The sequence below is a fragment of the Megalobrama amblycephala genome, linkage group LG18 (assembly GCF_018812025.1).
Source record: "Megalobrama amblycephala isolate DHTTF-2021 linkage group LG18, ASM1881202v1, whole genome shotgun sequence".
In the NCBI taxonomy this organism is placed as follows: domain Eukaryota; kingdom Metazoa; phylum Chordata; class Actinopteri; order Cypriniformes; family Xenocyprididae; genus Megalobrama; species Megalobrama amblycephala.
This window is the reverse complement of record NC_063061.1, coordinates 7,525,442-7,669,620: the sequence shown is the minus strand read 5'-3', so window position 1 is coordinate 7,669,620 and position 144,179 is coordinate 7,525,442. Positions and strand designations below refer to the sequence as shown.

The 144,179-nt window shown below is 38.9% G+C and overlaps 4 protein-coding genes across 10 annotated transcripts; 2 read left to right on the top strand and 2 right to left on the bottom strand.

The window, feature by feature from the left end:
* The first annotated feature begins 45,028 nt into the window (after positions 1-45,028).
* LOC125253556 (interferon regulatory factor 4-like) lies at positions 45,029-64,390 on the top strand. Of its 5 annotated transcripts, none has more exons than XM_048167578.1 (9): positions 45,029-45,135; positions 54,728-54,905; positions 55,204-55,393; positions 55,553-55,629; positions 55,766-55,811; positions 55,908-56,009; positions 56,568-56,954; positions 57,047-57,165; positions 64,024-64,387. In XM_048167578.1, the coding sequence occupies exons 2-9, from the start codon at positions 54,732-54,734 to the stop codon at positions 64,120-64,122; spliced, it is 1,194 nt and encodes a 397-aa protein (XP_048023535.1). In that variant the 5' UTR covers positions 45,029-45,135; positions 54,728-54,731; the 3' UTR covers positions 64,123-64,387. The 5 variants fall into 5 exon arrangements, with proteins under 5 accessions (XP_048023535.1, XP_048023533.1, XP_048023532.1 ...); XM_048167576.1 differs by lacking the exon at positions 45,029-45,135 and adding an exon at positions 53,480-53,556 and having other exon boundaries at positions 64,024-64,390; XM_048167575.1 differs by lacking the exon at positions 45,029-45,135 and adding an exon at positions 54,197-54,342 and having other exon boundaries at positions 55,766-55,796; positions 64,024-64,390.
* Positions 45,154-48,011, top strand: LOC125253555. The gene is made up of 2 exons (XM_048167572.1): positions 45,154-46,361; positions 47,110-48,011. Exons 1-2 carry the CDS (start codon positions 45,628-45,630, stop codon positions 47,882-47,884), a joined length of 1,509 nt encoding a protein of 502 aa, XP_048023529.1. The 5' UTR covers positions 45,154-45,627; the 3' UTR covers positions 47,885-48,011.
* Positions 48,049-53,457, bottom strand: LOC125253553 (G2/M phase-specific E3 ubiquitin-protein ligase-like). Its single transcript, XM_048167567.1, has 8 exons — positions 52,615-53,457; positions 52,313-52,448; positions 51,740-52,125; positions 51,215-51,531; positions 50,907-51,088; positions 50,566-50,738; positions 49,604-49,818; positions 48,049-48,720 (listed from the first exon to the last, which is right to left on the bottom strand). The coding sequence occupies exons 1-8, from the start codon at positions 52,860-52,862 to the stop codon at positions 48,482-48,484; spliced, it is 1,896 nt and encodes a 631-aa protein (XP_048023524.1). The 5' UTR covers positions 52,863-53,457; the 3' UTR covers positions 48,049-48,481.
* Positions 64,391-67,623: 3,233 nt separating the features above from the next.
* zmp:0000000926 (ataxin-1-like) lies at positions 67,624-119,800 on the bottom strand. Of its 3 annotated transcripts, none has more exons than XM_048167569.1 (3): positions 119,379-119,800; positions 76,758-78,242; positions 67,624-68,930 (listed from the first exon to the last, which is right to left on the bottom strand). In XM_048167569.1, exons 2-3 carry the CDS (start codon positions 78,096-78,098, stop codon positions 68,529-68,531), a joined length of 1,743 nt encoding a protein of 580 aa, XP_048023526.1. In that variant the 5' UTR covers positions 78,099-78,242; positions 119,379-119,800; the 3' UTR covers positions 67,624-68,528. The 3 variants fall into 3 exon arrangements, with proteins under 3 accessions (XP_048023526.1, XP_048023527.1, XP_048023528.1); XM_048167570.1 differs by lacking the exon at positions 119,379-119,800 and adding an exon at positions 80,345-82,423; XM_048167571.1 differs by lacking the exon at positions 119,379-119,800 and adding an exon at positions 80,359-82,423.
* Positions 119,801-144,179: the final 24,379 nt, after the last annotated feature.

Genomic DNA, 144,179 nt, shown 5'->3' with positions numbered 1-144,179 from the left:
ACAAAGGGAATTGTGGAAATATTAGTATACAGTTTTTGACTGTAAATTATACATTGATTTTGTCTTTTAACTTCTAAAATTGTAACATTTACAGCATTTTACTGTGAAAATTACATAAAATGTCTGGTAAGAGCTTTTACAGTTTTTCCCTGTATATAATATGGGAACTTACTGTTAACCTATTTACATTTTTTCCCGTAGTGTTTTTACAATATTTTACTGTTAAAATCACATTCATCTTTACAGTGGAAAATATAAAAGGGAAAGTATACAGAGAGCAAGAAAATATGCAAGAGAAGAGGAAGGGGTGTAATGAGAAGGAAAGGAAGGGTGGAACATATAGAAGGAGATCATACTGTATATGGGGAGAGAAGAGGAAGTAAAAAAGGAGGATTGGAGAGCTGAGCACAGTGGAGGGCATTGGTGTAGTGGAAAGAGCAAGAGGAGAAATTGTAAGAAAACATAGTGAATGTAGACAGCAGGGGTGGGAGGAAAGGTGGATTTGAAATGAAATCAGAATTACTCTAATTTAGTGGTTCTGGACCTGGGGAGCCCTATCTGAGGGTATGGGGAATTTTGGATTCAGCCCCCAAATTTTATTTTTTGTTTATAAGAAATACAAGATGAAATACTTTGGCATAATGTTATGTTTGAATATTTATATAAACAAATTTTTATAAATATCTGTAGTTTCAAAGTTGTTGACATAATTGAAAAACTTTGCTCTGCAATTTGTATATTCTCAAATGTCAGGTGGCACAAGTGAAAATATTGTATTATCAACTGACAAGGTAATAACGTTAAACTTGATACTGTAATCCAACATCCATAGGACCCAGTAGATCATTGTGGTAGAGTGAAAAGGGTTGTAGATATCTCTCAAATACTGATAAAAACAGCTAATTTCATGTATGGGTAGATATATATTTACAAATATTTGATTGTACCACCTGACAAAAAAGGTAAAAAAAATAAAATAAAAAATTAAACACTTCAAAATGTTATGTTACAACTAAAACTTGTTAAAACTTGTTATGTAACAACTAAAACTTGTTTAATTAATCAATTGTTCATGACTCAAAAATATGCATTACATCAGTTTTCAAAGATTTTTTAAAAATACCATTTTGAAGCTTTATATGATCAAAGACCCATATACGAAAACCTGTTGGAAAAACATTACAATGAATGTGTATTTTCCTAGTGTATTTGTACATCCACAGCTGAAAATGTTCTAAAATACGCCTAGTATTGATGTTGGTATTTACTTTTAATAAATGCATTATGCAGTGTTTTATTGTGCAGTAAAGTTGAATTGTTTGGAAAATGTAAGAGTGTGTTTAGATCACTGTGTTAACTGTTTTGAGAGCAGGTACATTACTTTGGAGAAATGTGTAAAATTGAGTGAGAAAAACTGTAAATAAAAAAGCACTTTCTTCCCTATAGCTAAGACAGATCATGATGATACCAACACCAAGCTCATGGATTCAGAAAGAAGAAAGAGTTCACATACAGTATTAAATTAAATATAATATTTGGATAAAAGCATCTGCCAAAAGCATAAATATAAATATCTTTATTGCCAGGTATGTTTGTACTTCCACAGTACAAATAGAATGACAGTGTAGCACAGATAATAAAAATAAAGTAAATAGGAAATAATATACAAAAAATATATATAAAAAAAAATACACAGCATACAAAAAATAGACAGTATGTACAGTATGTACAAATGCAAGGAAATGTAAATAAGAAGTTCCTGTTCCTGTGCCTGGGCGTTGTGGTGCTAAGTTCTCTGTAGCGCCGACCAGACAGCAACAGTTCAAAGAGGAAGTGGCATGGGTGTGAAGGGTTCAGAATTATTTTGCCAGCTCTTTTACTCAATCTGGATGATACAGTTCTTGGAGAGTGAGGAGGGGTGTACCAGTGTGTGAAGTTTATCATTTGACTTCCTGTGACTACACACTATAATAGTATCCCACGGTTTCACAAGGTTTACAGTTTTTTTTCAACTGCTTACATTTTCAAAACTCTTTTTTTTTTTCAAAACTTTACTCACAAATCCAAGAATTGCACACACAAAATGTAAAATGCTTCACATCTCTTGCAAAATGAAACACTGCTTTAAAATATCACAAACATCTCAAAAGCAAACATGCCTTACATTGCAAACACATTTGCCATAATATTCTATTTTTGGATATATCATATACACACAGTTATTGTGTGTTATATAGAGAATTGTGTGTTGTGTTTTGCAAAAAGTGTTTTATGAAATTGAAAACAAAGTCAAAGGCTGAGAATTAAGGTATGGTTTTGCAGATTTGGTGTGTGGTTCTGCTGTGTGGTTTCAGAAAATGTGTGACAAGTAAGGATTTTGTGTGTAAGCTGTTGAAAAAAAACTGTAACTGAAAATTTGAAATGAGTTCTAGAATACATTATTAAAATGTCTGGTTGGGTCAATGTGTTGAAATTTATTCTGTTAAAAAAGTATTTTACTGAAATAAACCCAGTGTAAATTCAGGAATAGTTCCAGACAGAAATGCTGCAATGATTCAAGGGTTCAGAAATAATTTCCTTTTTCTCATCAAATTTCTAACCACAGGTCATTTCACTGAAGAACTGGAAAGCGAGAGGAAAGTCAGTCCCTCTAAAGGGACTAAAGCTCTTCTGATTCTTCTGGGTTTGACGCTCGTTTTTGCTCTCGGGGGTCTCTGCACTTTCTGGATGCTTTGTGAGTATAACCGATATAGATATTTGCTTTGTTCAAAGTGCATTGACTGAGTTACTGTAAATATTTCTACTTCATATCAGTGTAGTAGCTTCATTACAACTTGCAATGCAATTTTTAGTAGCTTTTTATTGGTAAACAAAGCTGTTTTCAAGTATTGTCAAACAAGCCTCCATATTGAAGGTGTAAACTCATATTAACTAAGCCTGAAAACGTCTCGGTTACATATGTAAATCTTCAGGAGAGAGTATGGCCTAAAATAATAAACAAGAGAAGCTAACTAAGATTTAGAGCTACCTACCCTGCATAAAAACATAGATGAAAATCAACAACATAAACTTCCCTGAGCTTCCTCTCTAACCAAAAACAGGAGAAAATATTACACACAAAATAAAAAGGTACTCTTCCCGTACATTTCCCACTTAACCATAAACAAGTAAATGGAGGTAATAAGAAGTGATACAATACCTTTTAGTTATCAACAGAGAGCAAAGTAATTTCACAATACCTTTTAGTTATCAACAGAGAACAAAGTCAATACCTAATTTTAAAATACCTTTTAGTTACCCACAGGTAAAAAAAAAAACATTCATCAAAAATCAACATTAGAAGGGTACAATACCTTTTAATTACCCTCACAATTAAACTGGTGGGCAAACTGGTGATGGGACGGTTGATACCGGGGTTCCGATGCTCCGACGCAGTTTTCAAAGCACTATAGTATCACACACTGTACCAATGCTTGTATCGAAATGACAATAACACGTGATTGATAATAATAATAATAATAATAATAATAATTCCTTACATTTATATAGCGCTTTACATATTGAAGGGGGAATCTCCTCAACCACCACCAATGTGCAGCATCCACCTGGATGATGCGACGGCAGCCATATTGCGCCAGAACGCCCACCACACACCAGCTGATTGGTGGAGAGGAGACAGAGTGATGAAGCCAATCAGTGTATGGGGATGATTAGGAGGCCATGATGGACAGAGGCCAATGGGCAAATTTGGCCAGGATGTCGGGGTTACACCCCTGCTCTTTTCGAATGACATCCTGGGATTTTTAACAACCACAGAGAGTCAGGACCTCGATTTAACATCTCATCTGAAGGATGGTGCTTTTTGACAGTATAGTGTCCCCATCACTATACTGGGGTGTTAGGACCCACACAGACCACAGGGTGAGCACCCCCTGCTGGCCTCACTAGTTTTCCCAGGAGGTCTCCCATCCATTGATTGATGACGTTTGATGCTTCAAACGATCCAACCATCTCCATTGACATTATATATATAGAGGGGAACGTATTCGGTGACAGGTGAAATAATTCTTTGACATGGCTAAAAATAATTCATGTTTTTTTTCCCTTGGTTTAGCATAACCTGTCGCCGATTACGTTCCCCTCGTATTTCTTATAGTAATATGACCGTCTGGCTGACCGAGTCCAGCTCCATACCGAGATAAGAGATCCTATGCACAGGGGAGATTTTGCTCTTGCCCAGGTTGAACCAAAGTTCCAACTGGCTGATGTGATGGAGCACCATGTCCCTGTGTTCGCACACCTGATCTGCTGGGCCAGTATTAGCCAGTCATCGAGATATTTGAGAACACGAACGCCACATTCTCTGCAAAGAACAATGGCAGCCTCTCCAACTTTTATAAAGACACTAGGCAACAGAGACAGCCTGAAGGGGAGGACCATGTACTGATGTGCTTGACTCTGGAACGTTCTGTGACGAGGAAGGATTAAGACATGAAAGTATATGTCCTTCAGGTTGATCGCTTCAAACCAATCTTGGGGATAGATGCATTCGAAAACGCGTTTCTGCATCAACAATTTGAACGGAAGCTTGTGCAAGGCCCGTTTCAAAACTTGCAGGTCTAAGATTTGTCTTAAACCACTGCCTTTCTTGTGTACAGTGAAGTAAGGGCTGTAAAAAACTGACTACATATCGGCTGGAGGGACCGGCATGATTGCAACCTTCACCAGTAGGACTGTGTTCTACACTCATAAGACAGGGGCGACGATATTACGCACCGAAGATATTTTGCCTCTGCCACAAGCAGGCGGAGTTGCTTCAGCTGGTGACTGGGTGGAGGCAACAGCTGATCGCCAGGGCAGGATGTGATTTATACCCTCCGTCTGCTTTTGTGCAGCTAAGAACTGCTGGACAAACTTCTCAACTGCGTCACCAAAAAGGCCGGCCTCAGAGATATTAGCGTAGAAGTACCGATCCTTGTCGGGCTCATGCATATCTGCCAGGTTCAGCCAGAGATGGCGTTCCTGGACCACTAAGCTGGACATCGCTTAAGCCCAGGGAGCGCACAGTGACTTTCGTCACTCTTAAGGTGAGGTCCCTCACTGCATGCAGTTCCTGCAAAACCCCTGGGTTGAAACTTCCCTTGTGCAGTTCATTTAGCGCTATGGCCTTATAGACCTGCAGGAGCGCTATGGCATGCAGGGCAGAGGCAGCTTCCTCACAGGCTCTGTAAGTCTTTCCCACCAGGGATGTGCCAAAAAAGGTGCCATCAATGATCTTGTGTCCTCGTCATGCAATTCTGGGAGGAAAGTAACCAATTGTCCAACCTCGAGCCGTTTGGGACACAGTGGAGGATCGACATCCGGCAGAGCGCCAAAGGAAACGACTGGCACAGCATGTGACGGCCAGCATGAATGAATGTAGTGCAGTCCACTGCGTGCTCGCAGCTCATTGAAGGTGCAGCACCGCCTGCAGGAACACTACCCGCAGTGTTCATTCTCAAAACAGTGAGATAGATGTGAAAACAGCTGTTGGATTAGCTCAGAGAACAGCAGTCCTCGCTGCACAGCACTAAAACGAACTGTGGTGTTCGTATGACACGAACACCACAGATGAAGAGGCTTTCCCCGAAGAACTGACTCATTTTGTAGATTCTCAGCAGAAGCAGGTTAGTAGAACCGTTCAGCTCCAAAGCGAAATGCAAAGATGCGAAGCACCTGTTCCTCATTGTATACTCGCGCTGCGAGGCGGAGCAACAGATGCAAAAATCGTATGGCAATTTGTTTCGTTTATTTAGACTTGAAGTGGATTGGTCTCTCAAGCGATCCCCCAATTCGTTGGTTCAGTTCTGACGCAAAGTCAAATGTGACCAACTGAAAGGGAAGTTATTTTGCAAACTCCATTCAAACTCTGATTGTAGATCATTTTAGTCTTAAGTGTGCATGGTATGGACTTTCCTAAAAAAAATATTTCCCACTGTTGCTTTTGTCTTAATCAGATAATAATAAGCATGCCGATTTCGAATCACTGAAAGAGCAGAACATAATGGTTTCAAAACAACTTGCAGCTCAAATGATCAACAGCACAGGTGAGAAAACAGTACAAGTTTCATAAACAGTAGAGCACAGACATGTTTGTTACCAGTGTTGAGTGTTCACTGAACTGACCATGTGAGTAACTTTATCTGCATGTTTCCCCATTTTCTTCAAGTTATGAAAAGAGAACAAGATGAACTTAGAACCAACTACACCAGAGTTAAAGAACAGCTTCAACTTCATGATGGTGAGTTGGCTTTTATTTGACATTTTCATTAATTATTTTGAGCATTTTAAAATGCCATAGACTTCAGTTCTGACTTCAGTTTTCTAAATGGCTTCTAGTTTTTCCTTTATTATTTAATGGTCTTTTCATCAGGATTGAAGAAAGAGTTTAAACGGACAAATACATGCAAAAATATGACAAAATGTCTGTCTTGGGGACTTTTTAACTCTTCAGCTCTGTTGGGGGGGGGGGGTAATTAGGCATATCTAAATTTAAAAGAGGGCCTACCCACATACATTGGAATAAATGTATGTAAATGGTCTAATTTTACAGAAAATACTCTAAATTTGAACACACTGCTGGAATATTGTATGCATTTTATTTTGTTTTGTTTTTTTCACAATTTTGTGATAAACACAGATAAATAGTCAGATGTTGATAGTTTTTTATTGATTTTTTTTATTTTTATTTGAGAGTCTGTAATTTAGTCCCTGAAGATGTGATCTTCTGTTGATTCCACTAGGTGGCAGTAAACAGGGAAAAAATAATCTACTTGATATCTCCTTTTAAACAAAAGTTATTGAGATTTAACTGAAAGGAGGCATTGGTGTCTCTAAGTGTACTTTTGCCATTTCCATTTTTGATTTCTGAAAGAATTGGGAATACCTGAATTTAAAAGAGCACCCTACTCATATTTGGAGTAAATGGGTAAAAAAGGTCTAATATTACAGAAAACTCTCTAAATTTGAACACAGTGGTAGAATATTGCATATTTAGGGGCCAAGCACTGAAGGTACGGATACACCTATTGTAATCGTTGCCGTTTCTATTCTTCTTCTTCTTCCATTTATGCTCTGGGAGTCTATGGCAGCCCATAGAACTGCTTGCGGGAAAGTTGTGAAATAATCTATTGTAATTGTTGCCGTTTCTATTCTTCTTCTTCTTCCGTTTATGCTCTGGGAGTCTATGGCAGCCCATAGAACTGCTTGCGGGAAAGTTGTGAAATAATCTATTGTAATTGTTGCCGTTTCTATTCTTCTTCTTCTTCCGTTTATGCTCTGGGAGTCTATGGCAGCCCATAGAACTGCTTGCGGGAAAGTTGTGAAATTTGGCACACTGACAGAGGTCAGTCCCAACATTAACCACAGCAATTTTGGAGTCTCTAAATCAATCCTTCTAGTGCCATCAACTGTCAAAATTTTCACTCATGTTTATGTTAGTAACGTTTAAACTGTAAGGGCTAGAAACAAAATTCTTTTTCCTCTGGTTCCTTGGCTTAAGATGATTTGACTAAACCCCATGACATCATTTCCGTCATGAAAATATGTCCGCCATTTAGAAATTTCTAAAAAACCTACTTTTTCGGACTCCTCCTAGGACATTGCTTTGATTTTCACAAAAGATCTTCAGACCATATCGACAAAAAGTTATGGAATTCAAGTCAATTCACCCCCCTCACAGTTGTCATGAAGGGCAAAATTAGCTATACAGACCAAAACCACAATTTCTACCAGGCTATAAATGTGTTTTTTCTGCTGTAAAGTTGGGCACTTTAACATAGGGCTCAATGAGATTCTGCTCTCTTTTGGAGCCTGTCTCTAGCGCCCAGTCGATGAATTGCAGTTCTTACTTCCATATTGGCTTCTAGAGAAACTGGAGGTTGTCGCTTGGAACAAATATGTGCAACAATACAAATATGCATGCAACACATGATATGAAATGCACAAAAAATGTGTACTTACTCAAAATCAGGATCTTCTCCCACATTGTGAAGCAGTTTTTCTGATCGTGTCAAAGCTAGTGTGGCTGCAAGATTCAGTCACTCAGATGATCACGCTCCTCCAAAAATTGACTTCACACCAAAAAACACCTCTCGTGAAGCCATTGTGCAAAGACAAATTGTTCCAACCAGTTCCAACGCAATAACTGAAAAAACAACAACAACAAAAAAAAAACTAAACACTGTCCAATCTCTCTAAAGGCCAGAACACACCAAGCCGACGCCGACGAACTAGTGGCGACGAAAGCAAACTGCGGGGTTTGCTCATGTCGGCAGCATCTGTGTCCAAAGTTGCCCTGCCACACCAAACCGACGCTAAACAGCCGACGGCCAAACAGCACATCAGTTCTGCGCCTGCGCCTTTCCGAAACAGCAGGCGGCAGTAGCTGAACAGCCAATCAGAATGATCAGATGGCCCGACGAGGTCCAACGCCGATTCAACATGTCGAATCGGCCGAAACAAAGCCGACGAGGACCCACTTCAGCCGACAGTGCGGAACACACCGAGGAAACTTAGTCGGCCGACGAAGAAAAACTGCCCGACGGCCGACCGTCGGCTTGGTGTGTTCCTGCCTTAACTAGCCTAAACCTGTAACTCAACTGCTCGTCCTGCAGGGTGCCACCTTCAAACTGCGCTCAGTGGCCCCGCCTCTTCAGCTTTAGAAAGGGAGATCTTGGGCTCTGAATGGTCTAGAAGCTTGATCGACATGTCTATAGAGAGCTACGATTGTGAGTTTTATTCACGTAGGACACAATGCATGTGTCACAGAGTCAACAACATCAACAGCACCAGACCTCTACACTCCACCCACTTGTTCCCAGTCACCAGAGTACTAATCACCATCACCTGTCACCAATCACCACCGATCATCACCCAGCACTATAGAGAGTATGCACGTGACGTCACAGTCGACCGTTACGACTGCGGTCACGCCCACTGAGTGGCAAAAGACTGAAGGGGCTCGCACACCGGACGCGAAGCTCAGCGCCACGTCTTTCAAATTCAAACGCATTGTTTTCTATGAGTGTACACACACCAGCAGCAACATTCGGCGCCTGTCCGGGGCGCCCAGCTACGACTCAAAAAACAATAGAAAACAATGCGTTCGAATTTGAAAGACGTGTCACGGCGCAGCGTGGCGCTGAGCTTCGCGTCCGGTGTGCGAGCCCCTTGAGCGGCAGCATTGGTTTTCAGCGTGAATGTCGCGAAAAACAGGGAAATGGGAAAGAGCTTTGTGATTGACTGTACAAATAGCTTTGACACACAACCTGAGGTATTTAAAAACTGCAGAAAGCAACAGGGAAAAAAGCAAATGGATCACTGCAATTCACAGAAACAGCTCGACTCCAGGCAGAGAAACATGGATTTGCAGTTATCATTTTGTGTCAAATTGTTAGATTTTGAGGTAAAATCATACCGTATATATTGTATTGTTATATATTATGTTGACAACTCATCAATTAAATATTTTCCATCTTATATTCTGCATAATTGGGTGTTTTTCAGTAAACAACACTGACAAAAACTATACTATAAAACTATGTATGTTTTATGGCTGGACAATATGACAATATAACATTGATATAAGTGATTACGCGGATTTAAACCTACCTATATTGTAGTTATAAAAAATATTAACAGGCAGATTTGCTTTATGTGTCTCCCCGCCGTCGAAATCGGGCACATATAAATATCAGGAAACATGACTCCTGGCTGCATGTCAATATCCATGGATTAGGTTTATTTTGACAAGTTGTAAGAAACACTTTCGAGTCCAACCTTTAGTGTAATTGTTAGTTTTACTCACGTTTTTCGCAATTTCCTCTATTAAATCCAGTCACGCAGCAGGTTCTTTTGCCACTCAGTCCAGCTGAGGGAGCGAGCTTTCGGTGGGAAAGTGACGTCGATGCATACCCTCTATAGAGGGTATGCACATGACGTCACCGTGGACTGTTACGACTGCGGTCACGCCAACTGAGTGGCAAAAGACTGAAGAGGCCCGCACAACGGACGCAAAGCTCAGCGCCGCGACCAAGCGGCAACCTCCCCCAGTTTCACGTGAAGCCAATACGGAAGTAATTAAAACTGCGATTCATCGACTGGCCGCTAGGGACAGGCTGCAAAAGGGATCAGAATCTCATTGACCATAATGTTAAAACAGCCAAGTTTACTGCAGAAAAAAACATGTTTACACTCTGGTTCAAATTGAGTTTTGGTCTATACTGCTAATTTTGCCCTTCATGACAACTCTGAGGGGGGTGAATTTTTTTATAACTCATCCGTTTAAATTATATTAAGCCTTAAAGTTCTGCATAATTAAGGACGTGGTCACTTGAGTGACAGGTGAATTGGCGCTGCTGTCTGTGAGCCGTCATGTTACTTCAGCAGCTAATTGCCACTGAATTTGGCATCTCATCATTTGTGCCTTTTTTCTGGATTATTTTATACAGTATATGGCTTGCTGCATACTCGAGACAGATGTCAGTCTGTGTAGGCCTACATGTGCTCGCATGCGGAACACGTTGTTGGATCGTCGTGGCATTGGCTAAAAGTTTTGTTCCTGAGATTTACTACAATGACAATACCAGGAGGATATACAACTCCGACAGCACTGCTTGAATATAAGTAAAACTGCTGCACTATTTTGAAAAATTATACTTTGAGAACGTGCTCAATAGCTTGAGAGAACATTTGAGAGTTATGTGCAACGGATTGGATTCATCTCGCGATCTCTATTTCATTAAAGGTATGAAGTCCCAGTTGATTTTTTTTGTGTTATTTGCACACCCCACACAAATTAATTAGCCTACTGGTGTTAGAGCATCTATAACATTATCTTAAAAATCACCGTAGATTGACAGTAATCCTTTAGTAGGCCTACTTTCTAATGATATTGTTATCTTTATTAATATTTTAGATAGTATCTAAGATAGATATGCTAGGCGGGCGTGGTTTCAGCAACAAGTCGCATGGGCTCCAACTACGTCCCGCCTCTTTGCCCATTTTCAATTATCCGGGAGTGACGTGCGGTGACGCGCTGCTAAGATGGCCGCGGCCTCATTTGCGCGTCAAAACCAGTGCCCAAGGAAGTCGACCGGAAGTTGAAGTCGGCCGCGTGCTGCCATCTTGTAGCAGAACTTCACTTGCGTTAGCATCCCATTGACTCCATTCATTTTGGCGTCACTTTGACAGTGAATAACTTTACATCTGAGGCGTTTAAAGAATCCATTTGTCCATTATTTATTTCCAAAGATACACGACAATGTATAAAGGGCTCCATTACCTTCTATGTTACATTATGGCCCCGTAGAAACAGTTTTTGTAAAAATAGGCTAACGATTGCGTCATAACCACTCGACTCTCTGTCGCACAGTACAGAAATTACCGTATAGACATGAGGAGAAGCTCACAGACAGTCGGGGAGATTATCTTAATATGGCGTACTGGCGTTACATTTTAAAATACTATACAAACTAATTAATCAGAATACTTACTCCTGCTCACTCACGCCAAAGAACTCCCCGCTCAAGCTCGCCGTCTCTGCAAGATTAACGATGGCAGTTTGCACGCACAGCTACTAGAAGATTTACATCTGTCAGACAGGTTGCTGACGTCATCAAGCCTAGTGTGAGTCTGCGCGTCAGAAACGGAAGTGCTAAAAATCGCTAAAAATGGGCTTCACTTGACTCAATTGAGTTCCAATGGGGTCGCTGTGTCCATTTCTTTTACTGTCTATGGTCAAAACTGATGTTCAGAACTCTATGGGTGACGTCACAGACACTATGGACTTTTACAGTCTATGGCCGCGACAGGTCTTTCAAATTCGAACGCATTGTTTTCTATTGTTTTTTGAGTTGTAGCTGGGCGCCGCGGACAGGTGCCGAATGTCGACCCCGGTGTGCGTACACTCATAGAAAACAATGCGAATTTTAAAGACATGGCGCGGCGCTGAGCTTCGCGTCCGGTGTGTGAGCCCCTTAAGAGCGGCAGCATTGGTTTTCAGCGTGAATGTCGCGAAAAACACACAAACACATCCAAAACGGGAAAGAGCTTTGTGATTGACTGTACAAATAGCTTGACACAAACCCTGAGGTATTTAAAAACTGCAGAAAGCAACAGGGAAAAACGCTAATGGATCACTGCAATTCACAGAAACAGCTCGACTCCAGCAGAGAAACATAGATTTGCAGTCATCATTTTGTGTCAAATTGTTGGATTTTGAGGTAAAATCATACCGTATATATTGTATTGTTATATATTATGTTGACAACTCATCAATTAAATATTTTCCATCTTATATTCTGCATAATTGGGTGTTTTTCAATAAACAACACTGACAAAAACTATACAATAAAACTATATATGTTTTATGGCTGGACAATATGACAATATAACATTGATATAAGTGATTACGCGGATTTAAACCTACCTATATTGTAGTTGGATAAAATAATCACAGGCAGATTTGCTTTATGTGTCTCCCCGTCGTCGAAATCAGGCACATATAAATGTCAGGAAACACGACTCCTGGCTGCATGTCAGTATCCATGGATTGGGTTTATTTGACAAGTTGTAAGGAACACATTCAATTCCAACCTTTAGTGTAATTCGATAGTTTTACTCGCGTTTTCGCAGCTTCACCTATTAAATCCAGTCACGCAGCAGGTTCTTTTGCCACTCAGTCCAGCTGAGGGAGCACGCTTTCAGCGGGAAAGTGACGTCGATGCATACCCTCTATATAACTCCTTTCACTTCAGTTCACCATTGTCTGGTCTCATCGGTCTTTCAAGACCACTTACCTGACTCCTTACCTGTACAATACCTAACTGAATAATCATTCAGCCAGCAAACCAGTTGTTTATACTTTATGTTGCATTGATTTATTTCATAACAGCGTGATGATGTAATTAACAATCGCGGCTAACAAAGATCATTGAAGCTAAGGGTAATAAAAGCTTTTGGCTGCATCAAGTTTCATAAACAGTAGAGCACAGACATGTTTGTTACCAGTGTTGAGTGTTCACTGAACTGACCATGTGAGTAACTTTATCTGCATGTTTCCCCATTTTCTTCAAGTTATGAAAAGAGAACAAGATGAACTTAGAACCAACTACACCAGAGTTAAAGAACAGCTTCAACTTCATGATGGTGAGTTGGCTTTTATTTGACATTTTCATTAATTATTTTGAGCATTTTAAAATGCCATAGACTTCAGTTCTGACTTCAGTTTTCTAAATGGCTTCTAGTTTTTCCTTTATTATTTAATTGTCTTTTCATCAGGATTGAAGAAAGAGTTTAAACGGACAAATACATGCAAAAATATGACAAAATGTCTGTCTTGGGGACTTTTTAACTCTTCAGCTCTGCAGAATATTATTTATTTATTTTTTTGGGGGGGCCTACCCACATACATTGGAGTAAATTTATGTAAATGGTCTAATTTTACAGAAAATACTCTAAATTTGAACACACTGCTGGAATATTGTATGTATTTTATTTTGTTTTTTTCACAATTTTGTGATAAACACAGATAAATAGTCAGATGTTGATAGTTTTTTATTGATTTTTTTTTTTATTTGAGAGTCTGTAATTTAGTCCCTGAAGATGTGATCTTCTGTTGATTCCACTAGGTGGCAGTAAACAGGGAAAAAATAATCTACTTGATATCTCCTTTTAAACAAAAGTTATTGAGATTTAACTGAAAGGAGGCATTGGTGTCTCTAAGTGTACTTTTGCCATTTCCATTTTTGATTTCTGAAAGAATTGGGAATACCTGAATTTAAAAGAGCACCCTACTCATATTCATGGAGTAAATGGGTAAAAAAGGTCTAATATTACAGAAAACTCTCTAAATTTGAACACAGTGGTAGAATATTGCATATTTAGGGGCCAAGCACTGAAGGTACGGATACACCTATTGTAATCGTTGCCGTTTCTATTCTTCTTCTTCTTCGTTTATGCTCTGGGAGTCTATGGCAGCCCATAGAACTGCTTGCGGGAAAGTTGTGAAATCTATTGTAATTGTTACCGTTTCTATTCTTCTTCTTCTTCCGTTTATGCTCTGGGAGTCTATGGCAGCCCATAGAACTGATTGCGGGAAAGTTGTGAAATAATCTATTGTAATTGTTGCCGTTTCTATTCTTCTTCTTCTTCCGTTTATGCTCTGGGAGTCTATGGCAGCCCATAGAACTGCTTGCGGGAAAGTTGTGAAATTTGGCACACTGACAGAGGTCAGTCCCAACATTAACCACAGCAATTTTGGAGTCTCTAAATCAATCCTTCTAGTGCCATCAACTGTTAAAATTTTCACTCATGTTTATGTTAGTAACGTTTAAACTGTAAGGGCTAGAAACAAAATTCTTTTTCCTCTGGTTCCTTGGCTTAAGATGATTTGACTAAACCCCATGACATCATTTCCGTCATGAAAATATGTCCGCCATTTAGAAATTTCTAAAAAACCTACTTTTTCGGACTCCTCCTAGGACATTGCTTTGATTTTCACAAAAGATCATCTTCAGACCATTTCGACAAAAAGTTATGGAATTCAAGTCAATTCACCCCCTCACAGTTGTCATGAAGGGCAAAATTAGCTATAGAGACCAAAACCACCATTTCTACCAGGCTATAAATGTGTTTTTTCTGCTGTAAAGTTGGGCACTTTAACATAGGGCTCAATGAGATTCTGCTCTCTTTTGGAGCCTGTCTCTAGCGCCCAGTCGATGAATTGCAGTTCTTACTTCCATATTGGCTTCTAGAGAAACTGGAGGTTGTCGCTTGGAACAAATATGTGCAACAATACAAATATGCATGCAACACATGATATGAAATGCACAAAAAATGTGTACTTACTCAAAATCAGGATCTTCTCCAACATTGTGAAGCAGTTTTTCTGATCGTGTCAAAGCTAGTGTGGCTGCAAGATTCAGTCACTCAGATGATCACGCTCCTCCAAAAATTGACTTCACACCAAAAAACACCTCTCGTGAAGCCATTGTGCAAAGACAAATTGTTCCAACCAGTTCCAACGCAATAATTTGAAAAAACAACAACAAAAAAAAAACACTGTCCAATCTCTCTAACTAGCCTAAACCTGTAACTCAACTGCTCGTCCTGCAGGGTGCCACCTTCAAACTGCGCTCAGTGGCCCCGCCTCCGCAGCTTTAGAAAGGGAGAACTTGGGCTCTGAATGGTCTAGAAGCTTGATCGACATGTCTATAGAGAGCTACGATCGTGAGTTTTATTCACGTAGGACACAATGCATGTGTCACAGAGTCAACAACATCAACAGCACCAGACCTCTACACTCCACCCACTTGTTCCCAGTCACCACAGTACTAATCACCATCACCTGTCACCAATCTATGGAACGCGAACGGGGCCAAATGTCTTTAAACGAAACGCGTGACTTTTGACCGTGTCAACACGCACTGTTTGTCTGCGTCAACACACACAGCAGCCAATGAAATTGTTGTATTTGAGACTATATTTGCATATGTGACGCGATGGTATGTATCGCTTGGTTGGTATATACGTATACAAACATCAGATGTCATGTTTATTCATGAAGGATGTCGTAATGGTATGCTGGTATGCACGTATACAAAGATCGAGGGAACATTGGTACGTTTTGTGTGTGATGTCAGCCTTATGTCATGATTTGTCATGCCCTTTTAAGTTGTCCTGCGTTCTTTCTCCGACCTCAAGCCAACTGAGATGCTATGGCAAAACCAAAAGATGGATGCAATCGAGACAACACAGAAATACTGATCAAATGAAACAAAGTTGTGAGAAGTGATGGTCCAAAATTGGTAGAAACCCTTAAAGGCAGCTATTAAAAAAATTGTGATAGAGGATTTTCTGAGGATCAACAGTTAATAAATGCAGTGGTTCACTTTATTTTACCACCCTGCACTGTGAATGATTTCTAAATGGCTATTAATCATAAATGTGTGTTTGTCTGTAATTGTAATTTAAATTGAGCTCACACCACATTTTATGAATTATCAATGCAGATTTTCAAGAGGTGGTTTCCTGGACAGGGTTTAAATTATGCCAAGAGTAGGCCTTAATGAATAGTTAATCGTGGGTTAAAAAATTGCTGTCTGGAACAAAGATTAAGCACAGATTACTAACACCTGGGGCCTCATTTATAAAACTTTGCATAGATTTCATCCTAAAAGTGTACGTACGCGCAAAAGCTAGATTCTGCGTACGCACAAAAAAAATCTGATTTATAAAACCATGCGTACGTCAGATCCTGCGCACAAATCCCTTTATAAATCCCAGTCAGCGGAAGATTGTGCGTACGTGCATCTCCACCCTGTCTCCTCCCCGAAATCACCATATATGGAGCTTACGACGCCTAGTTTTACTATGCATAACCTCATCTGCATATCATTTCCATACATGTTCCCATCCACGTGACATCCACGGTTAACACCGTCAAAGGTACAAGACATTGGAAAATATTAGATATGGACTATAAATGCAATTTGTGCCACACATTATGTTGATAAAGATAATCCAATATCCTCTTTGTTTTAGAACAAATATATCAAAATATCCATAAAAACAAAATTGTATAAAATACTAGATAAAGGTTTTAGAATAGAGATGATTCATTCATTTCCACTGGCCAGATAGTATTTGAATAGTTTTAAACAATTCAAATCAAATTTATGCAGTTTTGCTGATAAGGTGAACATATCTTTTAGGAAGTTTATAGGCTATTATTTATAGTCACTTATTTATTGCAGTGTAAATACAATTGTCTGAAACGGCTCGTCACTGACAAAGTATTTTTAAAAGAAAACATGCAAATCTTACCGTTTTCCTCAAATGATATCCTTCAAATGGTAATTATTTGAAGATCCTTCACACGAACACCTCCTGCAGCTGTGGTTGTACAGTAAGATATTATTGGACCTATTCAAACTGGACAACGGACCGTTCGACCACCGAATCCAGCAGTGTCTTCCATAATATCTAAGTTAAGTGTGCATCACTGATCGTCATTCTCGAAAAAATATTTTGTCATAACATCTGCAGTTTAGTTTAAAGAGGAATTATTGTGCTTCCAGCGCTCCTCGTTGTCATTAAAACAGTGTGTCACTGGAAAAGTGATCGAAAGTAGCACATCTACTATCTCAATTCATATCACTTTTGTCTCCCCTGGGGGGGAGCATCCATTATGATGATATCCCACTGAGCAAATTACGTCCAGGAGACGTCTTTTTGAGGTCTTGTCTCAGGTTGAAAAGACGTCCACTGGGGGGCCAGAATGAAAGTTTTTATGACGTCTTTTTTTGACGTCTTCTGGACATCCGATATAGACGAACACGCAGAATCACCAAAGGAGAAAAATCACAATTTTTAAGCCACCATCGTGGAGATGAGTGTTTGCTTTAGTTGGGCTCTTGACCCTTGACTTCTTAATATTAGAGTTTGTTTGGGCTGCTGTAACTGAGTCATAACAGCCAAACAAGTAAAGAGAAATGATCAGGTGTTGGTTATGTTTCACATAATCATTATTTGACCTGAATCACTGAACTCATTTAGAGCCCAAACTCTGAGTTAGATTTACATTATTGATTACAGCATCACTGTGATTCTACAGCACAAGATCAGCTTTATCAATATAATATAAAGGATTTCACATGATTAAAAAAAAAATTTCTCTTAGGCACACACAGACATCAAGAATCAGCCTGTGAATCTCAATGACGGTGACAAGCAACATATTCTGATCAACAGATCAACTCTGAACATTAGAAAACAAGCTACTAAAAAGTCACATAAACAGAACAAAATAAAATATGAGAATAAAGGAAATTACTAAGACAATTCAGCTCATAATTTATTCATGCAGCAATGCATGATGGGAGCCATGGATGAATTTTGATTGGTGGCTCCCAGAATGCACTGCAACATGCTTTTTGATGGTCACCACTGTTGAGATTCACGGGCTGATTCTTGATGTCTGTGTGTGCCTAAAATGAATACTTTTTTTTTGTTCAACACACCTTTTCTGAAATCATTTGAATCATATTGTAAAAGCTGATCTTGTGCTGTAGAATCACAGTGCTGCTGTAATCAATAATGTAAATCTAACTCAGAGACTGGGCTCTTCATGAGTTCAGTGATTCAGGTCAATTAATGGTTATGTGAGACCATAACCAATACCTGATCATTTCTCTTTACTTGTCTGGCTGTTATGACTCAGTTAACTGCCCAAACAAACTCTAATATTAATAAGGCAAGGGTCAAGAGCCCAACTAAAGCAAACACTCATCTCCACGATGGTGGCTTAAAAATTGTGATTTTTCTCCTTTGGTGATTCTGCGTGTTCGTCTATATCGGATGTCCAGAAGACGTCAAAAAAAGACGTCATAAAAACTTTCATTCTGGCCCCTCAGTGGACGTCTTTTCAACCTGAGACAAGACCTCAAAAAGACGTCTTCTGGACGTAATTTGCTCAGTGGGATGTTATATACGCACATACCTTTTTATAGCCCATTCATTAAAAAAAAAATAGTAAATTCAAAGTATTTGCACCTGGTTAAGAATGCTGATAATGATAATTCAGGTTGATGCAATTTGATTTATTGAGTGATGTAATAGGATAATTTAGAAGTTTTTCATTTTAAATATTTATTGCTATTTGGGCCAGTTGGTGTCGCCAAAACACATACTCTTCTAAAAGAGTGCGTACGCACGGTCAAGAGCATCCTTACGGTGCGCACTTATTTACGCCAAGTTTATTTTTTATAAATCCCGATATGTGCGTGGAAAAATGCGTACGCATATTTCTATGCCCATTTTGTGCGTACGCAATGTTTATACATCAGGCCCCTGGACTATGAGTCCTGAACTAAAATAAACAGGATTCATTTACAGTTTTATCTAATTGCTTACACAGAATTTCTGAAAATATGGCTCCATTTCTTGTAACTCTACACACAAATCACACAACATGCAAAACATCAGACATCTCTTGCAAAAGCAACACTTTGTGCAAAACTATTTTAACTCTTCCAAAAATGTTGTTTTTGAGTATAACTACACACAAATATGCACAACTGAGGAATTTTACAGTTGAACTGAAATCAACTGAACTGAATCAACACTGAAGTCACTTGAGCTGAATATTGACACTATATTGGCTTGTTAGAGCCGCTTTGCAGCAGAATTTGTTTTGAATTTGTTACTGAAGCTACTATGAAACAATATATATTGTAGCTTGTATGCATATTCTTTCTTTCTCAAACCTGAGTTTTGATTTCTAAGTGATCAATTTATGTATAAGTGTTTTCACACATGATCATTGGCTGTATAGGTCATCATTAAATGGCAATACACCACCCCCAACAAAAAAAGGTTTTGAATGACATATCTAATGTAGAGAACTGTGTTTAGAGTTTTGCAAAAAGGTTGTTTTTCAATTGCAAACTGTGTGTAAAGCATATAATGTGCTTGTAGTTTTGCAGACTTGGTCTTAAGATTCTGTACATGAGTGAATGGTTTCAGTAAATGAGCCTCAAGTCACACTTTTAGTGTCTAAGCAATTTGAAAAAACTGTACAGAGGTCGCCTATATGGAATGAACCAAGAAAATCTTAAAATTGCATGGGACCGAGAAGCATAAATGGCAGCAAAAAAGACTGCCATAAAAAACCCCAAAAGACAATTATTTTAATGCAAAAAATAAATAAAAAAAATTCACACATCAGTTTCAGTTTCAGTTTGTTAGTAATCTGTACTTAATCTGTGTTTCAGAAAGCCATTTTATTTTTAAAAACACGATTAAGCAGATTAAGGCCTACTCCTGTCTTAATTTAAACCCTGTAAACTGCCCTCAAAGGTTTCACAAAGTTATTCTTGTCTCTATAACTTATGGATTCCTAAAGACATGTTTATGGGTAAATAAAATATTAATAATACAAATAAAATGAATATCAAAACATATTTTAAATATAATGAAGTCATTTTATTATAGAACTCATCAGCCTGCAGCAGCCAATATGATGTTCCTGGAAACAAAACAGAGACAGAACAGTATAAACAAACTATACAACCAACTAAACACCAAATTACAAAAACATTATTAGGCTATGTGAAAGTGAATAAAGTTCACTTTGTTCACTGTGTGTGTGTGTGTTCAGTTATAAATATGTGGTGTGTAAATTAGCCTTCATACACTTAGAAATTATATATAGCCTAACTTTAAAAAACAAACAATAACCCATATAGATAAATGATAATAATTGTATAATATTGAGAATTTAGCCTACTTAATATACATTGTAACATAAGGCTACTTTACGCTAGCACAGTAGTCAGTTAAGCAATTAATTAATATTTTATATTAATATGTATGTAGCCTAGGCTACATCTAAAGGTAAGTCTGCTTTAAAAAAAATAAAAAATAAAATAATAATAATATATATATATATATATATATATATATATATATATATATATATATATATAAAACACTTCGACATGTACAGAATGTGCACGTTAAGAAACACGTTCAAATTTGTCATCTTAACATGGTAAAACTGTGTGTCTTTACATGTACTAAAGTAACGCGACGACAACTGACGCCTTAACACGACCAGAATGTGCATGTCTACACATACAAAAGAAACACATAAAAAATTGCCGCGTTAACGCGAACAAACAGTGCGTGTTGACACGGTCAAAAGTCACGCGTTTCGTTTAAAGACATTTGGCCCCGTTCGCGTTCCATACCAATCACCACAGATCATCACCCAGCACTATAGAGGGTATGCACGTGACGTCACAGTCGACCGTTACGACTGCGGTCACGCCCACTGAGTGGCAAAAGACTGAAGGGGCTCGCACACCGGACGCGAAGCTCAGCACCACGTCTTTCAAATTCAAACGCATTGTTTTCTATGAGTGTACACACACCAGCGGCGACATTCGGCGCCTGTCCGCGGCGCCCAGCTACAACTCAAAAAACAATAGAAAACAATGCGTTCGAATTTGAAAGACATGTCACTGCGCAGCGCGGCACTGAGCTTCGCGTCCGGTGTGCGAGCCCCTTGAGCGGCAGCATTGGTTTTCAGCGTGAATGTCGCGAAAAACGGAAATGGGAAAGAGCTTTGTGATTGACTGTACAAATAGCTTTGACACACAACCTGAGGTATTTAAAAACTCCAGAAAGCAACAGGGAAAAAAGCAAATGGATCACTGCAATTCACAGAAACAGCTCGACTCCAGGCAGAGAAACATGGATTTGCAGTTATCATTTTGTGTCAAATTGTTAGATTTTGACGTAAAATCATACCATATATTGTATTGTTATATATTATTAACGAGGCGGGACTTGTAACGAGGCGGGACTCCAGGCAGGGATCCATCTGCAAGCTTTTATTTACAGTGAGCATAGTCGTACAGGCTGGGTCGATCAGGGGCAAACAGGAACAGCAAGGGACAGGCAGAGTCGTGGTCAGAGTACAGGCGGTAGATCGAGGACATGCAGGCGGATATCATTCACAGAACAGTATACAAGGCAAGGGTCAGGACAGGCAGCAACGGGTCAATAAACAGGAACAGACAGGAACGGGAACAGACAGGCAGGCAGACAGGCAGACAGGCAGACAGGCAGACAGGCAGACAGGCAGACAGGCAGGCAGGCAGACAGGCAGGCAGACAGGGAAATAACACTCAGAATTGTCACAAGGAATCAAGACTTTGCGGTGAGGTGGTGTGTGTGCAGAGTTGGGTAATCCAGGGGCCAAAGAGTAAAAGTCCTGCCATATTTTTATTCCACCCACTGAAGCATTAATGAGATAAATAAGTGATTAATTGAGTGATGATTGAGTATTATTGAAGACACCTGATGATAACAAGCAGAATCACCAAAGGAGAAAATCACAATTTTTAAGTTACCATCATCGAGGTCAGGGTTTGTTTTAGTTGAGCTCTTGACCCTTGACTTTTTAATATTAGGTTTTATTTGGGCAGTTTTAACTGCATTAAAACCAACCAGACAAGCAAAGTTAAAAGATGATCAGGTGATGTTGGTTATGTTTTCACATAATCATTTTTTGATCTGAATCACTGAACTCATTTAGAGCCCAATCTCTGAGTTAGATTTACATTATTGATTACAGCAGCACTGTGATTCTACAGCACAAGATCAGCTTTATCAATACAGATATTTCTTTTAAAAAGTTGTCCTTATCACAAAAAAAAATAAATATATATACATTTTAGGCACACACACACACAGACATCAAGAATCAGCCTGTGAATCTCAATGACGGTGACAAGCAACATATTGTGATCAACAGATCAACTCTGAACATTAGAAAACAAGCTACTAAAAAGTCACAGAAAAACAGCAAAATTTTAATAGTGAGAATAAAGAAAATTACTAAGACAATTCAGCTCATAATTTATTCATGCAGCAATGCATGATGGGAGCCATGGATGAATTTTGATTGGTGGCACCCAGAATGCATTGCAACATGCTTTATGATGGGCACCACTGTTGAGATTCACAGGCTGATTCTTGATGTCTGTGTGTTTAAATGAGCTCTGTTTTTTTTTTTTTAAATCAGAACTCTAAAAAAAACAAAAAATTGTATTGATAAAGCTGTTCTTGTGCTGTAGAATCACAGTGCTGCTGTAATCAATAATGTAAATCTAACTCAGAGATTGGGCTCTAAATGAGTTCAGTGATTCAGTTCAAATAATGATTATGTAAAAACATAACCAACACCACCTGATTACCTTTTAACTTTTCTTGTCTGATTGGTTTTAATGCAGTTAAAACTGCCCAAACAAAATCTATTATTAAAAAGTCAAGGGTCAAGAGCTCAACTAAAACAAACCCTGACCTCGATGATGGTAACTTAAAAATTGTGATTTTCTCCTTTGGTGATTCTGCTTGTTATCATCAGGTGTCTTCAATAATGCTCAATCATCACTCAATTAATCACTTATTTATCTCATTAATGCTTCAGTGGGTAGAATAAAAATATGGCAGGACTTTTACTCTTTGGACCCTGGATTACCCAACTCTGTGTGTGTGTGTGAGTCCTTTATAGTCCAGGTAATGCGTATCAGCTGGGTGTGGTGATTAGTGTGGAGTGTGCATGGCTGTATCTGGCAACAGGTGATTGGTGGAGTGAGTGCATGTGATTGGCAGGGAGGATTGTGGGAAGTGTAGTCCGGGAAGTGACAGGAACCTGACAAGAACAGGTGGTGATCGTGACAATTATGCTGACAACTCATCAATTAAATATTTTCCATCTTATATTCTGCATAATTGGGTGTTTTTCAGTAAACAACACTGACAAAAACTATACTATAAAACTATGTATGTTTTATGGCTGGACAATATGACAATATAACATTGATATAAGTGATTACGCGGATTTAAACCTACCTATATTGTAGTTATATAAAATATTAACAGGCAGATTTGCTTTATGTGTCTCCCCGCCGTCGAAATCAGGCACATATAAATATCAGGAAACATGACACCTGGCTGCATGTCAATATCCATGGATTAGGTTTATTTGACAAGTTGTAAGAAACACTTTCGAGTCCAACCTTTAGTGTAATTCGATAGTTTTACTCGCGTTTTCGCAGCTTCCCCTATTAAATCCAGTCACGCAGCAGGTTCTTTTGCCACTCAGTCCAGCTGAGGGAGTGCGCTTTCAGCGGGAAAGTGACGTCGATGCATACCCTCTATATAACTCCTTTCACTTCAGTTCACCATTGTCTGGTCTCATCGGTCTTTCAAGACCACTTACCTGACTCCTTACCTGTACAATACCTAACTGAATGAATCATTCAGCCAGCAAACCAGTTGTTTATACTTTATGTTGCATTGATTTATTTCATAACAGCGTGATGATGTAATTAACAATCGCGGCTAACAAAGATCATTGAAGCTAAGGGTAATAAAAGCTTTTGGCTGCATCAAGTTTCATAAACAGTAGAGCACAGACATGTTTGTTACCAGTGTTGAGTGTTCACTGAACTGACCATGTGAGTAACTTTATCTGCATGTTTCCCCATTTTCTTCAAATTAGTTCTTCAAAAAGTTATGAAAAGAGAACAAGATGAACTTAGAACCAACTACACCAGAGTTAAAGAACAGCTTCAACTTCATGATGGGTGAGTTGGCTTTTATTTGACATTTTCATTAATTATTTTGAGCATTTTAAAATGCCATAGACTTCAGTTCTGACTTCAGTTTTCTAAATGGCTTCTAGTTTTTCCTTTATTATTTAATTGTCTTTTCATCAGGATTGAAGAAAGAGTTTAAACGGACAAAACAATAAAAACCGCTCTGTGGCTCTTTAATGTGTCGTGACAGATTGCTGTAGCGCCTCAGCTCAAGAGGCTCGTAAACCGATCATCTCTTCCTACTAGTCAATTTATAACATCAAATAAACATGAATGAACATGAGAATGAATGTTGTTTTAAACGCGGAAAGACGTCAATATACACAATTTTTCAAGTTTTAACTCCACCAAGGTTAATCTTCAAACTCCTGACTTCTTTGTCGGACAAAATGGCGGATTCTGCGTTCTGATTGGTTAGAACTCTTGTCAATCAAACTTCCGGCGAAGGGTCAATTTGTTTCAGACTAAAAATGTCGACACAATGTGGAATACTTGCTATGTATGTTCGGAGACCAGCAATATTAATTTATTTAAAGCAAGAATGTTGTGACAGTTGGTCGGTGTTGTATTTGTCAATACAATTAAACTTTATTTGCAGTTCTTCTTTATTGCACAATGCACAATGCATATTTCTAAATATTACAGTTTTTTTCAATTGCTAACATACTTTTGTCCAATCTGTAGTCACATTTTCAAAACTCTAAACACATTTAGCAGAACATCCGTCTGTTGTGACCATACCATTAACACAATTCATGTCGTTTTCACACAAAATGCAGTCAATAACACATTTCTTAAATGCTTAAATTTTATTTTCATGTAAGCTTACCTCATACCAAAATTATGGATCTTTCTCATCTTATTTGCAAATGCTTAAACACGGCAAGTCAGAAATGAAGACCCAATGTTCCAATCATTAAATATAGGATAAAACTTACTTTTGCAACAACAGCAGCTCAAATGTATTGAAAAAATATATAAAACAAATATTGAAACAATTGATAAGCATTTTTAATTAGCAGATCACTGAAATATTGAGAAATAGCAGATTCCGATCTCAGTTGGTAGTCAGGTGTTCAATTTCTTTCCATTACATGGACATACACAGTAAAATAGGACTCTTTGAATCGGATTTGTTCAGTGGATGAAGAACAACACAGAGGAGCAGAGAGAAAATAATATCTGGGTGAGGGAGAGGAACAGATAAGGAGGAGAGTGAGAAGTTGGAACAGGACAAGGGAGAAGAAGAGCTAGAGGAGAGGAGGAAGAATGTGTGCTTTAGTTTTTTTCACTTACACGGACCTCAACACAAAACATACTTGTTCCAGTTTAGCACAATTACAAAATAGAATTGTGAGATAAAAAGCCACAATTTAACTTTTTTTATTCTGTGGCGAAAAAAACTACAGTAACCAAAGACCATGTTAGTGTGTTGATACTTTCATGTTCTCAAGTAAAAGTATGTAAAGCTTTTACTCAACGATTCCACTACCACTATTCCATATATGCAGAATATGGTCTGCATAGGGCACTAACTACCAAAGGGACACCATATTAAGGGCACCATAACACCACACACCCAACCCCAGAAAGAGATTCAACATCAACTGTTCTGCAATAATCATCTGTATTGTACTTTCTTCTTCTTCTCTTTTTCTTCTGCACATATAAAATAATGACTCACTTCTGTTGCCAGAATGCATTCAAAAACCAAAAATAAAATGTATTTCAAATAGGAAACTTTTAAAAACGTGTTTCATTTATTACAACCGAAACATGACAAGTTCAGTTTTCATAGTCATCAGGATTCAGTCATTGCACAAATATGTTCATGTCAAAGATCTAATGATGTTTTATTGTCATTCTCCACAGATCTGAAGAGGATGCAGCAGTATGTAAGCCTAAAATGTGTTTAATATCACTATTAGTAAGGATGATCACTGTATCATTTGAATGTAAGATACATACTTGTACTAAAGTATACTTACAATAGTTCCACTTTAGCATAATCAAATATACTTAAGTATATCTTTAGTTGGACCTCAACACAAAAATACTTGTTCCAGTTTAGCAGACTTTAAGTATACCAATTTAGTATACTAAAAGTACAATTGCAGGGTATTTATATTAAGTACATGCAAATGTAAAATCAATTGTAGTACACTTAGCATAAAATAAATGTATTTCAAATAGGTTTTAGTGTATTTATTTTTCACTAGGGATTCCACACAAACATGTCAAAGATCTAATGATGTTTTATTGTCATTCTCCACAGATCTGAAGAGGATGCAGCAGTATGCAGGTACAGTGTGTGTCTGAACTACTCTAGATTACATTCATATACTCACAGCTTCATTACTGACCTACAGGATGATTAAACACTGCCCTGGTGAAAAAAAAAAAGTATACTTTATTGTATTTCATATATATTTTCTTTATATTCAATAGTACATTGCAAATATAATAACAACAAAAAAAAGATCTTTAAATATATAAAAAGTGTATTAGCTTTACCTATTTTCACAATACAACTTTGACATAGTTAACAAATAAATAAATAATAATCCAGTACATTTTCTAAAAATAAATGAACATTCTGTGTATTTCTTTTAAATGTACTTATTTGAACATTACTTTAAAATATATTTTAGGTATATTTTAAACTGTATGCTCAAAATAGTTATTGTAACAATGCACTGAAAGTATATTTAAAAAATACATTATTTAATATTGTTGTCGTGTATTTAAAGTTAAGTTTGAGTATAATTTTTAAGTTTACTTATTCATGCTTGTAATTCATTTCATTATTTGTGTTTTTTTCCCAGAATGTGTTAAAATTTATGACTAATGCATTAAAAGCCAATTTTTTTTATATATGCACTGTAGCTTACAATTTGCAAATATGTTCAAATATGTTTAATAAGTTTACACCGGCAGAAAAGAATCATGTTATAATCGTACACACAAATCTATATTAAACAACATACCAGCAGCACAAGTACATGGAAGTAAATACGAGTTGAGTGCAGGGTTGCCAGGTTTTCACAACAAAACCCACCCAATTGTTACTGAAAATGATCCCTATTAAGGTATTAACGTAAAAATCATTTTTGATGAGGTTCCCCTGGTAAAATATGCATTCCACTGGCTAAATATCATGTTATTTGGGGTCGCTTCAACACGCGCACAAAAATCTCGCAGCAACAGTGTACAAGTTGCCCAATTTGGCAACACTAGTTGAGTGGTTGAGTCTTATCGGAATTCAAATGTCTCTTCAACTTGGTCTCTGACCAATCAGATTTTGTTGCTCACTGCCTTCAGCAAATCAGAGCTGCTGACATCACGGTACTCATCTGAATCCCCCTCGCTCACTCACAGGAGGCGCGCAGGTGAAGTACTATGTCGCAATGCAATATTTATATAATAAAACATTGAAGGCGCAATACATCGCTCAATCTTTGGAATCCAGACCAGTTCAATCAAGTGACTTCGCAGTCTGGCTTTGATGGCGACAACAACCGGCTAGGATTAAAATGGCCTAAGCGATCCCGGAAAGAACCAGAGAAAAAGTCCTGCTATTTGGAGGTAAGTTGTAGTCTACCAGTTATTTCAGATCACTAAATTATTCTTCTCAATCTCATAAATGAAAAACTGTCGATGCTTAGTTTTGCTTTAACAAATGAGGTTTCACTGAGTTTGTGCGTGGTGGTTTATGGCATGGCACACAAAACGCTCCGTTCATATGATTGATCAAATCGTCCCCATATTCTGTATGATATTAATTCATAAATTATGTATAGTTGTACAGGTCCTCTCAAAAATTAGCATATTGTGATAAAAGTTCTTATTTTCCATAATGTAATGATAAAAATTAAACTTTCATATTTAGATTCATGCACCAACTGAAATATTTCAGGTCTTTTATTGTTTTAATGATGATTTGGTACAGCTCATGAAACGTCTCGGTTACGTATGTAACCCCGTTCCCTGAAGGAGGGAACGGAGACGTACGTCAGTAGTGACCGACGAATTGGGATATCGCTTAGAGAGCCCTATCATCTTCGTGTAAACTAAAACAAGCCAATGGAATTGGCGTGCGATATTTGCATAATGCGCACCGCCCCCGACAGGTGTATATAAATAGGAAGCGGATGCAATCGCACTCTGTTTTTTCGCTGAGGAGACAACTGGTGTCCGCGCTACAGCGAGGGTACAGAAACTGTGGCGACGGGACGTACGTCTCCGTTCCCTCCTTCAGGGAACGAGGGTTACATACGTAACCGAGACGTTCCCTTTCAGTCGGTCACGTTCGACGTACGTCAGTAGTGACCGACGAATTGGGATCCCAACTAAAGCGCCACAGTTACGAAACCCCTTCCAGTGCCCAGCGCAAGCTCAGCCGCCCATAGCACCGGCTGGCGGTGAAGGGGGCGAGCTTACACCGAGAGAGTCTACTGCTGTCTAACCACTACCCACTAAGTAACTAGACTACACTGGGGAAGCGAACCCGTAAGGGACGCTGCGGAGACCACTACCTACCCAATGGGGGAGGAGTTTACGTGGGAATACACATATGGACTGGCCCGGGGGGCAGTACGCATATGGAGTCCCTGGGATGGCTCCACCTGGTTAGGGGGAGACTCATCTGACAGGTGACAGCAGAGCTGGCTCTGCTAAGGGAAAGACACGGACTCGGCCCGTAGGGAGTTTTAAACCGTGGACAATACACATATGGGACTGCTCACGTAGAGGGGTCACGACATATGGGCCCCAGCCAACAGACAGCGTCAGCGACGGATGTAGGCCTGGCATCAGACACTCCGCAATGTCCGAGCCGAAGGGGGAGCGAGGAACTCGACAGGGTTCGCCAAGCGGGGAACTCAACTGGAGTGAAGTATGCACGTATCCGGCCAGTGGCGGGAATGGCATTGCAAGCCGACACTTAGAGCAGGTACAACACGTCTACCGACTAGTGGATGCGAGTACACGTGAAGATACTGGCTCTACACGTAGGCTATAAAACCTAGCGAACGTGTTAGTGTCGCCCAGCCCGCAGCTCTACAAATATCTGTCAGCGAGGCGCCATGAGCCAGCGCCCAGGAAGAGGCCACCCCTGGTGGAGTGGGCTCTCAACCCGAGCGGGCAAGGCACGCCCTGGGATTCATACGCCAAGGCGATGGCATCCACATCCAGTGGGCCATCCTCTGCTTGGAGACAGCCTTTCCCCTCTGCTGGCCTCCGTAACAGATGAAGAGCTGATCTGAGGTCCTGAAGCTTCGCGTTCTATCCACGTAAACGCGCAGAGCGCGGACGGGACAGAGCAAAGCTAGGGCTGGGTCTGCCTCCTCCGAGGGCAGCGCTTGCAGGTTCACTACCTGATCTCTGAAGGGAGTGGTAGGAACCTTGGGCACGTATCCAGGCCGGGGTCTCAGGATGACGTGAGAATCACCGGGCCCGAATTCTAGGCACGTTTCGTCGACCGAAAATGCATGCAGATCCCCTACCCTCTTCAGGGAAGCCAATGCAACCAGAAGAACCGTCTTAAGAGACATTAGTTTCAGATCGACTGATTGCAAAGGCTCAAAGGGATGACCCCGGAGAGCTGTGAGAACCAGGGTCAAATCCCAAGAGGGTACGGAGGAAGGGCGAGGAGGATTTAATCTCCTCGCTCCCCTCAGGAATCTGACGATCAGATCGTGTTTCCCCAGGGACTTACCCTCAACTGCGTGGTGATGTGCGGCGATAGCGGCAACATACACCTTCAGGGTGGAGGGAGACAGCCTTCGCTCCAACCCTTCTTGCAGGAAGGAAAGCACGGATCCGACCGAACATGATCGGGGGTCCTCTCGGCGAGAGGCGCACCATTCGACGAACAGGTTCCACTTCAACGCATAGAGACTCCTAGTGGAAGGAGCTCTAGCGGAAGTGATGGTGTCTACGACCGCTTGCGGGAGATCACTCAGAACCTCCGCATCCCGTCCAGGGACCACACGTGGAGGTTCCATAGATCGGGACGCGGGTGCCACAGGGTGCCCCGTCTCTGAGTCAGGAGGTCCTTCCTCAGAGGAATCGGCCAGGGAGGGGCTGTCGCGAGGAGAATGAGGTCTGAGAACCAGGTCCGAGTGGGCCAATACGGAGCCACTAACAGAACCTGCTCCCCGTCCTCCCTGACCTTGCACAGGAGTTGTGCGAGAAGGCTCACTGGGGGAAACGCATATTTGCGCAGACCCGGGGGCCAGCTGTGTGCCAGGGCATCCGTGCCGAGCGTGCCGCCGGTCAGGGAATAAAACCACTGGCAGTGGGCAGTTTCCGGGGAGGCAAACAGGTCTACCTGGGCCTCGCCGAAACGCTGCCAAATCAGCTGGACCGCCTGGGGGTGGAGCCGCCACTCGCCCGCAAGTGGAGGCTGCCGTGACAGCTCGTCGGCTGCACGGTTGAGCACACCTGGGACATGAGTGGCCCGAAGGGACCTCAGATACTTCTGACTCCACAACAAGAGATGGCGGGCGAGTTGCGACATGCGACGGGAGCGTAGACCACCTTGACGGTTGATGTACGCAACGGCCGCAGTGCTGTCTGAGCGGACTAGAACGTGCTTGCCTGACAACAGCTTCTTGAAGCGGGCCAGCGCAAGACGTACCGCTAGCAACTCGAGGCAATTGATATGCCAATGCAGCTGAGGCCCCGTCCAAAGACCTGCCACTGCATGCCCGTTGTACGTGGCCCCCCATCCCGTGGCAGAGGCATCTGTGGAGACCACAGCGTGCCTGGACACTTGTTCGAGGGGTACTCCGGCCCGCAGGAACGAAGGGTCCGACCACCGGACAAGGGTGCGACGGCAGCTCGGTGTCACGGGGACACGGAGCGTGCCGCACTGCCACGCCCATCTCGGGACCCGGCCGCGGAGCCAGTGTTGAAGCGGTCTCATATGAAGCAATCCGAGCGGCGTGACCGCGGCTGCAGATGCCATATGCCCCAGGAGCCTCTGAAAATCTTTCAGTGGAACCGCTGTCCTGCGCTTGAGCGAACTCAGGCAGTTCAACACCGACTGGACGCGCGCCTCGGTGAGACGCGCAGTCCGTGCAACCGAGTCTAGCTCGAGACCGAGATAAGAGATCCTCTGCCCGGGGGCGAGTTTGCTCTTGTCCCAGTTGACCCGAAGACCCAACCGGCTGAGGTGAGCTAAAACCATGTCCCTGTGTTCGCACAACTGCTCTCGCGAGCTGGCCAGGATCAGCCAGTCGTCGAGATAGTTGAGAATACGAACGCCCTGTTCCTTGAGGGGAACAATGGCCGCCTCCGCAACCTTCGTAAAGACGCGGGGTGACAGGGCCAGCCCGAAGGGTAGGACTTTGTACTGATATGCCCGACCCTCGAACGCAAACCGGAGGAAGGGTCTGTGTCGAGGCAGAATCGAGACATGAAAGTACGCGTCCTTCAGGTCTATTGCTGCAAACCAATCCCGGGGACGGACGCATTCGAAAATGCGTTTCTGCGTGAGCATCTTGAACGGCATCTTGTGAAGATACCGGTTCAGGACGCGCAGATCCAGGATTGGCCGTAGCCCACCGCCCTTTTTTGGTACAATGAAGTAGGGGCTGTAGAACCCCGACTTCATATCGGCTGGAGGGACCGGCTCGATTGCATCCTTCGCCAGGAGGACAGCAATCTCCGCCCGGAGAACAGGTGCACTGTCCAACGACACCTGAGTGAAGTGGACACCCCTGAAAACCGGGGGACGCCGGGCGAACTGAATCGCATAGCCGAGTCTGATAGTGCGAATGAGCCAGCGGGACGGGCTGGGAAGCGTGCTCCACGCCTCCAGACTCCGAGCCAGCGGGACCAAAGGCACCACAGACGCACCGGGGGTGGGGCAGCAAGGCAGAGAGGGACCCGACTCGGACGGCATGGGAGCGGCCCGGAGTGAGGTCGGACTCTGCGAGGCAGCAGTGCGAATGGGAGACGGCGCACGGGACGCGGTCTGCGCCACCACACTGTCGCCTACTGGCGAAATGGGAGGGGGTTGCGAGTGGCGAGGCGGGGCCTGGCACACTGGCAAACGCGCCCTCTTGTGACCTGGAGTTTGAGGAAACTGCTCTTTTTGTGGCAAAGTGGGTACCGCTGGACTCCGGAGAGCCAGCGGCGGTAGATGGACAGACGCCACAAAATCCCCCCGGCCCTCCTCCGGGGGTGGGAGAGCAGATGGAATACTCTCCCGAAGGGCAGGAACCTTCCGCTCCAGGTCGCCCGTCTCAGGGCCGAGTTTTCCCCGACCGCTTGCCACCTGGCTTGGCAGAGACGGGCTGGGCACCACGTCCGCGACCGGCACCCTGCTGTTTGGCTGGTGTAGGCTGCTGCTTTGCCGACTTAGCAGGGGCGGAGGAAGACGCAGGCGGGCGCCCTCGGCGACGAGCGGGCTGAGGCTGAGCCACGGGCGGCTGGGTGGAGGCAGCAGCGGACCGCCGTGGCATGACATGTCTGATAGCCTCAGCCTGCTTCTGTGCAGCGGAGAACTGTTGGGCGAAGCTCTCCACCGCGTCGCCGAATAGGCCGACCGGGGACACGGGGGAATTTAGGAACCGCTGCTTGTCGGCATCCCGCATGTCCGCGAGGGTCAGCCAGAGGTGGCGCTGCTGGACTACCAAGGTAGACATCGCGTGACCAACAGCGCGTGCTGTCACCTTCGTTGCCCGGAGGGCAAGGTCAGTGGCAGCGCGCAGCTCCCCCAGCAGCTGTTGGTCAGGACCTTCCTGGGGCATCTCCGACAGCGCCTTTGCTTGGTGAACCTGCAAGAGGGCCATCGCGTGCAGGGCGGAGGCAGCCTGCCCACAGGAACTGTAAGCTTTCTCAGTCAGACCGGCTGAGAACTTACAGGCCCGGGACGGGAGACGCGGCTCACCACGCCAGCCAGTGGCTGTTGGACGACCCCCCCCCAAGTACCAATCATCCAGCCGAGATGGGCCGGGACAGGGTGGAGGGTTCCACTCGAGCCCGACGCACAAGGCTGCCCGAGAGAGCACAGCCGAGAGTTCGGGATCCGACTCGGCCACCGCTACCGTCCCGGAGGGCGGCAGCGCGTCCGGATCTTCCTCCCCCGAATTCTCAAACTCGCCTTCCGACGCAGCGACCGACATCTGATCCTCCGCCGGCGCACCAAAGGTAACGGCTGGACAGTCCGAAGAGGGCCCAGCGGAAACCAACGGGCGAAAGATGGGTTGCAGTGCTGGCGAGGGGGCAGGGGCCCGAGGAGCGTTTCCGCTCGGCGGGGGAGCCCCGACCGTTATCCTCAGGCCGCCCTCCCTATACAGCGCCGTACCGTCCTTCCGGTTCCCAGGGCCGGAAAAAACGGTCGTACGCGGCATAGGAGAGGGGACTCCCGCTTCCTGAGACTTCAGGAAGGAGAGCCTCGACCTCAGCACTGCGATGGTCATGTTCCCGCAATGGGAACATGAACCATCCACAAAAGCTGCCTCAGCGTGCTGAACGCCCAAACACGAGATGCAGCGATTGTGCCCATCAGCAGGGACCAGGGAACGACCGCACCCAGTAACGCACAGACGAAATGACATACTGTCAGGGTTCGTCTGTAAAGCTCTTTTAGAAGGGGAAGTCAACTCACTCGTGCTGAAGCACCCAGGGAGCGACGCGATGTGCCAGGTACACCACTCCCTGACACACCGAGGAACCGGCCCAAATCGCTCACACACACACTCTTTGTGTTGCTGTGAAAACAGCAGTTTTAGAGCTTATAGCTCAGCTCCTCGGACACTCGCGACCTCGCTGAACGTGCCCTCTTCACCAGCACTGAAGCTCGCTGTAACCCTCTTCTTGAGGCAATGTTTTAATTCAAAAAACAAACGAAGAAAGGAGTCTTCAAACAGGACACCAGTAAATGGCTCCGAAGCGAAAGACAGAGTGCGATTGCATCCGCTTCCTATTTATATACACCTGTCGGGGCGGTGCGCATTATGCAAATATCGCACGCCAATTCCATTGGCTTGTTTTAGTTTACACGAAGATGATAGGGCTCTCTAAGCGATATCCCAATTCGTCGGTCACTACTGACGTACGTCGAACGTGACCGACTGAAAGGGAACTGTATTTTTCAGGCTGGATCAAGCTAATGCGCATGCGCAGACCTAAATGCGCGTCTCTTCGGAGGCGCGAGTCTGACTGTTTCTATAGAAACCAGTGATTCTAACGGCCGCTGAAGTGACGCGAAGACTTTACCAGTCGGCGATTGGCTCTTATTTAGAAGGCGGGACTTATTCCGCCATATTGCGCGTTACGCTTTCTCCCATTCAAAACAATACGAGTGACACGTCTTGTGTTATTCTATAGTCTTTGGGAGAACTGTGTACTCTTTCAGAAGATCTGTAATTGTGCCCCCTACTTAATGGAAAAACTTGTCAATGGCGGGAAAGCTTAGTGTCATGAATGATGGAAAATCACACAAACAAACAAACAAACAAACAAACAAACAAACAAACAAAAAAACCTTGCATAACAAGAAGTGTATTGTGATTGTCAAAACATTTGGAAACTGAAGAGAATTTCATTAGGTTCACTGACATCATGTTTACATCTGTGCTAGTAATGCATGCAGTGCAGTCACAGTGCCGTAAGTTACAGTATAGGAATGTTCAGTGAATGTTGGGGAATGTGATGTATCCCTATTGGACCACACTATCTGTCACTTTGAAGAACTCCTGGTTACATGAATAATCGCTTCTACCTCTAATCAGTGGCAATAGAGGCACAACCTACTCAAAATTCTGAGGTAAAAATGGGAGAAGGACAATTTAAAATTAATAAAATGATCATTTATTCATTTCATGTCTCACAATGTGTATTTCTTGCTTGTAATTTCTCCATTGTAACACCATATAATACTACTGAAGTCTGAACCATCACTTGCTCTTTTCCGAATGTGCGAATCTGCCGATGTAATTACAATCGTTTGGACAACTGTGCTGCTAAGGCGAGTCTGAGGGAATAGAGAAGGGCAGGGGAGGCAGAAGAGACTTTTGCCATACAGCTTTTTTGAGACGAAGCTGGAGACTTTTGCCTCTGTTGGTAAAAAAAGGAAAAAAAGAAAGCTAGCCTCCCTTGGTATATCAACCAATCATTGTAGAGACATAAATTACGTTATATTAGTTTGAACTGTTCCCGCTGATAATGTACCAACTACTTTAAAGTGTGTCTATTATGCCTTTTTTTACGGTTCCTAATATTGTTTTGGGAGTCTCCTACAACATGCATGCAAGGTCAAAAAAACACTTTCGTTTTCTCAATATACATTTAATTTCACCTCATTTCTCAATGATTCATAATCGATTCGTTAGAAGCAGTTTGAAGAATCAGTCTCTCTAAACCCCTCCTTTCAGTGAGCTTACACTGCTCTGATTGGTCAGATGGCCCAATTTTTTGTAATTGGTCTACTGCGCACACCGCGTGCCAGAAACGAAATGGCCATTGCCATATCTGAATGACAGCTATCAATTTGCAAGACATTGTATACAATGTATGGACAGAAAAGATGGCATCTATTTTACCATATCAATTCAAGCTCAAGTCTGACCAACCAGAAACTGACTGGAGCAGGATGTTTCTTTATGGTAAGTGTCACCTTTAGTTTGCATTATTTATAAGACATGACAGCAGCATAACTGTTATACTTTATGTAGGTGCACAGAATGCCAAGCGAAGCTGAAAATCTCTAAACATAAGATAAACATTTAGGCCATATGTGTACACAGACTTTTTCGCCATAACTAATAACAAAGTAAAAAATGACTATATGATTGTTTGATATTACAATGTTTACATAGAGAATACTTCAATCTAGTTAGCGCAGACTAGCATCTTCACATCGTATTACAATACAGATAGAGCTCCACTCTGTTGTAATACTGAAAACGCAGAGGAAAAAAGTTTGTTTCACAGTTAAGTAAGCAAACCGGGCCCACAATTATGTGCATTACACTTTGTGAACAAAAGTTCGTGCTCCGATTCCTTGATCATTACTCCAAGTAATAAGACAGACAAGCTGCATTAATTGACACTTTTTTAGACAATATTGGACCCACATCTGAATAGCAGAACTACAGAAACGTGAGTTAGCCGGTTAGCAGGAGACATACAGACACTAAGGGTGTATGTTACACAACATAACATACAAAACTACAAATTTTGAACGAATCGCTAGAAAATGTAAACATCAATTATTAATCATACTTACAGGTTGAGAATCAGAGGAGCAAGCTGGTCCAAATAATGGGGATTGATTCATATTTTTTAGACCAAGCATTTTGTGAATCCTGTGTTAAACTCCCTGAGGTTTGAGAAGCAGTCGTCAGTAAAATGACGGGAACACAACAAAAGATTGTACTGCTGTGGTATTGTTGAAAAAAAAAATGTCCTTTTCAGTATGCTAATGTTTCGTTTTGACATCACAACGAAATGGCATTTTATAAACTACTCGTTTAATTTACTCAGAGTCGACTCTTACATTTGAGAGACAATAACTTTATATACGATGCACACTGCACTTTCAGATTTAAAACGTTGCAGGATGTTTTCATTCACTTAGAGACATGTTACACACTACATGAAAGGTAATTTTCAAAAATCCATAAAAGGGGCACTTTAATTATGGAGAGTAGATATATTGAATATTTGATCGCCAACAAATTTACCAAGAGACCATTTGAACAGTAGCTACAAATAAAAAATGAACCCCACGCCTAAGTTGGTTATGCTACAGCAATGGCTGAATGTGCTCTTTTAACACAGACATTTAAAAGGACAGAAGGACCTGTGCTTCAGGTGATAGGCTTAGGGTAAACGTGTGTGTAATTTTCTTTACATTTGCTGTCTAAAAGTGACCAAAAAAAGTCATTAAAAAAATAAATAAAATAAACTCATCAGGAGGGGATCCCCAGGTCACTACAATTTAGTGTGCCTCTTCTATTTGAAACCCCACCGGTTGCCACCGCCTTTAATCAGCAATCATAGGATTCACTGATGCTCCTTCAGTGCCAGGTCAGAGTTACACACTACACTTCTTTTTTTTTTTTATTCTCTATGCACCCCTCTTGGCAAACTTACATATAAACTCTAGTTCTGCCACTTTTCAGTAAGAATGACTCAGCATACACACAAGAATAATGTATCAACTATAATATCACTGACACACACTCATGGTTTCCTCCACCATATGATAAAGGGCTGAAAACCAATATGATTATACAAACTCTGTAAACTGTCTGTAAGGACAATCTGAGAGACTTACCATGCATCAATTCTTATTGAATTATCTGGTTGTTTAAATGACTAAGGTCAGAGGATTTGATTCTGTTGTGTTTTGGTAATGAACTGTTCTTATTGCATGTCACGAAGTGCTCTATGACGGAAGGTCCAGATCCTAATAAATCGATTTAAGATTATACTATTGTTGGGCTGTAATTATCTTTTTCCTCTTAAAGTTTTAAATGTTGTCTGTAGTCTAAATAATCACATATTACAGTTTTTCCATTTGTGATGGCAAATGCTCAACTTTATAGTGTTCATTCACTTTAATAATGATTTTTACCCATTAATACCTGCCTCGATTATAAAAAAAATGAACGTATTAACTATAGTGATCATCCATATATTCATGTTCATACATCGCATAATTATTCATTTATTACAAATGTGCAAAAAGGGACAATGTAAAATATAAAAAACATCTGTCTATATACGTATGGTTTGATTTTAAGAACCAAAAATGAACGTACCATTTAGACTTGATTGGGCATATCTAGTAAATGTCTCCATCTGCTGGTTCATCTTTTTTCATCACTGTCCAAGAACCCAGTGCACATGATTATGACATATTTAGAGATGATTTTAAGATCTGCATGAGTGTGATGCATATATTTTTTATGGGAAATAATTTTCTAATGAATTTAGTTAACACAAAATTGAACATTATTAGAATCCGAGTCAAACAGACACATCTGAATTACATTCAATTAATAAAAAAGAGGGCTTTTAATGGAAGGGAAGTCATATAAAATATGAATTCAGATTGAATGATTCTGCTCAGTTGGTTATGATGAATAATGAATATGTTCAAAATGTAAATCTAAATAATACCAACACCATGAATTATATATATATATATATATATATATATATATATATATATATATATATATATATATATATATATATATATATATATAAATGTTTTAAATAAAAACATCAGAAACAACCTACAAATCAAAATGAATTATTGTGTTCAGAAATGCCCTATTAACAACGGGTGTTTTAATATCACTTTTATTATTATTAAAATAACATAGATTTGTAGTTTGCTCTTATCCAATGACAGAACACAGAACACTGCTCTGATGAAAATGTGGATGTTCAGATGGAACATCAGGATTAATTCTATTTGAGGTCAAGTGAGTCCAGAGTGTTAGCTGACATTTGACTTCCATAAACACCAGCCGGATGGGTTAGATTGCATAACCCAACATGCTGGGTTAGTTTAACCCAATACGTGCTCTGCCCAGTTTACCAAGCGCTAGGCTGCCAGTTGGGATCATTTTTACCCAGCCATTTTTAGAGCTCATGTTTGAATCACAGAAATGGAAACAGAGCTGAGAATAGAATCTGTGCAGGTCAACATGTGCTTTACACCAGTTTCAATCCTGGTGCTGGGTGGTGAAAGCGCTAGTATTTCATCATCTTAGTGACTTTGTCTAGTTAAAGGTGATCTAGAATTAAAAATTGAATTTATCTTGGCATAGTTAAATAACAAGAGTTCAGTACATGGAAAAGACATACAGTGAGTCTCAAACACCATTGTTTCCTCCTTCTTGTGTAAATCTCATTTGTTTAAAAGACCTCAGAAGAACAGGCGAATCTCAACATAACACCGACTGTTACGTAACAGTCGGGATCATTAATATGTATGCCCCCAATATTTGCATATGCCAGCTCATGTTCAAGGCATTACACAAGGGCAGAAAGTTTGATGAGATTTAAAGGGGCCGCGCAGCCTGAATTGGCGCATATTTAATGATGCCCCAAAATAGGCAATTAAAAAAATGAATTAAAAAAAATCTATGGGGTATTTTGAGCTGAAACTTCACAGACACATTCAGGGGACACCTTAGACTTATATTACATCTTTTAAAAAGACGTGTTACGGCACCTTTAAAAATCATCCTCTTAATCTGAAGAGTAGTTCAAACCTGTTCTACACGTTTGTTTCATCTTTCGTTTCACTTTTTTCATTTCAAAGACTTTTCTGAAGCCTAACAGTGAAACTTAATTGAGCATCTGGAAAAACGAGTCCAGAGGCGTTTCAGTCTAATACCACATCTCATCTTTTTATTTGGCCATCGTGTCTAGCGAACTGGCTGTGTATACAAAACAGTGGCAATGATGGGAATTATTCCTGCATCAAATTTGCTTGTGAAAAAGGGGCTCTTTTAATTGTTGTTTTATGCACCTAACTAATTTGGAGTTAGTTAGGTAACTATCATCTTGCATTGATGCATGACTCTATTTGTATGTGATCAAGGCTTATGCGTGGTTGATCAAGCTGATCAAGCATTTCTGTCTTCAAACCATCATAACCACCGTAACTGGTGTAGGGTTAAAAAACCTAAAAAAAAAAAAAAAAAAAAAAAAAAAAACTTCCTGGAGGTGGGTGTTATGTCAGGAGTATTTTAGTTTCATTGTGTCTTAGGGTACGTTTACTAAAAACGTAAAAGTTTTTCCTTTGAGTTTTTCACAACATTGACAACGTTGTCAAAACAACCCCCCTTCACACGGATCCGCGAAAACAACTAAAACGCTGTATTCTGCTGCCAGGCCAGTAGATGGCTATGTCACTTTGTACAGAAACATTACGCGACTACAGAGTGAACACGCAATACGCATGACGTCACAAATTCACGTTTTTGTAGTTTACATGGAGACGATAACGGTATTGTTTTCAAAAGTTTTCCATTTTTAGTTGAAAACATTGTGTAAACAGCCCCTCAGTTTGGTTTTCACTGTTCCTGCTTTGCCTGTCTTCTCATTCATTGTTAGTTGCCTTGGTTTCTAATTGAGTTACACAGCTGTTTTCTTTTAGCTCATTAGCTTTTATATAAATTGCCCTGAGTTTGAATTGTTCTTTGTCTGGTATTGTATGTTTTTGTATTCAAAGCTGTTATGTTTGCTTCAGTTTGGATTCTCTTCTTTCTTTTGTTTGATTAAATAAATTTTGCTGCTTTAAGATCCATCTCCCCTTCCTTGCTCTGCCTTGCTCTTAGAAATAAATGTAACTTGACATTTAAAGTAATTTTCAGTTATCTGTATGGTTGAATTTGATCATTGAATGTCAGCAGTGCAGACACTGGTGAATAAAGTATGATTATACCCTGGTCTGAATACTCGATTCTGTTTGGCTGGATGGTGTACAATAAAACCGTTTAATGCACAGGTAGTTCCAGTCAGTTTAATCACCGTTCTATATTAATGCGCTGCTTTCATTGAAGCATACACATGCACACGAGAATCACAAAGTTACAGGAATCTTATATGGCACGTTGTGAGACTAATATGGTCTGATCCGGTGACATTTTTCACAATGTGTCAGTTTGGTTGTTGAGACGTACTCGTCACATTCCAGTGATGTACAGCTATAACATCACCACGACGAATTTACAATGTAACTGTGTTAGCTGGGGAAGTAGCTGCGCTTTGAGTCAAGGGGTTATTGCCTCCACAGCATGCATTAAAATTGTTTAATGCACAGCTAGCCATGGAATTTCCCTTACTTAAATCCACAAAGTTCATTTGTATTAGAGGTCCAAGCATTGATATTCTTCCTCTCTTCTTTCTGCCATGAAAGTGTATGGGCATCAAAAACTGTCAATTCTAGAGACCCTAAACTTGGCAGGATGGTCTCAAATGCGTATCTACTCAGGCGCACAGACACACATCCGTCCAACACCAGGTGGCGCTACAATAAGGCAGTTTGCATTTTGGACCATGACTTTGGAACCCTGAGTGCTTGAAACAAAATGTGAACATACTTTATATGTGAATTATATTGTCTGGCATTGTTAGTTTTTCACAAATGCAATGTCCAAATTTGGCAAAACTTAATACAGTGGGTATAAAAAGTCAGCCCTGTTAAAATTGCAGCAAGATGTAAAAAATAATCCAAGTAAAATCATGGCAGATCTTTTTTTTCACCTTTAATATTGAAACCAACAAAATTAATGTAAGAAGCAAATAGAAACTTTTAAGGAACAAAAAGAAAAATCACACACTTCGCATAGTGTTGGCAGTATTAGGCATTGTCAAGTCTGAATTGGGCTACTTTAACAGTGTTGCTGTGGGTTGTTTTTCATGTCCACGGGTTGAAGCGACCCCAAATAACATGATATTTAAGTAAATGTAAAAAAATAAATAAATAAATATTTACTTTTATTTCCTTATTTCCTCTTTTTCCTTATATTTATGTATAATTGTATTTTTTTCCACATTTCTTTATTTTTTCAGTTATTTATTTATGCATTTATTTATTTCCACATTTATTAATGTACCTGTATATATTTATGTCTACATTTATTTATTTCTACATTTCTTTGTTTGTATGCTAATGAGGAGGGCGGGTTTTACCACAGACATCAGCAATCAAGCTCAGAGTGGCAAGTGTTAAAGCATTTAGGTCACAGTGACACTTTGTGCTGTGATTAAACGAAACGCAAGAAGTTTGGACGTCATGGGAATGTCATGAACAGTAGCATGTTTACCCACCACTCAAAGCACGCAATTGCATGGGGTGCCACAGGCTTGGACGTCTGACAGAAATAAAGTCAATCTAGTTAGTAATAAGTGAATCAGATCTTTTAATCAGATCTTGAGAGATCTTGAGCTTTACTCACCCTCAAGCCATCCTAGGCGTATATGACTTTCTTCTTCTGATGAACACAGTCGGAGAAATATTAATAAATATCCTGATGCATCCGAGCTTTATAATGGCAGTGAACATGGTTCACGAGTATGAGCTGAAGAAAGTGTCTTCATCCACATCCATCCATCATAAACACACTCCACACAGCTCCGGGGGTTAATAAAGGCCTTCTGAAGTGAATTGTGTTCATCAGAAAGAAAAAAGTCATACACACCTAGGATAGCTTCAGGGCGAGTAAAGCTTTGGCTAACTATCATTTGAAAGTGAACTAATCCTTTAACAACATGTTAGAGTGATACCTGTGCAGATGTTTAGTCTGAGGCTGCTCCATGCAGCCATAATTTATCATTAAATTGTTATGAGATAATTGTTATGATTTAGTTCTATATAAATATTGTATAAAACTTAAGACAATTTGTGATTATTTTTTTATTGATCGTCACCAAAATGGGGCCATTCAAAACCTTTATAAATTCCTCCTTCCTCTGGAAACTGTCTTCTAATGGCTGACACAACACATGCAGGTAAGGGCTTCCTGATGTGCCTGCCCAGAATGCCATAGGCCCAGCGGACAACTTGTCTGTATGCTGTGTAGTGGTATTGCCTGGAGATTTTGACAAAATATCAATACTGATTGTCTTACATTAATGGCATCAAAACAGTCATGACTTAATATATGCAATTTGTAAAGGAGAACCAAAATTATTCAGATAGTTTTAATGTTAAAATCTTTAATTTATTATTTATTTATAGATACAAGTATTTAGCTCAAAGTAATAAATGATCTCTGCCCTAAACATACTCATGTCTACTGGCCTGGAGAGGTCCATGCTCCTGTCTGAAGTGCATAGGCTATCTGTAGCACATATGGGTTCAGACAGCAAGCCTCAAAGCCTGGGTGCAGAGTCAGGCACTGCACATCAAGTCTGGGGGTGACATTCTCCACCATGGCCCAGTATGCCTCCACCTCCCTGCAGCACTGACTTTCCTCAGCTGTGGCCATGGCCTCACATTTACCACACAAGCACCTATGAATCCAAAACCTGTATCAGAACTCTGTTTTTCTTTTATTTAATGCATATTTGTTAGAATGCACGTTTTGTTAACTTTTTTAAGTGTAATTACAATTGACTATGATGAAATTCCTAATAAAAATATTTACTCAAAAATTGAAAATGTTTATCTCCCTCTATCTCGGTGATAAACCGCTATATCACGTAACGTTAGTGTGACATGTGCCTGATCTAGCTTTCCTATTGCCTGATACATAATAATCGTACAATATTGTGACCTAAGCACAGTGTTATATATCGTTATGTAACGTCTATATTGCATATCTATAAGCTAACGCTGGTCTCTTACCAAGACACCTGCCCTGTTCTCCACTGGTTCTCCTCACACCACAGCTCAATTTGTCTCCTCTGACCGTTGTTCTGTCTAACGTTAATCCTCTGTCCCTGCTCTCTTGGCCGCATAGCAGGCTCATAATTGTATGGCTGTGGTCCGTCATATGAGTGTTCATAAACATTTGCAATTTCGTCAGCGTCCAAACTGTCATTGCGATCCATTGTTTTCCTATTGTTTTAATCAACAACGCTCCCTTGCTTTGCGTCACTTACGGTTTGCATATTTTTCAGATGCGGAAGTAAAATCGTCTCACAAAAATGTCTCCAGAAGCCACAATAGCGCATTTATAACTTTATTTTGAGAAAATTCTAGTTCCTACATTATTTTTCTATACATTGAGTCCGGGGTTCTATAACCTGCAATATGCACTTTAATGTCTTTTATCTTCAGTTGATTTAATCTAAGGCTGTGGCTGAAGTAAGTTGTAGTTCTTGTGTTTCTCTTTTCTCCACTGGTTCTTGTTAACAGCAGGTGTTCATCATTAATATTCAATCATCACTTAAGTAATTGCTTAATTATCTGATTAACTCTAATTCTGCTTCAGTGTTACTTTAACACTATTTAGAGAAGGACCATGTACTCTGAGCAGAGTTGATTTAACTCTGGGGATTTTACTGTGTATATACATACAGTTAGGGTGATATTAAATGACTAAAACCCTGATATAATAATATTATTGCCCATCTCTAAGTCATTCATTCCCTGTGCGACTTCTTGCAAAGGCACGTCCAAACTTCTTGTGTTTCGTTTGGTCACACCACAAGGTCTGTGGTCTAAAGCTTCCGCACTGCCACTCTGAGCTCAACTGCTGATGTCTGAGATAAAACATGCCCTCCTCATTAGCATACAGACAAAGAAATGTACAAATAAATAAATGTGGAAATAATAATAGGCCTATATAAAATTGGACTACTTTAACACTTTTGCCACGAATTGTTTTTCATATCAGCGGGTTGAAGCGACCCCAAATAACATGATATTTATCCACTGGAATGTGAATTTTACCAAGGGATCCCCACCAAAAATGTGGATTTCACCCCCTGGAACGCGATTATTACCGGGGGAAATTTTCTCATTTCCCTCCTCATTAGTATACAGACAAAGAAATGTATAAAAATAAATAAATAAATAAATGTATAAATAAATAAATGTGTAAATAAATACATAGGCCTACATAAATAAATAAATATGTAAGTAAATAAATGTATAAATAAATAAATAAACGAAATAAATAAATAAATGTGGAATTATACATAAATAAGGAAATAAAAGTATAAATACCCTAAAAAATTATATATATTTACATTTCTTCGTATATTTATTTACGTATTTATTTATTTATTGTTTATACATATTGGACACATGAATAAATATTAATTTATTCATGTCATCTAAATTTTTACATTAACATCTTGTTTTCTTTCTATATAAACTCACACGGCTAGCGCGAATCCGAGCACAAAGCAATCATGTGTACACGTAAACGCGGTGTCAATATGTAGCCTACAGAATAGATGCAAAAGATGGGAATAAATCTCACACAAGGTAAAAATATGGGAGGCCGAATGGGACTAAACACATTGAAACACTTGCGCATACATGTGAAACACTTGCACGTTCATGTGAAATACTTGCACGTTCATGTGAAATACTTGCGCATACATGTGAAATACTTGCGCATACATGTGAAACACTTGCACGTTCATGTGAAATACTTGCGCATACATGTGAAACACTTGCACGTTCATGTGAAATACTTGCGCATACATGTGAAACACTTGCACGTTCATGTAAAATACTTGCGCATACATGTGAAACACTTGCGCTGACTAACATATATTTGGGCACATATATAAAACACGTGCGGTTACGCAAAGTCCTTGCATATACCCTGTAACTGCCCAAGTACTGTTGTGCCTGCACCTGCAAACATTCTCACGTGTGAGAGAGCAAAAACATTTTAGTGTGTCCGGAAGTCGTTTCGTTGCAACCGGAAGTTATATCTTAAATATTACTCCATCCAAACTTGTTTAAAGAATGAAGTATTTGTTGTTATTCTTTACAATAGGCTTTTTCGTATGTGATCACTCGTGTGTTATTGCAAACTCTGACGAAATTTTTAATTTTCTTTCGCGTGTCCTTCGGTGCATAGAATGTTTACAAACTGACCCTGCAATCCCATACTTTACTGAACTAGAGCACCATGCACGGACAATTCGTTCAATTACGAATGTAGTTACTCGTGCGGGAGGCCAGGGGTCTGAAGACTGCATTATTGTTCTGGATTCATTATATAATAATCTCCGTTTAATTCTGCAGCAATTTGACAGCCAAATACTACAAGACACCGACAATTGCATCGTCCCGCCAACAATTCACAGTGGCACTGCTGGTCGCCCACGGTATGATTTGACAGCAGATCAGATTAACCACTGCTTGGATTTGGGTTATAACTGGCAGGGAATATCTTCACTGTTTGGAATAGACCGGCGAACTTTATTCCGTCACCGGCAACGTCTTTCTATTCCATCGAATGAATACAGCTCATTGCCAGATGAGAATCTGACTTTAATCATTAGGCAAATTCTAGAGAACACTCCAAATGCTGGTGAATCATATGTCAGGGGAAGTCTTCGCTCAAGGGGATTCCGCATTCAGCGATGGAGGGTCCGCCAAATTCTGCAGGAAATTGACCCTGTCGGACGATGCTTTCGACGTAGGCAAGCCATTCGTCGCAGAATTTACAGTGTCGGAGGTCCTAATGAATTATGGTATGTAATCAATTAACTATTCTCATGGCCTACTGTATGTTATTGTAACTTTACAGATTACTGTATGGATTATTAAACTGTCTGTAGAAGTAGTAATAATGACAAATAAGGTAAATGCATTAACTAACTTACACTAGTGCAGTTACAATAGGTATTACACCAGAATGACATTTACGTTTGTTATAATACAGAATTTCGGGAGGTAACGCGCAGCTCGTTCTCGGGTGTTGCACTGTTACATATCGCCAGAACATGCTCAGTAGTCGTATTAACTTAAGTCAGTTTGTTCACATTGTCTCTTCTGGCCACCAAGGCTTAATTTATTTGATCCAAAATACAGCAAAAACAATAATATTGTGAACTATTTTTACAATTTAAAATATCTGTTCTCTGTGTGAATATAGTAAAGTGTGATTTATCATAAATAAGTGTGATAAATCAAGTACTTTACTATATACTCACACAGAGAACAGCTGATTTACACTGGAGTAATATTACACTGTTTTACTGTATTCATGATCAGATTAATTCAGCTCTGATCAGGAGTAAATCACAACTAGCCTTCAACACATTCTCCCAACCTGGCGGTAGTTTTGCCAATGAGAATCATTCTGGTGTTGAACCTACTGGAAGCTGACTTTAAGACAGGAAGTTAAGGAATTTGTCTTTTACAGTATAATTGGATTTCATTAGATTTTACAAGGTGAACAGCTCAATAATCCATCATTGCCATTTTATCTATTGACAGGCACATAGACGGAAACCATAAATTGGTTAGATGGAGGTTTGTGTTCCATGGATGCGTAGACGGGTATAGCCGTACAATCATATACCTTGACTGCTTAAACAACAACAGGGCTTCCAGCGTTTTGTCTCTGTTTCAAAGAGGGGTGTACAACTTCGGATTGCCTTCTAGAGTCAGATGTGATCGTGGAATGGAAAACATCGAGGTGGCAAGATTCATGCTGAGAAGAAGAGGACTGAACAGGGGAAGTATCATAGCAGGACGCAGTGTTCACAATCAGCGGATAGAAAGACTTTGGGGTGAACTTAACCGTGTAGTGTCATACTACTACTCAGACTTGTTCAGTTTCATGGAGAATCAATTTATTCTTGATTCACTGTCTGAACTGCACCTGTTTGGCTTACATTATATTTACCTGCCACGAATCCAAAGGGCTGCGAGGGAATTCACAAACCAGTGGAATAACCATGCTTTATCTACAGAAAGACACATGACACCTTTGCAATTGTGGTACAGAGGAGTTATTTGTTCTGTTGGGCAAAATAACATGGCAGTGAACAGTGTATTTGATACAAATAACTCTTCAATTAATGTTGACACTGGACACTTGGCTGAAGATGTGCTCAGCAACCAAGTTGCAATTCCTGAAAACACTTTTCATGTAAACGACACTACCCTGAATGAAATCCGCCAGATGTTTGATCCTCTACAAGATGATGGTAATCACGGAATTGACATTTTCTTGGCGCTTGTAAATTTTCTTGAAACGAGACAGTAATTGTAAATTTGTTTTTACAAGTCCCTTAAAGTCAAGTGTTATCTCTTTTTTGTACTGTGTTGAATAGTTAAATAAAACTAAAACATTCAAAATACACAAGGAAAATATCATGTTCATTATGTTAATTTAATTGCATATTGCACCATAATAAAGATGTCAAGAGCCTCAGAACATGTAACATTTATTTTAACAAAACAAAAAATTTGCATCATCACTTATAAAGGTTAAAGTGCATAGTAGTGCAAATTTAAGTTGTGCAAATGTAAAGTTGTGCTGTTGTCTTAAAGTGTTTAGTCAAATAACAACTAAATTGCACAGATCAACAATAAACACTGTTTAACAAGGCTAACTCATTAACAGGTTATTATTCACTTGTAATCTACCAAACTGAAAATTCTAAATAATACAAAATAAGTGCATGTCTTTTCAGAGGCTTGGATGTAAAATTTAACAGGGCAGTGTGCCTCTAACATAACCGCATTCTTATAGTACCTGTAAAGAATAATTCAACATAACACAAAATAGTGTTCACATACCTGCAGTATAAACAGTACACTTTTGGCTCAACAAAACCAAGGAACAAATGGCTTCATGCCTCTACCGCATTCCAAAACCCTGAGTATTTTGGATCCCAAAGTCCATGTTGTTTTTGAAGTCTTCGTAACTTTTGTGGATGGGGAGTCGAAGGCAGTTGATGCAGGTGTTGGCTACTGGATATTTTCCTTCATTGTGAAGGAATTCCAGAGAGGGCTGAGGAGAAAAACCAATGGGTGGCACCACATTCGATCCGGTTGCAAATGTTAAAATGTCCTCCAGCTTTGTTGGCCCTTCCTCCTCTGATGGAAATGTAGCATAGAAAACCATTAAACATGCTGACAAAATTAATAACTAATACTGTATGCAGTGGCTTACACTAAACACTAATTAGTGTGAGTGAGAGAGTTTTAGTGTGAGAGTCTGAGTGTGTGAGTTTGAGTCCAAGTGTGTGTGAGAGTGAGAGTCTGAGTGTGTGTGTTAGAGTTTTAGTGGGTGAGTGTGTGTGAGAGAGAGAGAGTCTGTGTGAGTGTGTGTGAGTGAGAGTAAGTGTGAGTGTGTCTGTGTGTTCAATGTGTTTGTAAACATTTAAGGACCACCACATATGAATACAATTAATCTGTAATAAAGGTTGATTAATGATACTTGCCCATTTCCTGTGACAAACAATAACTGTGTTAATTACAGAGACAATGAATGAAGAATTCACTATTTGTAAACAGCCTAATGAACAATGTAGAGACTACAATATATTAGTGTGAGTTTAGTTAATGGCCAAACGTATCATTACAAATGTTCACGATGCTGCTGCAGGTGATATATAATATGGATAATATTGAATAAATATCTTTTCATCAGGTTAAATACTGATAATTGATCATTCAAGCTCCTTTACCTAAACCTCTCTACTCGCACATCCGTCATGTTTGTAGTTCTAATCGAGTCCAACGCGCAATGGGTTGTGGGTAATATCAGCCATTAAGAGTGTGTGTCGATCTGCACTTTGAATTCTGACCAGAATACTAATTTGAATAGTAGACCATCCGGGTATCTTTGGAATATTCTTTTCAACATACTACAATTTGGGACATACCAATTCTATTTTCGAATACTATTTAGAACGGATAGTATGCAAATTAGGACGCAGCACCAGTATTCTAAAGCTTTTAACACTAAAATGCCCACCTTCAGCATCCTGGAGGTAATCTCTCCAATAGGTGACCACTCGGTTTTCATTGGCTCGTCTATTGCTTCCCGTCTCGGACCATCTGATTTCAAACAGCCCATCCATGATGTCTGCGGAAAGGTTCCTCGGAGTGTAGCAGAGGGCAGCATGAAAGGCTTCTGGATGTTGCTGGATCTTCTGGAGCACTCCAAGTGTTTTCAATCCATCTCTAAACCTAAATATACAAAATTGAGACAGAGAAGATAATCCAACACTCCATTATTAAACAGTGTTCCTGTCATGTTTATCTTTAGTTAGTGCCACCTTCATGGACCTTTAGTTTGTTTGTCTTCCTAGCATTGTTCAGGAAGTCAGTTTAAATCTAGACTCACTGGGGATTTTCTGTTTTAGTTGAGGATGGTGTTAAGTGGCATAAAAATTAAATAACTAAGCCATTTTTACAACAAATTAATCAAAAACTTACTTTAGCTTTTCTTCTAAAGCAAAATTAATTTCCTATTCTCACTGTAAAGCTGCTTTGAGGCAATCTGTTATAAAAAGCACTATATAAATGAAGGTGACTTGACTTGTCAGTCACATGTTTCCTCTGTTTGATTTCCCTCCACTCATCAGTTACCATAGACAATAATCCTCCAGCCAAGCTGCTCATCATTTAGTTAGTTTTGTCTGTGTATTTAGTTCCTCTGTTTTCAGTCTTTAGTGTCGGTTGATGTTTGCGTTTATCCCATGTTTAAACAATCCGTCTGTTCTTGTGTTTATTGTTATTAAAACTTTGTATTGGATCCTATCTACCCTCATCTTCATCTTATTCTTATAACAGTCACTTAAACCCTTATTGCTACTACCGAGGTAGACCTAAAAGAGTAGCTAAAATAATGAGCTTGCAAAAACACATGTAAACCTATTTGTCCAATAGACTAAAAGAGCATAGTATTCAGTATACACGGAGACATATATGTACCTTTCAAAGGGACCACGGACACGGTGAATCACTTGAAACATTAGAACATCCTCCAGTAACGGATTCTTGTCCATCAAACTTGTAAGAGGTCTTAGGCAGCCAGCATGAGACAAGTAATCTGTCAAAGGCTCAGCAGATGTCTGAAGCTCCTCCACTGTTCTGGATTCAGAAATCTGGTTCCAAAAACAAAAAATATATATCTATATATACACAAACACACATTTTATACATTATATATACACATTTATTTTTTTTAACATCCAAAAGAAAAACATTCATAGCATGCCTTACAAAATAAAATGCACATTACACAAGTAGAAAACGTAAAAATGTCCACAAACCCGTTTCAGTTTTTCATAGAGTTCATTGTCTGCAATGTCCTCAATGACTGGTCTGCTCATCTCTGGTCCTTTAACTAAGCAGCTGAAAAGAGTTTCAGAGAGGAAACATGGCGGTGGGCCTCCATGAACCAGGCTGACAGCAATGGATCGACCAGCAAAAAAATATCTGTCATCCCGCACAGCTGTAAAATGAGAGTAAAAGTCCAACGGGCAACTACCACTTTGTTATAATACTGTGGCCCAAAATAAATAAATTCATCAATTCATTATTACTATAACGTTAACTGATTCAATGCAATTATACATACCAAAGGAATCAAGGGCCAAGTTCAAGTGTCCCTCATGTCCCTCAAACATTTCGGAGTGAGACAGTGCTTCCATAAGTAACCGTAGAAATTCTCGTCGGGGGCCACCAAGATCAACAGCCTCTTCGGTTGTTCCCTTGTCATCAGAGAACTTGATGCACATTGTGTGGTTTGGGTTGTATGACACTCTTCGAAAGCCTCGAATAGCTCCATCAAGCACTGCTGCACGATTGATATTGAATTTGCAAATGCCTGTGTTTCTGATTTTTTCACCAAGTTCTTTTAAGATATCAGTTAGGGAGGCATCTTCTTTGGGGCGTCTAAAATGACAATAACAGTAAAAAAGAAATCATTCAAAAATGTGTCAAAATGCCATCTTAAAAATTTGTAGTAAAAAGTCACCTACTTAAAAAAGCTCCTACTTCATGTTAACTAACCGACCATGATTTGAAAAAGACTCACTCCTCCAGATGATGTGATCAAAAGATCAGTAAAACTATTGCTTTAAATTAAGCATAATGCACTTACGTCTGGTCCTCAATGCTGGCAATAATAGCGGTGTACAATTCTTCATCCTCATCTTCATCTAATGAGTCATTTATGAGGTTAATGTAAGTTCCATAATCATTTTGCCAGCGCCTTGGGGTGGGGCTATTTGATTGTGGCGTTTCTTGTTGGCTGCTAGAAGAGGCTTGAGCATTTGTTGATGGTTGTTCAACATGTGTTGAAATGGATATTGCCATGCCATGGGACTCTGTCGCAGGTAGCTCCGCTGTTGAAGTTTTAGCACTTGCTGAAACAAATTCTTTGCTTGACTTTGAGGAATGTGATGGCCACTCATCATCTGTGCCACCTGTATCTACCGCCTCTTCCTCATAGTTTTCTTCAGAATCTGAGGTTTCTCCATACACTGACTACAAAAACAAGTTAGCAGTAGTGAAACTTGTGATTAGTGTTATTAGTGCTATTGTGCACATTTGTGTGAAGTTAATGCCAAAAAGTAGGACAAATTAAACTATTAACCTTTTGGAAATGCACTTAATTACAAAGTAAATAAAATAAATGTATTTAAATTAATTCAGTTTAATGGCTTGTACTTACTTGAAGAGGCTCTGATGGTCTCAGATAAAGAGAAGCTCGTTTGAAAACCTTCTGAATCACATTGCCATCGAGCTTCTGGCCTTCATGGAATGTAGGAGCAACAAGTTTGTTGCCACAAGGCAAGAGGATTTCCAGACTGACAGACAAACAAAAATAACACAAGAGTAAAACTTTGATAATGTTTTATAAAATTTGATTAAACACAACAGTTTTAGCATGAGATCAAGCTTGGCGTTTTCAAACCTTAACTAACCTTAAAAAGTTGTACACACCTGCATATGCATGATTACAAACCAACTTACCCCACACCACATGGAATTTTCCCTTTGAATGCCTCATGCATTTTATTCATGACTGTTCTGTAGTCCCACGTTTTATCAAACTCAAAAGCACTTATTATGTGGCCCTTTTCATACAACTTCTGCTTCGTTCTCTGCTTGACCACATTGTTTTCTTTGGGGTGTGTCAGAAGAATTATATCTTTATTATAAACCCTATGATATGGTGGTTTTGGCCTGAAAAAAGAGAGAAATAAATTATTAAATGTCATAAAAATGCTATCAGTTGCTGTAACCCCTACTCTTGTCTGGCAGAAAATGTCAAGACACAAAGAAGAGGATGTTGTTGGTTAACTGTGTAACTAAGAGATCTTATGTGCACACGCGTGGGCACACACACACACACACACACACACACACACACACAGGTGATGTGATTTTCTCTTGATGATAACTAGCTCAATGTAAGTGCTAGGGAAAATAATCAAATATAATACCCTTTTATGTGGAAAATAAAATGCACCATTTTAACTTTTAACCCACATTGTCTAAATGAAAGGTTAAATATTTGAGTACTGTAAATATTTACAGTATTGTGGTTGCACCATATTACAGTTCATGGTAACCATAAGTTAACCATGATTTTGCAACAGTAATCATAGTTTAACCATGGAATTTATAGTAAAACTGTGGTAATGCAAATTCTAATCTTCCAAAACTAATGGTGACTACACTTATATCAAACTATAACTATAATGAAGTTCATTTTCGTCAAGTTGCATCATCCTGCCCAAAAAAACAACAACAACAAAAACAACAACAATATAGGCTATGAAAAACATAAATATGCGGTACATACCTCTTTCCTTTGGAGTTGGGTTTCCAGCTGCTGTATCGTCTTGCTATGAAACGGGGCGTCTGGTTCTCTGATCCCGGTGTGCTCGGTAAAGTCACGTGCTGTGTGAGGTTTGTGTTCCTAGCGTCCACATTATGCGTGGGTCGAAACAATGCCCCAATTTCTGAATCAATCTGAGTCTGACTGGTCGAAGGACTCGAATCTACGGAATTAGCGATCGTATTGATCAAGACTGGAGAACAAAGAAGATTTCGCAAAATATTTACAGCCTCGGCAGCAGCCTTACTATCTGCCATGACTGCATGCTAGATTCCAATAAACCGCGCTTCAATTTCCTAATTAACTAAGCTTCCGGTTGCAATGAAACGACTTCCGGACACACTAAAATGTTTTTGCTCTCTCACACGTGAGAATGTTTGCAGGTGCAGGCACAACAGTACTTGGGCAGTTACAGGGTATATGCAAGGACTTTGCGTAACCGCACGTGTTTTATATATGTGCCCAAATATATGTTAGTCAGCGCAAGTGTTTCACATGTATGCGCAAGTATTTTACATGAACGTGCAAGTGTTTCACATGTATGCGCAAGTATTTCACATGAACGTGCAAGTGTTTCACATGTATGCGCAAGTATTTCACATGAACGTGCAAGTATTTCACATATGTATGCACAAGTATTTCACATGAACGTGCAAGTTTCAATGTGTTTAGTCCCATTCGGCCTCCCATATAAAAACGACAATGTTTGTGGAATATTTAATGCTAAAATGTAGCTCACAGGCTATATCTGTAGTTCAGATGAAGTCCATGAACTGCACATTTCTGGTTCAAGCCTCTTTAGGAATCCTTTGTTTCGAGATCATTCTCGAAACGAACATTTGCAACATGAAAGAAAAGTGAGTTCTGCACGGGCTAATGCTTTTTCCAGAGCTTAGATTGTGGATTTGCTTTCTTAGGCGTACTCTTCTCAGAGTGCATAAAGTATTACTTGCGTGACAGTTTGTCTTGCCTCGTCTTATTACGTGAACGTGTCATTGAGCAGGGCAACATTCGTTACATGGGAAACCGAAAGTGTTTCACTTCATACTTTTACTTTCACTTTTAAAGCAACACACATGTCCGAATACATGAAATTATTCCACTGTGAGTTCATCAAAAATTTCTTTTTTTTTTTAATGACCTTTGCACAAGTTTTATAGAAATGTTGGTGTGTTACTGAAGAACTGTTGTTTGGAAATATGACTGAAGTTGCAGAGATGATTTGATGGTGTTATGTTTTAGATTGATGGAAGACAGGTCGAGGCACATGCGACTGAGAGAATGGCTCATAGCGCAGATAGACAGCGGCAAATACGCTGGACTAAGCTGGGAAAATGAGGAGAAAACCATGTTCAGAATTCCCTGGAAACACGCCGCCAAACAGGACTACAGACAGAACCAGGACGCTGCGCTGTTTAAGGTAAACATAGCCTATATATTTTTTTTCTTCCGTTAAACCCACTTTCAAGGGTAGTAGTGCACTACATTTTAGTTGTCTGACAAAACGGACAAAACTTATAACGTCATTTAATTAAATATTTTATATCTGCACATAGCTTTTAATTTGTATTGTTGAAACTAGGCTAATCTTTAATTAAATGTAAATTGTCCCATTTAAATCCAGATTATAAAAAAAATGTACACAATTTACAAAAATAAATACAGCTGGTATACATGGATATATAGATAATATAGATTAAACACACTATGCATCTCAGGCATGGGCTATGTACAAGGGTAAATTTCAAGAGGGCAGGGACAAAGCAGATCCATCTACTTGGAAAACACGCCTGCGTTGTGCGCTCAACAAGAGCACAGATTTCCAGGAGGTTCCTGAGCGCAGTCAGCTGGATATCTCTGAGCCATACAAGGTCTACCGTATCCTGGACGACTCAGGAAGAGTGACAGGTATTATAAAAGATCTGCACTTGTGTTTCTCAAACCTCAGCCACCCAACACCCAAATCTCACTTCCTCATTTATGTATATATTTATATATATATACACACACACACACTATCATATTCAAAACTAGCTTAAAGTGCAAGCCACTCCTTCTGTCCTCTAGAATCTGCTGGAAACCCAGTGATATCACATGACAGCGACTGCAGCAAAGCCTTGAGAGATACACAACTGCCCATGCAGGTACTGTTCAGTGAAAACTGTGGAAATCCCCACACTCACTACACTGACTGTAAACTTGGATTATCTTTTTCTGCCTCCTACTGGACAGATTCCAGAGGTGTGTTACATAACAATAATAGTTTATTTTCACATCCAGGAGGACAGTCCACTTGGTGACTCAAACAAAGGTGCTGGATGGAGTGGTCAGTGTTTTAGTTTCAGAAAATAATAACTAACGACAAAAGGTTTCATTTTCACTTACATTGTACATTTGTGTGTGTGTGTGTGTGTGTGTGTAGTGAATGGCAGGTCGTATGCATGTCCCAGTACAGACACTAAAGCCTGCATTAGCTCCAATCTTCAATCTGTTCCCATATATCCATCTCACATCCCCCTATCAGGTGAGAGAATTTTTCAGCATGCACAAATTCGAATGTCTCTTTAGTTTATTAATGCTGGGTTCAAACTACATGATTTTGGCCTGATTCGCTTGACATACGGTGCCGTAGTGATTTGTAAACAACAGTGGGTGTTGGGGAGCAAGAATCGATTGTTTTATCTCATATAGTGTGTCATAGTGGACGACAATGGACGTTACGACAGAAAGACTAGCATGTTTATTTTTTTTCTAGTCCACCACAACGAGTTCCAACCATCACATCTGTGACACTGACCAATAGGAGCGCAGGAGCTCTTCTGTACACAGCTTTCAAACATGGCGAAAATCTGACACACTGACATTGTAACAGACAAAAATATTGTGTAGCCTGAACCCAGCATAAGTACTAACTTGAAACTTGGTGTCATTATGATTTTAAATATTTAATCACTCATTGAAAGAAAAAAAAATGTAGACTGACTAAAATGGTATAGTTTATAACATTTGGTGTAATTTTGATGTACAGTGAAAAGTATTTGTGCATTTGTCAGATGTAACGATAAGTCGTGTGTATTTGTAGATTGCCGTCTGGAGGTGCGTTTGTTCTATCATGGTAACCTGGTGCAAAAGCTCATAACTTCATCTCCAGATGGCTGCTTCATTCTGCAAGGCTGTGCTCCGGTAGGGAACGAGCGTATCTACGGGCCTTGTGAAGCTGAGAAGGTTTTCTTCCCCCGTCCAGACACCATCCGCCTGCCCCCAGGCATCACTGAAGCCATGAGCCGTCTTCTGCCCCACCTGGAGAAAGGTGTGCTGGTGTGGGTAGCTCCAGATGGCGTGTTCATCAAACGCTTCTGCCAGGGCCGCGTGTACTGGGACGGCCCATTGGCAGAGCACAGACAGAAACCAAACAAACTAGAGAGAGAGAGGACCTGTAAACTCCTGGATATGACCATCTTCATGCAAGGTGAAGAAGAGGGAGGGCTTAGCCTGGGAAACCGGTCCTTTTTAGATACTTTCTTCAGCATGTCCTCAGACTGATTCCTGTTTTCTTGGCAGAGTTACAAAACCACCAGCAGGCCACTGGTCCCGAGCCACGATACACAGTGGACCTGTGCTTCGGAGAGGAGTTCCCTGACCCCAGCCAACCAAAGAACAAGAAGCTCATCACTGCAGAAGTGAGTATTCAGTGGCATTGGTCCTGAAGCATTGTTTGGTGCATTTTTGCATTTAGCAGTTCTACTGCAACAATTAGAGTTCAATTGATCGTTCAGACAGTACAGGAGGAACTGAAATATGGCCTCTAATGGCCATGATTTTTCCTAGTTTACTTTATTTGAGAAATAACAAAATTTCAGAACTTGTTTGTCAAGGGTAGCACTAGGGCTGGGCGATATGGCAAAAATAATAAAATCTTGATTTTTTTCAAAACGTTTGACCGATTTTAAATATTTAACTATACAACTTAAAACGTAACTACTTAAAACGTAACTACAATATGATTCAAGTAAGATTCCCTTTATTAACCATCTGTTCAAAAAAATATTGTGTAGCCTGAACTCAGCATAAGTACTAACTTGAAACTTGGTGTCATTATGATTTTAAATATTTAAAATATTTAAGTATTTAATATGCTGCTGACTTTAGTTTTCAGTTAAGTTGGAGTGTATTTTCAGAGAGCCGTATACCTACCTTTTTTAAATCCTGACCTATTTTATTATTAACCTTCATTTAACCAGGCAAGTCACTTAAGATCAAGTTCCCTTTCAGTCAGTCACATTCAACATTACTTCAGAACTGAACTGACGGATTGGTATCTCGCCAGAGAGACCAATCACCTTCGAGTGTAAACTAAACGAAACTAAACGAGCCGATGGACGTTGGCATGCGAGATTTGCATCGCACACTCTGCCCCACAAAAGGTCGTAGAGGCTTTCGTTCCTTTGAAGGAATGGGTTGTTCATATTCTCAACATACTGGCCCACTCGTGAGAGCAGTTGTGCAAACACAGGAACATGGTGCTTCAGCACCTCAGCCATCTGGGGGTCAACTTGGAAAAAAGTAAACTCTCCCCCGTGCAGAGGATCACTTTTCTCGGTATGGAGTTGAATTCGGTCAACCTGCAGCATGCCTCACGGAGGAACATGCTCAGTCAGTGCTGAACTGCTTGAACTCCCTGAAACTATTTCCCGGCGACCCCACTGAAACTATTTCAGAGTCTCCTGAGGGCATACGGCATCTGCAGCCACGGTAACGCCACTCGGATTGCTTCATATGAGGCCGCTTCAGTACTGGCTTTGCGGACGAGTCCTGAGGTGGGTGTGACAACGCGACATATACCAGGTGACAATCACCCTAGCCTGTCACCAAACCTTCAGCCCGTGGTCGGACTTTGCGTTTCAGCGGGCAGAAGTTCTCCTAGAACAAGTGTCCAGGCATGCAATCATCTCCACGGATGCCTCCACCGCAGGATGTGAAAATAAACTATAACATTCTGGGCGTGCTCAATCGTGCAGCCAACGAGCTCTCACGACAGCTCACGCTTCTAGGAGAATGGAGAATCCATCTGCAGGCGGTCCAGCTGATCTGTAGATGCTTCAGAGCCGCACAGGTAGACCTATTTGCACCTTAGGGATGCAAGTAGGTTAAATCCTCCTCACCCTAATGTCATACCCTCTTGGGACCTCGGTGCTAACAGCATTACAGAGAGCGCCCTTTGAGCTACTGCAGTCAGCTGAGCTGAAAATCTGTGCCCAAAGTTTCCACCACCCCTTACAGGGAGGGGCCAGGTGTTGAACTTGCAAGCACTGCCCCTGAAGGAGGCAAACCCATCCCTTGCTTTGCTCTGTCCCGTCCGTGCTTTGCACCTGTACGTGGACCGGACACAAAGCTCCAGGACCTCACACCAGCTCTTTGTCTGTTATGGAGGCCAGCAGAAGGGAAAGGCTCTAAACAGAGGTTGGCCCACTGGATAGTGGATGCCATTGTCTTGGCATACCAGTCCCAAGGCGAGCTGAGTCCCCTGGGGGTGATGGCTCACTCTACTAGGAGTGTTGCTTCCTCCTGGGCATTGGTGCACGGTGCCTCACTGACAGACATCTGTAGAGCTGTGGGCTGGGTGACACCCAACTCGTTTGCTAGATTTTATAGCCTTTGTGTAGAGCTAGTGTCCTCCCAGGTACTCGCCTCAAGTAGCCAGTAAACACCCGAGAGCTCGCTTGGTGTCTTGCTTGCTGTGCCATTCCCCTCTACGGACTGGATACGTGCGCTTATCTTGCTCCTTCAGTTGAGTTCCCCAGCTGGTGATCCCTGCTTGAAGTCAGATGTGTTGGAGACACCCGATGCCAGGCCTAACACTCGTAAATACTCGTAAGTCAGTGGTTGACCCTTGTGCTAGGCTAGGTGCCCATATGTTGTGATCCCTATGTGTATTCTTCCACGGTACGGCTCGCCTGTTGGCAAGCCTGTGTCTTTCCCTAAGGCAGACTCCGTTCTGCATTTCTACTCAATATTGATTTCACCCTAACTAGGCTGAGTCTACCACATAGACCTAACATATGTAGTATTGCCTTAATTGGCCAATCCATATGTGTGATTTCTGCATGATACCTCCATATAGGCAGGATGTGCTCTCCATAGCATTCCCTTTCCCAGTGTTATCTAAATTTCTTACTGTATGGGTTGGAAGGAACAGCAGTCATTGACCTTCTCTGTGGTAAGCCCTTCCCATCTTTCACCCCAACAGGTGCGCGAGGTTCAGGTGGCTTACACCAGGCACTGGAAGGGGCAGCAATAGTGGCGCTTTGATAGGGCATCTCAATTTGTTAGTTCAGTTCTGCCGTAACGTTGATTGCGACTGACTGAAAGGTAACATCCCGTCCCATTCGCCACAATTGCTGTACCACCGCTGAACGGTCAGTACACACCGTCTCGGCTCCACAGCAAAAACCTGAATGTGCGTTTACACATGCTCTTCCTTATAGGTCCACTTCATGGGGAAGATCTCACATTCCATTGTCTATTGGCTCGTTTAGTTTACACTCGAAAGTGTAAACTAAACTAATCTCTGGTGAGATCCCAATTTGTCGGTTTAGTTCTTTTTTTTCAGTGAACAAGGGTTATAGATGTAACTGAGCCGTTCTTATTTTCAACAACATCTTTCACCTGAACCTTACAAATATCCTCATCAAACAGCAACACAGTCATTAGTACATGATATTGTATAATCATATTTATAATTATATAATGCAATGTAAGAGGTGCAGATGATCTGAAACACAGACAAATGTGTATGTTGGAGTTCAGCGCTCTCCAATGAGATATTCTGCTTAAATGAAAGTATCATTCTCTTGATTTGTGCTTATAGGTGAAAGTGCAATAATTCTGATGAAATGTAAAAATAAATTTCAAAAATAAATTATAATTTTGAGCAAAAATAATCATAATTATCAAAGTAACCATTATGCAGCATGGCAAAAATGTGACTAAGTTTTCATTTTTTAAAACTAGACTAGAATGGCCAGATGTTTAGTTGACCAAAACAAAAATGGTACATGGTTGACTAAATATGATAACAACTAAAAAGGACATTTGACTAAGACTAAAATTAGAAAAAATAGCTGATGAAATTAACACTATTTCAAAGCATATCATACATGAAATATTTATTTTACCTTATTTTGATCACCAAAAATGCACTTCGGTACTACTGTTTTCTCAATTAAATGAAATCAGTCATTGCATTTGAGTTATGCAGACAACATAAGGGACCTGTTTTGTCCCTTTGTTTGGTTTTTTTGTTTGGTTTTTTTTTAGGGTGAAATGATCACTAAGGACTTTGTTGTAGAACATAACTTAAATGGTTAGTTCACCCAAAAATGAAAATTATGTCATTAATGACTTACCCTCATGTCGTTCCAAACCCGCAAGACCTCCATTCATCTTCGGAACACAGTTTAAGATATTTTAGATTTAGTCAGAGAGCTTTCTGTCCCTCCATTGAAAATGTATGTACGGTATACTGTCCATGTCCAGAAAGGTAATAAAAACATCATCAAAGTAGTCCATGTGACATCAGTGGGTTAGTTAGAATTTTTTGAAGCATCAAAAATACATTTTGGTCCAAAAATAACAAAAACTACGACTTTATTCAGCATTGTATTCTCTTCTGGAATCCTTTCCATTGAATTGATTCCATTGAATCCTTTCATCTGTCGGCATTGGTAATATACTTTTACGTCGCTGTGGTTGTTTTTGGCGATTAGGACATCCGTGACATGCACACTTACGCACCATTTTAAAAAATATAGTAATACCAAAATACAAACAATGTAGAATAGCTTGAATACAGCGTGCGTCTCTCTCTCAGACTGTAAACGAAGCTCGGGCACACCAGATAACACATCAGCAGTATCTTACGTCAGCAGCGTCACTGCGGAGTCGTGAACGCGGATTGACAACAGACCCGGAAGAAGAATACAATGCTGAATAAAGTCGTAGTTTTTGTTATTTTTGGACCAAAATGTATTTTCGATGCTTCAAAAGGTCGCGGATGTCCTAATTGCCAAAAACAACCACGACGACGTAAAGGGTTAGTTCACCCAAAAGTGAAAATTGTGTCATCATTTACTTACCTTCAAATCATTCCAAACCCATGAGGTTGATCTTCAAAACACAAATTAAGATTTTTTTTGTTTTTTTTTTTAATGAAGCCTAAAAGGTTTTTGTCCCTTCATCGAAAGTCCAGGTAACCAAAACTTAGAAGAGTTAAAAAGGTCATAAAGGCATCATAAAATGAATCCAGATTAAGCGGTTTAATCCCAGTCTTGTGAAGAGATTGTAATGGCCTTCTGTTTTGGTTTCATTTCCAATCTGTTCCCTGTGCTGCTTTTCCTGAGTTCTGTTTGCTAGTTAGTTTCTATGGTTTCTGATTGGATTTCATTCACCTGTTGTTCATTTATACCCGTAGTTGTTCCTGTTGTTCCATGTTGTCTTTGTATGTGGTTGTGTTATGCTTTATTCCTGGTAATTTCCTGCATGTTTCCATTTTGAATTGATTATTAAAGACTGTTTCTATTTATTCTTTATCATTGTGCGATCATTACAGCCACCAGCTGTGACAGAGATACCATCGCACAGATTTAATGTAGGCTTTTATTCACATATGAGCACATTACCTTTGGTAAACAAGGAAGTTAGAACAAACCGCATTGTTTTTCCTGCATCATGTGATACACATTTGAGCTTCTGTGTTTACCAAATGTGATCAGCTCTATGTATGTGTCTTTATTAGTGCTTTCAATAGATTAAAAAAACAATTAACTAATTAATCACCTTTTTTTTTTTATTAATCGTGATTAATCACAATTAAAAACGTTGGAGTTTTTAATATTTTTATATTGTAATAATTTCACAGTTACTCCCCAAATTGTTGAAACAAATTAAATAAATAAAAAAATATTTAACTGAACTTAAAACAATCTTCAGATAAACCCATTATAATAAATGTCATATTTAACTCATTCCTACCTGTCTAACAGATAGGAAATATACAGAAACTGAATAAAGTTATCAAACACTTTACAGTCTTCACTGCAGAAATGATAAATAAATATAGATTAATCCTTATTAAAGTTACAATTTTCTCTGTTAACTTTGATTAACATTAATAACAGACATCTCAGCAACTGGTTTATTAGGCTACTGTCACTTTAAGAGCTGCCGCTGCCGAACATACCTGAACATGAACATGCCGAACATGACACAATAGGCATTTTGACAAGAACTGTAGCAGAAGAATTCTTCACATTCTTGTCTTCATGTAAAGTGGGAAATGGTTGCGTTCTTGCATATCATCCATGTTTGAGCCTATAATGTTTAAACATCCGTGTTCTCTTTTCACAGATATGAGTGCAATACTTTTTTACAGCATCTCTTCCTGTGACCTGCAACACAATAAGTTTATCATAGAAAAGGCCATTACAAGTCTATGAACTTACATAAAACTGGATAGCTTAAATGCATTTACCGGATTCAGTGGTACAGCACTCGTCCCGTCACCGCCTTCTCTCATTTGGTCACATGGTGTGCAAAGGTTCAAGTGATAGTAGTGAAAGTAGTTCGCTAAGACATTTTACACCCTGTTTACACCTGTATTTAGCATCGTCCACTTGTGATCTGATTGACCAAAATGCATCTTAATACCAGGTGTAAATGGGGCATAAGTGCTTTTACATTCCCATCGTGCATTGCCTCAAGAAACTGTCAATCGCCAATTCCGTTAAAAGGTGAAGCTGCCACCTTTAACAACAATACAATATAATTATGTATATATTTTAATGTATTTTTGCAGATCCATTATCTCCAAAGTCATCTTCAGTATGCTGAGGCTCATGGGTACTGTAGTATTTGGTACCATTAGAATCAACAGAATTTTTTTTCCGTCCAGAAATTAAACTGAAATATTTAGAAGTGACCATTTCCAAAACATTTGGACACCCATTACTTTCTACAGTCTCATAATGACTGAACATAATCATACGTCTTTATTATTAGAACTTAATTATAGGAAATGTTCTTATCATTATGAAGTCAGTATTATGAGTATCTTTAACATAATACTATCTTTTACTTATGTGATACAAAGTCATTATAATAAGATATGGTCTATTTATTCTGAGACAATTTATTTTTTCTTTTCTTTTTTTCCCCCAAGTGGTAGAGCTGTGGTCCTTTAAAACTTTATAATTTTAAGCCATTTAACTAATTCATACATATATGTCTACAAATTACTTTTTCATCACTTTTATAGACTTACTTAATTATACAATATAAACACAATATAAAGTGTCCTGCTATTGAAGTTTAACCCTTCCCTAACCGTGATCATAAAATCTAGATTATTTTTGTTGTTGTTGTTGTTGTTCCAATGTAAATCATGCACTTTTGTAAAAGCAGCAGTTCTTTGACTACCAGCAGAGGGCATTGTGGAATAATCATACAGGACATGAATATTTTCTTTCTTTCTCTGTGTGTAGGTGATTCCTCTGTTTGCTGTAGAGTGTCTCCGCAGGCATAATGCACCTAATAATGTGGAGATGAAGCAATCACCCCCACACAGGAAAACCAATGATTAGACACACCTTAATCAGAACAGCGCACATTTCATCATCCCTGTGTTTGATTTCTCCAAATAATAATAATTATAATAAAAATGATAATAATAATAAACATTTATATTTCTGTAACTAACAGCAGTAGAATAAAATGTATGTTCACATTTTCTTCTCTCATTATCAAGCTTTATTCTAATCTATATTTTTTTACTAATAATCATGATTCTGATGCAATTAGATTATGATTTCTTTATTTTTTGTAAAATTATGTTTGGAAAATTAAATTAAAATAAAGAGTTTGGTTAGTCTTCTGTATCATTTGGTTATTTCAGAAGGAAAACTCATATGACTCATGTTAAAAAAACATAGCTTGCAGTGAAGAGAATTTATGTTGCATTACATATGGTTAATGTTTAATGCAGAGCCGTGCAGTCAAAATCTTCAGAGAAGAGGTTAGAAGGATAAATAGCTGTTTATGAATGTAAAATGTCTGCAGAGTTTTAGAGATCAAATTGCACAACATAAACGAAAGAATAGATTCTGAACTGCTGAAACGAGTCGTCAGCAATTCCAGTCTCACTTCCGTAACTCACAAATCATAACAGTAACAGTGTGACAAATTTGCATAATGCTCATCTATGGTCTTCATTGGCTGCAGGCAAATGCCATCCATTTTCAGTGGATGAGGACCTTGCACTGGAATTGATACAGAAAAATCGACGCCATTGTTACTGTTCGTATTACTGTGTATCAAGTGTTGAGTAAGGGCTGCAATTCAGATATGTTTCTGAAACGCACTGTAAGCCATCTGGCCAATCAGAGCAGAGTCGGCTCGAGGAAAGGAGGGGTTTAGAGAGACCGTGGCTGCATCTGAATTCGCATGCTCTCTTGAGTAGGAACTTATTTTAAACAGGTAATTACTTTGTGACTGCTAAAAAGTATGTTCTATATAGTAAGAATGTTATCTGGGCATACTACATTCACCATGTTGTCAGAGATGGGAAGTAATGAAGCACAAATACTTTGTTACTGTACTTTTTTAGATTTTTCTGGTATCAGTAACTCACTATTTATTTTTTACTTTCACTCCATACAATTTTACACAAATATCTGTACTTTCTACTTTCAAACCAGGCTCGTTACTTTAGTGTTAATCTGTATTTGGTGGTTCGCCATTCGATAACAAATGTTAGTCTTGACTGGCAACGCGATTCGGCGCCGCCAAAAGGTTTCGATCAGAGTAATCAATGCAAAACTCGAGTGGAAGCACCCAGGTGGAATAGAGAGGCAAAACTACTGACCTGTTCAGGACTTCAAGTGCAGGTCAATTTCATCTGTAAAAAGACTATTGTAGTTTGGTCTTTGTTTACTTAGTTAAGCATTACACTGCTAGCAACTGTTAGTATTACTATCATCAGACAAATATTCACATTGTTTTATAATAGGTTTAAGAGGGAGCTAGGGCAGACAACAACACAACCCTTACAAAAATTAATGATGGTTTTACTACAAATAAAACTGAAAACCATGGTTACTAGTTAAGCCATGGTTACCACAAATTAACCATGGTTTTGCTACACTAACCATAGTTTAACCATGGAATTTGTTATAAAACTATGGTTATACAAATGGTAATCAATTCACCAAAAAACAAACAAAAAAAAACAAAACAAACAAACAAACATGAAAACATGACTCATGATAATGCAAAAACATGTTCAGTATTAGGATTTTTATATAAAGATATTGTCATGATGTAGTTATTATTGTACTAATTTTGGCATTTAGGCAAATTAGAAATATAGTTTTGTTAAATCTCAAGTATTTAAGTCATTTTAAGATAAAACAATACATGGTTTAACACATGGTTGTATAGTAATACTTTAAATGTAACTAAAATGCATATTATGTGCAAAAAAAAAAATTACAATGAAGTGGTCACAACAAGGTGGAGACAGTTCTGTTCAAAAAGTGACAAGTACAAGAAAATGAGCAAAAAAGTAAAGACCAAGAGACCGAGAGATATCAGGGAAAATGAAGAGACTGAAAGGGAAAATGGAAGTTAAGGTGCAGTTCAAGACAGAACTTTTATATTATTATTATTTGATGGCCATAAAAATAAATAAATAAAAATAGGGGTTGTCCATGGATTCAGAAATTGTTGTGGGTGTATGGGATGGCCTGGATTTGTGTGCGATTTCCTGGCCTGAAATTTTGTCCCAGTCCGCCCCTGTTCTACATGGTGGTTGTTCAGCCTGGATACATTCATTAGCTAACAAAATCTAAGTTCTTTTGTATTAATGTATTAATATGATGTAAGGTCCAGTTATCAGCGTGACACTAAAACAGGTAGTAGTAATGGTAGTAGTAATGGCTACTTTTTACTTAAGTACATGTCAGAGCCCATACTTCTTTACTTTAACTTGAGTACAAGTGTAGCCAGAACTTCAACTTTTACCATTGTCTTTTACCATTGTCTTTTTAAACGTGAGTATCTGTACTTCTACATGAGTGAAGGATATCTCTGCATGTTGGTATCTCTGCATGTTGTCATTATCACAACCTACCAACGTCAGTTGTGTCACTTCACTGCCATTTACAAATCCTCTCCCGTGGCCTCATGGGATAGTAACGTGTCCATCATACGCACACTTCAGAATCTAACTGGAAGTAGTAGATCATCCAGGTACTTTTTGCCTTTTCTTTTATGAGTACAGTTAATTCGGACATACTTTTTTTTTTTTTGGGTCACAAAATGTTTTTCACCTGCTATAAAGTAGGGAAGTATGTGATTTCAGATGCAGTCTGAATCTTCAAAAGAATTGTTTTTAGACTCTTTGAGAATTTAGTTGATGTGCAATGTATATTATGAGAAATTTAAAGTGTTGTCCTTGGATGCATGTAAACCTATTGTAGGAGACTCCAAAACAAAATTAGGAACTTTTAAATAAGATAATGGGGGCACTTTAAAACACCCGATCTGCCCACTACTTGTCCCGCCTTAGGTCTCCCGTCCCTGTTTACAGGTGGCATAATTTCTGCACAAGTTTAGGTATGAAGTCCCAATGACAGCCCCACTCACAGTATTTCATGATTTCCGTAGTTCGTGGCTTTCCAGGTGTAACACGTCACACAATGGAACGTATTTGAGCAGATTACTTTTTAAGGTGTGGAATAGGTGGATTACAGTTAATTTTGGCCTTTTTTTCTTTAGAAACAAAGCCAAGTGCATTGTTTTTAATGGAGAGAAGCCGTACATAAAATAGGTAATGATGATATTCCTTTTCACTGTGGCCTGATTTCTGCTCCAAGCCAGTGTATTGCATTTAACATTGCCCCATGTAATCATTTATTTTCCATTAGCTTGACATGTTGCCAGACAGAGAGTAACATTTTTATGTATGATGCTTCTGAAGGTTTTGACTCTCTGACCTCATGAAACCATACATTAGAATATTCCATCAATAATATTGTTTTCATTTGTCATTTCATTACGATGCTAAAAATGGAATTCTTTCTATATAAATCTAAAAAGCCATTCTTTTATTTCTAGCGAACATTGTATTACAGTCTCACAACTTTAAAAATATACAATTTTAGAGCATTTTAGAACATTTATAAAGAAAAAAAAACTAACAGCAAATATTATTTGAGAAACCACAACAACAAAAAATAAATCAGAGAAAAATAAAGTGATAGAGTGTGCTTAATCAAGAGTAGATATACCCGTATCTGAGTTCAAAACACTAGATTTCTGTCATTTTTCCCTGCTCTCAGTCACAAGGAAAGGTCAAAGGGAAACCCACAAATCACCAGAGGACTTTTCTGATGTCATTAGCACCATCTCTCTTTAAAAACACCAGGCCCAGGGTCTTGTGTGAGTTTGGTTTCATTCCATCATTAGTGTCTCTTCCCTGGGTAAGAACAGGCTGGAGTGTATAATGCTAAAGTGAACTAGCATATTGACCCCACACTGAAAGCTTGGCTGAAGGCTGCTAATACATTCAGCTTGCCTGCTAGACTGAAGGTACGAACGCAGTTCATAAGCATGAAACAAGACTGCATTACGAAAATAACAGTAGACTATTTCTTTTAGCATATTCACAGAACACTTGTTATGATATATTCCCATAATTGTGTACTTTGTCTTTTTTTCCATCCAGTAGTATTGGTTTGTTATAATACTGATTAAAAAAAATACCCTGCAGAAAGAGGCTTGAGATTAGCATAACTAAAAGGTGCGAGGCATCACAAATAAGTGATTTTTGATTGTCTCATTGTGCATTTTGGGATTTGCTAGCATGTTGTTCTACATTCTGAAATCATATTTAACAGAAGACCAGTTTTACTAGCTAATCCACTATATCGATGAGGTCACCAATAATCAGTTGCTAAACCTTCCTGTGGTGTGAAGTCGATTAGAAACATTACTGCCGTCTCTCGAGCTTAGAGCCTTGAGGTAAATGGGTGCTAGTCTTGCTTCCTGGCTCCAGCTCAGGGGCGGACCAGCGTCTCTTGCGGGTGCGGGGTCTCTCGCTTATCGAATTAGAAGAAGAAGGCTGGAGCACTGGGGTAGACGGAGGTGCAGACGGAGGGGGCATCCTCTCTGCCATCTCTTCGCACTGCTCCACCGCAGCCCCTGCACGTATGTGCGCACGCTGCACCTGAGTGCTTGAAGTAGGTGTGGGAGTCAGGGCCAGACACACGTCACCGGTGCTGAGCTGACGACACTGCAGGCCGTACAGCTGGGCGCTCCGCTGGGGACTGCAGGAAGACCAGCCGCGGTCCCGGACGAAAAACGGATACTCTGCTAAGACTGTGAGTAGCTCCTGCCGAAACAAGAATGTACATTTCTGTTAGACGACGTCACTTCACAGACAAAGACACTTCAAGACACTTGAGATTTTCTGCCAAGAAAAGGATCTGCACTAAAGGCACCATTTTGCAAAGAAATACATCACAAATACAAATCACAACTCTTTGTTAGAAAACATAATTTGTTCTTTTTGTGTTATTAATGAGTAAAGCAGCATACATCTCACACACACACACACACACACACACACACACACACACACACACACACACACACACACACACACACACACACACACACACACACACACAGTTTGGGTAAAAGTTCTGCCCTGTACCATAAAGGGAACCCAACAATAGCAACATTAATCACAATCAACTCTTCTCCTTTTCTAGTGGATGGAGTAAATTGTTTTACCAATTTAAGTTGACTGCACACAGTAAAATTATTTCTCTCACAAAATGTTCAAGAATTGTGTTTTGTAAAGTAAACTGGTAAAATAATGAAGATGATGATTTGTGTTGAATCATACCAATTTTCAAACAAACTCAACTAGTGTGGTTCGCTTAGCAACCAAAGAAAACAACATTCTGATGTTAATCAGATTTGGTTTGGTTTGACACCCCCTTAAAGGGATAGTTCACCCAAAAATGAAAATTATCCCATGATTTACTCACCCTTAAGCCATCCTCGGTGTATATGACTATTTTCTTCCAGATGAACACAATCGGAGATATATTTAAAAATATCTTTAGTCCTCCAAAGTTTATAATGGCTGTGAATGGGGGGCTGTTTTTTGAAGTCGAAAATAATGCATCCATCCATAAAAAAAAGTAATCCATACAACTCCAGGGGGTTAATAAAGTCCTTCTAAAGCAAAGTGATGCGTTTTTGCAAGAAAAATATCAAATTCAATATAAATTCAAATAACTAGCTTCCGGCCGACTACCGTACACAGAATGCGCAAGTCGACTTGCGCCAAATGAGTAATCCTCTGACACGATGTATGACGCAGGATGTAGGCGTGCGTCTCAATCAGCTCCCTAGTTCAGTAGTCAGAGCACTGATCAGGTAGTCGGCCATATTAATTTAAATAATATACTAATTCTCGACTTAGGACGCTAGGGAGCTGATTGAGACGCAGAGTAGGAGTATTGTAAGCTTAGACGCCTCTCACAGTTCAAACAAATAGGGCTGTGCAACAAATTTAAGCTCCTCTTCTCTTTTATCAAAATCCTCCATAATTTCTCTTTAAAAAAATATCATTTTAGACTTATAATCCGTGACCGGTGATTTGTTTTCTCTATCCTCTGCGCCTCCGCGTTCGTCATTGCGTTGTGCATCAGGTCAAAGGATACTCTTCTGCTGCAAATCGACTTGTGCATTCTGCATACAGTCGTCTGCTGGAAACAAGTTATTTGAATTTATAATGTTTTAAATATGTATATTTTTCTTACAAAAACGCATCGCTTTGCTTCAGAAGGCCTTTATTAACCCACTGGAGTTGTATGTTTTACTTTTTTTATGGATGGATGCATTATTTTTTACTTCAATATGCAGCCCCCCTTTCACAACCTTTATAAACCTTGGAGGACTAAGGATATTTTTAAATATATTTCTGATTGTGTTCATCTGAAAGAAGATAGTCATATACACCTAGGATGGCATGAGGGTGAGTAAATCATGGGATAATTTTTATTTTTGGGTTAACTATCCCTTTAATTCTAACACAGGTTACAACGGGGCTAAAGGCACATTTTACTTTATTCTCATTTAAACAACTAGATGGCACAAAAATTCAGCTCAGCACTTACCTGAACAACCTCTTTTGACGACGCAAACTTTTGACAGACACAAAGTTGATCCTGCTCTAATTTGATCTAATATTTAATGTTTTTTTAAAATGTTGTGGATTTATGTGGCAAATGAGAATCGATAAAATTGACTATATTTTGAGAGAATGGTCTTGTTAATGATTATCAGTTTTGTTCAAGGTAATTAAAGCAACAATTTTTTAGTATAGTATTGGGGGTAAAAGGCGCCCCTGCTGTTGGGGCTAAAGACACAGTAATTAACATGATAATAAATAGCTGGCTGATTTTTCCTTTTGTTGACATGACATGGTTAGATATAGATTGTAAATATCATATATCGAGTTGGGTGTCCACCTTAGAGATAATTGCAATTTATAATAAAACTATCATGTCTAAAATATGATATTAATCATATCATATAATAAAATATATTTATTGTTACAACTGTAAAGCTTTATTAAATTATTATGGGATCTTAATGCTTTCAAAATCCTTACTTTTTTAAATATTTTTGTTTCTGTATTTTTAAAACGAACATATCGTAATGACAGCATATTTATTGAACAAAAATCTATTTTTTTTTTTTTTTTTAGCAAAATAATACAGACTTTGCTAAAATTATTGTTTTGAAAAAGTATTAACTTAGCTAAAGTATAAATACTTTGTGCCTATTGCCCCATGCTGGTTTTACCCCATGTGTTATGTGTTTAACCTAAGACGTTCCGTTTCGAATGGGAACTCGTACTGCATCCTCTAGAGGACACTTTGAGGAACAAATGCCCTCTATGCCATGCTGAGTGAATGACTGTCTAATTGGCTGTGACAATTACAAACAAGGACTCAATGGACTTAGATGCCGGAGTCAGATTCCTTCACCAGGTCCATGGAACTGTCAGTGACACTGTTCCCTACGGCCACCACCCCAGCTCCAAGCCCTAAGATGAGCTCAAAGGTCTGTAAATGTCAGCCTCAATGCCAGACATTGTCTTTTAAGGGAATACTGGCACAGGAAAACAATGGGCCCCTCGTCTGTCACTCACGACATAAGGGAGTCTATATACATATATATGTATATATATATATATATATATATATGGATCAACCAGTAGGCACCAACCACTGAGAAGGTATTCAAAGCTCAGCCAAACAACTGATCCCTAACTTTGACTAGGCTAGAACCAATGACAATAGACCCTAATAAAGAAACCCTATAACGGAAGGGTGAACTACGCTCACTAGAGGAAACTAGAAATTTTCTGTAAAGTATTAGCCGTGCTATAGTCTCCGAAGTCTGCCTGAGCCGAAACAGAGTGTATCCAAAAGGTATCCAAGTAAATGGATAATCTTGAGCTGTCTTGTGGGAGCAGAGGGCCTACTTACAGGCCCTGAAGTAGGTGGCCCAGGCTTGACCACATTATCAATCTCCAGCACACACACGAGGAAACTACCTGCTTAGGGGGGCCTGAAGTGGGGGAGGCTGTTTCTACCTCACTGCTTACATAAGGGAGCCGCCTGCTAACATACATGCTAACATTTGCATTCTAGGGAAACTTCCCGTTGAAGAACCCTAATAGGAAGGCAGTTTGATTTAGGTAAATGAAGGAGTCTCCTACTTAGGGGACTCCGATTCTGGGGGAGGTAGCCATAACTTCATTGCCACAAGGGTGCTGCCTGCTTATAAGACCAGCCTCAAGGGGGCTTCCTGTTAAGCTTCCACAATTTGGGGAAGCCCACACCTTGGCAAACCCAAGGGAGCTTCCTACTTAAAGAAACCCCCTCAGGGGGAGAGAGGAAGTTACAGGGGACTTCCTAATTATAAGCCCACACCAGGGGAAGATAGTCTCCTTCCACATCACAGCATCAAGCATACCAACACATAAAGTCACTCTACTGAACTTTCAGAATGGGGGGGGTGCAGCTGTTTACCAGCATGCTTACTTTCAATGACCTCCCTCAAATTCCTCTTCGGGTTACAGTTGGAGACGCTCTCAGACTGCCAGGTGCAGATCTGGGATGGCGTGGTATCAATCTCTTAAACACTGCAGATCACACCCTCACCTCTCTGAACCTCCAGACAACTGTCTCAACAGATGTGCTGAAGAGCACAGAGGGTGATAATGGTGCATTGAGAAGAAAGCACTTTTCTTTCTCCCCGATGTCAGCCAGGTTAACCCACAAGTGCCTCTCCATGGCCACCATTGCCGCCATCGAACGGCTGACAGCGGCAACACAGATCATCCAAATCTTTAAGGATGTCAGCCTGGTAGGCTTGCCATTGTGTGCAAAGCCCCACCGGCCTGACCCGCACCATGTACGCCCTGCCATTCAACTGAGGTGTCACACGGAATGGCTTTGTTGGCAGGGCTGGAGTCTTCAACATCAATGTATATCCCATAGAAAGATAGCTCATGAGTGCATCTTCCATAGGTGGCATTGATGCATATCTGTGCATATGTATCCCCTCAACGTTCATGTAAATAGCATGATGAAAAGGATGAATCCGAGCCGGTTTCTTCCAGGACCTCTCCACCTTAGTGTGAAGGTCCAGCAGAAATGGAAGACTCACGGAAGCTGCACATTTATGGCCAGCCAGAAATCGTTCATCTGAATGCCCATGAGTGATCTGCAGCCTCTCGCACTTCCAGGGGAGATCTAATCTCTCTGTAGCCTGGGCCTCAGCTGCAGCAGGTCCCAAACTGAGAGGTACAGACGCCTGTCCTAATTCCCTCGAGAAAAGGGACAGATATAAATGGATCTTCTTCATGGAGAGGCCCTTGCAATCCATGCATTCTGTCCCCTTGAGAACAGAATGCGCGTAATCCTCTCCAAGACAAATGATGCACAAGTGAATCAAAAGGTAACGCTGACACAGCGGCACAAACTTCCTGAAACACTTGTCAAGTGTCAAAACAAACAGTCTGAAGACAAAAAGCTGATGATGTCTAATACAGGTGCCATTTTATACTCACGGTCACACCAGTTGTGACGTCACAGACTGTCGTTGGCCAATGACATTGTCGCATTTAAACACATGCTTCAAACACTGGTCATGCTGGAGGCATTCCTCAAAGTGTCCTCTAGAGGACGCAGTGTGAGTTGCCATTTGAAATGGAATCACAGATTAGATTGCAATTGCTTTTTACGACAGCCAATCATTGTTTGCGGATGCCAGAAAAAGGGAAAGAGTGAAGCTACAAACTGAATCTTGCCTGTCCCAAAACAACATTCTTGTGACTTCTCTAATAAAAAAAAATTTATTTTGTTGTAAGCTCCAAATATACTGTAGCTCAATCCAAAATGAATGTTCAACATTTGCTTAACATGAAGATTAGCAAAAAGGCTATCGGATCATAAAGTGAGCTTACTGAACCCACTCCTTTACTGACACCCATTTAAAAAGACCAAACTGTTCTCACTCCCAAGGTGGCCGATAATGATAATGAAAATCATGACCCGAAATATCATGATGACAAAATTATACCCCAGCATACACTGTAAACCTTAATGCTCAAAGTATTTAATTGCACTGAATAGGGGAAAATTTAATTATTCAAATTAGTTTAAACTATTTAACCTTGAAGAGTATTTATAACTTTTTTTTTTTTTTTTTTTTGAGCTTACGAAACTGACACATTCTTTTTTTTTTTATCTCTTTATATATGTTTTTATATATGTCTGTTCTTGTTTTATGGACACTGAAAAGCTGGTTGAAATTTTAGAACATGTTCTTTTGCTCTACACTTTTCTGTTCTTCTTATAGGCCAATGAGATGTAAATGCAGAACTGATCCTGAGCCCTGGCTAAATGTGATCACTGGAGGACTTAGCAAAGAGTAGGACAGTAGAACGCAGGTGGGGAAAAAAAGACAAACACAAGGTTTCTTATGGAATTCTTTGGCATTATCAACATTATGTTTAAGGGATTATCATTAAGGAAGACAACTCTAAATATTTATTTGAATGACTAACAAGAAAAACCATAGGTCCAACATTTTCTTCAGCAATCCTATTGCTAGTGTTTATCCTGTTGCCACCCTTGAGATCTGTGATCAGTGTTAGAAGTCCTTCATAAAGAGGTTCATAAATTTTAGACCTATGTCAAAATGGTCTTTATTTCTAAAGGCCTCATCTTGAAGTGATTTGCTAAAAGCATTACATCATATATCACTTATACACTTTTAAGTTTTTTGGCTCTTAGTATAAACGTGTTAGCCTTAAGTTTATCTATAAGCTAGTGTGCTCCAAAACAATGACAAAATTATTATATTTAATATATTTTATCAACCACTATTATAACATAAAGCAACGTTTATTTTACTCTATTTTATTCTCATCTCACACATCGTGGATCTGCACTCAAAAGGTTATTTATTTATTTTTTTTTTTTTGCAACGGGGAGTTTTCTATATAATGTATTTCTAATAAAACTACTGATATGATACATCTCATACAAGAAATGTGGAAGCAAAATGGCTAAACAAAAAAATAAAGTTTTACAGTGATATTATTGCAAGCACAGACTGTTTTTTTTTTAGTTCAATCAATCTTTGTTTTTTAAATAGCATCAAACAAACAATATATTTCTTGTTCACGGAGATAAATTGATTGAAGATTAAAATATAAAATTAAAAATGATTGTACAATTGCCCCATAGATGGCGGTATGCACTAAGAATGTAAATCGGCATTAAACAAAAGAAGTATGGTGCGCTCCTTAGCGTCGATCTCCATGGTGACTCCTGATCCACTTTTCCACCATCAGACCGAATGGTTCTAATAATGGTAAAGAATGATTCTAGTTGTAATTCCAGTTGTATTTCCACTTAAGCCTGGTACGGCATGGTTACAAACAGTTCTTGGTTCAGAATTCTCAGCAAGGTTGGCTAATCATGCTGAACCGTGCTGGTAGAATGCATGTAGTGACGTTGCAATTCAGGATTGGTCACTTGTCTGTTTGTCACTTAGCTGGCCAAGCACGCTATTTGAGTAATGCAAACACAAATTAATAATAGAATTAAAAGAAATACCTGATCATCATCCATAATGCGGCCTTTATTTATATCTTATACCACTGTAAACTCTTACATTACCAAGGCAACGACTGACGCATATGTATTACATTCCAAAGAGCTCCCCACAGTGGAAAATAACACCATATCCGTGCCTGCTGGCCTGGATCGGCACAGAATGGAACAGTTAAACAAAGAAAGCGGTTTGGCCTGACAGTGGAAAAGCAGCTCTGGATTCAGTACTCGGTCGAGTATGTCTTTGTGTGGTCACCGTTAACTCTGAGTTTCATACTCTGGGTTGACTGAACTTACTACAGACCGTGGTTTTGGAAGGTTTGGGTTAATCAACTGAGAGTTCATCATATATAATTGTAAGTTAACCTTGCTTTCTGGAATACCACCCAGCTTCTCATCATTTTCTATCCAATCAAATGCTCTGTAGAATTGGAAGCATCCTGTTCCTCATATTATTATAGACACAGAAGCTGTGACTCGATATGTCCTTCCCTGACTTCATGTTTCAGAGAAAATTACATCAACACATTCAATAACTTGTTACTGTGAGTGTTTCAAGGGACTTCATATGGATTCTAAGTAGCCTTTTCAGTTGCTTGGAAGGGAATGAATGTATTTTAGCTGAATGTGAAAAACAAAATTTACTAGGCTAATTTTCTGCTTATTTTTTGTTTTTATTTAAGCCACTTGAACATGCAAAAAATGCATATAAAAAAATCCATCAATGAATTTGGACGAAGCAAGCAAATGTTTTCATAAAGGATCTGGAAAAAGTGTTCCATTAGTTTGTGCAATATAGTGATACTTTAGCAGTTGTACAAAGAGCTTTCAGGTCAATTGTCATGTTTACTTGTGCTTTCTATTTTTAGTTTACAAAATTCCCTTCCTTATTTTCATCATTTTGTGCTCTACAGCATTAATAATGTGGTGCCTTAATAAAATTTGGCTTCACTTGACTTGGCATCATAGTTTGATTTCTGCATACATTGTTGTGCTAGACTCACCTGAGTGTTGCGGTCTGTGAGTAAGACCTGCAAGTGGTTGAAGCCATAAGTGGGTCCTGGCGAGATTAACAGAATAGTGCAGGTGCTCAGGTGAAACTCAGGCAAGGTGTCAGCACTGCGTAAGAAATCCTCCGTCTTCAGCTCCTCCACCCTCTTCAGATGGCCACCGGCCAGCTCAATCAGGGAACCTTTGGCAAAATGAGGTAGGACTGCAGAAGGGGGTGGGTCAGGGCCAGTGAGCACAGCGACAGGAGGGCGGTAGGACCCTGCAGAGGGATCCCATTCTGTCTCAACCCCATGGCTGTTTTGTTGGCTTTGCAGGGAGTACTGGGAATTCCTTGGGGAACAGGACACAGAAGGACTAAGTTGTGGATATGCATGAGGGTTCTGCTGAGCAGAAGGGCAAAGGGACCCCAGAGCATAGTAGATCTGAGCTCCAGCCTGAGAGGCACTAACACCAAAATGGTCCTGAGAAGTAATTGCCTTTCCTGTTTTTGTGTCTGATGAGGGGGGCATTGGAGCTTTGGGTGTTCCCCGACGGTCCCTGTCCCACGATGAGGAATGTGAACTTGTGTTCTCTCGTGGCAGAAGGCCTCTTCCAAGGGTCTGTCTTGATGTATTCTCCTGTCTTCTCCTGCCATTGGCATGTGGACTATCCAATCTGGTTACACTGTCGTTCCCATAGTCATCACAAGAGGGCAACCTTCTGCTAGGTCCAGACCTGCTGTCTGGGCTATCAACACCATTGGGCCGTCTGCCTTGGTACCTGAGTCTGCTGTCAGGGAGGGTGTCATGGGGATAAACTGTAGGTTGTGGAAAGAGATGGGGGGAGAAGAGAGATGAGCTATAGTCCCGCCGACTGGGGCCGTAGGACCACATTTCCCTGGACTCGGCTGTGTAGACACTCTTGAACGTGGGCACAGAGATGAGTGGTTGAACACTAATGGGGGGGATGTCACTGCTCAGCCAGCGAGAGTGGTGGGGAATGGTATGCTCCAGTCCTCCATCCATACCCCGCCCACACAATGGCTCTCTCCAGGATGCCGAAGATGACCCTCGCCGCTCTCCCACCTGGACCGGCAAGTACGAGTGATGCATGGAGGGGGTATAGGACACCTGCCAAGGCAACGACAGAGGAAGAGGTGGCAGCATGGGGGGAGGGGGTGGTAGAAGATCCCCACTCTCTCTGTGACCCTCGGTGGAGTGATGCTGCCTTCGGCTTCGGAAAGGGGCAGGGGGTTTGAAGTCATCCTCTGGGGCTTGTTGATCTGACGAGCCCTGTCGGGACTCCCGCTTTTTTGGGGGGAGACACTCCTTGCTGCGGTCTGGGCTTGGATTCATGGGACAATCCCCCGGGCCTTCTGGGCCACACTAGGTTACATGGGCTGGGGAAAACAAGGGGCTAGGAGAGAGACATTTTCTTCTGCTGATCAGCATCACGCACGCAACGTGTCACACACGGCCACGTTCAGAACTCCCACTCACCTGAGAGGAGAAAGGGAAAGAAAAAAAAAACATGACTGACCTCTTGCTTGACCCAAAACCATATTTGCACATGACAAAAGCATCAGTGCAGTACCTAAATACAGTATTTTGCATGTATGAAATCAGTGTCCTAGTAGATTAACCACAAATTTAGTTCATCGCATTTAACATACATTTTAAAATCTATACAATTGCTGGGGCCATTATATATGATTATCTTCTATTCTGTAGAACTTCTGTTTTGTATGCTTTTTAGTGGGAGCAATAAATTGGCAAACTCAGACTCTGATCTGACCTAAATATAACTTCCATTTGATTATCACCATATTGCTGTTGTGGTACCAACAAACACGCAAAACATATACTGATACACACACTCAAGAAACATTTTCTCACCCGCACACATACAAATATGGCAAGAGACTACATGCCAGTTCTTAAATAGGCTGCCTCTGTTCATTAAACTGTGATTAAACTCCAGAATGAACTGCTATTGTAGTGAAAGGAAAAGTTACCTAAAGTTACCCATGATTGAAGTTCACTTTGGGATATACAGAGACATTTGGGAAAAAAAACCACACACACACACAAAAGAAGGCTCCTTAAAGCAATAAAACATGCTTGTTTCATTCACACCTTCATGTGGGACAGTGTCTCTAATGTCAATTCAACACTCCATAGACACTTATATTTTACTGCGATGTGCTGCCAGCACATCTGGTCTCTTTCTCAACGCCTCTGTCTACCACACTGTCTGCATGGACTGAACCCAATACCCTGCTGTTGTTTCCATGGAAACTGAGTCCATACATCTACAGTGACCAAAGAAGGCTAAGAGGGCTATATAGGGATTCTATCGGAAAAAGTAGGCCGACAAAGTGTTCAGAACTCATCACATAGGAGCAAGCTGCTAAAACAAGTTTAAGAAAAGTTGGTTTGTTCAGTCTGAACTCTCACAGTGAATTGAGATTTCTATTCATTCTTACAAGTTCCTTATTTTATATGAACTCAAGTTCTAGTGCAATTTTTGGAGAATTTTTTTACTTGAATAATAAATAGAGAGGTAAGCATTGGTAAATTTCTCATAAGACTAAATGTTGAGCTCTCAAGTACTTACAAATGCTTATTTTTTTGTTGTTTTTTGTAGAATTTAAACATAGTTTTGTGCAGACATTTAAATCTAAAAAAAAGTAAGAGAAGCATTTTTATGGTAATTTTTTTTCCATTTTAATCAGAACTGGAAGGGTTGGAAAATAGAAGACCTAGTCATAGAACACAACATAAATTCTGTGAAATTATATTTCTGCGAGCTTGTCCTTGGTTATTATCTCGAGTGTTGAAAAATAAAATTAAAATATTACATGCATTTTGACAGCTGTAACATGCATAAACCGTGCCATGAGTATTACCCTATACATTCAGTTCGGGTACAAATACATTCTACACCTTATATCCCTGGAAATCATTTTTACAGCCCTGCTTCTTGTAACAGATTAAATCACTCTAACATGATGTTTTGGGACCATGTATAATGCTTTGCAAATAGATACATTTAGAAATGATTTTATAAAGCTTTTAAAAAAATCACAGAGTAGAAAACAGGAAAAACAGTGACAGAATCAAATTGACAAACATGAATAGTCTTTAACTGCCAGCACTATCCTTACAGACAGCACAGCATAGCAATTTTTGTCATTTATCAGACTGGATTTCATGGCAACTGACATTTATTACATTTCACTGTCACAAATAATATTGAGGCTTAACACTGTGTTTATTTTTGAAGCATCACAGTCTATTAATTCTCACTAGTTTCTTCTTTTTATGTTTACTCATGTTCTACTGTTAGTGGAAAAACTGTGAACCAGTGATCTTCAATGACTTACTAAAAACAACCAAAGAAACATAGAAAATACTAAAAAAGAATACTAAATAATTACAAAGTAAACTATGTACTTTCAGTAAAAAGCAAAGAAAAAAAGTAGAATGAAAAGCACAGATTACAGAAAAAAATAACATAACACAACTTCTAAGCATGTCACGAGCACGCATAAACGGGGTTAATGACTTAGATCGAGATCAAAATGAAAAGCACTGCTGACCTGATGCGACTGACCTTGATGGGGTGTGCTGAGCAGATATCCGTGTGACGCCACTTACTCCTGCAGTCCATCACACCTGCATCTCTTCCACACACACACACACACACACACACAGACACACCACTAAGGCAACGGTGTGTGCAAATCTACAGGCAAATTGTGGTGTCACACCATGTCGAAAGGGCTGCGAGGCTGACTGTGAAAAAGTGTGAGAGTTTGTGCGTGTGTGTGTGCATGTACACAAGGCTAAGGAAATGAGTAATATCGTGCAGTGTGAGGCATGTCTGCTGTGCAACAACACACAGGCAGACCAGTTGCTGCTGTCGCCCACTCGCCTTACTCACTGTGAAAGGGATAAACACACACACATGCAGTAACAGACGGGTAATTACACACACTCCTACTCATCCTATCGCTCTCGAACACACACTCTCAGCTCTGAGCATATGCATTTACATACGTGATAAGTATGTAGATAGATAGTGATATATGCTCTGGTTTCAAGCACATCATTAGACTGTAAACAATGACCAGGATTTTAGAAGACTTTCTGATCATAAATAAACTACATTATACCGTGAAATCACTAGGTCATTTTCTGGCATAACAACAAATTTTCAAATTTATTACGTTGCATTGTGGAATAATCATGAGCATAGCTGTTTCATTAGAAGTCACCATTGTGGTGATTAGTGTTGCTTTTAGACATATTTACTGGTAATTTCTTTATAGGTGTGTTCTGACCATAGAACACATCTGACTGCATTGTGTTACATAACTGAAGTTTGGTGTGAATAATAACCAAGTAACTGAAATGTTCTAACCAGGTGTGCAAAAGAAAAATACAGTTTCTTGCATATTCATCTGAGTTTCTGTCAAACAGTGAGAGACATTTTGTTGTGGGTAGCCTCACACACCGAAAACCTACTGAATCAAAATCCTTTATTGAATTGGATTGGAATGAGGAAGCTGAGAAATGTCTTGGTTACTATGTAACCCTAGTTCCCTAAGTGTTAATGAGACACTTGTGTGATGGAAACCAGTGGTCACATGGTCTGAAGTCCCATAGAATTACACCAATTCATTGGCTGATGGTGCTAAACCGATGCCACAGAGGTGCTACGTCATAACCTTCTTCTAAGTTTCTGCTTGGCATCATCACCTCAGAGTTTCTGCAAAGAGGCATGAGCGTTCTCACTCAGGTAATGTTCCCTTTTGTTGCTACTCAATGCTGAGTGAAATGGTAACAATTTATATAACATCACACCATATGAACTTTTGCTGCCAAATTACTTAACCTGTGTAGCAAGCACACATTGATGCACCATACAAACCAAATGCAAAAAGAAACAAAAAAAAAACCATATACATATGATTTACGTTCGTCCCGTAGAATGAACCTACAAATCTGACAAAAGTATTTGGAGAGGACCAGCCTCATGCCAATATCTTCCAAGCAAGTACCTTTAACCAATGCCAATGAAGAAGCCACATTCCTTGTAGAATAAGCTCAAATACCAAAGACAACCCAAATGCCTCATAGGCAAGCCGACAAGCCTTCTCTGCTTGAAGACCACATAACCTCAGTTTTGACCACCAAAGCATACAAAAAGACTTACGCCCACTGCTCCTTCTAAGCTGCGCACGTCTGATGTTGTACCCGCACAGGAAAAAAAAATGCTGTGTATCTAAGTGTATTGTAGTAAATGTAAAAAATAATTGTAATGTTCGGGTCACCAAGCTATAGGGTGAGTGCGTTTTAAAGATTTCATTGAAAGAACATGATGTGAGTCAAATGTGCAGTCCAAAAGAGCTCAATACAAGGGGCATGGCTAAATGCAATGAAGTTTATAGAAGAATGACTTGATCAAGTCGTGGAAATAACGGATGATAGGCAGAGGCATAGCTACGGGTCAGGCAAAGCAGGTAATGCGTTTTGAGGATATAATATATTGCACAGCAAAATCTCACACAGCAACCCCCTATGCGCGGGGCCCTATTTTGTTTACTGTTTATGCTTTTAGTGCAACCCCTGAGGAACATACACAATGTGGAAAGCTTATATTTGATAAAATGAAAAGATTCACAGCAAAATCCCCAAAGTTAAATCAATTCTGCTCAGAGTACATTTGATCCCTCTTTAAATAGTGTTAAAATAACACTGAAGTAGAGTTAAAGTTAATGAGATAATTAAGCTATTAACTAAGTGATGATTGAACATTTATGATGAACACCTGCTGTTAACAAGCAGAATCACTGAAGAAAAGAAAAACACAAGAACTACAACTGGCTTCAGTCACAGCCTTAGATGAAATCAACTGAAGATAAAAATCATTAAATCTCTGTAGATCTGATTAAACATCTCCAGAAACAGCATTACCAGCTTCACATATTACCAACCAGATTTACTTTATTTTTATTTTATTGGTCAAGAAAAAAAAAAAAAAAGACACCACCATCATGGAGATCAGAGTTTTCTTAAGTTGGGCTCTTGACCGTTGACTTTCTATGTTAGATTTTTTTCTCTAACAATGCATATGTTCTTGTAAAGCAAATAAGTCAGTGCTTTACAGTGAGTAGATATTATCTGCTTTTATATGATGTTGTCATTGTGAGATTTCCTGATTGCATCCAAAGCAACTGATCATATTTTGTCATTTGTACATTTCGGTTTTGCATTACCAACCCTGTGAAACTACAGCATGAGAAGAAAGAGTTGCAGCAAACAGATATATTGAGTAAATTTAAAACAATGCAGTGCATTAAAAAAATTAATTACAGCATCACTTAGACACACATCAAGCTTATCTGCTCCTTTAGTCTTTTGATTCAACAATGTACAAGTGTTCGCTGTGAAACACTATTGCAATTGCTTTTTTATTTTATTTTAAAAACATAAAAGGGTCAAGAGCCCAACTAAAACAAACCCTGACCACCACGATGGTGGCATAATTTTTTGACCAATAAAACACCAACATCTAAACCTCTCTTAATTCTCAATAAGAACTTCTTTAGACGTGTGACAGAAATAAAGTCAATCTTGTTAGAAATAAGTGAATCCGATCTTTAAATCAGATCGTGAGAGATTTAATGCCTTTTATCTTCAGTTGATTTCAATTAAATGGTTTTGGATGAAGTCAGTTGTAGTTCTTGTGTTTCTCTTTTCTTCAGTATTCTGCTTGTTAACAGCAGGTGTTCATCATAAATGTTCAATCATCACTTAATTAATAGCTTAATTATCTCATTAACTTTAACTCTGCTTCAGTGTTACTTTAAAGCCTCGTTTACACTGCACGCGTCTGCGGCGCGTTATGGCTCTGGCAAGGTTTTGTTCCGTTTTCTACGCGGTGTCAACTCACACCAGAAGCATTTCTGAAGCGAAGTGGCTGGATTCGCGAGACCACTAGATTTGCCTGTCCAACGTTGTTTTCGTTGATTTTTTCATGTTTTTAATGGCTAAATTGTTATATTTTGTCTGGTTTAATTGTGTTTATTGCTATGCCATACTTTATTTTGCTGTAGCCATACAGATGAAGTTAAACACATAAAATTCCAGTTATGGACAACAAAAACAAAGAAATTTAAAGTTTTTCAACTTCGAATCTCTTGTCGTCAGTTTCTGGCATCCTAGTGATGTGAAATATGAGCAGGAGTTTACACGGTGATTATTTTGACTTTATTTTGTATTTGAGCTGCGCGTCTTGGATGCGGCGTCCATCAAAAATAGGCGAGGCGCCTATCTTTAGCGAAGCGGCGCGTCGAGCCACTTCTGGGACGCTTCTCAAACGCACTGCGGCGCGGCCGGTGTAAACACGAGCATTGACTAGAGTGGCCGCGTATCAGCTCCGGTAGCCGCGTCACTGCCGTAACGCACCTTACACGCGTGCAGTGTAAACGAGGCTTAACACTATTTAGAGAGGGACCAAATGTACTCTGAGCAGAGTTGATTTAACTCTGGGAGATTTCACTGTGTATATTCCATTTGGCAGACATAAGTACACAAAAAAGCAAGAAGAGGAGAAAAATAGGAAACAGAACAAGTGGTAAATTTTGGCATCAATAATGATGAATGATGTCAAGTTTTAACTGTTGTCAATGTGGGCTAACAGTTAGTAATGTAATGCAGGAGGTGGTACAGGGAATAATGCGCAAAACACTGGCCGTCACTATGTGGACACTGTATCTTGCTCCCATGAATTAAGATTAATAGATCATATTTCTATAGTTTAAATCCATTAAAGGATTATTAGGCTGCATAAATTAGGTTAACCAGAACCTGGAACACTTCCCATAACACAATGGTCTTGTTACATCTTAAGAAGAATGGCATCAACACTTATCCCGAGGTTACCGTAGTCAGCCAGGTCTAGACATGACAATTGTTTTCTACAGAGCTGCTTTATAGTTGAAATTGAACTAACATATTTGATGAATTTTACATAGTCATTGAACTGAACTGAATGAACACTGAACTGACCTCAGCTGATCGACGGCACTATTTTCTTATTAAAGCTGCTTCACAGCAGGATTGAATACTGTTTGCATCATTGAATCTTTTTTTGTTTTTTGTTTTTTTTGTTTATCCATGTAAAGCTGCTTTGAAACAATCTGTATTGTAAAAAGCGCTATATAAATAAAGGTGACTTGACTTGACATGTGGAGCACACGTGAGTATAAAAGGGCACCTGTATTACACATTATCAGCTTTTTTTGTCTTCAGGATCTGTTTGTTTGTAGTGAGTGGGAACAAAGACGAATTATGGAGAAAACAAGCAACAAATGCCTTAGAAAGTCCATGCCTCAGTGTTCTTCATTTTATGACAAATAAGGACATCCACAATCTTTGCGTTGTTTGTTTGGGAGTGGAGAACATGCGTTCAGTTCACAGTGAGGAAGCTCCACTTGCCCTTGGCCCTCTTCTCGAGGAATGAGGGATAAGGGTCTGAACCCTGCGGCTCGGGTCCTCAGTGCTGCTGAGGTGCCTGCGGAGACATGATTATGAGGATCACAGGTCACTTTTGCTTTCTCAATCCTCAATTGCTGGCTCAAGTAATTTGCTGGATCAGGAAGCCCATTCTATAACATCTTCCAATCTAGCAGAGAACATGGATGTAGTAGGAGAGGGCAAAAAGAGGAAGTTTGTTGAGCCCTCTCCTTTCATCAGCCCCGCATAGGGGGACTTTTGTATGTAATGGCCTATGCCATGGCCAGGTTAAACCTGACCTGGTTGTGTGAGAAACAGGAAGTTCCTTGTGGTAGACTCAATGAGGGATTCCTGATGGGCCATGATCGTTCCTTTCCTGTGAGCCTGCCGTTTCTTCTGAATATTCACACTGACCCTCAGAGATCCTGGAAGAAACTTATTCAGCATGCATTTTTTTTCTTTTCCACATTCAATTTATGTGAATGTGGAGGGATTATGAGAGTGGGAGCACATGAAGATACCCTCTTTAGAAGAGACACTGCCTAGCTATATATCACAGAGTGAGACTTCCTCATTAAAGATCCCTGGTCTTGCTGTCTACACCTATTAGATGCCACCTTATGGTTGACTGGCAAAGCATATACAGCAGCGGGTTCAGGTGGTTGGTGCCCTGCACACATTGGCTGTTTTGCAGGCATAATAGGCTGATCTGCAGAGAGATTTGGATCAGGGGCAGGGATTGTCTCTTGAAGCGGTCTCTGAGCTGCACCACACCACAGACTTGGCCCTCTGTACCACCAAACAAACAGCCACTGCTATCAGTCACTCAGTGGCAGCAACGGTTGTAATGAAGAGGCACCTGTGGTTAATATCTGGAGGACATCAGGGAGAAGGAGAAAAACTTCCTTCTTGATGCTCCAATTTAGCCCTCAATTTTTAGCACTTCCATTGAGATGGTTGTGGGGAAGTTCAGAGAGGTGAGGGCGCAGTCAGATATATATCCATGTTGGTCCATTTCGCCTTCCAAAGCCTCCTACTATCCTGGCCCTTCAACAGACAGCTGGAGACAGGGTCAGAAGACAAGCATGGCCACTTGTGTCATGGGACAGGGGACAGAGGAGGTGCGATGCCAAGAGGAAGAGGCACAACCTCAGGGAGACGACTGATAAAAAGTGGTCAGAAAGAAGAAGTGAAGATAATATAAAAAGAGGGTGCTGGGACACAAGAAGTTAAGATCTTAAATTAGGCTCAGAAGCTGGACTGATAAATGGCTTATGTAGCAAAAATTACGACCCATCATCTGATAGGCCCAGTGCAATGCTTGATTTTAAGCACTGCTGAGGGTAATGGTTAAGAAGGATGGTCGTCGTGAGATGATGCACCTCTTCTTGTACCAGCTGTCTTTTTTAACTGGAGTAGATTTTTAGATTAAAAAAAAATGTATAATATTCTATGCTCTTGAAGTTCTTTTGTGCTTCTAATCTACACAGAGATTGAGTAGGATTTATTTTTAAGAAAACAAGGGAGAACAAATTTCTCTGTAATGCTGAGAGCATTAAAAAGCTTATTATGTATGCTGGCGTGTTCATGCATCCGACAAGGTGTTAAAGAGTGGTCGCATGTCCGGGAACATCATGCTCCCTTCACCTGCTCCTTCTAGACAGGCGCCACCTTAGGGTTGATGCAGGGTGAATGAAATTATGTGGGCAGTAGCTATTACTGTTGGGTCTTGAAGTAGTTTAGCAGCAATAAAATGGATTAGCAGCAAAGAAAGAAAGAAAGAAAGAAAGAAAGAAAGAAAGAAAGAAAGAAAGAAGTGAAGTGCTAGCTAGAGTGGGTCTTGAGAGAAGTGCATTTACTCAAATCAGGGTAGGAGCTACCATTTCCCCAGTTAAGTAGGGCCTAAGCTCCCCTGCTGCTGCCTTGGTGAATGAGACTTATTTGGTAAACTGCAATATGTCTTTCTCTTGTTTGCCTCCCTTCCTGTTTAATGGTAGGCACATATGATCCCACTTGGTTGGGTGGCAATACTGAAGTTTGTAGCTTAGGCATAATGGAGATGGGCTGCTTTTTAGAAAAACAAGTAATTCAACTCATTGTCTATGCTAATTTCCTAATTGCTGAAGTTTTTAGCATCCTGCATTCTCCCTTTGGTAGGCTGCTCTCTAAGAGTGTTCTCAGGCAATATTGCTAAGGTGCTAGCGAGGCATACGAGAACATAACCAAGGCTATGTTGTGTATCTCCCCTTTTTTGCTCTGCTCTAGGGGCTTTGGGCTGAGGCCTGTCCTGCAAGGGAGGAAGGAAGGTTGTACTAGCCGGGACTTCCCTTGATATGGAACTAGAAGCTTGGGGATTTTTCCCTAGTGCCTGGGGATATTGACAATCAATGTTTAGGGCAGGGGTCTCAAACTCAAATTGGCTGGGGGCCGTTTCTGTGATTGACACCTCATAGGAGGGCCATTTTAATATTCAAACACAAGAAAGCGCAAAATTTCTGAAAATTTACTTTCCTTTGCATTATTTCTCTTTTACTTCAAATTTCATTTATAAAATTTAGATCCGCTCTAATGGATAGATCCGTAACTCTTCCATCCAGATAGCAGAATTCCCTGTTTTTACTGTTATTTCTATTTCTTATGCGTTCCATTTTTATTATTATGTATTTGGTCTTCTTTATATAAAGCACTTTGAATTACCATTGTGTAATGTGCTATAGCCTACAAATAAAATTGCCTTGCCTAAAATATTTTTGCCAACTTAAAAAATTTAAACAGCAGGTCTCTATATGTAAGTGTTTTTAACAGTTAATGCAAATATTTTCCCTAACTTTATTTTAGCTTAAATAGCATCAAAATCTTGCACTGAACAACACTGAACAAATGCAATCCCTGAATACATTTGTACACTATTATATTTCTTGCCAGACACCTGGCAGTGCTTCTGCTCACAAAGCTGAGCCGCACTGGTCCAAGATGCCGTTTGACGCGCATCGGACGCATTTCGGTGGTTTAAAATTGACGCTCGACTTGCGCGAGTGCTTCTGTAATTTAGGCAAACGCGCTCATAATAGAAGTGACGCGGTCGCGACGCGCATGTGGCGCGCCTATGCCGCGGCGAGATGAAAACATCTCAACTTTTCATGTGACAAGGACCAACCGATGAGCATATGTATATATATATATATATATATATATATATATATATATATATATATATATATATATAGTAGAGCTAATGCAAGGGCTAGAGAAATAATTTTTTCTTTTGCTGAAACTTCATTATCGTGGAGAACGCGGTTCATGGTTGCATAGCAACGACTGACGCCGCGGAAGCATGAGCGCTTTGGAAAGGAGAAAGCGGTGTGGCCGCTCATGTGACGAGATATCTGTGAATTGTCCCTTAGAACGGCGACTTTTTCTTTGCATGTGGAATATGGTATGAGACAACTAGAGAACAAGAATAAAATAATAATTTAGCGGGCCGGATTATGTTTTACTTTTGAGATCAGTTGCGGGCCGGGTGTAGGGGGAGGGCGGGCCGTAAATGGCCCGCGGGCCGGCAGTTTGAGACCACTGTCTTAGTGGCACTATATTTTTTTTTTTTGTTTGTTTTTTACACAGAATGTGCCCTTAGGATTGATATGTTCTTGACTCCAGCTGAATTCTGTAGAGTAATTTAGTGCTATGGCCACCGTATTTGTGCATATTCACAGCTTAGTGAGGCAGGCACTCCTTTAGCATGGCATAGTGATTATTGGTTCCCCAAAGCATTAACACCAAGACGCAGCATCAAAGTTCCACTTCGCAATGAAATGTTTTAAGGCCTTTTTTCACAATGGATGCACAATCAGAGTTTAAGCAGCGCATATTTTTTCGGTACCCATGTTCACAATTTAGAGCATTCACACTGCATGTCAAGGAGGCACAGCGGGAACAGATCAGAAGCGGCAGAGCTGTGATTGTTTTGGCAGTGAGTCTATTTTTGCTGCACAGCTCACACTAAATTAAAGCCACAGTGCATTGTTTTTGTTTGTTTAGTTAACATGAAAAATAAATTTGACCATAAAAACATGTGAGGTGTTCCATGTTTCACAATCACATATTACATTTAGCACTGTGAAAAAAAATAAAAATAAAAATAAATACATGAAAACACATCATGAAATTAAAACAGACTCACGATTTTATGACAGCACTTTTATTTATTCAGATACAGAAGTAACTTTTCTATATTTTATTTTACCTCTCTTTTTTATCAGTGGTGAAAACTCCAACAGTCTTCCTTAATTTGACAAGAAACCCCGCTTAATTTTGTCAAGCTGCAGAGATTTTCCTCATCCTTGATGGACCTTTGAACTACAGAGAAATGGTGCTTTAATGGGAGCAACAGCACAAATGCGGATGCTGCATGCATGTAGGCTATAGTCCAATTCTGTCATGTGACACCAAATGTATTTGCATTAAAGCCCTTTTTCTCAACAAAAAGTGTTTACAAACAATTTTTTTTGACATTTGAAGTATCAGCATAGAATTTATGCGCCAAAGATAAACAGAAAAAGATTGTGTCGTCATTTGAGAAATTTTATTGACAAATGGCATTTTCATTAGCTATATCGCTAACGCTATTAGCGCTAAACCTTTACGTGAATGAGTAGGCAGGATGATTTTCACATCATACAAAAATTCTAGGCTTCTAAATTCAGTACCCAGAAGTCTTGTGGACACGTATTCAGTATGTGTTTTGTGGCCTTATTTCAGTGACTTATTTTTTTTTTTTTTTCAATAACCATGCATAAATGTTATTCTCTAAAAAATGCAAACATGTACATACATGTTGCTCACATCTTATGGTAGCCTAGTTTGTGCTGAATACAGTGTAATGACACTTTTGCCATTTATATGTTTATAAGCAACTGAAAAAAGCACAAATGTCAGGGCATGTCACTTCTCCAGGGCCCCAAAATATCCTCAGACCCCAGAGGGTTAATGATATGCTAAAGTTCACCAGCATGTTGACGTGATTGGTTACAAGGTAGTTTTTGATGTCACAAACACAAGCAATTTCAAACCTCATTTTTGAAATTTTGACTTTAGCTCACTGCAGTTTTAAAAAGAAAATACTCATCAATGATGATGAATTTGCACGTGGTTTGTATTAAAGTATATTTAAAAAAACATATACATATAAACAACATTAAAAAGTTTCTTTAAGAGTCTAAGACTGGATCATTATTGCAGTGATTATCAGACATCCCAAGTCTCCCGGAAGTTCCGGGAGTCTCCCGCATATTGATAGCGGCTCCCTGATGCCCGCAAATTAGTTAAAATCTCCCGGAATCTAGAGCGAGCGAGCAAGAGCGCGCATAGAGACTGTGTTTCAAACCAGCGCGCGCACGGCAGAGAGGGATAGGGAGCGAGAGAGAGACCTTGCGTGTGTGTGCGAAGCGCATGTATGACAGAGAGCATCCCGAATGTCCTTTTTCGGCAAATCAACCAATCAATTATCAGTGAGGTGAGTTGACAAGTTTCATTTCATGTGCATATTATTCAGGCAAGTTGCCAAGGCTACATGAAAACAACAAACTCCTTAGACCTGTTTAAAGTTGCAATGGAAAATAAATAAAAGCAGTTTACATAAATAGTATAATAAGCTTATATAAATAGTAAAAGTAATCTACATATTTAAACATAATTAACGAATAATTGCATATGCCTATAGCTTATAGCTCCTTCCTCTTTTTTTTTTTTTTTCTTTTTTTTTTTTTACCTCCCTGAAATGACTTTTTGCAGGTTGGGATGTCTGGATTATTATGTTTCTAGCATGTTTGGCAACAGTTCTTCTGACCCTAATCGATGGAGTGTGTAGCTTTTTTAGCTTTTCATTTCTTAAACAACCATGTAGGAAGATGTATTATGGCCATATTCCAGGATGACAAAGCCAAGATTCATCAGGCTCAAATTGTGAAAGAATGGTTGGGAGGGAGCATGAAGAATCATTTTCACACATGAATTGATACCTTCTGAGTCCAGACATTAAATTAATTGAAATTGTGCTGGAGTACACTTTACAATGTGCTTGACTCTTGGATTGTCAATACAAGATCTTGACTAAAAAATTATGCAGCTCTAGATGGAAATAAAATTGTATGTAACCCGGTTCCCTGAGAAGGGAACGAGACACTGCGTAAAGTTTCCATAATTCAGGCATGCCTGCACATCTTCCTTCAGACAAATCAAATTTGATGGTTAATGCAGCCTTTTTATATTCATGCCAACAGTGACGTAATATGACTCATTGCTGTATATATGGGCAATGATTTCACATGCGTACGAAGGTGTTCCCATAGCGCCAATGCCATGACGCAGTGTCTCGTTCTCTTCTCAGGGAATTGGGCTACATACGTAACCCTAAGATGTTACTTTGAATGAAACATTTATATTCGATGAAATTACTTATCATGTGTAGCTAAATGAATACTACTACTACTAACTACTAATAAAGGATAATAATTTCTTATTGGCCTGTTTAGCTGAGTTATAGAACAAAGCCCTGAAAATTCATAAAAGAACACATACACACTTGATATTTAATCTTATTAGATGATTAGGTAATTGTATTTGATAAGATTTTACTTTCAATAAAATATTTGTAATGTTTTTAAAGGGTGTTTTTATGCACGTCTGTTTTTGTTGCATTTCCACTGTCCTGACCAGCAGGGGTCACCAGCATGTGGTGTTTTGAACGCTTCTGAAACAGTGAATCATTTTACGAAGCAATTGGTTCCATTTAATTCAAAGCTTTGAAAAGCTTAATTTCACCATGCACCATGCAACCAGCATATGATGATGGAAATTTTGAAGCACATTTATGTAAAAGTATTCTTATTTTTGTTTTTCAGTATTTTATCAACAATAACATGTTGTCTAGATGAATATGAATTAATCGGCAGCAATGTTGGAGGAAAATGTGAAGTTGATGTCCCTACAATAATAGACCAGCGTCTAATAAACGATTCATTCAAGAACATTGTGCAAGTTTACTGCAACAATGAAGCCGTGAACTTCACATACTTTTGAAAATCCAGTGTTTAGTTGATCCTGGTAAGCGTTCATTGTAAAAGTACCTCCATATTAGGCCTAATAAATTATGTTTATAAGCGCAGTGTTGCTTTGTGTACAAGGGTAACCGCTGTTTTTCTGTGTCACCTGTCAGAGCGAATTTGCATTTTCATTCAGCCCGTCTACCATTTTATTTAACCCTTAAATGCATACCTCGGGTCTTTAGTGACCCGGGACATCATTCACTACCCTCCTCCTTGTTCATTTTTTAAAGTTAGACATCAGCCTTCTTGGTATTCCTCAATTAATTCATTATAAAGAATATAACAAGAAAAAAATCATAAAATTATATAAAAAAAAAATGCCTATTTTTATATTCATTTTTTGTAAAAATTGTATAGGGTCGCAAATGACTGAGGTGTGTATGAGTGTACGTACATTTTTTCTGCACAACAATAATTGAATCTTAGATGATGGAATAAGTGCAATTCACCTTTATTCCACAAGGTGACAATGTCTGAAACACAATGCTGAAGTGATGACTCATTCAGACAGAAAACGAAATAATAAGAAAAACATGAAATGGCTCAGTGATTTATTGCAGAGCAAGTACTAAACACAATCAAATATGACTGTAACTGTTACAGGATGAATCTGATGAAGTTGTTAGCGATCGAAATATTGATTTTGAAGATGTTAAAAAATTATATAGTTTTGAGAATACGTTTGAGATTCGCGAATGGGCTCATATTTCGTGACCTCAAACATAAAACTAGCCCATTATTTGCTGAATTTACTGGGAAATGAGCTCTGGACGAGGACAGTGAGGATGGCAAAAAACATCTGTTCAAACTGAGCCCTTTCAAGCTCCAAAAGGTAACAAAATACGATGTATTTTATTCTTCTGTAATTGTTACTCTAATATCAGAGGAGTTTTATATTATCACGACAGGTAGAGATCCTTCCATGTTAGATATAGATCCGGGTCGATAAAGACCAGAATATGTAAGAATGATTGCATGACAGTCATGCATTTAAGGGTTAAACTAATTATACATAATCATTTATTAGGCTGAAATGTAAGGTTTATCATTTTATAACACTTTTTTTTTTTTTTTTTGTCAAAACATACATTATTTGAACTATAAAGTTGCTTAAGTCATAGTTTACAGGCATTTTACAGCTTAGGATGTTAAAATAGACAGTGGTGTTGTTTCAAAAGAACTTTGCTACCTAAACAACTGTCAACTATATTGTCAACTATGTTACCTGCAAACTAAGCTGCCATACCCCTGTGTCAGAGAAGACTGTGTGTGTACTTAGCAACAATGTTACTTGTGATTTTTCTTTTTTTTTATTATTTTAAATGACTCCTTTCAGAGTATATATTCAAGGTAGAATTATGATTTAAAAAAAAAAATCCTATCCTTGGTGACCCTGCTGAGAATATCACATGGATATCTGCAAACATTTTTTATTCCAGTTATTCTAAAACAACTGATCTCAAAATGGTGTTTAATGATTAAGGCAACTAGCAGATATGTAACACTTATGAAACATACTAAATCTAACCAATAGTTTTGGTAGGTTAGATAGATCGGTATATTAACATTATTTCACCTAACGAAATATACAGTTGTAAGTTGTAAACAGGCACTATTATATCATTCTGTAATACACCCTGAAACACTGCCACTGTACAATGGTGAGTTTCTGGCAACCACAACTGCAACTAACTGCAACTGCGAAACTTTTTTTTTTTTCTCGTAAATTTTAACAGAATATTTTTGCAGTGTAGAGAATGTAAGTAATCACTAACTGCTATACTGAAATACAACATAGTTTTATGCCAATTCATTTACATGGACCTACTACATCTTCATGAATTCACCCAGAGTTTGCACATTAGGGAATGGAAGCATTTTTCACTCACACCTAGCAAGTTGCCATGAAAATTGCACAAGATGTAGCATATGGTCATTTTGCATAAACCTGCACTTAACGAAATTAAAATAGGAGCTATATGTAAGATTGCTGCATGTTATATAACAATTTTTTTTGGGGGGGTGGGGGGTACAGTAGACTATTGTAATGCAGTCACAGCTAATCATTGTTATTCTACAACACTACTAATGTACTGTCGTTTCCTGTCCTTGTTCACTGTAAAATCATAGCATACAGTTGTGATTTAATTGTAATGAATTGTGGGAATTAATGAGTAATTGTAAAGAACATCAACTATAGTAACCGAATCAACTGTAAATTCACACTAAAGTGAGCACATGAGTGGGAGAAACTGAGATATGAAACTGTTGAGAGAGAAAAAAAGTAGAAGAGATTGAAGATAGAAAAAAATATAATGTCATGTCAAAAGGGCAGGGCAGAAAAAGAAAGAGACAGCAGTAGAAGAGAAAATGTTATAGAAGACTCATCCTACACAAACCCTCTATCTCTGAGAGTCCATGGTGTCATAGAAACCTCTGAGTCAAACCAAAACTGTACACTACACACTACATGTCTCTTTATCTCCACACACACACACACACACACACACACACACACACACACACACACATACACACGCACACAGCTCCTGTCCAGCAGATGCAGCGTCAGCATTCTCTTTGAAGACATGTATCTGAAGGAGAATACTGGCACACTCTTTAAATAGACACTTGTTTGGATGGGACTAGATTGAATTGCAAATCATTGAAAACAGATCTGCTGTGTTGCTTCTGATTACATGTATGACATTCATTTGTAAAATTTTAGATGTTTCAAAAAAGTAGTAGTAAAGAAAAAAAAAAGAGAAACCAGGGTTCATCTTCAATGTTTCTCTCCATTGTCCTAGCCCTTAAATAAAACAAATGATGTTGAAATACAGGTGGGTTGTGTCACTTTTTAATATCTATAATAACAGTCACTATTTAACACATACACCCTCCCACTGACGGAGAACTTCGGCACTCTGAACCCCCTCCTTCACCCAGAAAAGTTAGCCAAGGAGGCCCAGAAACCCCAGCGGCGCCTCTGCATATGCATATTTCAAAATTCTGTACAGACAGAAACATTAAAGCATTGAATACTTGACAACATAGCTATTGAGTTGTTATTAGCCAGAAGAAAATTACTGACCATCTTAATAACATGGAAATTTTGGAACAAACATTTGCCAAACATAAGTGCAAGATGACTTATCGTTCGTTTTGTTAAAATACAAAGATATTTATGATGTGTTTATTACATTTAGTACGAAGCAAACTGACATGGATTTTTAATATTAGTAGAGGAGCATTTGTAATTTTCTGTTTGATATTTTAAAATGAACATAATGGCATGTTGTGAAAGTAGTTATTGAATAACTATTGTACACACACACACACACACACACACACACACACACACACACACACATCCAAAATGAATTAAAATTAATCTTCACTGCAAACGTGTACATAAAATACAGAGAAATAAAGTTCAACAAATAGAGCATTAAAGGCGTGTTTTATTAATTCAAATGTTTAGCGTTCCATCTACATTTCTGTGCTGTGAATCATTTTTCCTGTGTGCAGCACTTCTTTGGGCTGATCATGTTTCTGAGCTCTGAAATCTTTATGACGCAGCAGAACTCTCCGGAAGACCAGAGGAGGTGAAGGTGAGGAGGAGAGAGCGTGATCTCAGATGAGGTGAGAGGTGAGTATGGAATAGTTACATGTGTGTGTGCTGGAAGTGTGTGTGTAATCTTTATCATAGTGAGAGAGAACTGAGAGATTTTTTTTTATTCTTTTTTTTTCAATCTATCACACCACCAGCAGAATCTGTTGTACCTTCACATCACATCACTGAAATATGGAAGCCCGTTTCCGCCACAAAAAAAAAAAAAAAGCCACTAAAAAAAAAAAAAGATGAATTGCGACTTTTTATCTCAGAATTCTGACTTTTTAACTCGCAATTGCGACTTTATATCTCGCAATTGCGAGTTATGAAGTCAGAATTCTGAGATATAAAGTCGCAATTGCATGATAAAAAGTCAGAATTCTGAGATAAAAAGTCGCAATTCATCTTTTTTTTTTTTTTTAGTGCCTTTTTTTTTTTTTTTTTTGTGGCGGAAACGGGCTTCCATACTGAAAGGAATATGTCAAAAGTTTTTTTTTTCTTCCACAGTTCACTACGGAGCCCCTAAAGGGACGTGGTGAAGAAAAAAAAAGAGAGAGATTTGAGGAAAAAAATGCTTTTGCATTCTCCCGTAAAATGTTTGCATTACCCCAAGAAACTTTGCGTTCGCTCACAAAGAACACAAAAGTTTTGAAAACATTTGTGAGATAATGAAAAAGCAGTGAGTTATTTTTTCTCCCATCTAATTTTTTTTTTCCACCACCATGTCCTCTTAGGGGCTTCGTAGCCCACAGCTATTAAGGAAAATTAAATAACTAGATCACTATTATCACACCTGCACACAAAAAAATCCATACACATTCACGCTAATGGTACATGCTATGGATTCAAATGAATGCACACTGGGGTAATGGCGGGGGCGGCAGATGCCGGGGGGACACCCCCTGCCCCTTTGATCATGAAAGTGAAAGTGCCCTTTTCGGTCGTATCGCAGTGCCCCTGGAACGTCATTTCTACCAAGAGGGGCCCCCATGGACTCCTCCTGTTTGGTTTCTTGTGTATATATATAAAACCCTGTATTTGTTTGTTGAGTTTGTTGGTTATTGTCTATGTTTTGGTGCACTATGTTTCGAGTTTAGTTTTGTAAAAGAAAGTAATATTGCTGCTCTCGATCCAAGCCTTTGTTCTCTATGTGCCAGCACACTGTAACAGTAGGCTATGGATGGAAATATGCATATGGAAATGGTATGTAGATGAAGATATGCTTAGTAAAATTAGGCATTGTAAGCTCCATATAGTTTGGGGAGGAGACGGGGTGGGGATGCATGTATGCACAATCTTCAGCTGATTAGTATTTCTAAAGGGAATTTTGGGAAGATTCTGCTCTACATGCACGCCTGAACCAACTAACTGGTTACTTGAAAATTACAAACAGATGTGATGGAGAAAGGTTGAACTTGAAATCTGCAGGAAGGTAGCTCTCCAGGAGCAGGGATGGAGACCCCTGTTTTAGAAAAACTAAATTGTTTAGACTGGGGACAGTGTAGCAGTTAAACTTAACCTCACATGAGGCATTCTCACATGTGGCACCATATACGTTTTGTGTTTTGGTCACACATCACCTAAAGTGAGTGTGAAAGAGTCAGATGACTCTTTCCTTCTCTGATTGCGAAGTACCAGCCAGGAATTTCACCATGACAATACAGATTTTTAGGTAAGATAAAGGAATAAAGTGCATAAGATGCATAAAATACAAGTGATTAATTTGGGTGTTGCTATGGCAGAGATACATTATCTTATTTTTAGAGAAACAACAATTTATCTTTATATAATGAGAAGAACCTTATTATGCATCAAGCAAATAAAAATATATATATATTTGTTATGAACTAGCATTATCTAATATAAAACAGCAAATTATGTACTGATAATATACAACGCCAAGGTCTCTAGAAAGAGGTTTGGTTAAGTGAAATTTACTTTCCACATGGTTGAGTCTGGGTGACAATGCAGTGGGGAAAGGAGTGTGAATCCATTTCAACAGCCTTGAACACAAAGCTGGGATGCTGATCTTCTGGAGCACCAGAATTGTCCTAAAATATGGAACATGCAGATGAAGTTACCTTTAAGTGAAGGTTTGTTTGCCAGAGCTTTACCTTGTTGCAGTTGTGTCTGTCTTCTGTCTCTCGGGGAAATACACTCAGAACTAAATTAGCTTCTTTCTCTCTGGCATAGAGACTCGTGGCGTGCTGCATCTGTTATTGTCTCGCCGGACAAAGGCCCTAAACGTAGTGTTTGTTATGTCTCTTTCCTCACAGGCTGGAGGTTCAGAACGTGGTCATATCTTTTGCTGCCTCACAAGCTGTAGACTCAGAACATGAAATCTTTTGCTGTCTCTTCCTTCAAAGGCCAGAGACTCAGTATGGACACAGTGTGGCCCACCCTGTGGAACTCATTTGCATAATCTAAAGCACATAGTTAGAACAGTGTCTTTAAAAGTTTACCAATGCATTGCTCACTTTCCAAACTGTAATGTTCTGAACACAGAGTCCAAACATGATGGGAAAAGATTGAACTGTTATGGTGCATTCTTTTGAACATTAACAAGCTGAATTTGTGTAAGATGTTGCATTTAAAATAGCTGTCACTGAGAATACTTATTTCTCTGAGTAAGTATGAAATGGATGTGTTGTAGTTTACATCAATTTGAAGGTTCCTAAATTATAGAAGGGAAGCACTTTGGAACATTTCGATTGCATGGATGCTGTAAATGAGCTATACATTGGCATTCCAGGAGGCAGATTGGACACACCTGATATAGACCAAAGAAATACATGTACTGTAATCAAATCTGTTGTTTGGAGCCTGGTTATCTAAAGGAGACAGCTTTCAAGGTCATGCAAATTGAATCAAGAATCTTGTTGGATTCTTCTGGCAAAACAACAAACATCTTGTTGCATTTAATCTGATCTTCAAATGTAAAAGCATTCACAAAATCTTGCATACTATTTGAAGCCTTGTGCTGGATTCTATCTAACAATCCCTTAGCTAATTTACCTACTCAACAACTTCCAGCCTCTCCCAGCATTAACACCAGTCATGAGTTTTTGCCCTTTACCCATCTTGAGACTCATTTCTAAGGTTTAGGCCTGGACCGCCATAAAAAATTCCTTATTCCTTTTGGATGCAGCAGCAGTGGCTGAAACAGGGCCCACAAGAATCCATCCAAATCCACTCATAAATACAAATCAAATAGCTCTCAAAACAAATTGCTCTCCTCAACTCCTCATTAACCAATGTTAGAGAGAGACATGCTTTTAGGCTCTGCCCACTTGGATCAAACCATTTTAAGGTAATTATAGGGCATTTTCAGACCTGTAGATCATTTGCTTTGTTCCAGAACAGGGACTTGATTTGTTGCAATGTTGCATTTTCTTCTTGTTGCGGATTCGCTTTCACAAGTCAAAATTTCAAAAGTGTACAAAATTTGTTTACTCAAGTCACATGCGAGTAAAACTTATTGGTCAGGGTTTCCTCTGCATCCAGATGTCAATCAAGATGATTGACAAGTTCACTCCATGAGCTTATTGTGGCTTATTTGTAACTGTAGCCACACACGCAAACACTATAAGAATGTAGCCGCCATTCCTGCATTATTATATAGCCTATACAATGCAGTTAGAGCTGGAAGCAAGGCTTCATCAGGACTGCATTATTGCAATGCATGGAGAAGAACAATTACACAATATTTTAATAAGAAGAAGCTAACTGTGATAACTAACATGCTCACTCACAGAATCAGACACAGCTGCTTTTTATATAATACGTTTGCTGTTATGAATTATGATACTGCTTAGTCTGTTGGTCCGTTGGGTCGGATCGCTTTCTCACCTCAGTCGAACTGCTCCAGAGTTCGTTTAAAATTGAAAGAGCAATTGTTTTGGTATAGATCCAAGCATGATTGCTGTATTCATATATGCCTACAAACCGAACTAAGCAAGAAAATGCACAAGGTTCCGAAACGAATGCTCCAAACAAGCCAGGTGTGAAAGTACCTATAAAGTATCTGTATTTCAACCTTCTGCAAACCACAACCATTTACATAAAGGTATACATGTATACATAATTTACACTTCTATATTCCCACCTTCCCCAGGCATATAAACACTGCAGACGATTCACACAGGCTCAGCATGAGAAGTCTCTGCTTTAAGGATTCACAAACGCCACTGACATTTTGACCCTTTGCCATACCCACAGCAGAATAAACACTTCACAGCTCGAACAAGGACACAGACCAACAAATAAGCAGATAAGCAAATAAAAGATGTTGTAATTAAACTTATGTGGTGTGTTCATGGGATTACTGAAATGGTAATTGCAGGGATAAATGATGAACAATGACAGTATATGCATGTGAGCAAAGTGGAGCGGTTCTATGCCAGTGCGCTCCGCTCAATCGCTCACAGCCCAAGCCGCGTGTTTGATGAACATGAAAGTGAAGTTGAAAGTGAAGTCACAAGATCTAAATATTTTTGAGCTACTTTGGGGTGTGTTTTTGAAGAAGCAAGTCAGGAAACGTTTTCTTCCACCAGTATCACATAGTGACCTGGCCGCTGTTCTAGAAGAGGAATGGCTCAAAATCCCTCTGGCCACTGTGCAGGACTTGTATCTGTAAGACAAATTGATGCTGTCTTGTCTGCAAAAGGAGGCCCTACAAGCCCACATCATACTAATAAATGATTGTGGTCTAAAACCAGATGATTCAGTTTCATTATCTAATCCTTGTATATACAACCCTAATAGTTAATTACAATGACTAGTCTATAACTATAGGCAGAACAGCCCTAACCAACATACATGAAGATTTGGGGAAGATTTACAAAAGGAGGACTACTTAGAATATATTTCAAACAGGGATAACTATTAATAATATACCAGTGTTTGTGTATAATACAAACAATTTTGCTAAAGGAATATATATATATATTTTACTTGCTGTTATATTTGGTATGTGTTTTTATGTTGTGTTTTTGAATGTGTGATTAAAGGATTAGTTCACTTTCAAATAAAATTTTCCTGATAATTTACTAACCCCCATGTTATCCAAGATGTTCATGTCTTTCTTTCTTCAGTCAAAAAGAAGGTTTTTGATGAAAGCATTCCAGGATTATTCTCCTTATAGTGGACTTTAATGGTCTCCAAACGGTTGAAGGTCAAAATTACAGTTTCAGTGCAGCTTTAAAAGGCTTTAAACAATACCAGACGAGGAATAAGGGTCTTATCTAGCGAAACGATCAGTCATTTTCGAAAAAAATTTAAATGTATCCACCTGTTTCCGCGGGGCGCTACTGTAAAAGAGAACGTGGGTACAACTTCCGGTGAGGCGGCGGAAGCAGCCTACCAATGGTATTTTGTGTGCTAATTAGCGAAGAGGCTAAGTGTTTTTTGGATCATTGTTTACTTTGTAAAGTTGCAAATCTTTATGAGAGATGTCGTTACGGTGCTCAGGGACAACATCTCAGTTTACTACATTATTAGTTAATAATATCACAATACAATAAACGTGCCCTTAATTGCTCTTTACTTTACTGACCTTCCACAAAAGTGCTGCTGCATGACTACAAGAGCATCCTGACCCTGCAATACATGAACAACCCGCTGTCTGTACTTCACCTGTCACTGATGCTAGCACCAAAGCCTTATGATGTGATATTATTGACTCCTAACGTGTCGTGCGTGCCAGATCCAGTCGCGTTTCCACTGTCATATATGCGATGCTACAGGCTACTTATGTTAACCATTGCGATAATAAATACACACGTTTATGGAAAATATCAGAGACTGCTTGAGGAACGAAGACAATTCTTATGTGATTATAATCGTGTATTTAATTGGTTTAATGTTTTATCTGTCTCTTCCCTGTGCCTGTTGATTCCTGACAAATGCATATCTTTCACAGATTCACACACTCCGGTTAACTAGTATAACTCATAACTCCTGTTGTCTTCTCATGAGCTCCCTCTGTTGCTCTGGCTGAAAGGATCAGGATCGTCTATGATCAGGATAGATAGATCGCGCAAACATCCTCGGATAGCAATCATCGCATAATTTAGAGGAAAATAAATAGAAATGCTCAGAAAAGTGACGTAAACATAGGGTATGTTATCAATATATTTCTAAATGTGTAAGCCTTTGGATTTAAAAGCCTTAGTGGAGTTGTTTTTTGCGTTCTTGTGATCGCAAATAAATGGAAGCAGGCGCAACTGAATAGGTCTGTGTTTTCTTTTTATGATATAAATATCAGTTAGATTCAGCATGATTGATGTGCACTCCTAACATAAATTAATAAATTACTATTACTGTAACATTTTTTATTGTAAAACATTGTTCAAATATTGATGCCGGAATCTTAAATCTTTAAGTAAAAAACAAACGTTCGCAAGTTTGGATCGTTAAATCTTGAATTACTGTCAACTGTTGAATGACAGTAATTGTGATGAATGAGTGTCACGTCTAGCTTGTTTACTTAGAACCGGAAGACACTCCCACATTTGACGCAAGGCCTCATGGGGCGTAGGAAACTTGTGGATATGCTTTATAAAAACAAATGACCGCCTTCCAATTGTATTGTTTAAAGCCCTTTGAAGCTGCACTGAAACTAATTTTGACCTTCAAAGTTTGGAGACCATTGAAGTCCACTAAAGGAGAATAATCCTGGAATGTTTTCATCAAAAACCTTAATTTCTTTTTGACTGAAGAAAGAAGGACATGGACATCTTGGATGACATGGGGGTGAGTAAAGTATCAGGAAAATTTTATTTGAAAGTGAACTAATCCTTTAATTGTAATTATTGCTAGGTATTTTAGACATGGGACATGGGATGTAGACATGTGATGAGTTGTCAGATGTAACATAAGCCTCATACAATTTAAATCCCAGTAAAGTGGGGTATATATTTTTATCAGTTTTATTTTTGATAAATATGACACTATATGGCATTAAGATAATATGAAAATAGCTTTTACTGTTGTAAAAACTTGGATGTGTGAGCATTAGGAGAACTGAAAGTTTCAGAATAAACATGAAACACACGTCATCATTGAATCCAGCCAATTGTGAAACAGCTGTGTCATCTTTAGAGCTTGTGCAGCCGCTCTGGAGAAACAGTGTTGACTGAGGAGGGAGGGAACAGGGCACTTGTGTCATTATGAAGCCTGTCTGGAACGCACTTAGTGAAGGGAACAATGAAAGACCACGTAATTTCCTCATTAGCTTCACATGGTACCATAACAAAACTAGACCGCGAAACGCAGAATGTCTTAAAATGTTCAATATGCTTATATATATATATATATATATATATATATATATATTTATACATACAGTTCTGTCTGGTTCTCGAATCTGATTGGCTGATAGCCATGCGATATTTCAGTGATAACAGCACTCCTACTGCCTTTTCACCGTTTGTATCACTCCGCTTGAAGTGACCGTCATGGCGGCCGATCAAATCAACCATAATTTTTACAAATACTACTTCTTGTACCACGAACTATAGTTTTAATAGTTTTTTAAGCGAGAATGTTGTTGTTTAGACCTGAAATATGTGACTCATATTTAATAACAGCGCCTATTTTACAATTTGTTTTGACGTTTTCGGAGATGCAAGCTCGAGTGTGTCAGCGGCCGTTCAGTGCTTCTGTAACCGCCGACAACAGCTTAATCTCGGCCAGTGCCTCAGGGATTTGCCGCTGGCTCTTATAGTGGTTAAACACGAGACATAATTCAATTTGAGTACATAGAACGGGCAATCTTTGGTCTTATTAATCTATTATTTGTTCCAGAGCAAGTCGAATTGTGCTATATTAAATTTGATAATAATAAACGTTACGTTACATCCTTATATAGCATATTGGCTACAACTAGACGGGACATATCAGACTCTTCTCCGCTCTTCAAATACGTAAAACATTAAACTTTATAAACATATGGTTTTTTGAGTAAAGAAAACGCTTTACAATTTTTTTTTCCAAACATCAGATCTTTATTTACCTTTGCATTGCACAGAGGAGATGTCCAAACTGCGTGCGCACTTCATTCCGGAGGTGAGGCAGATTAATGAGGCATTTGATTGACAGTTTGAGGATCCAATGGAGTTAGGAGGTTTTGTCACACGCTCTTTAAAATCCTTTTCATTCGTTAAATATTTGTAAAAACCCACATACAAGCATAAATGGTGACCTAATTTTTTTTTAATAACTAGTGCTTTATGTTTGACTGAACTGTACAATTGTGCTTATTTGTTGTTCTAAATATTATTGTTAATAAATATGATTTTATATAAATATGTCCATTAAGTAATATGGATTGAGTGAACATTACATTAATACGCCTTTAGATGGAGGCGTGCGGCCTCGTGCCTACGGACGAATCACAGCGTGCTGATATACAGCCATATTGCACGGCTACTCGTGTGATATTGCTCATATATATATATATATATATATATATATATATATATATATGTATGTATATGTGTATATGTTTGTGTGTGTTCCCAATCTGCTCTTAACTTTATAAGTTAAGCATTAAACACAAAGCATTAAACACATTTTTAGCTATGAAACTTCTTCAAACGTGATATGAAATGCATGATGAAAATGTGTGTAATATATCACAACAAAACAACTTGACTTATTCTTTTTATACGTTAATCTCCCACCATATCTAGATTTAAAATGAATCATGAGTGCTTGTCACCCAGGGTCACATGACCATAAATGATTAAATTACTTCCTTGAAGTGACCATCGCATGTTCCCTTCGTGAAGGGACTGAGTTGTTCGTTTTCATTTGGAATGCCCCTACAAATGGCGTCCCCTTCTAGAAGTGCCCTTCAAGGGTGCAAAAACACAGTTTGGAATTTGAGCTGAGTTAGCCGACTGCTTTTGAATCTCTCTTCCGGTACTTTAATGGCATACGTCACTGTGACGTGGCAGTTGAAAAGTCTGATTTTTTTTTAAACTTGTAACAAACTTATTTCAATAATAGTAAAAGTGCATACAGCACACTTCAAGGACATGCAAGGAAGGGATGCTGTATGCACTTAAGGACACTTCAAGGAATGCAAAACATAAACGATAAACTCAAACTCACACCATGATATATTTCACAACTGTAAATAACATTCTTTTTTATTTTTTTTCATGCACTTAATAGGAAGTTGTAGTGCAAATATGCAATGCTTTTTTTTTGACATTTGTAAACAGCTCAAATGACAGAAACACCTATAAGCATGATAACTCACACAAGTCCTTAATAGTCTTTAAAGATCCCCTGTGGTGAAAATCAAGTTTTTAATGTTGTCTATATGTCTATGTAGTGTTTTTAATATGCTTTAAGACAAACCATGTGCAAATTCATAAGTCAGCACCATTGCTGAGTATTTCATGTTTGAAACTGCAGTAAACCAAAGACAGTCTAAAACCTGCGGTTTGAAATTCGTGGGTGTTTGTGACGTTACAGACTACCTTGTAACCAATCACATCAACGTGCCGGCAGGCTTTGGTATATCGTTAACTATGACTGCTCTGAAGCAGAAAAGTCTTGAGAGAAGCCAGGTTATCCTGGTATATATTCTGTTGATATGAAAAATTGTGTAGATTTAGCAATATCTATTATTTATTAGTCTATTATGATGTTACGATGAACTATGCCTTTCTCCACTGATGTTCTGAGTTGTTCAAAGTGTTTGTAAGGATTACTGATTGTTAGAAGGCAGCTGTCTGACTCTGAGATGAAGAACGGGAATGGTGTGTGTAACATTAGCAACACATATTATTAGCTGTTTGACAACGTAGTCAAGCAAAAGGCTAATCATATTAATTCATATTAATTAATGACAGAACCGTCGCAAGGGCTGTGCCAAGTGTGCGAGCGCATAGGGGCTCGTGCCAAAGTAAAGTGACAGCTGACTTGAAGTAAAGCCAATAAAGTTCATGTGTTTGTCCTTCGAAATATTTTAATATTATAAAACTAAGCTAAAACAATATTGCTCTGAGCGTGTGCATGTGACCGAGATTCATGTGCATATTCAGTCAGTGTGGAATCAGAGAGAGAGCTATTCAGTCCATTATAAATTCTGATTTTGGTCCGCCTCTGGAATGTGTCAAACCATAGATATTAGCCTACCTGATAAGTTCAAGTAAATGTGGATTCAAGGATGTGGATTTATTTCATGTACGGAGAAGGCACGGGCGCCTGCAGGATTTCATCTGAATGTTTTTTTTTTTTAAATCTGAAACACTCCAAAAAGCAACGAAATTTGTCATACATCCATTTGGCACATGTTCACAGAGGAAAACGGCAGCTTGTTCTCTCAATACTGTCTGTTTTACTGAGAAATCGCTTCAGGTGATTCAGTAAGAGAGCAGTCCAAACAAATGCAAGTGGATTTCAGACCGTTTTGCAAAGGCGTTTTACCAATTCATAATTTAAAACACAATTTAAGCGTCAGAAAATATGTGAGCAGTTGAGTTGCACAGCTGTTAAACTGAATATACGAAGTGAAGCAAGCTTTTTTCTTCAATATCCATAACACAAACAACAAATTGCTCGTCACTACAGCAACAGTAGACTCTCCGAACTGGCGTGAGCGAGTGGAGGTGGGGCTAATATTCATTGATCCATGTATATTAAATGAGGCAAAGGTGTAGAGCAGGGATGGACAACTCCGGTCCTGGAGGGCCAGTATCCAGCAGAGTTTAGCTCCAACCCTAATCAAACACACCTGAACCAGCTAATCAAGGTCTTTAGGATTAGTAGAAAGTTATAGGCAAGTGAGTTTTTATCAGGGATGGAGATAAACTCTGCAGGACACTGGCCCTCCAGGACCGGAGTTGTCCATCCCTGGTGTAGAGTTACATTCAAGCTATGTTAAGGCATGAAGACATTTTTTTCACTTAAATTTTTTTTGGTGATCAAAGATGAGTTTTAAGGGATAAAATAAGTGACTACAGGGGGACTTTAAAGCACATTCAGCCTTGCAATAGTCCGACTTTTAACAATCGTTAATGGGACTCAGCGGTCCTATTATCAAACCCCACTGCTCACTGCTCCTGGTGTCCTGAACAGTGCAAATCACTCATGGTAATCATAGCAATGCTTGCAAATGAACAAATCCTCACAGATCCTCACGTGCAAATCAAGCAGAAGATTTCGCCTCTCGCTCGAAGTTCGAGTCCCATCGAAAACAGGATACAGATACGTACTTAAATCTACCCTAGAACCAGTTTTTACAAGATGTAATAATAAGTCTAAGGTGTCCCCTGAAGTGTGTCTGTGAAGTTTCAGCTCAAAATACACCATAGATTTTTTTTTATTAATTTTTTTAACTGCCTATTTTGGGGCATCATTAACTATGCACCGATTCAGGCTGCGGCCCCTTTAAAATTGCGCGTTCCACTGCCCCCCCGAGCTCTCGACTATAATATATATACATTTACAAAGTTCACACAGCTAATATAACCCTCAAATGGATCTTTACAAGATGTTTGTCATGCATACTGCATGCATGCGTCAGATCATGTGAGTATAGTATTTATTTGGATGTTTACATTTGATTCTGAATGAGTTTGAGGCAGTGCTTCGTGGCTAAAGCTAACATTACACACTGTTGGAGAGATTTATAAAGAATGAAGTTGTGTTTATGCATTATACAGACTGCAAGTGTTTAAAAATGAAAATAGCGACAGCTCTCTTGTCTCTGTGAATACAGTAAGAAACGATGGTAACTTTAACCACATTTAACAGTACATTAGCAACATGCTAACAAAACATTTATAAAGACAATTTACAAATATCACTAAAAATATCATGTTAATCATGGATCATGTCCAGTTATTATCGCTCCATCTGCCATTTTTTGCTATTGTTCTTGCTTTGCTTACCTAGTCTGATGATTCAGCTGTGCACAGATCCAGACGTAATACTGGCTGCCCTTGTGTAATGCCTTGAACATGGGCTGGCATATGCAAATATTGGGGTCATACATATTAATGATCCCGACTGTTACGTAACAGTCGGTGTTATGTTGAGATTCGCCTGTTCTTCGGAGGTCTTTTAAACAAATGAGATTTACACAAGAAGGAGGAAACAATGGTGTTTGAGACTCACTGTATGTCATTTCCATGTACTGAACTCTTGTTATTCAATTATGCCAAGGTAAATTCAATTTTTGATTCTAGGGCACATTTGATGAAAGTAAATGCAAAATAAAATAAAATCAAGTAAATGCATAAATCAGACAATAGTCACCTTCCACCCCACTGGCCACAACACTCATACTGCATTTTAAAAATAGATGATAACTTTCAAATTGCAAAACTTTCCAGCTTTAAAGCAAGTGAAGGAGTACAACATCAGTGTGTAAACGCATCTTTTTAGGCGAGTTATAATTTAATTCATTTCGATTCCATAAAAATGACAGTGTCAATTCAGTGAAGGTTTATCTATGTCCTGTGTATTCAGCAGTTAGGTTTACATTAGCTTACTTGGATGCTCAGAACTATTTTCATTTTATCTCACACAGTTTAGTGTAATTCTTTAAATTATGTTTTTATCATGAAATATTTGACATGATGCAGACATTCCAATATAATGAGCTTGGAACAATATGAGGGTGAGTAAATTATGACAAAATGTTCTTATTTTTTGTTTTTGTTATTTTCATTTTTGATGTGCATGCTTTTCGTGACTGTGTGACCTTTCCTCAAAAAGCCATATGAATTAAGGCATCATTCATGTCTGTAGTACCAACAGTGCAGGACTATGTGCCAGATTTAATACTTAAGGTTAATGATTTGAAACAAACTCCTGACCCTAAGTAGGAGCAATATTAATTGTAATGTTTGCCTTAACAAGAACTAATAATAATTAGAAAAAAATATTGTAAAAGCAGAGCATTTTGATGTATCGCTAGTATGTTTAAACAAGTAAGGTATTAAACAAATTGACTTGAGAGCCAACTGCACTGAAACAATCAATGATCCATTGAGAGGAAAAGAGATAGAGAGAGAGATAGCATTGCTAATCCTCTGATGGTCGAGGCCAAAGCAGGATTAGTTGAGTTCTGGGTGTAAAGCTCTCTTCAAAGCACTGGGTGAGTCCTGATGGTATAAATAGGGCTGCAGCATCTAAGCCACTTTCACGAGTTGCCTAATTTCATCCTGGACTGCTGCTGATTAAGGTTTGATGTTTAGGAGTGGCATTGCCATTATGGAATTTTTATTTTTTTATTTTTTTATTTTTTTATTTTTTTATTGATTCACTGAAAGTGGTTAACTGTTCATGTAACATATACTGTCTCAAAAATCACTCACTCATTCACTTATTCACTATTGCCTATAGCAAATTACATTAGAGTCCGCTGTATGGGAAATAAGTGAATGAAATAAGTAAGTGAATTTGGACACTGGAGTATTACATTGGAGATCTGTAGCTGTCACAGAAACAGCTTCATTAAAGGATTAGTTCACTTTTAAATAAACTTTTGCTGATAATTTACTCACCCCCATGTCATCCAAGATGTCCATATCTTTCTTTCTTCAGTCGAAAAGAAATTAAGGTTTTTGATGTAAACATTCTAGGATTTTTCTCCACATCATTCATTTCAATGGGCACCAAACGGTTGAAGGTCCAAATGGCAGCTTCAGTGCAGCTTCAAAGGGCTTTAAACGACACCAGACGATGAATAAGGGTCTTATCTAGCAAAACAATCGGTCATTTAAAAAAAAAAAAAAAAAAAGTTTAACTTTTATAAGCACAAATGCTGGCTTTGCTCTTTTCTCCGAAGCGTGTTCGTGACGTCGCGTAATACGCAATTACGTTGAAAAGGTCACGGTTGACGTAGGCATAGCAACCACAGTTTCATTCACTCAGGATTGTGTATAGGAAATCTATGAAAAGTCACAAATTTCTGTCCTGACAAAAATTTTCTTTTAGGCTTTCTAATATTAAAACACCCAGGATACGCACACCTTTCAAGCGTGAGTTTAAAATATTCTAACTGACCAACAGAGTGAGTTTTTTTAAGGTGACCCTTATTTTAAGAACGTTTGCCCCGGGTGTGTCTCATACGTCCTGAAAAGTGAAGCTGCGGGCTCTTTGATTGCCCCCTGGAGGCTGGATGCAGTACAGGTCATAAACCCCGCCCTCTCAATGCAGTCGAATGAGACTTCAGTGAAAACTTAAAAATAAATTCTGCTTCAAATAAAACTTTTTGAAACATGGTTTTGGTCATTTAAGGTAGTTGTTATCACGCTGATATATATTCAAGTGTTCGTTTTTGTGATGATTTAGATTTTAGCTAGCAATTTGATGCTATAAAAACGGGGGGGTGTCGTCATGATTCGAAGTTGATTGACAGCTTGTCTGAGGACTGTCGGAGCTTCGAGGGGAGATTGAAGATGTATTAATTAACTATTAATTTTCGATTTCTTTGTTATTTAACCAACAAAATGAGTTGTTCAGCAGTAAACTGTTACTGTACTAACCGACCTACAGGATCTGATGGATCACTGAACTTTTTTCTGTAACATTATGGGCGTTATAAGCTAATTAGCCTAATAAATGTTATTAGTTAAGATAACACACCTAATCTTAACCATGTCGGGAAAAAGCAGGTGATCCTTATCTGGCAGTTACTTATTATTTTTATGGGTATAAAATAATAATTAGCAGGACAAAACTAATGATAGCCTAAGTTACTCTAATTACAGCAATCGATCTCCTGTAACGTTAGTTGAACTTGATTTAAAATGGCAGGACCGTTTCTGACGTGAAATGGGCATTATGATTTTATACCATATTATATTGATTTTATCTACTGAATTTGCTGTTTCATAGCAAAATATTATTGCTCTAGAAACAGAATAGCCTATTATTTTATAGGTAGAATTTTAAATTGTGTATAATTTTTATAGTCTGTTTAAAATACATGAATGATGACGCAGCCGCCTGGGCGGAAGTTTGATACCGCGACTCCGCCTCCGGGCTCCACTGACGATTCCTTCTGCGCATGCCCAGGCTCCAAACTTTTTTTTTTGACGAATTGCGTAATGTGTCAGCGCCCATTCATCGGCCTATAGACTTTATGTAGCCCCGCCCCTTTTTAGCGCTGCGCTCGTTGTCGTTTGACTTCCGGCTTGTATTTCCACAGCTATCTTTTGTATTTATGAATGAACTGCTCATTTTAAAATCTTTCCGGTCTGCTGACATTTGTTAAGACCATCTGCTTTAAATATAACAATGCTCATGATAACTTTCATTAACTCTACAACACCTAAATCCACTTCACCAGCTAATTATTCTTCAACAGCTATGCCATAGAAATATACAGGGCTACCGCAAAAACGGAAGTTCAAAGACAATATTCTAAAGATGGCTGCGAGCATGTTTCTCTGGAAAATATCCACCTGTTTCCGCGGGGCGCTACTGTAAAAGAGAACGTGGGTACAACTTCCGGTGAGGCGGCGGAAGCAGCATACCAATGGTATTTTGTGTGCTAATTAGCAAAAGAGGCTAAGTGTTTTTTGGATCATTGTTTACTTTGTAAAGTTGCAAATCTTTATGAGAGATGTCATTATGGTGCTCAGGGACAACATCTCGGTTTACTACATTATTAGTTAATATCACAATACAATAAACAGTTTTCGTGCCCTTAATTGCTCTTTACTTTACTGACCTTCCACAAAAGTGCTGCTGCATGACTACAAGAGCATCCTGGCCCTGCAATACATGAACAACCCGCTGTCTGTACTTCACCTGTCACTGATGCTAGCACCAAAGCCTTATGATGTGATATTTTACTCCTAACGTATCGTGCGTGCCAGAGCCAGTCGCGTTTCCACTGTATGCGATGCTAAAGGCTACTTATGTTAACCATTGCGATATTAAATACACACGTTTATGGAAAATATCAAAGACTGCTTGAGGAACGAAGACAATTCTTATGTGATTATAATCGTGTATTTATTTGGTTTAATGTTTTATCTGTCTCTTCTCTGTGCCTGTTGATTCCTGACAAATGCATATCTTTCACAGATTCACACACTCCGGTTAACTCCTATAACTCATGAGCTCCCTCTGTTGCTCTGTTGCTCTGGCTGAAAGGATCAGGATAGATAGACGGAGAGATCGCGCAAACATCCTCGGATAGCAATCATCGCATAATTTAGAGGAAAATAAATAGAAATGCTCAGAAAAGTGACGTAAACATAGGGTTATCAATATATGTGTAAGCCTTTGGATTTAAAAGCCGTAGTGGAGTAACTGAATAGGTCTGTGTTTTCTTTTTATGTCAATATAAATATCAGTTAGATTTAGCATGATTGATGTGGACTCCTGACATAAATTAATACATTACTATTACTGTAACATTTTTTTTTATTGTAAAACACTGTTCAAATATTGATGCCGGAATCTTAAATCTTTAAGTAAAAAACAAACGTTCGCAAGTTTGGATCGTTAAATCTTGAATGACTGTCAACTGTTGAATGAATGAGTGTCATGTCCAGCTTGTTTACTTCGAACCGGAAGACGCTCCCACGTTTGACGCAAGGCCTCATGGGGCGTAGGAAACTTGTGGATACAATGGAAGGAAGCGGCGTCGCGTCGTCCATCTTTTTTTACAGTCTATGGTTTGCCCTTATTGTTTCCATGGCGACGCGTGCGCATCACGAGCGCTGAACGTAGCCACAATAACACTGTATGAGAGATGGATCACTATTATTTTGTTTTTCCTTTTTTATTTAAAATATTCGCAAACTTGCTTACATGGCTTTAACTATATGATATTCCGATTCTCAAATATGTGTGAATGAGTGTGTTTTGTCGTTTAAAAACCTTTAGAAATGATCTTTATCTTGATCTATAATGCGAGATGGGCGCCGCCATCTTAGTTTGCACTGCAGTTCACAGAGTTCTGTCAGTCTGATTTACAGCAGGTGAATACATCAGTTTCTCCTGAAATATATGCAGTAAGTGGCTGGTGAACTAGAAGAATAAGATAGTAAACTTTATAGTTACTTAGACCCATTATGTGTGTCTGATATGAATAAATGTCGGCAAATTATATTTGAATTCACTGTTTATTGATGCTTCCACTGACGTCTGACATGTGTGTATTTTATAAACTCCAAATGTATTGTTTAATGGTGCTTATGCGTATTTAAAAGTGCCCTAGATTCAAAAATTGAATTTACCTTGGCATAGTTAAATAACAAGAGTTCAGTACATGGAAAAGACATACAGTGAGTCTCAAACCCCATTGTTTCCTCCTTCTTATATAAATCTCATTTGTTTAAACGACCTCCGAAGAACAGGCGAATCTCAACATAACACCGACTGTTACGTAACAGTCGGGGTGTACGCCCCAATATTTGCATAATGCCAGCCCATGTTCCCAACATTATGAAAGGGATTACACAAGGGCAGCCAGTTAACGTCTGGAGCTGCACACAGCCGAATCATCAGACTAGGTAAGCAAGAACAACAGCGAAAAATGGCAGATGGAGCAATAATAACTGACATAATCCATGATAGCATGATATTTTTACTGATATTTGTAAATTGTCTTTCTAAATGTTTCGTTAGCATGTTGCTAATGTACTGTTAAATGAGGTTAAAGTTACCATCGTTTCTTACTGTATTCACGGAGACAAGAGCCGTCGCTATTTTCATTTTTTAAACACTTGCAGTCTGTATAATGCATAAACACAACTTCATTCTTTATAACTGTCTCCAACAGTGTAGCATTAGACGTTAGCCACGGAGGACAGCCTCAAATTCACTCAGAATAAAACTTTAACATCCAAATAAATACTTTACTCACATAATTCGAAGCATGCATACAGCATGCATGACGAACATCTTGTAAAGATCCATTTGAGGGTTATATTAGCTGTGTGAACTTTGTAAATGCGCTGTAATATAGTCGACAGCTGATGTGGCAGGGAGCACGCGATTTAAGGGGGCGGCGCCGAGTGTAAATCAGTGCATTGTTAATGATGCCCCAAAATAGGCAGTTAAAAAATTAATTAAAAAAAAATCTATGGAGTATTTTGAGCTGAAACTTCACAGACACATTCAGGAGACACCTTAGACTTATATTACATCTTGTGAAAAAGCATTCTTGGGCACCTTTAAATGTCTGAAACCTTAAAAGAAACATTATGTGGCTGAAAACACTGCATAGCCGTGATGACAAGAGAGCGCACGTCCGTCTCGCAGCCAGAGCGCGAAAGCACAGTTTGAATCTAGCAGTTATGTGACGTCGCTGAACATTCTAAATCCCATATGTGGAACCGTACGCCCAGGGGCACAGAAATAAACATCCCATATGTGGGAACGTACCGCTCAAAGGGTTAAACAACAAACTGACACAAAGACATTTGAATATGTGTATACGATCCTCCTTCCGCACATTTGTAATGTAAACACTGACTCGATACTTCCGCCTACGTCAACCGTGACCTTTTCAGCGTATTTGCGTATTACGTGACGTTACGAACGCGCATCGGAGAAAAGAGCAAGGCCAGCATTTGTGCTTATAAAACTTAAACTTTTTTTTTTTTTTTTTAAACGACCAATCGTTTCGCTAGATAAGACCCTTATTCATCGTCTGGTATCGTCTGGTGTCGTTTAAAGCCCTTTGAAGCTGCACTGAAACTGCCATTTGGACCTTCAACCATTTGGTGCCCATTGAAATGAATGATATGGAGAAAAATTCTAGAATGTTTACATCAAAAACCTTCATTTCTTTTCAACTGAAGAAAGAAAGACATGGACATCTTGGATGACATGGGGTGAGTAAATTATCAGCAAAAGTTTATTTAAAAGTGGAGTAATCCTTTAAACGTACATTTATCTTACATGTACCTGATTTTAGTAATGAATATTAGTAATTATTATAATAACTTTGCCAGCTTTATGATTTCACTGATGGTATGAATACAATAAAAAATATTAATAGGCTCTAATAATTGTAACTTTAAAGGTCACCCTTAGGATTTTGCATGTTAGTATGTAAATTTTTTGTTTGTTTGTTTTTTTTTTAACTGAAATTTTACAGTTGATAAGATAATGCCCTCTGTAATTCTGACATCTCACCCTCCAGAGATGACATGTCCGGTTCAGTTTTGTTGTGGTCATGACATATTAACGCGATAATAAGTCATGCCCACAAGATAATTTTGTTGAGGTAATGACATCCTTATGTCATGGCAGCACGATGTACAGTCGTTGGGGGAACGACATATTTTTCTCGTGGCCATGAGTTAAATGTATAAACAAACCTGTGAGATCAGTGGCTTTGGATAAGCCTATAACATTTTTTTTTTGTTAATTAAGAATGACAAAATAAGGGCGGAATTAAGAAATTATTATATTATGCTATATTATAGAATATTATATTGCGCACGATGTTGCCTATAGACAACATTCCAATGAAGTTTGTTTTTATCAATAAATGATAAAAAAATGTGTCAGAACATAAAATAATATAGGCCTACAAAAAAATGATATATATAGTCATCACATAGTCTACTGGTGTAGTCTATAAAAATACAGTCATAAAGTCAAAACTTTATTGGTATGATCAGGGCATTTACTGTATTTACTAAATATATACTTTAAGTAACATAATATACAGGAAGTTAAAGAGATGCAGGAAATTAATGGTCAAAATAAAGCAAATACATAACAATGAATAAAAATGTAACCAATAATAATAATATTAATAGTAGTAATATATATATATATATATATATATATATATATATATATATATATATATATATATATATATATATATGAATGGATTTAAAAGACTGTTGGATGGGATAGATAAAAATGTTTTATAAGGCATATTCTTTTAACATTTGTTGATAAACTTAATTCGAATGCTGTCTATAGGGACCATCAATATAAGAGGCAATATGTTAATATAATCGTTTTTCATTTTTCTATTAATATAAGCACTTTTTCTTAATTTAAAATAAATATTATTATAGGCCTATCTAGTGTTGTAGTACTCGAGTCTTAAGACCATTTTTTAAAGGTCTTGGTCTTGTCTTGGTCTCAGCCGCATTTGTATTCAGTCTCGTCTTGGTCTCAGACTAAAAGGATTCAGGATTTTATTTCAAGACCGTTCAAGGCCACAAATTGCCTTTGCATTGTCTAATTTATTTGTTAACATCATTTAATTTGACTGGATGTAAAACTTCCTGCTTCAAATGCAATCAGTAACTTATTTCTAATTTCATTTATTTTGTTCCTGTTGTGCCGGGTCAGAAATCAACAAGGGATTTTTTCAAAAATGTCAAAAAAATTAATACAAATGCCCACAAAATTCACGATAAGATTGCAAAAAAGTACTTGTATAAGATCTTGATATTTATATTATAACATATGATATAATTAAGCAATATCACAAGAAAAAGGATTGTTTTCACAAATATGAGCACAATTGCAAATGTAATTTTTCTATTATTTTATTCATTTTTTTTTTTTTTTTTTTTTTTTTTTACAAATGTTCAATAAACAAAGTTTTATTTTTAAAACATTAATCTCAACATTATTTATGCATTTGTAATGCAACTTCTACACCTCTGCAGTGTAAAGATGAATTTTGTTGTTAGTGATTTTAATTGATTGGTAACAGCTTTATATAGTGTCTTTTTATTCTAATGGTAAATATTGATTAAAAATATGACATTTCTCAGGCAGTAAATGTGGATCTTTCAGATGAATTTGAGGAGTGCTAGTCTGTTCTTGGCCTCGACTTGGTCTCGGATTAGGTGGTCTTGACTTCAACACTAGGCCTATCCATTTCTAATAATTTCAGGTTGTGCGTGGTTATTTACTCATTTAACTCTTGGTCATAGATGTCGTCCCTCAACATAGGATCTCGTGGCCACGACATAAGGATGTCGTTACCTCGACAAAATGATCTTGTGGCCACGACTTATCACGTTCCCACGAGTTAGTTTGTTAGTTAGTTAATGTCATGGCCACTACTAAATAAAGTGAACTGAACATATCCCCTCCCGGTCACCATATATATCACACATTCTTACACAAGGAAAAAAAGAAAATATTATGAGATTATTGAATAATGATTTAGTAGGTAAACCTCTGGAAGTTAAGGTCAGACAGGATTACGGGGCAGTGCTCTTATGTGCTGTATCAGATCAGTGACGCTCTTACAGAAATCCTGATCTCTGTAGATCTTCATCATTGAGGCCACCACGTGCCTTAAACACACACACACACACACACACACACACACACACACACACACACACACACACACACACACACACACACACACACACACACACACACACTCACAAGCACACCCCATCCTGTCTTGATTAGCCTAAATTAGTATATCTGTGTGGAACATGATGCCATTGTGGCCTTACTGCTGTCACCCTGTTAACATGATAAACACCATAATGTGCATCGCTACATCTGGAACAAATGATTACATACAGACTGGCTTATGGATTGGATAGAACTAGATTAAATAATTTGGTTTTTAGATGTAATTTTGTCCTTGTCCACTGTGATTTTGAATTCTCTCCTGAAGACATGGTAGTTTAGCATATGGTACTTTATTTACAATTTCATTCATATATAACTTTATTTGTTGTTTCATACATAAAACAAATGTTTATTATATTCTGTGAGTATTTGGTAGACTTTTAATGCATGTGTGAGTAATGAATGAATAATTGAATGAGTAAACAGATGAGTAAATGAATGTGTGAAATTAATAAAATAAAAAGTAATAAAACAATATGGAGGATGAGTCACTATTCTAAAACAATCACATTAGTTTATATAAGACGATGAAATAAGACTATTATCTCAAAATGAAAATGTGTGTTGCTACTTACAGTATCAAATAAAAATATGGGATTAATTGCATAAGATTCTTGCATACATCAGCCTGCTAACTGAACTGATACTCTGCACTGCCAGAAATATTTCCTTAATCATTGCTTTAAAAGACATGTTTTTAGAGAAAATATATTTTATTACTCCACTGACAATTTTTTTTTCTTATTTTCTTTTAAGCATAAACCTCATTAAATTTGTGCTTAAAGCCTTTAGTTATAAAAAGTAAATTAAACTTAATTTGAAATAAAATTAACTCTCAAACAAATTTTATACAGTCTTATATATATAAACACTGATTAAAATAACATGCATGCTTTCGTGAGTGAGTCATGAGTCAAGGAAACTAACTAGCAGAATGAGAGATTAACTAACCAGCAGACACTTCTCAGCCTAAGTCCGTCATAGAGAAGCACAAACCAGCAAAATTACTCTATTCACACACCCACAGACTCACTCCTGCTCTCTGCCTCCACCTCACAGTCACACACACACACACACACACACACACACACACACACACACACACACACACACACACACACGTGTGTGAATGCTACTGTAAAAATAGACGTCTTAAAGAGGCAGTAGCCATCTGAGAATCACTGACAGTACACTGACAGAGAAGATCTTAGACTATAAATTTGCATTTCATATTTCTATGATTGCTCACTTACGTTATATTTTCAAAAATATAACATATCCCAATATGAATATATAGGATACTTTATAAAAAAACAAAACAAAAAAAAAACATCTGATTAGCACTTCTGATGATATATAATACATACACATGCCTTTCACTATTAAAAATTCACTATGAAAAATATGCATTCGTGTTATACCATGCATTTGTATAATCTCCAATAAAAGTCTTACAAGTTTTTTTTTTTTTTTTTTTTTAAAAGGTGTTAAACATAGCCACTGTTACACATACATTGTAAATAATAATAATAATGTTTTGCAGGATGTTTTTTCTGAATGCCTGACAAAGGTTGGTTCTGTATTTTAAGTGAAAAATATGCCTGAATCAACCCTACTGCATGTAGATACAACAGTGATAGTCATTTAAAGGGTCAGATTAGATGGAAATACTTTCATAATATAACAACTGCATGTTTCACATTGACTGTTCAGAACTGTAAAACAAAACATACTGATCAGTCATGCCTTGTTTGAGAGCAGCTGGGGCCCTATCAGCTTCCTTTATCTGCCTCTTTTCAACAGTTTCAACGCTATCCTCTAAATGTGGTAAATTACAAACCCTGTCTTTGCACGTTTCACGTAAAGCTGGTGACTTTGAAGAACACACTCACACACACTTTGAGTCACACATTGTCTTGTCATTGCTCAAATATCCACACAACACCCACACAACATACCTCACACACTCCCGTATGTCTTGAAGACACTCAATAACGCTTATTCTATCACACTTGTCAACACGAGCACACACATGCAAAAGTGTCCTACCTTGTTGGGTGTCTTTTTATGGTGAGAGATACACTGAGTGATCATGGAAAAGCAGCAATAGCACAGCAGACGGGAATATCCAGCATGATGCTGTAAACTATGTCTTTTTCCTTATCTTGTCCTCACCTAGTCACTCTTTTGCTGTATCTTCTGTATTTTTCTGTCTCGCCCGCTGTGAGCTCTCTCTCTCTCTCTCTCTCTCTCTCTCTCTCTCTCTCTCTCTCTAAAGCTCGCTCTGCTTTCTTTTGGCTCCACACACACACACACGCACAGACTCACACACTTCAGCTCGCCCTTTGTGACCCCCTCCTATTTCTCCCTCTCTCTGTGGGTGTATAATTAGACTCAGTCCTGTCATGATACAGCTTTCACTCATTGTGGGAACGTCTCTGAGCTGCTGGACGTGCTGGCAGGAAGCCGAGCAGCTTTGCTCATTAACCTCTTAAGAGCTGGGGAATGTACCGGCACTGCCTGTGCCCCATTGGCCACTTCCTCCTCTCATCCCAGCCAAGCGCTGCTTTGATTGGCTGCTGAACTACCTGCTTCCATCCAGCAGCTCACACCATTGGCTACAGTGCCACATGCATCAGCTTGCAGCTTGTCCACATGCTCTGTTTTACATTTAACCACCAACTTTTTATATACTTATCTGACTACGTTTACAAGCATTCTAGTTTTGTTGTGATCCACTGTTCAAACCGTTGTTTAATTGATTGTTCATGGTAATGTGTTGTCTAGCAGTAAGGCTTTTAGTTAGTCCTAGTGAACTACTTAATACTATAAACTATTATTTAAGAATATAGTTGGGTTTAAAGTAATTTTACCAATCAGTCCTCACATAAATGATGTTTATTTAATATTTGCCTAAACAAAGGAAAGGTGTACTGCCTATTAAGATTGCATATCGTAATAGGCAGTACACCTATTAAGGTTTCATGTTTTATTTGCTATACAACTAAAACATAATCACATTACAAATGTTTACCAAAAGAATCGCAAATCCCACAGATGAAGTTGCTTGACATATGAAAACATGTTAAAAATCAACAAGTACTTTGAGTAATTAGAGTCTGTTCTGAGTGGTTGTTATGGTATTGCTATACAGGTGCTTGTTTATATGTGGTTGCTATATCTATAAAATACAGTAGATCTTAAATAAGGTTTATTTTTCAACCTAATTTGCAAATAGTTATTTCGGTTGCACTTTATTTTACAGTTCTGTAATTACATTGTAATTACTCAAATAAGTACTGAGTACTATTAATTAACTACATGTACTTACTATAGAGTTACAGTTAGGGTTAGGGTTTGGTTTAGGGTTAGTTACTTGTAATTATGCATAATTTACTGTTTTTACTATAGTAAGTAGTAACGTGTAACTATGGTACTGTAAAATAAAGTGTTACCATTATTTCTTGTTTTAAGCATAAACTTCATTAAATTGTGCTGTTTTTCTTCTGCCAGACCGCCTTCCTTATTCAACTTACGAAAAAAAGGGTAACTGATGCGATGTCAGTTACGCTTTCTTCCTAAGTTGAATATAGAAGGTGGTCTGGCAGAAGCTAGATATTTTACTTTACAACTTGTTAAATAAGGATATTTTCTTACACACATGCATTGCTTCACTTCAGAAGGCCTTTATTAACCCCAGAGCCGTATGGAGTATGTTTATGATGGATGGATGCACTTTCTTGAGCTTCATACTCATTGTTTCCTGTTCACTGCCATTATATAGCTGGGACGCGTCAGGATATTTATTAATATAACTCCAATTCTGTTCATCAGAAAGAAGAAATTCATATACACCTAGGATGGCTTGAGGGTGATTAAAGCTTGGGGTAATTTTCATTTTAAAGTAAACTAATCCTTTAAGTGACAGTATCACCTATAGTTTTCAGTGATTTATGCAATGTCACTGCAAGAGAAAACACACATGTTCAGTGTGACTAGCACATGGTCATCCAGTCACATGCTGTTTGTGTGTGTGTGTGTGTGTGTGTGTGTGTGTGAGAATGAGTGTTCCCTTGTGAGCTTTGGAGTAAAGAACAGAAGACTGAGGCCTTATTCTCATTTCCTCTCTGTCTCTAACACTCTCACTTCTGTCACACTGTGACATTATCTGACCGCTATCACAACACACGCACACACTCTAGCCAGACAATCGTGAAGTTTCCCAGCTTGGATGCATATACACACTTACTGAGGAAGTGGTCAATGTCAACGGAACAGAGGACATGGTTGCTGTGTTCAATATATGTTCCTTAAGGACATTCTCTGGTCAGCTAATTGAGAAAGAATAAGACAAGGTCTGTTTCAAACCCTACCACTATCTACAAAGTCAGCTACTGTAAACTCGAAAGCAGCATCCTAATCGAAATAGAAAAGGTGGTTTGCTCGACACGCACGTGCCACACTAATAGTCAGGGTTTGTATTAATTGGGAGAATGTATTGTAACATAATTATTTGTATTTTTTATTCTCCCAGTAGGGCAGGGGTGTATTCCAGAAAGCAAGGTTAATCTACCGTCACATATACCCTAAACTCTCAGTTGATTAACCCAAACCTTGCTTACTCGAGGTATGCTGGTCCCATAAAACGTGTCCGGGAGTAAGTTCAGTCAACCCAGAGTATGATCCCGGTTAACACACCAGACATTCTCAACCGAGCGACAAATCAATGATTCACCATGGAAACAGACTCTAAATAAAAGCGTGCCAATCTACTTCCTCCTCCTTTTGTTTAATGGCGATTTACATAACCTACTTGGTGCACAACGCCACCTATTAGGTGGTTGTGCAATCATTTTTTAATCTTTATAATGTTTGTTTGATGCTAATTATTTAATAAGATATCACCTATGTATTTTATTATAGAAGTTAGAGAAGTCATCCGCTCTGGAGCAGGTTATGTTCAGAGAGCAAGTTGCTATGGCTACTTACATACCCTGAAAGTTACCTCCGTTTTTGGAACCGAAAGTTGGGGTTACTTACTCTTAAACATACCCAGGTATGTCACATAACCTGCTTTCTGGAATACCCCCCAGGGGTTTTCAACCTTTTTGGTCATGCACCCCCTACGTTTATCTAATTTAACTCGCGCAAAGTTGGCTGAAGTTGGTCCTCATCTGCTTTTTTCGGCCGATTCGAAATGTTGAATCGGCGTCGGAGCTCATCGGTCCGTTGGGCCATCTGATCATTCTGATTGGCCATTCAGCTACTGCCACCTGCTGGTACGGAAAGGCATTTCATCTTGCGCAGGCGCAGAATGACGTGCTGCTTGGCCGTTGGGTGTTGAGCGTTGGTTTGGTGTGTCATGGCAACTTTGGACCCAGACACTGCAGAAGTGAGCCAACCCCGCAGTCTGCTTTGTCACCACTAGTTCGATGGCGTCGACTTGGTGTGTTCCAGCCGTAACATGCCTGAATACAGTGTGCAAAACCCGTTTCTATACCCTGGACGCGACCGTTGTCACGTCGCGCCTTGCCGCAACAGCTTGAGGATGTATATGCACTGGACGCAACAAATTGACCAAGTTGCAAATCAATTTGTCCTTTGTGTCAAAAGAAACGCAGGCACTTTGGAATATACCGGTAGAACGAGGCATCAGTTTACTGTCAGGGATTTATCACGCTGATCGAGTCCGGTGTAGACAGGGTTAGTTAAAAACTGAAACATTAAAAATATGAACAGCTTACCGACTTTAGAGTGACGACTGAACTTGTTTTTCGTTCAATTTAACCTTAGTTTTGATCATCTCTGGTATTCTTGAATTTACAAGCCACCAGTCCATTTTGTTTTTAGTTGTTTTTGCTCAAATTAAGTTGCGCCAAACCTGCTGTAACCATAGCCAACGATCAGCTGGGACAATAGTCAAATTGCCCCCTCTAGTGGATGACTAAAGATTTGCTAGTAAAATCTCACTTTTACAGCTGTATCACTCGAGAATTTCACTTTCACTTTTGAACAGGGGGGCACGCCCCACTTGCCTAGCAAGGCCAGACTGATATATCTTCTACAAGATATATCAGTCTGGTCAGTCTGCCCTCCGTCGCGATTCGAGTCAACTCCAAACCGTACCGTGCAATCAGATTCGTTTATTTCAGTGACACAAACAGCATCACTCTAGTCTGGCGAAAGTCCCTTCAATATCAACAAAGATTGCGCACGCGAGACCCGAGAGTTTGTTCTATTCAGCCGTGAATTCAGTTTTAAATGACCAAAAACACATTAATTATTTACTTTTCGCTGTTGACTCTCTTGTCGCTTTGCAAACGTCATATCCGCCCTTCTCTGATTGGTTTACTCCGCTTCCTGTTTGTTCGGATTTGCTCCGCCCTAGAAATCGAATTGATTCAATGGCCGACCAGACTCATCCGCTGGTACAGTGGTGAGGCTGGATTTTCCAGGCAAACGCCCCACAGGTTGAAAACCCCTGAAGTACAGTATCATTATTGATTATTTTTCAAGGTTTTCACAGAGACCAAAATTACCCATTATGCTTTGCGTATTCTTCCAAGGAGGATGCTCAAGACTTCTGGTTCACAGATTAATTTCATGAGTCACTAGACAGCTCTAAACATAAGTTGTGATTTGTTTTGTATGATTTTAAAGTCCATAATGTCAACAAGAAATGGCAAGATTATTTCATGGTGGCAGCACAAACAAGTGTTTTGTGTGGCTTGGTAAACATTTAACCACAGTAAACTTGTAGTTTGGATTACTTATAAATGTAACTTTTGTAATGGTGCTGTGCTCTTGTTTCGTTATATGGACTTCTAGTTTGTTGGTCTGTTCTGTTCCTGTTTCCTTATTATATCCAAGTCTGCAATTGAATTCTACTCTCCCATGTTTCTGAGTCCCTGTCATACTTTATTTTCATTTTTCAAACATTATTGTGGAGAGAAATATACAGTATTTCCATAGTTTTGTGATGTGAAGTGTATGTTGTGATGTGAAAAAACTGTTGTTGACTATGCAGAAGCTTCCTTCAGATTTTTGCCCAAAAAATCTTTGCCTGTTTATAAAAGTGAAGAAATTAAATCTCATTCAGTATATTATATACCAGTGGTTCTCAAACTTTTTTCCCAGTGGGCCGCACAATGGTCCAAGTGCAAGTCTCACGGTCCGCATATAATTTACATATGACATCACCAATGCAAACCAATCAGATTTAATGTTATGGTATTAGCAGATAATAGCCTACTATTATTATACCAAGATGTTGCACACAATAAATAACAAATAAAAACGAACTTACTGACATTAGCTTTACAATAATAATCAGTAATGCTCAATGAACACACAAACTGTATATACATCAGTTTAAGTTGCTATTTAATTCTGTATGACTCTTCAACAGCATCGCAATAGTCACCAAACAATCACATAAACGCCTTAATAAGCAAATGTTACTCAGCTCTTTTTACAAACAACACTGAGCGCACTGTAGGCTAATTACAATCTCTGACGATATCAAGCATTCTGTCATGTCGCAATCCCTCGCGCAGCATCGGATCCGCGAGCGCGCAGAGTTGGGCTCATTCCAGCCGCGGGTGCGCTGATGCGGTTATTTTTACTGATTTAAAATACATCAAACAAACACATCGAATTCACAGTTCAGTCTTTTGAAATTGTAGGTTTTGCTTGTCAAGTAGGCCTACTTTACTACAGAGCAAACAGGAAGGCTGCCCATCTCGCTCATTAACAGCAAACTGATTCTTCCATTCTTCTTACCTTTACTGCTGATGCTGCGACTCTTCTTGTTTGCATGTGTTCCTTCATTTTATCTTCCACATTTAGCTTTTCTCCTTTAATAACAAATTTGACCATTTTGAGGCTTAAATTTACAAAATTAATGGCTACTGTTTGAATTCTTCCTAAGCGCGCACTTGTGTTTGTTTCGTTAACTGAGTGATTGCGTCATTAGCCTACATTGCCTGATGTCTGAAAATAATAAATGCTCACCAAAATTATTTTATATGACAAGCATTATAGCTCATTTATATTTATTTAATTCACTTTAATTTAAATTTTAAAACAAAAATAAATTGTATGCTATTTTTTATTATTATTATTATTATTATTATTATTATTATTATTATTATTGTGGTCGGCATATCGCGGCCCGCATTTACATTTGTGACGGACCGCAGGTTGAGAACCACTGCTCCACACCCATTCAAACGCTGCGTCGCGCGACTTGTGTCCAATTACATCAAAAGTATATGCTCACTGGGTGTCATGGCAACTGAATCACGGAGGAAAACTTTAAATATCTCGCCTTCGCTTTAATTTCGGACCATCTCCAAAAAGACATAAAACACTAAACAAATGATTTTGACATGCGTTTATCAAAGTAGGAAATCCAGATTTTTAATCCCTTACACACAATTACTGCTGTTGAAATACGAAATGGAGGCGTGTCCGGATTGAATTCCCTCCGGGTCCGGATCTGGACCGGAGTCCGGACTTTGAGAAGTGCTGTTACATACTATAACTGGTATTCAACTCGAGCTTGTAGTAATAAAATTTAAGTTTATTTTATTTTTTTAGGCTTACCGTAGCTGTTATGACACACTTTTTATTTTTTCCAGAGCCTCCCCTGCTCATATTATTAGTAACAGTGTTTAGTAAATTACAAATAAACAGAAGTGTGGTGCATCCTTGGAAGTCTCTTGCTGTGATGCTGCCCATATTTCACCTCATTTTAAACATATTTTATATCTCATGCATAGTTTTAGTGCCCCACTTCCCCCCACTTTGTTTCTGTCTGCTCTCCTTCGGAGACTTGTTACTGTTAAGACATACACAGAATTCATGTTTACTAGTTGTCTCTAGTTATGTGTCTGTTAAGTGTCTTAAGGGGCTGTTTACACGACACTGTTTTCAACTAAAAACATGAAACTTTTAATGCGCTTTGACTGTTCATTTACATGACAACGTTTTGGGTGCCTGAAAATGCAAACTTTTGAAAACTGGTTTCAAAGTGCCAGGTTTTTAAAAGGTCTCCTGTGTAAACAACAAAAACGCAAATCTGTGAAAACGATGACGTCATGCACATGCGTATTACTATAGTGTTTCATCGCCAACTAATTGCCTGCCAGCAGAATACAGCGTTTTTAGTCGTTTTTATGGATTTGTGTGAATTGGGATCATTTTGACAATGGTTTCATCTGTACGCGGAAAACGCGAAGGAAAAACCTCTCCAATTTTAAGCATATCATTGTCGTGTAAACGTACCCTTAGTTTAGTTTAGTACCCTTTTATTGTCCCCCTTTCGGGCAATTTGTTCTGAAGCATGAAAGTTTACCACCACATACAAGACAGACAAATACATCAATAATACATTAAAATACAAGCTTAAAAATATAAATAAATAAATAAATAAATAGATAAAAACAAAATTTAAGATTCCTCTGTATTCCATATAGCTCAAAACTCTAGTGGGCTGGCATATTCTTAAATGATTTACAATTTACTAGGTGTATATGAAGCTGAGATATATTAATTTACTCAGCTTTATAATGGCAGTGAGTGAGATCGAGTATGAAGCTAGGTGTATATGACTTTCGAAGAAAGTGTAATTCTTTCTGATGCCTTCCCTATTCAAACAAAATCTGAGATATATTAATAAACATCCTGTTATTTTACTTTATAACTTGTTAATTATGGCTATTTTTTTTAAACAAACACATCTGAGCTTTATAAGGCCGTGTGGCGTTTATGATGGATGGATAGTGAGTGTTCCCTCTAAGCTGCGCGCGTGCGCGGCCGCGCTGAAAATATAATGCCGCGCAGAGAACAGACATGAAAATGATTGTAGTATTTTAAACGAGTATGAAAAAACATTTTAAATTGTTCCCTGATATCTACTGATGTGGCTTTTTTAGAATTGTCCAGTGCCTCCATCCACATCCTAGAATGAAAAGGTCTGTTTTTCCTTATTTGGAATCATGAATAGTAATATGGTGCTCCGCTCTGATTGGCTGTTTCACTGTTCGGCTCCTTCCAGCTCACACTGATAGCGAACAAATCTGTACTTCGTGAACGATGGAGAGTTTTGGTATTCATGTTTGACTTGACGAAGACAGATGTAGAGGAACAACCAAAGAACGTTTCTGAGTGTAATGCTTTATTTTCTCTCACAGTTCAAAAGCATATAGGTTAACTTTACACTATAACTTACAGTATTTGCTACATTGTAAAAAAAAATAATTGTAATAATGTGTCCTGTATGGTTTTACAATGATAGCCTTCCTTTGCAATATTAAACAACGAACGAAAATTTGTTTCTAATATATTGACTTACGATATGATTTTAAATTTGATTTATTTAGCCAACCAAAAAAGTAGAAGACATTCCAAAAAAACTGTTTACTACTCATGCGATGCGATTTAGCAGTAACAAAAACTTTCCTATAAATATTTTTCCACAGGTTACGCATCGTAAGTTCTCAAAAATAAAAATATTTGAATACGTCAAATGAAGGCGGTGTAGAAAGTTAGTAGAAGGTGTATCTGTAGCAGCAAATAAACTAACATAAGCGGTGTAATGTGTTGTTGGTTAAATATAGTTATTTTACAAAAGAGAATTGGCAATAACTTAACAAAGACAGTTAATTATGGACTTTGCTATTTGTTACTGTTAGCATTTTTAAACAACTGGGTACATGGTCGTTAATGTTGTTATCACTAAGCTTCATTTAACAGAAATAGTTTTACAGCCAGAAGCACTACTTACTGCCGGGAATATTTATTAACCCCAGTGTCACGCTGAGGCCGATATTGTCCCAGGGAGCTGTCCGTGGTGTGGGCAGACACGCAACTTTGAGTTATTGTTGATGGATGATAAACATCAGATAGTTTTTTTCTGGAGGGATGAAAAGTTTTCACATCCCCTTCAAGCCTGGCATGATCTGCCATTTTCGCTGTTATTCCTTGGCTTGTTTCTACTCTGCTTGCAGAACTTCCGATGATTGCTGGGCGTTCCGTGCGCATGGCATATGCAAATATTGGGGGCGGAGTCCCCACTGTTACGTAAAGTCGGTGTTATGTTAATTGCCGTTCTCCGGATGTATTTTAAACAGAGAACAATGGGGTTTGAAACTCAGTGCATGTCTTTTCCATGTACTGAACTCTTGTTATTCAACTATGCTAAGGAAAATTCAATTTTTGATTCGAGGGCACCTTTAAATGAGAAATAATTGCAGTGCTCTGGACAACCGCTATAGAGTTATTGTCGCTATAGAGTTGGAACCGGTGAATGCGGTTTACAGGTTTCATAGAAAGAGAACGATTGAGCGCGTGTGAGCTGGCTGGCCCTGAGCCAAATCAGTCGCGGTAAGAATACTGTAATGTTTGGCGGACTAAATACCTCAACACGAGAGGCAACGCGAAACGAAAAGAAATGTGAAATAAAACGTCATGTTTTAATGAAAAGTGGTGGAAATAACGGTATGATGGGCACAGAATGCTAACAAAACTCTGAGACATTTACAATCACACACCCAGCACAGGTGTAGCTTGCAAACTCAAAATACATCAGTGATATACCTCAGTTTAAATATATTTTTGTGTGTGGTGGTGCTGTGGGTTTCAGGGATGTTTAGATAACTATAAAAGAGTTAACGCTCACTTTTCTTAAAAATATTTAGCTATCAGATCTGTTTAAATGCTTCAGTTTGTTTTCACTATATAATATATTAAAACAAATGGGGTCCCACTTTATATTAAGTGGCCTTAACTACTATGTACGTGCATCAAAAAATAAGTACAATGTACTTATTGGGTTCATATTGAATTGCAAAACACTTTTGCTGCTATTGAGGTGGGATATGGGTAAGGTTAGGGAAAGCTCTGGTGGTATGGGTAGGTTTAAGGGTAGGGGTAAGGTGTAAGGGATGGGTCAACAGTGTTTATTATAAATGTAAGGCTAATTACAGAAATTAATTACAGATCTAATTGCATGCAGGTGTTTTTAAAATATAAGTACAATGTAGAAACATGTATGTACGCAACAAGTGCATTGTATCAAATGATTAATTTAAATGTAAGTACATAGTAGTTAAAGGCCACTTAGTGTAAAGTGGGACCACAAATGGAAGCATTTAAACTGATATAATACTGTATATCAGTTTAAATACTTAAATATTATATGTTATTATATTATAATGTAAGCCTAATAAAAAATTGATCTCACAAGAGGATTGTTTAGGGCTCCTTGTCATGAAAAATCTTAACCTCCTGGTATATAAAATCTGGGAAATTCATAAGCAATAAACATGTAATTTTTGATGGTTTAACACTGTCTGTTGCTAATAATTGACTGTACAAAAACACATTATGGTTATCCCAAACCATCATTGTAACTGCACAATAATTATATTATTATAAAGAACTGAACTGTCCTGCAGGAGGACAGAAATGATTTTATAATAGAATTTCTTGGTAAAGACTGGTACAGTTAATACAGCAATGTGAAAAATCTCAAGTAACCTAAAATGTGCATAATTTAGTGACTGAACTGCTTGTTTTCAAACATATTATTTAATAAATCACTAAGTTACATCAAGGGTCAAATAAAATAGAAACGGCACATTCAAGTTAAATGTTACAGTTGCATGATAAAACTATTTTTGTTTGTGCGTTTACGTTCATTGTACAGGTCTGATATAAAGTATGTTTTTGCTCAGGTGGCCAAAATGTGCAGCTCAACAGAGAAAAGTTTTGCTCAGTGAGAAAAAATATTAGAGGGAACATTGGATGGAAGCACTTTCTTGAGCATAATACTTGGTCTCACTTACTGCCATTATAAAGCTCAGATGTGTTTAGGATATTTATTAATATTTCTCCTGATTGTGTTCATCAGAAAGAAGAAAGTCATATACACCTAGGATGGCTTGGATGAGTAAAGCTTGGGGTAATTATCATTTGAAAGTGAAATAATCCTTTAAGATATATTTAGCTAATGACCATGTATGCCTGAGATGATATGGCTCTGGTGAGCCATTCCACCCAACACTCAATCTCCTCTTGGTTGCGGCCACTGCCGGTTTCCCCTGGTATAGGATTGGTTCTTGTTCTCTTGTTCCAAGCCTTTGCTGAATCTGTCTGCAGTAGTTTTGCCTAATTTGCCCATATTTTTACCATTTAGGTGGAAGAGGATAAGGAAACAGGCCTCTGTTTTTCCTCAAAGGTTGCAGGGTCCAGGCCAGGGGTGATTCTATGATTTTAATATTAGCGGGGCTCAGCCCCCAATAAGGGTATGAATTAAAAAAAAAAAAAAAAGTAATAAGTTCTACACTACCTATCAAGTCAAACCACTGAAGAGTTATTTTATTTGAAATCCTTTTAACTAACCAGATCATATTCATTATTATTCATTTAGAATACAGACAAAAAAAAAAAAACAATTGTTTCTATAAAAAAAGTAACAGCACATGAATCTCTCAATTCCCCACTTCTATAATTCAAAGTTACATCAAAAACCACAAATCCCTTTGCACTAAGGCTAATAAAATGTGTCAAAATAACTTCACATGGCATTTCTGTCTCTGTCATTTTATTCTGATAAGCAGTTTAAATGAGGCATTGACTGAGCGCTGCTTGTCACTGCACTGTAAAAAAAAAAAAAAAAAAAAAAATATATATATATATATATATATATATATATATGCTGCTATTGAGGTGGGATATGGGTAAGGTTAGGGAAAGCTCTGGTGGTATGGGTAGGTTTAAGGGTAGGGGTATATATATATATATATATATATATATAGGGTAGGGGTATATATATATATATAATTTCATGTTTTGTTATCACAACTTTTCACAAATCTGTTGTCAAATTAGCTTAGATTCACATTGTTCAGGTAACAATATTTTGAGTTTCTGTTGAATAAACTAAACTCTTAATTTGTATCGTCTCAGATATTTAGTTTTAATGAATTCAAAATTTTAAAGCAACCAGGTTAAGCTACTTACTTTTGAGTTAAACCCACAAACCATTTCTACAGTGTGATTGTGTCTTTAATAATTTCTGTGCATGATGTTAATCAAATGTAAAATTCAAATGAAAACAACATTTTCTAAAGTAGCCTATGTCCTCATGTTTAATTTTCGCTGGAGGAAAACAACTGTAGTTGAGGGATTAAAGCAGTGATAAACCGTCTTGTATTGCTCCCGCATCCCATTTTGTAACGGCATTTATGACAAAGAACTGCACAGATGCAGATATCATAACAATCTATTGATAAACACACACCTTGTTACACATCACACACCTTCTGACACTGACGCTGCACTGCTGTGGACTGAAGAAGACGCATAGGCTTGTTTGAGATGCATCTGCGCTGCGCAGACTGGTCAGTGTGTGACATCAAAGTAACGCGAGAGCGATTCAAAAGCATAAGGAGTCCTTTGCTCTGAGTAAAAATTTAGGGCCTAGCAATGCCCCTGGCAGGGCTCTTTTACTCTCTATCATGTACAAATATTTCATTCAAGGGCCATTCAGAAACGCAAATAAAAGGGATGACCGGCGCTGTAATAGAGCCGTATATGTTTGAGCCATTAAAAATAAACATCAATGCAACATGCAATATGATCTTTTGGAATGGTATGCACCAGTGTTCAAACTATACCGTGTACTTTGGGCGAGCCTACTTACACATAATAATCCACGATGATCACATTACACAAAACTACATCAAAATAACACATTGTCAGTATTTTTTGAGACCCCCCAAAATTTCACAAATCATGTTTTCAGGATAGCCCATGTCTTATTAAGGGGAGCTGAGCTCCCCCTAGCTCCCCCGTAGTTCGCACCCTGGGATGCACAGTTTTTGGAACTGCAGTTTGTCTACATCCATGGACAAAACAATGTCAGGCTGTTTTTCTTGACAGCATTTTGACAGACATGAGTTGTTAAGAGCACACCTCCTTGATTAACATATGCATGTTAACTCTTTCCCCGCCAGTGTTTTTTTTTTTTTTTTTTTTTTAAGTTGCCAGCCATTTTCACAAAACCTTCATGGCCCTCTGAATATACAGTATATCAAAAAGAAAGAACAGAGCCTCTTCTTTTAAAAAACAAGCAAGCAAGCCTAGCTCAGATGAGAAAAAGTAACGCAAAAGTAACAATTCATTACTTTCCAGAAAACGTAACTACAGCTTTTTTCGGGAGTAACGCAATATTGTAATGCATTACATTTAAAAGTAAGCCTAACTTTAACCAACACTGATGGGGCAGCTCTGACCTGCCCTCTCTTCTCCTACCACAAATGGTTGACCTCTTCAGTGGGTCCAATGCCTTTCTTTGTAAGCAGAATTCCCATAAAATTTAAAGGATTAGTTCACTTTGAAATGAAAATTAGCCCAAGCTTTACTCACCCTCAAGCCATCCTAGGTGTATATGACTTTCTTCTTTCTGATGAACTTAATCACAGAAATATTAATAAATATCCTGACGCATCCGAGCTTTATAATGGCAGTGATAGGGATCAATGAGTATGAGCTGAAGAAAGTGCTTCCATCCACATCCATCAATCATAAATATGTGCTCCACATGGCTCCGGGGGGTTAATAAAGGCCTTCTGAAGTGAAGCGATGCGTTTGTGTAAAAAAAAAAAATCCATATTTAACAAGTTAGCTTCCGCCAGACCGCCTTCCATATTAAAGTTACGAAGAAAGTGTAAACTGGCATCACATCAGTTACACTTTTTCCATAAGTTGAATAGGGAAGGCGTAGGAACTGCAAGAGTTTTACAATTTCTGCGTACGTTGAATACGGAAGGCGGTCTGGCGGAAGCTAAATATTTTACTTTATAACTTGTTAAATATGGATATCTTTTTACACAAACGCATCACTTCACTTCAGAAGGCCTTTATTAACCACCCGGAGCCATGTGGAGCACATATTTATGATGGATGGATGTGAATCCAGAATTAAATCAACTCTGCTCAGAGAACCTTTGGTCCTTCTCTATATAGTGTTAAAGTAACACTGAAGCAGAGTTAAAGTTAATGACATAATTAAGCGATTAATTGGCCAGCAGCCATATCACCATGTAGCCCAAGACTCGTTTCCCACTGAAGTTAAGCAGGGCTGAGCCTGGTTAGTACCTGGATGGGAGACCTTCTGGAAAAAACAGGTAGCTGTCCAGCAGGTGTTAGTGAGGCCAGCAGGGGGTCCTCACCCTGTGGTCTGTGTGGGTCCTAACACCGCAGTATAGTGATGGGGACACTATACTGTAACAAGTACCGTCCTTTGGATGAGACGTTAAACCGAGGTCCTGACTCTCTGTGGTCATTAAAAAATGGCACTTCTCTTAAAGAGTAGAGGTGTAACCCCGGTGTCCTGGCCAAATTTCCTCCATTGGCCCTTGCCAATCATGGCCTCCTAATAATCCCCATCCATTGAACTGGCTCTATCACTCTCTCTCCTCTCCACCTAGAGCTGGTGTGTGGTGAGCGCACTGGTGCCGTTGTACTGTGGCTGCCGTCACATCATCCAAGTGGATGCTGCACACTGGTATACCATTCGTTCATTCATTCAAGTGATGATTAAGCATTAGTGATGAACACCTGCTGTTAACAAGCAGAATCACTGAAGAAAATAGAAACACAAGAACTACAACTGACTTCAGCCACAGCCTTAGATGAAATCAACTGAAGATAAAAGACATTAAATCTCTTTGAAGATCTGATTAAATAACTCCACAAACAGCATTAGCAGCTTCACTTATTACTAACCAGACTTTATTTTCACACGTCTACAGAAGTCCTTATTGAGGATTAACAGAGTTTAGATATTTTATTGGTCAAGAAAAAAAAAAAAAGAAAAGAAAAAGAAAATCTATTTTACATTTAATTCCTTGTTCAATTTCTTTAGTATTTCTTACCTCAATACGACTGTTAGATCTACCTGGAAGAAAACAATGGTTAAATCTAGATAGCATACAGATAACACATTATTAATTTCTATTTTCAAATCAGTTAAATGATTGTTGGGTTGCATAAATTAGGTCAACTGGAACTAGGAGCACTTCCCATAACACCCGGTGTACTTATATCATAAGAAGAATGGTATCTATGCTAATATTAGTTTGTCTGTCTCATTCTTATCCTGAGGTTACCGTAGTAAGCCAGATCCAGGCCGTATCGAGATCAGATGTTGGACCTACACCTAGACATAACCACAACGCAACCCTGAATGTCAGCAGAGACCATGTCAGTCCACTGTGAAGACCTTGTTGACATGACAGCCATCACCAGAGATACTCAGCAAAGACCACAAGAACCAGAAAAATCCTCTGCACAGACCCCTATGGCCAGCTTCGTCTCCATACGGTATGATGAATTGGATCTTTCAGTAGAAGGAACTGGATTAAATATTTTAAATGATACAAATCCACAATCTGACTTCTGACTTGTGATGCAGCCTGGAATCTTAATCGCACCATGTTTATTCTTTGGCCAGAGGAGAACTGGCCCCCTGGCTGAGTCTGGTTTCTCCCAAGGTTTTTTTTTTTTTTCTCGATTTCTGTCAACTGATGGAGTTTGGGTTCCTTGCCACTGTCGCCTCTGGTCTGCTTAGTTGGGGACACTTAATATTCAACAATATTATTGATCTGACTACACTTGACACTGTTTGAGGAGAACTGAACTGAGCTGGACATTGACATCACTTTTTACTGCAGAGCAGCTTTATAGCCTAATTTGAACTAAATTAATAATCGATTATCTTTATAACAAAACTGAATCAACACTAAACTAACTTCTGCTGAATGACACTACTTTCTATTTAGAGCTGCTTTACAACCAAAATTAACTCTGTTTGCATCACTGAATCATTGCTTTGAAGCAATTTGTATTGTAAAGCATTATAAAATTAAAGGTGACTTGATTAGATACAGACACAAATATGTGATGTATTTATATCACAGTACATAAAACATAGAAAATAAATTATTATTATTTTGCACATTATTGCACATTGTATTATTTCAATATATAAACGCAGACACAGTTTTTCACAATAAACACTGGTCAAAAGATTCTAGACATTACCGTTTATCATGTTACAGAGTAAACACTCATTACTCTTATTATTTTATATTGCATTATGTTTCTTTTTATATTATAGAGCATAAAACAACCTCACTTCGTTTGACATTTTAGATACAATGAAAGGTTGCTGCCTATATATTTCATATTTCAACATGTTTCACTCAGGCTATAACACGTTTGTAAGTAAGAATAAATGACATACCTTTAAGAAATTATATCTGGATCAAGCCACGTGTCGGATTGCTTTCTTCTTCTGAGGTAAATTTTTCAAAGCATACTTCGCACAGCGTTTTCTTCCTAAAGCAATGAAAAGTCAATTTGATCTCATGAGAATTCATATGTATTTGTACCTAAAGTTTGGTTCTATCACTCGTACAATTACTTATGTTTGCACAGACACTGCATTGTATGATACTGATGTATTGAAAGCATTCTAACGTAAACTATTTACATAGGTACAACTTCACAAATGTACAAATGTGTATGAATCCTTATTTATAAATATTGAAATTATGGCATTAATATTTTGATTATAGTGTATCCATTTGTCATATCAATGGCAGTTTGCAGTTGCATTTATTAAACAGTTTACTCATCTATTTAATAGGAAATGACAACATTTTGTTCTGCTCTGTGTGACCTTCTGCAAAACTGTTTTGAATGATTACATAATCTTAAACAAGACTACACTTTATAAACTTAAAATGAATAACACTTCTGTAATCATGTCTTATTATCAATAATATTTCGTTTGCCATGGGGCACAAAAAGTGTTTTTTAAGTATAGTCCTATTGTCACAATTCCCTGTGTCTCTGTGCTCAAGGACTTTAATTTTGATGTTCTTTTGTCTTGATGTTTCTGATTTCAGTTCCTTAGATTTAGTTCCTTTTTCCATTGTCATCTTGTTTGTTTTCATAGAAACCATTTTTTGTTACCATGACAACTGATACTTCACTTAGTCTCTTGTTACCTTCACATATTTAAACTCTAAGTCATCGTCTGATCACTGTCTTGTGTTAAAGGGGGGGGTATCACACACAGTTTCTGCCAATCTCATGTTAATCTTGAGTACATATAGAGTAACAATTCATCCTTCATATCTCCGAAAAGTCTTTAGTTTTGTCATATTTATAAAAGATAGATACGCTAAACCGAGTCTTTCCGAAAAAAGCTGAGATCCTGGAGGCGTGTCTGCCGTCAGTGCTGTGGGTGGAGCTAAAAGAGTCACAAGCGCGCGCAGCTTCTGCGTAGAGATCGCATCTTTATGAATAAAAAGGGAACAAAAACGTTTGTGTTGTTTACATTATATGCACTTGCGCGCCTGATTGCCAACAAAACACAGACATCTGATGCAGCTTTACTCACCATCCACAATCTGCAAATCCATCGCCTGAACCGGGACTTGTTTACAAAGTATTCATCGCAGAATTCCCGGGAACAAACAAACATACATGCACAACTCCGTTGCTGCCCCGGAAAAACAAACTTCATTCTCTGTACCTTAACGCTGGGTTCTTTGGAAAGGTAATCTTTCCCTCACAATCAGAGGCTGCATACTTCATCAAGGATGTCATATTTAAGAAAAGTAACCGTAATAAAATTGACTGATCTTCATTGTGAGGTGTAAAATACTGTAATTTCTTTCTTACGTTGCAATCTAATGGTTATTTTTCTTAAATGAGACTGCCTCGATGATGTATGCAGCCTTCAAAGGGTGCAGCCCCTGAATTATGACACAGCCATTGTTAAAAAATCTCTCGGCTTCCTTATCCCTAACAAAATGCGTTGATGGGCATGCTCTTGCTCTTGCTCTGGGTGATGTGTGTGCGCACGCTTATCAGGGAGAAGTGCCTATACAAGGAATTCCGCTCTCTTTTGACGTCATACCGGACACACTCAAAAAAAAACTCTCAGAATCCTGTACCGAAACCAGAAGTACTGGATTTGGCACAGAAATACTCCGTCATACGTCCAACTCGTGTTTTGAAACTTTGGCCATGTTTAACATGAGAATGCAACTCTTTAACAGTGTAAATAAGTCAGAATGCATGAAATAGTATTACACTTTAACTTTAATGCTTCATGCTGGTTTTCTCTCTATGGTTCCAAGTGGTTATTAAATGTGAGTTTATCATCCTTCTGCATGCATCATGCATTTTTATTGTGGATCATCAAGTCAAGCCAGTGTGTAACAGAACAAAAGATCATCAAAAATAAGGTATGGAGTTGATAGCAAAGCGGCACAAAGGAGCAATTATGCTCCATATATCAAAATGAATGCCCAATGGAGTATTTTGTGGATGAGTTCCTCAAGGATATGGTTTCCTGGGATGACATTACACTTATGGACCATTTTTGGAGTGGCTTGGACTATGATTTTAGTTGGCTGATGTCAGAGGGTGATTGCAATTGGCCCGTGGCAGAGTACATAGACCAGTGGTGTAGGCAGAATTTCCTTTTTGTCCGGGCCTGGGCAAAAGTGAGCGGTTTAAATTTAGGGTTTAAATTAATTTATTTAAAGCTGCAGTCCTGTAACTTTTTTTGGTTAAAAATTATCCAAAATAAATTTTTGAGCAAGTACATAACCAGCCAGTGTTCAAAACTATCTCATTATCTTAGCTCGATTCACAACGGTAAGCTTGTAATAATGTTTTATAATAAGAACGACATGGTGGATTTCCGCGGGAAATTCGAGCATGCAGCAGTTCCTCTGTGCCTCATTACGTCACGTCCGTAAACAGAAAGTAAGGAGTCCAGGCAAGTCGGTTTTATCACGTGAGGATGCAGCTGGTAGCGGATCATTTATAGCCTGTTCTCACAGCAGCTGAAATAATTAAACTTATCATTTTGATGGCAGATTGTAATCCAGAAAGCTCTAAATGACAATCATCAGTGGTCAAAAGTAAAAGACTTCGGACTGTGGAGTGGCTACAGAAATTGAAATCTACAGGTAACGCTAATATACAGTAAATACACATAGTCATGCAATGCTGATGTTGTTAACATTAACATTTGAGAACAAAGTATAACAGTAATAATAAGATGCACGGTTTGGCATGATCCGAGCTAAGCGATTGTTAGATTTAATCACCATTTTCAGCGCAATTTATTGTAGGCCTGATGCCTTTTTCCTCAGTTTGGTCAGAACAAAAGTGGCAGAAATGTTACTTACTTGTTCAGATGATATTTTCCAGTGAAAATTCTTATATTGGTCATACTTTCAAGACGTAGAATCTGTGATTCTGAAGTACAGTATCCACACCGGTGTGGTGACTGACAGCAAGCATTAGATTCATCCGCGCTGACCAGTGATGCGCGGGTCAATGTATAAACAACCCGCACCCGACCGACGTTTTCAACTAACCCGCCCGCAACTCGGACCGCAAAAAAAAAAAAGGGAAAATATTGTACCCGACCCGCTTCCTGACCCGCATTTTTTTAAAAGTAGTAAATGCTCATTGTAGCGTCATTGGGCCATAGACGTAAGAACTAGGGGTGCGGGGGGTGTGGCCGCCCCCCTCCCATGCGCCTCCCATACGCCCCCCATCAGCCTCCCTGGCCAATAATATCCATTAATCCAGCCTGTGGAGGAGAGAAATGTTTCAGGACCTGACGTGGTGCCCTCAGAGGTGCAGCTAGCAGGCAGTTCTTGAGGCGGCCCATCATTTTCCATTTCAGCTGTCTAGATGCATATTATTGATGAATGCGATGTTTATGTTTCGACCCTGCTTGAAGAATTCATCAGCAGGTCAACTGAGAGAAGGCCCACTTTTGGAAAAGTGTGACAGCCCTTAGGAGCGCAAACTGTTCTTTTTCTGAATGTTGTATGATATAGCCTAGTGTTATGTAAAAAAGGCTTGATTTATTCATTTATTTCGTTTCATTTTCTTAACAATTAAGATGCTGCATGTGTTTATCCAGTCTAATCGAAGTGTGCGTCTCTCCCCCGACTTTCCCAACAAAAATCCCGCCCCCTCTCAGAAAATACATAAAACTGACATTACTGAGCTATATGCCTTTAAAAGTAGCCTATTAAAATGGTACAATGGCATTGCTCAGTTCAACGTGTTGGGAAATCGGGCATTTTGTCCCGCGTCAGCATTTATTCAAAAGTTAATAACGCTCAACATTCAAAAGGTAGCCTAAATAAGGATTTCTCACTTGTATTAGTAGGCTTAGGCTATTTCGCCACGTGAATGCCCAATTGAAGCTCTCACAAGCACAAAATGCAGTGATAGAATATGTCAATAAAGTATTTATTAACGCATTTTAGACAAACAAAAACAGGTAGGCTAAGCCAAAGACTGAGGCTACAATATCAATAAATAAATATTCACAAATAGGCTACCCATGAAAGTAAAACTGAAACCCAAGTAAAACTGAAAATTACAAAGGTTTAATTGGCATCTTTATTTCAAACGACCCGACTGACCGCGACCCGAATATCATTAAAAATATTTTTGGATGACTCGTAACCGCGGGTGACCGCGGATGACCGCAGGCACCCGCTCATTTTGGATCAACCCGCGCATCACTGGCGCTGACGAGCTGTGCCGAGGCACAACGCACGTACAGATAACTGTTCCGCATATAACTGCAATTGCAGGTTTCAAACAAGAGATGGCGTCAAAGAGGAAAAATCGCGGACTGCAGCTTTAATTTTACCTAAACACCTTAATTACAATTTTCATAAAATGAAAATAGGGCTTATTTAATCAATTAGTTTATCAAATTTATTTAATCAACACTCAAATAAAATGTTTCACAAAATTTAATTTAAAGTTTTTATATCAAGTGCTTAATAAGAGAATTATGTTTCTACTCCAATTTGTTGGCAAAATATAACCATTTAAATGATTGCAATTTGTAAGATTTATTCAAACATAAATAATGAAGGCATTAATAACAGGTTAGATAAAAATATATTGAATATGTAACACTGCATTTAACAAAATGCTTTCTTTCTAGCTAACTAATGAGATATGGACATATATCGACATAATAAAACAGTCTGAGAACAATATATTGCGTAACTAAGGATAGCGTAACTAATGACATCCTTGCATGATTAAAACACTTATTAAGAGATGAAACATTTCAGTTACCTTCTGATGTTCATTCATGTTTATTTAGTGCTATAACTACTAATTGTAAAGAAAGAGTAAGGAAAAATGTCCATGGGGCAGCTGTCTGGCACTTCCGTGAGTGTAGGGTATCATCTCTGTTGTCCTATTTGCATTTTTCTATTGAAATGTTGAATAAATACTGTGAATTCTGCATCCTCAACAGCTTGTCCATGTTGTTTCCAGTAGTTCTAGACTGCTAAATACTGTGGATCCTGGCAGGCAGGCAGGCTGCTGATCTTTTCATGATGCTATATGTGTTCTGGAATCGATTGTTCATCTCTGAAATCTGTACATCCAAAACAATGTTCCAGATCTGTCTGAGAGCCATGATGGTGCAACAGAGGATCTGCTTCAAATTTGGTCTTGCTGTTTTCTCCTGAACGCTGAACTAGCATTTCCAGGTTTACATCTAGCAGCTGAAGCACTTTACTTACTAAACCCTGTTCTGGAGCTCCAATGGGTGTCTGTGGGTTGCTCAAGCTCTAAGGGTTGTCGATCTGGGTTGCATCTCTTTCTAAATTTCCAGAAAGATAGCATGTCTCTGAGCTCCAGTAGTGAATGTGTGCAGTTTAAAATCTCAAAAAAAAAAAAGTGCTTACGTGTCCGGATGCTGAGACCACCATGCACAGAACCAGATTTAGACTGTGAGAGCAGCAATGACCATAGCGTTGGGAAATGTTAGTTTTAGGATTACATGGCTCAGTATTTGGATGCACCATTGCTTCTTGCATCATTGGATGGGGGAATCACTGCTGCAGCAGTGGGGAAAATGTTAGATGGAGAAACTGAGCTCCTGCAGGAGAGAAGAGGACATCACTGCTATGGCAGTGGAGAAAATTTTGCCAGAGAAACTGAGCTCCTGTGGGAGTGGGGAGATAACACTGCGGCGGCTGTGAAGAAAGTTTAGACAGAGAAACTGAGGTCCTGTGGGAGCAAAGAGGACATCACTGCTGCGGCAGTGGAAAAAAATAGCCAGAGAAACTGAGAGGGAGGATAGAATTTTGGCAGTGGAGAAAAGGTTAAACAAACAAATGGAGCTCCTGGGGGAGCAGAGGGAACATCACTGCTGCAGCAGTGGAGAAAAATTAGCCAGAGAAACCTTCATGTTGAAGCAGGGAGATAACTGCTGTAGCTGAGGAGAAAAGGTTAGTAAGACAAATAGAGCTCCTGCGGGACCAGAGGAAACATCACTGCTGCAGCAGTGGAGAAAAATTAGCCAGAGAAACTGAGCTCCTGCAGGAGCAGAGGGAACATCACTGCTGCAGCAGTGGAGAAAAATTAGCCAGAGAAACTGAGCTCCTGCGGGAGCAGAGAGAGATGACAACTACTGCGGCTGTGGAGAAAATTAGCCAGAGAAACTGAGCTCCTGCAGGAGCAGGGAGATAACACTGCTTGGACTGAGAAGAAAACGTTAGACAGACAAATGGAGAAACATTTTTGGAATGGAAATACATTTATTGGAAACATTTTCAGCAGGTTGAGGATAATTAATGTTAACACAAATAATTCATTGTTTTAAAAGTTTACAGCCTTAGAACATAGTAATAATCTAGTAATAATCTACAATCTACATTCTTTGTATGTTGGTGCGCTGACCGCCGTTACTGGAAACACCCAAACTGTAAACAAGTAGATTGCAGAAGTCGTTGTGCAAGTAGTCTATAGCTGTATGTTTAACACATAAACGAGAGAGAGAAGAAAAAAAAGGGAAGAAAAAAAAGGGTTCTGAACTGACTCTTTTGAAACAAGGTTCAAGCACTGGACTTCACTCTGTAGTGATCAGCAGGCAAACATGAGGGCATACTCCCCTTATCACAACAGGAGTCCATGATTCTGCCATGATGAAAATGATAGGACTCTAAAACTTACACCTCCAAAAGAAGTTCCACAAAAAAAAGGAACTAGATGGGCTTGGAGATAAGCCTGCAAAGACAATTGTCAGGTACCATTTGTGGAAGGGAAGAATGAAAACATTATCATCTCATCACCATTTGCACCATTGTTCACCCCAGTCTCTCAGTCCTGAGACCAAGGTGTGAATGACCACAGACTCCTAGACTCACCAAACCAGTTTTGCCATGTGGATTGAAGCCACAAAGGATGGATTTTCTACACAATGGACAAAATGGAGGAAATCTTCTCCATTTCTATTAACAGAATTCTACATACTTAATGTGTGCTGTTTATGTACATGCAATATATACAAACTTGCCAACATGTTCTCCAACCAATACGCCTATATAGGTTGTTTGTCACTTCCCTGAAATACGACCCATAGGAGCGTTTACTAAAGTTGCGCCCCTATAGAAAAAACAGGACACTTTCATTTTAATGCATGAAATACGACCCATAGAAGCGTTTGCTAAAGTTGCGCCCCTATCAACAACAGGCCATTTTCATTTTAATGCATTGTTCCCTTTTATCTGCGTCATATTTCGGGTTTCGCGTAGCTCAATTGGCAGAGCATTGCAATATATAACAATATGCAATCATGTGATCATACAATTGTGGGTTCGATCCCAGGGAACGCATGTGCTCATAAAGTGTATATGCCCTATAAATCACTTAGGGTAGGTTTAGAGGTGGGGTCGGCGTAGTCATTAATAAAAAAAAATGAGTTTTGCTAAATGGAAATAGGACAAATCGTCGCTGTCCGATGAAAACCACGTATGTCCATTTTGCCGATTTTGAGATTTTTCGACGGATTGAATGTCCAGGTTCATTTCCGTATACAGTATGCTTCACATATCTAAATGGCCAATGAAAAGTTGAGAAATCATGTCATCTGATTTTCACGTATATCCATTTGGTGTCAAAGCTGTCAATCACCCCGCGTATCTCCCGCCCTGTGAAAGCATCTCGCCGGTCTCGTGAAGTTTCATCGAAGCTCAGCACTGGATAGCCGAATAACACTGTGAGGTAAAGTATCAGCAAACGTTTGTTTTTGACAACTGTTCTCAAGTAAACGTTTCCCCCCTGACGCCAGACGTAGGTCTAGGAGTGACAAAAGTATCTGTCTAGCATTACCATGTAAGTGTATTGATTCATTGTCCCTTCATAGTTTGCAAGAGACATTTAATAAATTTATAATTAATATTAAATAAACTAAGCGTATTTAATAAACTAAGACATAGGCTATTTAATAAACTGAGTGTATTCATCTGTCAATATGAAACGCTACTTGGCCATTCTAATTAATGATCAGAAGAACGCGTATCGACCACCGTTACTGTAAAATATGCACGCATGTCCATTTAAACTCAATTTTGGTCAAATGTGGATTATATCATTACACTGGCAAGAATATGGTTACATGTAAAGGTGCCGTACCAAGTATGACAACGCTACATTCAACTGCTTTTGAAATACGGTGTTTTTTTCACTTCCTGAAAAGTAACCGTTTTGGACATACGTGAGTTTCATCGGGCAGCGACGAAATGGTGTAAAAAGTCCACACATTGAATTTAAATCAACACGCATTTTGATTGGTAACGACAGTCATACGTCATTTCATGACGACAGATGTAACACAACACTGTCATTATTTTTATGCCAGCTAGAGGGTGCATGGCTTTAAAATGTAAATATAGGTCATAATAAGGTGCTTGA

What these genes read in the sequence shown, in the direction of transcription:
- LOC125253555 (XM_048167572.1), top strand. Translation starts at nt 45,628, where the DNA reads ATGAAGTATTTGTTGTTATTCTTTACAATAGGCTTTTTCGTATGTGAT. An exon ending in GGAGGTCCTAATGAATTATG is followed by an intron (nt 46,362 to 47,109) that starts GTATGTAATCAA and finishes ATCTATTGACAG; the next exon opens with GCACATAGACGGAAACCATA.
- LOC125253553 (XM_048167567.1), bottom strand. Translation starts at nt 52,862, where the DNA reads ATGACATTTAATAATTTATTTCTCTCTTTTTTCAGGCCAAAACCACCA. An exon ending in CTTGGCCCTTGATTCCTTTG is followed by an intron (nt 51,089 to 51,214) that starts GTATGTATAATT and finishes CTCATTTTACAG; the next exon opens with CTGTGCGGGATGACAGATAT. An exon ending in GTCCGTGGTCCCTTTGAAAG is followed by an intron (nt 49,819 to 50,565) that starts GTACATATATGT and finishes TTGTATATTTAG; the next exon opens with GTTTAGAGATGGATTGAAAA.
- LOC125253556 (XM_048167574.1), top strand. Translation starts at nt 54,206, where the DNA reads ATGCTAAAATGTAGCTCACAGGCTATATCTGTAGTTCAGATGAAGTCC. An exon ending in ATTTGCAACATGAAAGAAAA is followed by an intron (nt 54,343 to 54,727) that starts GTGAGTTCTGCA and finishes GTTATGTTTTAG; the next exon opens with ATTGATGGAAGACAGGTCGA. An exon ending in ATACACAACTGCCCATGCAG is followed by an intron (nt 55,630 to 55,765) that starts GTACTGTTCAGT and finishes TTTCACATCCAG; the next exon opens with GAGGACAGTCCACTTGGTGA.
- zmp:0000000926 (XM_048167569.1), bottom strand. Translation starts at nt 78,098, where the DNA reads ATGAATCCAAGCCCAGACCGCAGCAAGGAGTGTCTCCCCCCAAAAAAG. An exon ending in TCACAGACCGCAACACTCAG is followed by an intron (nt 68,931 to 76,757) that starts GTGAGTCTAGCA and finishes TTGTTTCGGCAG; the next exon opens with GAGCTACTCACAGTCTTAGC.